At 40.9% G+C, this 144,179-nt stretch overlaps 3 protein-coding genes across 13 annotated transcripts in view; 1 reads left to right on the top strand and 2 right to left on the bottom strand.

The window, feature by feature from the left end:
- The first annotated feature begins 18,340 nt into the window (after positions 1-18,340).
- INTS6L (integrator complex subunit 6 like) lies at positions 18,341-69,846 on the top strand. 11 transcript variants are annotated; one of them, XM_032619731.1, is made up of 19 exons: positions 18,369-18,532; positions 18,736-18,821; positions 18,963-19,040; positions 40,556-40,705; positions 41,534-41,623; positions 41,840-42,023; positions 42,283-42,411; positions 44,801-44,964; positions 47,441-47,593; positions 51,373-51,505; positions 56,926-57,020; positions 57,985-58,095; positions 60,302-60,520; positions 61,564-61,687; positions 63,049-63,191; positions 64,835-65,069; positions 66,801-67,172; positions 68,049-68,142; positions 68,863-69,846. In XM_032619731.1, the coding sequence occupies exons 2-19, from the start codon at positions 18,750-18,752 to the stop codon at positions 68,963-68,965; spliced, it is 2,649 nt and encodes an 882-aa protein (XP_032475622.1). In that variant the 5' UTR covers positions 18,369-18,532; positions 18,736-18,749; the 3' UTR covers positions 68,966-69,846. The 11 variants fall into 11 exon arrangements, 9 of the variants coding, with proteins under 9 accessions (XP_032475625.1, XP_032475629.1, XP_032475630.1 ...); XM_032619738.1 differs by lacking the exon at positions 57,985-58,095 and having other exon boundaries at positions 18,351-18,821; positions 68,863-68,897; positions 69,577-69,844; XM_032619739.1 differs by lacking the exon at positions 57,985-58,095 and having other exon boundaries at positions 18,351-18,821; positions 64,835-64,937; positions 68,863-68,897; positions 69,577-69,844.
- A 30,064-nt stretch (positions 69,847-99,910) lies between these two features.
- LOC116747837 (integrator complex subunit 6-like) lies at positions 99,911-139,512 on the bottom strand. The gene is made up of 7 exons (XM_032620387.1): positions 139,385-139,512; positions 127,228-128,634; positions 119,621-119,910; positions 111,828-111,971; positions 109,886-110,257; positions 101,743-101,836; positions 99,911-101,002 (listed from the first exon to the last, which is right to left on the bottom strand). Exons 4-7 carry the CDS (start codon positions 111,955-111,957, stop codon positions 100,921-100,923), a joined length of 678 nt encoding a protein of 225 aa, XP_032476278.1. The 5' UTR covers positions 111,958-111,971; positions 119,621-119,910; positions 127,228-128,634; positions 139,385-139,512; the 3' UTR covers positions 99,911-100,920.
- Positions 138,801-144,179, bottom strand: part of MMGT1 (membrane magnesium transporter 1) — an 11,177-nt gene continuing 5,798 nt past the window's right edge. The window contains exons 3-4 of the mRNA XM_032620388.1: positions 143,445-143,548; positions 138,801-141,863 (exon numbers count right to left, since the gene is read on the bottom strand). Of these exons, the coding sequence (XP_032476279.1) occupies positions 141,704-141,863; positions 143,445-143,548 (264 nt within the window). The 3' untranslated portion in view covers positions 138,801-141,703. The remainder of the gene's footprint in view (positions 141,864-143,444; positions 143,549-144,179) is intronic.

Below are 144,179 nucleotides of genomic sequence, written 5' to 3' on the forward strand. Positions count from 1 at the left end.
AATGCAATTAATTTATATTCTATCTTGTATCCTGGGAACTTGATGAACTTACTTATCAGTTCTAAGAGTTTTGTGGTAGATTCCTTGGGATTTTCTACATAGACAATTATATCATCTGCAAATAGTGACAGTTTTACCTCTTCCTTTCTGATCTATATGACTTGTTCCTTTTCTTGCCTTATTACTTTGTAGAGAACTTCCAGTACTATGTTGAATAGCCACAGTAAAAGCAGACATCCTTGCCTTGTTCCCCATCTTAGGGAGAAAGTATTTATTCTTTCCCCATGAAGCATGATGTTAGCTGAAGACTTTTGCAGATATTCTTTATCAAGTTGAGGAAGTTACCCTCTATTTCTATTTTCCGATAGTTTTTTAAAAATCATAAATAGTTGTTGGATTTTGTCAAATTTTGTCTGCATCGATTGATATGATCATGTGATTTTTCTTCTTTATCCAGTTATTATAGTGGATTACATTGATTCATTTTTTAAAACTACTGACCCATCTCTGGAAAAAAAGTCATTTGGTTAAGGTATAGACTTGTTATATCTCTGGATTCTATTTGCTAATATTTTCTTAAGTATTTTTTTTCATCTAAGTTCGTGAAGGCTATTGGTCTATAATTTTTGTTTTTGTTTTTGCAACCTCTTTGTCTGGTTTTGATATCAGGGTAAAACTGGCCTCATAAAATGAGTTGAAGAAGTGTTCCCCTCTTCTATTTTCTGGAAGATGTGGTGGATTATTAGCGTTAATTGTTTGTTAAATGTTTGGTAAAATTCTTGAGTGAGACCATCTGGGCCAGGAGATGTCTTTTAAGGGAGACTTAAAATTACAGAATCAATTTCCTTCATTGTTATCGTGCTATTCAAATTATCTGTTTCATATTGGGTGAGTTTTGGCAGTTTGTGCTTTCCAAGCAATTGGTCCATTTTATCTAAGTTCTCAAATTTACGTGTGTAGAGTTGTTTGTAGTATTCTGTTATTATCCTTTTAATGGCTACAGAGTCTGTAGTGATATTCCCTGTTTCATTCCTGATATTAGTCATTTGTGTCATCTCGCTTCTTCTTCATTCTTGCTAGAGGTTTTTAAATTTTATATACTCTTTAAAAGAACCAGCTTCTCTTTTCATTGATTTTCTGTAATGTTTTTTCCATTTTCAATGTCACTGATTTGTGCTCTTTATTATTTCCATCATTCTTGCTTTGGGTTTATTTTGCTCTTCTTTTTCTGGGTTCTTAAAATAGGAGCTTGGATTACTAATTTGATACTTTTCTTTTTTTCTAACATAAGCATTTAGTGCCATAACCTTACTGGCCCTTTAACACTGCTTTAGCATGGTCTCAAAAATTATATGTTGTATTATCATTTTAATTTGGTTCAATGTATTTTTAAATTTCCCTTGAAACAACTTCTTTGATCTATGAATTTATTTAGAAGTGTGTTCTATAGTTTCCCAGTGTTTAAAAACCTTCCTGTTATCTTTCACTTATTAATTTCTAGTTTGATCCCATTGTGATCAGAAATCAAACTCTATTTGCCTTCAGTTCTTTTACATTTATTGAGGTTTGCCTTAGGGCCCAGAGTATGGTCTATCTTGTTATTATGTTCTATGGGCGCTTGAAAAGTAGATGCATTCTGCTGTTGTTGGATGGAGTAGGCTCTAAATGTTGATTAGACCCTTTTGGTTGATAGTGTTGAGTTCTTCTGTATCTTTGCAGATTTTCTGCCTGGTGGTTCTATAAATTGTTGAGAGAGTGTTGAAATTTCAACCATAACTGTGAATCTGTCTATTTTTGCCTTTCAGTTCTATTCTTTTTCTGCTTTACAAATTTCTCAGCTCTGCCATTTGGTGCATACACAGTTGGGATTGGCTCTTTTATCATGTAATGATCCTCTATTCCTGCTACTTTTCTCTGTTTCATTGTTCCTGCCTTCCTGTGGTTTTTAAAACATTTATTAGAATTCTATTTTGAGTTATCGATAGTGTTTTTAGTGTATCTCTTTGTACAGCTTTTCTAGTGGCTGCTCTAGGTATTTTATTATGCATACGTAGTTTATCACAGTCTACTGGTATCATCATTTTACCAGTTCAGGTGAGTGTAGAAACTTCATCTCCCTTTATGTCCCTTTCATTTCCCCCAACTGTAATATAATTGTCTCAAATAATTGACAACCAGGTCAAGGTAGTGTTGTAGTTTTTGCTTCAAACATCAGACATAATTTAGAAAACTCCAAAGGAGACAAAAGTCTATTGTATTTACCATATTTTTTGTTCATTCTGTTTTTCTCCCTTCCTGATAATCTGAGACTCCTTTTATTATTTCCTGTCTGTTTATAAAAGTTTCTGTAAACATTCTTTCCCACTGGCATCATATTCTCTTAGTTTATCTTCATCTGAGACCGTCTTGATTTCACCTTCATTCCTGGAAGATATTTTTGCTGAAAACAGAATTTTGGACTGCCAGTTCTTTTCTTTCAGCACTTGAAAATGTTGTCACTTCCTTCTGCCCGCCATGGTTTCTGATGAGAAGTCTGCTGTTATTTGAATTAGTTTTCCCCTGTTGGTAAGGTGTCATTTCTCCCTGTTTGATTTCAAAATTTTCCTTTTGTATTTAGTTTTTATTGTGATTTATCTTGGCCTGAATTTCTTTGGATTTATCCTGTTTGAGGTTTGTGCAGCTTCTTGGAGTTGTGAGTTTGTTTCTTTTGCCAAAATTTTTTGGCATTATTTTTTAAAATATTTTTTCAGCTCCTCCTTCTTCTCTGTTGGGACTCTATTGACATAAATGTTAGATCTTTTGTTATAGTCCAAATGTCTCCATTATAAGAGTTTTTATAAAAGGAAATTTTTATTGCTCTATTTTCAACTTCAATGCTTCTTTCCTCTATCCTGTCCATTCTGCTGATTGGCCATCAATTGCATTTTTTATTTTTGTATTTTTCAATTCTAAAATTTCAATTCTTTTTTTTTAAACTTCTTTCATTTCTTTTCTGGGATTTTCTTATTTTTGTTTCAAATGTGTCCATAATTGCTACTTGAAGCATTTTTATGATGACTCCTTTAAAAGCTTTGCTGGCTAATTCTAACATCTCTGTCATCTTGGTGTTGGCATCCACTGATTGTCTTTTTCCATTATGGGAGAGCTTCCTGATTCTTTGTATGACAAGTGATTTTTTTAATGGACATTTTTGTATTATGCTGTGAGACTCTGGCTCTTATTTAAGCCTTCCATTTTAGCTAGTTTCTTCTGACACTGTTCTGGCAGGGGAAGGGCAGACACGGCCTCTTTACCTACAGATGAAGGTAGAAGTCCAGGTTCTCCACTTGGCCTGCATTGACACCTAGGGTGGCTCCTCATTACTGTTTCGCAGGGATGCTAGTTCTGCCTCTCGGACTCTTCACTAGGCTTCCTCTGACTTCACCCTAAAGGGGGGTCAGGAGCCTTGTTACAGGCTGTGGAGGGTGGAAGTCTAGGTTCCACACTAGGCCTTCACTAGCATGGGTGGATTGGGGCCACAGTCTTTTCTGTGGGGTTTGGCTGCAGTAGAGCATTCATTGTCTGAAAGGTTTCTGTCTTGCTAGGCTGCCCCTCTCCTTGTCCTTTGGCTGGAGAGAGCAGGCTTTCCTTGGGGCTTTTCTGTCTTTGCCTTTTCTGCCTGTGTACCCATCCTGGGATCTAGGAGGCAAAAAGAAAACCAAGACAATTCACCATTGTTTAGAGCCTTGCATCCTCCAGGTTCCTACTCCTTCTGCCTTTTTCTCTCCACCTTTCAGTGTCTTCTTGGGTTTGTTTTTATTAAAAATGTCCAGAGTTTTAAACTGTACTTCGTGGGAGGAAGAGGTGAAAGCACATCTACTCCATCTTTCTGGAAATGTGTTTTGAAATTCAGAATTTGGGGTATTTTAAGATGGCAATTGGATGCACAGTGGTTCTCACACTTGAGTGTGCATCAGAATTGCCTGGAGGGCTTATTAAAGCACAGTTTTCTGCCTGCATCTCTCAGAATATTCTGATAGGGGAGGTGTGGGGTGGGGCTTGGAAATTTGTATTTCTAACAAGTCCTAGCCAATACTGCTGGTTCAGGGACCACATTTTAAGACCACTCCCTTAGGGATATCTAGCCTGATTATTCTCCATTCTGGATGCCCATTAGAATCACCTGGTAAACTTAATTTTCAAAAAAAGCATGTCCAGTCATCACCTACCCCCCACCCCTCAGATACTTTTATTCCATTGGTCTGAGGTGAGAACTGGGAATCTGGTAGTTTTAAAAGCTTCCCAGACGTGAATGTTCACAGCAGCATTATTCATAATAGCCCCAAAGTGGAAATAACCCACATATGCATCAACTGGTAATTAAAATGTGTTATATCCATACAGTGGAATAATATTCAGCCATGAAAAGGAATGAGGTACTGATAGATGCTACAACATGGATGAATCTTGAAAATATTATGTAAAGTGAAAAAAGTCAGATACAAAGGGCCACATACTGTATGATTCCACTTATAGGAAAGATCCAGAATGGGCAAATCCATAGAGCCAGAACTTAGACTAGTGGATGTCAGAGCTGGTGGGATTGGGAGAAAATGGGGAGTGACTGCTAATGGCCATGGGGTTTCCTTTTGGGGATGATGAAATGTTTTGGAATTAGAGAGTGGTGATGGTTGCACAATCTTGTGAATATGCTAACTGCCACTGAATTGTACTTTTTAAAAAGATTAATTGTATGGTATGTGAATTATATCTCAATTAAAAAACATTCTTCCTGGGTAACACCTAACACATTCCAACAATTGGCAGCATTATACTTCACATGAAGTTGCAAATGCTGACAGGAGTTACAGAGATTTTAAGTGTCCAGGTAAAGGGTTTGTGTTTATTTCTGTAGATCACAAATTTAGTTTTCTGAATATGTCTGATTAGAAGAATTATCTGAGAGCTTGTTAAAACTACAGAATCCCAGACCCCTTCAATGAAGATTTAGATTCTGGGTCATAATTAGATTCAGGTCTGGGGTGGTGCCTGAAAATCTATCAACAATACCCAGAATGATTTTGATGTTCAAACAAGTTTGGGAAATACAGTCTTAAGTGATGGGGAGCCATTAAAGGTTTTTTCTCTTTTAATTGAAAATTATGTTATTTTCTGACATGTCTCCTTGTTTCAGCAGCTTATTTGAATAGTGTTAATTTAATCAGAATTTTGATTTACCACAGATGTTTGCCAAAGAGCAAGGAAGTGTTCTTATATTTGAGCTACGTTAAACAATGGGAAATGGTCTGTGTATTTGTAAAGTCCATTTGATGTTAAGTCTAATTATGTCTCTGTAGTCAGCTCCCACAGTTAACAGATGTGAATTGATGTCAACCGTAGTTTTCTAACTGCTTTCTCATTGTTTCCTCCATCGTGTTCCTTTTTTCTTTTATCCATGTGTAGCATGTTTCTAACACTCACATCATTCATGCAGTGTTTTTCTAAGTGAAAAAATCTCTCCCTTTTCTGACAATAATAGAACAAAATTTTTAACTATAAAGAAAAAAATTAAAGTTCTCCATAGACTTGCCTACTTCACAGAAAGAACTATTAAAGCTGTGGTATATGTACTTCCAGACATTTTATGCATATACATAAATGTGGAATCATACTATGCCTTCTGTCTTTTTCACTTAATTTGGTAAACAACTTTTTAAAAATTATTTAATTTATTTTTGGCTGCATTGGGTCTTTGTTCCTGCATGCGGGCTTTTCTCTAGTTGCGGTGAGCAGGGCCTACTCTTCGTTGCGGTGCGCGGGCTTCTCATCACGGTGGCTTCTCTTGTCGCGGAGCACGGGCTTTAGGCACGTGGGCTTCAGTAGTTGTGGCACGTGGGCTCAGTAGTTGTGGCACACGGGCTTAGTTGCTCCGCGGCATGTGGGATCTTCCCAGACCAGGGCTCGAACCTGTGTCCCCCCCCATTGGCAGGGGGATTCTTAACCACTGTGCCACCAGGGAAGTCCTGGTAAACAACTTTTTAAGGATTTATCTACCTTATCAATCTTAATAGCTGTCCAGTATGTATGTATACACCATAATTTGCTTAATCAGTACCATTTTGAGAGACTGAAGTTATAATCCATTTTGTTGCTAATGTGATTTTTTTTGGCCTTTGGAATAAAGATCTAAACATTTGAAAAATAAAACCATGAATGTACTAGGAGAAAATAGAGAACATTTTTTTATAATCATGGATTGGAGAGAGCTTCTTAAAACACAACAAACCCTGAAGCCATAAAGAATACATCAATCAAACTTGACAGAAGAAAAGTTAAAACTTTTAACAGACACCATGAACAAAGTTGAAACACATATCGGGTGTGGAGAAAAGGGAACATTCTTGCACTGCTGGTGGGAATGTGAATTGGTACAGCCACTATGGAGAACAGTATGGAGGTTCCTTAAAAAACTACAAATAGAACTACCATACGGCCCAGCAAACCCACTACTGGGCATATACCCTGAGAAAACCATAATTCAAAAAGAGTCATGTACCAAAATGTTCATTGCAGCTCTATTTACAATAGCCAGGAGATGGAAGCAACCTAAGTGTCCATCATCGGATGAATGGCTAAAGAAGATGTGGCACATATATACAATGGAATATTACTCAGCCATAAAAAGAAACGAAATTGAGTTATTTGTAGTGAGGTGGATGGACCTAGAGTCTGTCACACAGAGTGAAGTAAGTCAGAAAGAGAAAGACAAATACCATATGCTAACATATATATATGGAATCTAAGGGAAAAAATGTCATGAAGAACCTAGGGGTAAGACGGGAATAAAGACACAGACCTACCAGAGAATGGACTTGAGGATACGGGGAGGGGGAAGGGTAAGCTGTGACAAAGTGAGAGAGTGGCATGGACATATATACACTACCAAACGTAAAATAGATAGCTAGTGGGAAGCAGCCACATAGCACAGGGCGATCAGGTAGGTGGTTTGTGACCACCTAGAGGGGTGGGATAGGGAGGGTGGGAGGGAGGGAGATGCAAGAGGGAAGAGATATGGGGACATATGTATATGTATAGCTGATTCACTTTGTTATAAAGCAGAAACTAACACACCGTTATAAAGCAATTATACTCCAATAAAGATGTTAAATACACACACAAAACACATATCAACTGGTCGGATTAAATATTTACAACAGAATTAAGAGTCATACTGTATAAAAAGCACGTAGAAAGTATTAAGAAATATTGAAAATTCAATAGGAAAATGGATAAAGGGTATGAGTCAATTCATGGAAAGGGAAATATAAGTGGCTCATAAAATTCTGAAAAAACTATTCAACTGCGCCAATTAAATAAATACAAATTAAAGCAACAATGCAGAAGTACGTTTTATTATTAGCTTTGCAAAAATTAAAAATGATTAATAGTAGCCTGTTTTGGCTGGAGTGTGGGAAAATGGGCACCGACACAGTATTATGAGGGTGAAAATCGACACCACCACATGAGAGGGACAGTTTAGCGCTCCCTGTCAATCCGTAATTGTCCACACCTTATGATCCAGTGACTGCATTTTCTAGGACTCTAATCTACGGAAATGGCACAAGTCCATAAAGATATTTGCACAACAATACTCACTGCAGCACTATTTGATAGCAAAATGTAGAAACAGCCAAATGTTTTCAATAGGGAAATGGTTAAATAAATTATGGTGCAATACTGTGCAACTTTTAAAATGAAGTAGAGCTGCATTGTGCTGTCATGAAAAGGTAACCAGGAAGTAATAATGTTGGGTAAAAAACAAAATTGTAGAACAAGATGTGTGCTGTGATCCTATTTTTATAAACAATGTTTTTTAAATGTATCTATCATGTATGTGTATATAACACGTAGCATGCTCTTTCTCTCACACGCACGCACGCACACACACACACACACACACACATGCCTAGAATACACACAAACACTCACATTTACCTAGAAAAATGTCTGGAATGTAACATAGCAAATGTTAACAGTAATTACCTCTGGTGAGTGAAACATTCACTTTTTTGCACACGTCTGTATGGTAACAAACCTGAATTTGTTACAATGAACAAGCAAAGCATTATTTCTGTAAACATATGTATAGAGAGAATATATATATATTTAGAATATATATATGCATACATATATTCCAGATGAAATTATAGAATTCATCTAGAAGGTATGTTTTTGTGAAAGTTGACAGTTTTAGAGCAGGGGTATGAAAATGATGAGAGCTGGGGTTTAGTTTAATCTGGAGAGAGACAGTACTGAGGAAAAGGATAGATGGCAGAGACACTGTAGAAAGGAAATCTATAGGACCTGACAACTAATTACATGTAAGTGGACAGACGAGGGTGAGTTAAAAATAGCTCTGTCACTGAAAGAACTTGGAGATACCATTAACCTGGGTAGGGAAGCTAGAGGAGCTGATTTGGAAGGGAAAATTGTAACTTCAGAGTCTAGACAGATGTATTAGTTACCTATTTCTCCAAAACTTAGCGGCTTAAAATAACAATAATCATGCATTATCTCTATGGTTGCTGGGGGTTGGGATCTTAGGCTAGACACAGTAGGGAAAACTTGTTTCTGCCCCATGATGTCTGCTGGGAGCTGGAATCATCTGATGGCTCTTTCACTCACATGTCTGACGATTGATGCTGGTGTCAGCTGGGGGTGTAGCTGGGACTGTCTGCCAGAATACCAACATATGGCCTCTTCATGTGGCCTGGCTTCCTCACAACATGGTGGCTGAGTTCCAAGAATAATCATCCTGACAGAGAGAGAGAGAGAGAGAGAGAGAGAGAGAGAGAGAATCGATCCAGGTGAAAGCCATTGCCTTTTATGACCTTGCCTTGGACATCTCCCAGCATTTCTTAATGTATATTTATTTATTTATTTGGATGTGCCAGGTCTTAGCTGCGGCACATGGGTTCTTCATTGCCGCATGCGGGATCTTCATTGTGGCATAGGGAATCTTTAGTTGCAGCATGCAGGATCTTTAGTTGTGGCATGTGAATTCTTAGTTGGGGCATGTGGGATCCAGTTCCCTGACCAGGGATTGAACCCAGGCCCCCTGCATTGAGAGTGTGGAGTCTTAGCCACTGGACCACCAGGGAAGTCCCTGGCCATCTCCTAGCATTGCTTCCACTGCATGCCATTGGCCAGTGCAGTCACAGCTCCCATCCCCAGATTCAAAGGCAGGAGGCATAGACCCCATCTCACAGTGGGAAGAATATTAGTAACATTATAAGAGCATGCAGGTGAGATAAATACATAGATGTGGCCATCTTTGGACAATACAATCTCTCACACTCCATCATATCTTAAGGTGAATTAGACTATTAATGGCTCTAAGTAATGGATTATCACTTTCAGAGAGATTTATATTTAGCTAAGGACCCCAGTAGTCCCCCATGGCTCAACCTAAGTGAATAAGTCATTGAAGGTGATGAGGCTACCTCATTAAAAGTGGGAAGCATGATTCAAAGAAGAGTATTTTATCTTAATTTTTTGGAAAGACTTATTCTTTTTTTGTTTGTTTTTGTTTTTAAATATTTATTTATTTATTTATTTGGCTGCACCAGGTCTTAGTTACGGCCCACGAGATCTTTAGTTGCGCCATGCAGGCTCTTAGTTGTGGCATGTGGGATCTCGTTCCCTGACCAGGGATCGAACCCATGCCCCCTGCATTGGGAGTGCAGAGTCTTAACCACTGGGCCACCAGGGAAATCCCCGAGAAAGAGTATTTTAGTCTTTTTTTTTTTTTTTTTTTGCGGTACGCGGGCCTCTCGCTGTTGTGGCCTCTCCCATTGCGGGGCACAGGCTCCGGACGCGCAGGCTTAGCGGCCATGGCTCACGGGCCCAGCCGCTCCGCGGCATGTGGGATCCTCCCAGACCGGGGCACGAACCCGTGTCCCCTGCATCGGCAGGCGGACTCTCAACCACTGCGCCACCAGGGAAGCCCGTATTTTAGTCTTTAATATAAAAGGCTCAATATAGAAAGACAACATAAAATTAAAAAGTCTCAAAGTCTTTAATATGGCACACAAGGTTGTCTATGATCTGGTTCTTGCCTAATTCTTAGATTTAATCTTCCAATTATTCCTTAACTCACACCTTAAATACAAAGTATGTCAAAATACCAGGTATGCCAAATTTGGAGAAGTTCATCAAACACACTATCCTAGGTCAGGTTCCCTGGAAGCAGAGCCTGGGACAAGGATCCAGGTCCTTGTAACCTACTAAAGGAGAGCTCTCAGCAAGAAGGACGAGAGAGAGAGAGAGAGAGAGAGAGAGAGAGAGAGAGAGAGAGAGAGGGAGAAAAGCAGGGTAGTGCAGGGAATGGAGCTAAGCAAGAATGTGGCCTCATTTGGAGTCTAGCTTTGGCCAGATCCCTAAAGCTGTGAAGCACGAATGACACCACAAGGTGATCCCATTCTGAGGCAAGGGGGCTGTGTCATTGGCTGCAGGTTGGGGGAGGGGAGGCGGGCAGGCTCTGCCCACATGGCATGGAGCCTAACCTCTGGGCCCAGGCAGCTCTCCCTCCTGAGGGGAATTTTCCAGAGCAGGGGGAGCAGCGGTGAGCCTCCAGCAGCTTGTGTTCACAAAAGGGGACGTGGGCTGGGCACCAGCAGGGGCCACCAGGCACAGTCACCTGTTTCAAGGCCTCAGAGCCTGGCTCATACTAGTCCTTTATCCTGGGATACAACTGCCTCTCCTTTTCTTCACTGATATCACCTCCTCCAGGACGCTTTCCCTGATAACTAGCTGGCTACAGTTTACCCTTCTGGGCTTGAATAAAACCCTGTTACAACTATCTCTCTAGCTCAGCATTTACCACATTGTATTGAAAGTATCTGCTTACATAACCAGCCTCCCTCAGTGGAGGAGAAGCTCAGATGCACAGGAACCATGTCCTGCTCATCTTTTAGCCCCAGGCATTTAGCAGAGTGCCAAGCAGAGCAGGCCGAAGTACATATCCGGGTAACTGAACACCAGGTAAGTGACTTCCTAGGTGACGGTGCAAAGCCCTCCAACTCTGCTATCAAGAGCTCTTCCATCCCCACATAGTGGGGGGGGGATGGAAAACCTGTCAATGTATTTGGGACAAATTAAGTGATTTATGACAAATAAACTAGCTGTAGAGGTTCTTGCTACACCTAAGTACAAAGAGGGTTCTACCATTGTTACATTTTAGAAGGTATGCGCTAACGTGGTTTAAATGCTGTCGATTAAAAAAAATAGCCTTAAGAAGGAGAGGGAAGAATTATGAAATCTATGCCTTAGCGGGAATAGAAAAGTTTCTCTTTTTTATGAGTGGAAATAGCTTGGTGTAAGGGCTGTTGAAGAATTTTCCGCAACATTAATCCTCCCCAGAAGTTAAAAAAGAAACTAGAGGTATGTCATTGCCATGGGCTAATAACTAAGTTGCAAAGGGCCTAAACCAAGGGAAAAGGAGTGAGATGAATTTGAGTTATACCTACAAGGTGAAAACTCCCCAGTACCTGATGGCCTGGTGGATGGGGGCGGGGCGGAGGGCTCCAGTTGGCTGTGGTTACTCCTTGTGTGTGACGTGCCCCCTGGAGCTCCACAGAAGGAGTGAGGATGCTCTTGCCTTGTGAGTTCCTCACTGAAGTCCCATACCACAGGGGACATGGGGCGGTGGCCTCAGGGCGGTGACATAGAAGGAGGGGGGCATCACAGAAGATATGAAAGGAAAAGAGGGAGATTCCACGATCGCCACCCAGAGGCTCCTACCCCCTGACTGGTGACAAGAGGTTATCCAAGTGGCAAAACCCGCTGGGGAGCTTGTCTGGGGGCTGCCCTGGGCCAAGTTTCATCATCAGCTCTTTTTATTTTTAGCCTACGCCACGTCTCAGAGTAACCAGGTCTATAAATGTCCATACCACTTGCTGTGCCTGGGCCCAGGGCAGAAGGGAGCAGCTAAAAAGCCTTGTGCCAGGCCTTGTACTGGAAAATTCGCTGCCCTCGGTTGGCAGATGCCTGGATCTCTGGTGCCCCAGGTTACCTCCTGGGCCACTGCCCTCAGTTCTCTGGGCATCCCACCATAGCCATCACCCCTCACCAGCTCTCCTCCAATCAGGCTTCCTGAGCACAGGCCAAATCAATAGGTGTCAGGAGGCAGATCACAGCAAAGCCAGGTCCCACACAATCCCACAGGATGGGTTATCCAAGGCCAATCTGTCAGGGAATAAGAGAGCGCTCTCCCAGGCCTGTGGTGCTGCCTGGAGCTGGTGGACTCCCTCCCACCCTCCTTTCTCTCTTCTGGCCCCTCTGCACCCTGCTGGCGAGCTGCTCCCATGCTGGGCTCCTTCAAATGTGTTCAGGCTCTCAGGCACCCCGCACACCCCTCTCATTCTGGTATTGCTCCTGCAGAGTCGGGGAGGGAAGCTTGGGCTCCGGCATCGGGCGGCTGACCACCTGAGCAACCTCAGTTTCCTCCCCTGGCAAAATGGAAAGAAAAATAATAGCCCTTACCTCGCAGGAAGGCTGCCCTGGCGCATAGTGCTTAAGAAATGAAGCACTCACGACTCTAGTCGGAGGGGGGCAGCTTCTCCCCACTCGGCCAGCTTGTGCCCTTGCGTGCAGGGCACTGGGCTTTTTTTTTTTTTTTTTTGCCACCGCACGGCATGTGGGATCCTTGTTCCCCAACCAGAGATGGAAGCCGTGTCCCCTGCACTGGCAACGCTGACTCTTAATCGCTGGATCACCAGGGAAGTCCCATTGGGTCTATCTTGTTCACTGATGTATATCTGCCTCTTGGAAAAACTCCCGGCACATAGCAGATGTTTAATAAACATTTGTTGAATGAACACACCCCACCCCCACTCCAAATATGCATCTCTTCCTTTGTCGCCTGTGTCAGCGAGTGGACCCACAGTTTCCACATTGCCGGATAAAATCCCAACTCCTCAGCAGGGCCTAGCAGGCCTTACATGACCTGATTCCTCTCACCCCCCGCAAGCTCATCTCTAGCCACCTCTCTCCTCATCCTACTCTCCCCGCACCCCGCTCCCCTACACTCTAGCAATACAGAACTTTCTTTTTTCCATTGGTTTTCTTTCAATGTCTCTCACCATCTGACCACCTCACCATTGCCTGCCTAGAACATTCTCCCTCCTCGCCTGCCCCATTCCTTACCTCCACGAGCCCTCCTTCACCAGGCTACTTCCTACATTTCCTGCAAGTCATATCCTTCAGGAAACCTTCTCTGTATGTCCTCCTGACCTTTCCAGCCCTTCTAGAATACACGTTCCTTCCACTGCTCCCAGAGCACTATGCATTTCCTCTCTCATAACACTTAATAAAACATTGCATCTACACTTTCGATTATTTTCCCCACTAGAATGTAATGTATGAGGCCATGGACTATATCTATTCTTTTATTTAATGCCTACACAGAGATAACTCTGTGCTAAGCACTTCTGTAATCTCTGTAAATATTAATTCATTTAATCCTCATAACAATCCTACGAGGTACTATTGTTACCGCCATTATACAGATGATGAAGCTGAGGCTTCATCAGTTACTTGCCCAAGTAACTTGCCAAGTAACTGCCCAAGGCTTCATAAGTAACTTGCCCAAGGTCACAGAGCTAGTAAACGGTAGAGCTGGGATTCGAACCCCCAAATCCAAGTTCTTAAAACTGTTATAACGTGCTGTGTCCCTTGTTCACCAATATATTCTCATTGCCTGTCATATAGAAGGTCCACCCAAGGAATGTTTGAATAAAAGAAAGAATGGCTAAATGAATAAAGATTGTGGAAATAACACAGTCCTTTGTGGGACCAGTGGGAGGAAAAGACTGAGACAGAGATTAAGTCAGAGAAGTTGAAAGCAAATAGTCCAAAAGGGGTAAGGAAGATTCCAGGACAAGTGGCAGGTGATGAAAGGCAAGGTGGAGGGGGCAGGGGAAGCTCAGAAAGGCTAGTGACAAATGGCTCTACAGTCGACAAAGGAAAATATAGAACAGACCATTGGATTTGGCCAGGAGCTGGCCCCTGGGACCTCAGAGTAGTTTCCAAAGAGTGCTAGGGAGAGAAACCAGATTGCATGGCCTTGAGGAGGGAGTAGATGGTGGAATTTGGAATTTGGTAGGGGGTAGTGATCAGGTTAAGTAAGGTCTTTTTGTCAAGATGCGGCGATTAGGGCCTGCTTAAAGGCAAGAGGTAACAAATCTTTGGCGAGTGAGAAATCAAAACAGCCCTCACCAAAACAGAGAGTCTGTTGTGTGGTGGTGGACTGCCCCAAGGCCAGCCACAAGAAATGGAAACATGCACAAAGCATGCTAACATTTGTTGTGAACAGAATGAAGGCCAGGAGAGCAGTGCTTGATAAGAATTCCTTCCTGAGAGATATCTGGTAACCTCAGACACGAGGTACAATAGAAAGGCCTGGAATGAGGGGCTATGGTGAAGTATTAAAGTGAATTGATTTAGAGGCTACGAGTGGAAGAAAAGCAAAAAGAAGAGTAGAGACATGAAGAGAAAAGAGGAAACTATTTTCAAAAGCTCAGGAGTTCAAAAAAGCAGGAGAAAACCAGAAAGAAGACAGGGACATTGGTGTAGGTCATAGAGCTGCGGCGAAAAAAGAATTCTGTTAACTGGCCAGAGGTGGCAGCGAAAGTGGGCCTGAAAGTTGGAAGCTGCAGGGGTTCTGCCCGGGGGCGGGGGCGGGGGCGCGGTCAGCTCCAGGGCTTGGTCTGAAGGGGCCTACTGGGCCCCAAATCCCAAAGACCCTGCATCCACAGGGACAGGGAGCTGCTGGGGTGGGGTGACAGGCAGGGCCAGGCACCCGGAGGAAAGGGGCACCTGGGAAGACGATGAAAGAAGGGCAGCCATAGCACATACAACTGTTTCTTTCAACAACGATTGAGCTGGTACTTGGCACCAGGCATTGGTTATAGGCTCAGCCTGCTCTCCAGGAGTTTACATTCCAACAGGAGCAAAGCCAAAGCACAAGTCAACCTATAACAAGGGGGGCGGTGCTGATATTCTGTAGCAGAGAAAGATGTAGAAAGGGCTCTGGGGGTCTTAGTGTTGGTGTGTGTCAAAGAAACGCATAAAAGTACCCATCCCAGCATAATGCAGGGTTTACTTTCCCCTAGGAAGTGAAGAAGAGAGGCTTCAGGCTAAGGGCTTGGAATTTGGTTTAATCTGAATAAACTCGTAAATCCACCAGATGGTTATTTTTTTTATTGGGGTATAGTTGATTTACCATGCTGTGTTCGTTTCAGGTGTACAACAAAGTGAATCAGTCATACATATACATATATCTACTCTTTTTTAGATTCTTTTCCCATATAGGCCATTATAGAGTATTGAGTTCCCTGTGCTATACAGTAGGTTCTTATTAGTTATCTATTTTATATATAATAGTGTGCATATGTCAATCCCAATCTCCCAATTTACCCCTCCCCCCGGTTATTTTTTGTATATTGTCACTTTTGTAGTTCATAATGAAGACATGGCTGTTGTCCCACTGGAGCACTGGGTGACTAAGACTGTGCTTCCTTAGCATTTTTTGGGAAACTGTTTCAATAGTATTCACCTTGGAGGGTTTTTTTCTTTTTTCTTTTGGTAAGTTTGTAATTTGTATTTGGGATACTTTGTAATTTTTAACATAGCCTCTTTCCTGATTATAAAAGCAAAGCATACTCATTGTAAAAGTTAGGGGAAAATTGTAAAGAAGATTTTAAAATGTCATCTTAAAATACTGTCTGTGAAGACATAGAGAACAGACTTGTGGTTGCCAAGGAGGGGAGGGGGAATGGGAGAGGGATGGACTGGGAGTTTGGGGTTAGTAGATGCAAACTATTATGCATAGAATGGATAAACAACAAGGTCCTACTGTATAGCACAGGGAACTATATTCAATATCCTGCAATAAACCATAATGGAAAAGAATAGGAAAATGAACATTTATATGTATAATTGAGTCACTTTGCTGTACAGCCGAAATTAACACAACATTGTAAATCAACTATACTTCAAAGAAATAAACAAACAAAGAAATAAACACTGTGAACTGGGGCATATCACAGTCCATACACATTTATAATATATCATATACATAATACAGAAATATTATTTATATGTTTATAATTAAATATCTTGATTATATTTATTATATAAATAAATATATGTTTGTTTATAAATATATGTGTGTGTACATATATAGCTCCTAATAGGAAATCTTGTATTTCTTCACCAAAGGATAATCTAAACAAGCAATCAACCCCATGCATGTGATCCAGTGGGCTGAAAGTGCTATATTATGACTTGGAGTTGACTTCAACAAAAACTGTGAATGAGGCAAAGTTTGTTTCCAGGTAATAATCTCATCCCCACCTAATGCGAGGCAGAATTCTTAGATGGTCCCCATGATCTCCCCTGCGTGATGTTATGTCCTGTGTAATCTTCTCTCCTTGAGGGAGTGTGGGTAAGATCTGTGACTTGCTTTTAGTCAATAGAATATGGCGAAGGTGACGGATGGCACTCTCATGATTAAGTTACATCATATAAGGCTCCATCTTAGAAGACTGCAGTGAGTGATTTTCCTGTTGGCCCTGAAGAAGCAGACAATCATACTGTGAACAACCTACGGGAGGGAGGTAAGTGCAGGTGGACCGGAGGGTGGCCTCCACCAAGCAGACAGCCACAAGGAAATGAATTGTGCCAACATCCATTCAGGATTCAGCTTCACCTTGGAATCTGATTCTCTCCCACTCACACCTCCAGATGAAAACACAGCCTGGCTGACACCTTGATTGCGGTCTTGTGAGACTAAGCAGAGAATCCAGCTACACCATGCCCAGACCTCTGACTCATGGCAACTGTGAGATAACAAATGTGTCTTTTTCATCCTTATTTCCCCATTAATTCCCACCAGCTGTATCCCAGATGGGTCTGAATTGTGCTATACATGTTAGTATCTCTGGCTGAATTTTTGTTCCCACCATTCCTTTCAATCCAGAATCCCTCCCTTCCTGCTAAGTGGCTCATCTAGGAAACCTTCTGAACTTCGAGACCACTGGACCGTTGCTTCCACTGCATTTTTTTTTTTTTTTTTTTTTTTTTGCCACACCACATGGCTTGTGGGGTTTTAGTTCCCTGACCAGGGATCGAACCCGGGCCATCGGCAGTGAGAGCATGGACTCCTAACCACTGGACCACCAGGAAATTCCCCCACTGCACTTTTTATTTGCACCACTTGTTTGTCCCTGATTCATACATTGCTATATGGCCTCTTCTGAAATCTTATTTTTATGAAAATGTTATTGAATATGGATTTTATATATATTACAAGGAACATATCAAATGAAGTTGTAAACTCACTGAAGTTCAGGATTCCACGCTGTGCACAGCATACTGCTGGGAATACACACCTCCATATTTAAAATTCGAGTTACATGAAGCAGTCAGCCAAGCGTGATTGGCCACTCATTGAGACTCTCCGTAGAGCCAGACCTGAGAACGTCCCTCAGTGTTGTCCTCATCTCCCTGAGCTGCACTTTCCTTTACTGAAAATTGAACATAATGCTACCTACCACAATTATTTCAAAGACTAAATGAGACTAACGTGGGTGGCTGACACTTCATAGGTGCTCAATAAATGTGAGATGAATCAGAATCCAGAATGGCAAACCTTCCATGTGTAAAGGCTGCGCAGACACAACAGTGGGTGGAATTATCACAGGCAGGGCAATACTTCAAAGTGCTCAATGAAACTGAAGAAGCTTGTGCACACAAAAGGCCAGTTTAGGTAACTGTGTTTAAGTTTTAGTTTCCTTTCTCAGTAGATATACGCGGAATGCAAGGCCAGCGACCGACTTACAAACACTGATCAAGCGTGGGGAGGGATCTGAAGGAATGCGAGTAGGTCTTGCCAGGAAAGAAGTTTGCTGCTTCTGAAATGTTTTGGTCTTAGCCACTGGCAGGATTGATCGATTGCAGTTAGCAAAGCGTCTTCTGTACAGCCTGTCCAAGCATCTGTTTCTGTACCTCTGCACAACTGTTGCTCAAATTCACTCTTCCTTTCGAATTATCATCTTTGAAGAGCAAGAGAAAAGTCCACCCAAACCACCCTATGTATCCTAACAGCTTCCAAGTCCTTTAAAGGAGGGTCCTTAACATTTCCCCTTACCCCCTGCCTGGGTTCAAACTTCAACTCCCAGGGTTCGCCCAAGTCCCTCCCCTTGCCCTGTCATCTAATGAATATGCAAATAACATATAATTGGCAGCCAATGGCGTGGGTTCTGGTCACATGGTGCCCATGGTAGGTGAGCGGACAGAAGTTGTGTGTTGGTGAACAGAGACAGCTCTCAGTCTGGGGCGAGCGCTTCAGTGAGCTTGGACCGATGCTCGGGCAATAGTCCCTGCGGCAGCAGCGGCGGCGGCGGCAGTAGTGGTGGCAGAAGAGAGGAAGGGGGAGGGCCCCGAGGGCTACACACGCTCACACTTTCAAGTTCCCTTGGAGGGAGAAGAGGTGGGGCTGCAGAAAGAGGAGGCCAGGAGCAGTTCCATCTGTCCCGTCCCGTCTCCCCCTCTTACTCTTGCTCCCTGCACCCTGGCTCTGCGAGAGTTGAGGGTTCGGGTGGCAGAACGCGGCAGTGAGGGCAAGAGGGCCAGGAGAGTGGGGACCGGAGCCAGGGGTACGGGGGAAGATGCCCATCCTGCTGTTCCTCATAGACACGTCCGCCTCTATGAACCAGCGCACTGACCTGGGCACCTCCTATTTGGACATTGCCAAAGGCGCTGTGGAGTTATTCTTGAAGGTAAAGGGAGGGGAGGGGAGAGATGGGGAGAGTTCCCTAGGGATGGGGGTGGTGGTGGATTTAGGTGCTTCTGTAACGTTGGTATCGCCCCCTCCTCCCCCCTTCCCTTCGCGGCCCCCTCCGTCATCCCTCGTCCCGCAGCTGCGCGCCCGGGACCCGGCCAGCCGCGGAGACAGGTACATGCTGGTCACCTACGACGAACCCCCGTACTGCATCAAGGTAAAGGGGCCATCCAGGGGGTGGGCCGGGCGGGAAGCGGGAGCCGGTCGGCCTGGGCAGCCGAGCCCCCCTGCCCCCGCCCGAGGCGGTCCTGCGTCGCCCGGCGGGGCGGGCGGGGCGAGGTGGGGGCGAGGGCGGGGGTGAGTGGCGCCTCCGCGGCTTCCGAGGAGCCGCAGCGCCGGGGGTCGGGGAGGGGGCCGGGGGAAGGGCGGCCCCGGGGAGAAAGCGCAGGAGAGCCGGGCCGGTGGCGGCGACGAGCGCAGCCGCCTCGGAAGATGGCGGACATTTTGCTTTTGTATGAGCCGGAGAGGGAGACCGAGGGCGCTGCTGAGATGGAAAGGAGGGAGGGGAGGGAGGAGAGGGGAAGGAGGGCCCGAGACCCGGAGGGAGGCTACGGGCGGGCCCGCCCCTTCGGGGCGCACCGCGCGCGGCGGAGGCCGAGGGGCCGGACGGAGCCGGCGACTCCGCCCCGAGGTGCTGCGGGCTCGCGCGCGGGTTTTCCTGGAGCCCTGGCTCCGCCCCCGGCCCCTCCTTCCCCCCCCCCTTCCTTCGCCGCTTCTCCTACCCCTCTTCCTCCAGCTCCCCTCCCCTTCCTGCTGAGAGCGTGGCAGAGCCGGCCGCCGGCCTTCAAAGATTAGACTACTGCTTTTGCGCTTCTGTGGTCTCTAACCCACCCCCACCCAATGGAAAATCAGTCCGCGGAGCCAGCCTCCCAACCCCCAGGCCCGGAGAAACTCTTTTTACTTCTTCTCCAGCATCGGTCCGGTTAAGCACGGCTCTGTTACCTTAGCTACTGTTAGTGTTTCATTGGCGATTCCACCTAAGCCGCGACAGGGTGGGGTGGGGAGATGCAGAGTCTGAACCCGCGGGGACAGAGCTTTTTAGGGACCTGGCCTACCTACTGACATCATAAATTAGGTTTGTGTTAGTCACGTAGGGATTTGTCCAGGGAAAAGAAAGGAAGGAAGGGGAGGACTCGCTGAGCGCGGTTACAATAGTCAAATGCGATGACTTGATCCACAGGGTTCTGACCTACAGGAGAGAAGTAGGGAGCATTTCACCTCCCTACCCTTGTCCTAATGGTGAGGAGATAAAGAACTGCTTTGCCTGCAGTGGCCCGATAAAATAGAACTCAGACTATTAAAGCAACCTGCATAAGAGTCCTGCTTGCATATTGAAAATTTTAAAATACATCACCATAATCCTTGACGTCTTTCGCTAGATACCCTCTTTTTCTCAGAATTCTCTTAACAGGGTCGGGGAGGCACTGGATGTGTTGTAATCCGTTTTAGCCGAGTGAGGTGTTTGAAAGAATGGAACCTACCAAACTGAATAGTTGGCTATAGAGAGCGTTCCTTCAGAAATAAAACCAGAGGCTTTACTTTTGTAACTCGTAGCTTCGGTTAACAGTTTGATTACTAGGTTCCCCTGAAAGCCGGTCTGGTTTTGATGCTTTGTTTTCCGTTTTTGATTTATCTATTTAGAAAAATGGAGCAAGTAGACATCTTTAAGAATGCCATAAGCTTTTTAAACATGTCAGTTTCCTCCAAGGGTGTGACCATTTTTTCCACACAGAAAAGCAGATGTTTGTCCATCCTAAGTATGAAAGTCTACACCCTTTGAGCACTAATACAGATAAGAACCCACCGTTTGTAGTGTGGCCATTTGAAATCCTCCTTAATTTGAGTAGTTAAAAGGATAAACTACAAAGCAGTGTGCCTTTTTTTTTCTTGAAAGGAATAACTTATTTAACATTTTCCTGAATGCCAAGACTCATAGTTTAAACATGATTTTTGATCTATAAAACTTTTATGGCAATATTTACAGAATCTTTGGAAAAGAAAAAGAAAGTCTGGCCCCCTTCTTAATAACCATCATTACAGCGTTTTACCTAGCATTGTAATCATAATGTACATATTACTTTGAGTTCTGCCTTTTCCACCTATTTTGTCCTGTGAATTATTCCCGGTTGCCACATAGTCTTCATACTTAAAATTTTTAGTGGCTATGTAACTTATCCATGGTATTTTAGAGGCTCCAGATAGTTCTGTGAACAGAGGGGAAAAGTTGAATTTTGTTTTTAGTGGAAATTTCATCTGTCAGCTCTTTTTATCTTGCCATCTTCTACACTACATTTTTTCCTAAAGTAAAAAACCCTCTTCCAAGCTGACTTTGATATTTCTCTTCTTATGCAGGGCAGGTGTGGGAAGATACTTTGTATAATACTTTCAGTTGCTAATCGTGAGTTATCTTCTTTAGTCTTTAGACGTCTCTAAAGTCATTCAGGTTTTTTCATTTTAATCTTACATGATAACTACACGTGCTAGGGAATGGTCAATGATCTTAATGATGTTCTTGTCATTTTGCTGTCTATACCTGAATTTCTAATGATATGCCATATTTTGGTAGCATTTTCTTTCTGTGAGTCCCTTTCGGTCACTCCCTGCTGCCCACCCCCGTCCCTCCCCTCGGCATGTGGTAACTATTTGTTCTTTTGCTTTTAGGATCTAGCCATTTTGGAAGGTCTGAAATTTTAGAACATTTGGTGAATTTTTCTTAAAATTTAGTCTAATCTTTCACTTGCTAATAGCTGGGAGCCATAAATGTCTGTTTTCTGTCACACTGATTATCAAATAGGTCTTTATTTGACTGTCAGCAGGCGTCTTAGTTGCTACTTGAAACTGCACTCTTCGCTAGGAGCCTGAGGTCCTTTCAGCAAAGTGATGTTAGATAGGGTTTTATTTGTTAACTTGCTTTTCTGCAGAATAACGTGAAGTGTATTTTTGGATTTCTGTACAGTTGGAGGGCCATTGTTTATCTCTTGTCAAAGTAACTGCCTACTTATTTCTCAGGTCTTGGTTATATCCAACTCTAAACACTGCAAAACCGATTTTTTTTTCCTAGTAGAAGATTCAGTTCTGCTGGTGGTGTAACAGGCGTGAGTTGTGCATTTGGTTGGAAGGTTTTCTTCCTAATAGGCGTGGAACTATTCCCAGTATATCCACTTACAAGCTCTGACAATAAATCTTGTTGTGAAAAGTTACTGTGACTGGAATTCTTCACTAAAGTATACTGTTGAGCATGTGAATATAGTATTTCACCCAGGACTTAGTAGCTTCTTAATGCATACCCCTTAGGACATGGCTATGTGCTCTTTTAAAATTAGTCATACCTGTAATTTGCAGTCAGCTGGGCATGGATGGAATTAAGTTTGATTTGGGGAACCATATAAAAAGCATATGAAATGCAAGTATTTTGTGCTACATCTGTTTCAAGTGTTGCTTTGTAGACAGGTTTTATACATAGTGTCACAAATGTTAACACTACATTTATACAATGGTATCTTTAGTGTACACAGCTGGGATGAAGCCTTTTAATATTTTTAAATTTCCAGTGTATCCTTATAAGACTAATACATGGTTTTAAGAAGTGGGGTGGGGTTTTTTTTCTTTTTCTTTTTTTGGTATAATAATTCTTAATAGTTTTGGCTGAGGTTCTGCTGTCTTGTATGTTTTGTTTTGCTATGAGTCATAATTTCCTTTTATTCAGTGAATAGCAGAGGTAAGCTTGTCGCTACTACTAACTCTGAGCAAATTGAGGGCACCAAGAAGAAAGTGAGCCGTGAGACTGGAGTAGATAATAAGTATTCAAAATGGTTTGATGTTTGAAGCTACTTTCTTAAAGCGATTTCTTTTTTATTGAAGGAAATGCTTTTTTTCTAAACATAAAACTGAGTCATTTTTCTAGAAATAGCTGAAACACATGGATAAATCATGTACAGACTTTTTTTTTTAATAAATAGGGAGAGTTGTTTCAAAGAAATATCCCAAGTCTGTAATTTGAAACAGAGAGCATTTGAAAAAGTGCAATTTTCCCTTGAGTGTTGCTTTTTCACATCCTGTAGCCAGCCTTGCTTACTGGTATCTGTGTGCCTTTGTCAACATGTATCAGCAAAAGGCAGTATTTTGGCTTACAGATTTAAGAAGTAAACCTATGCTCTTTAAATGATCTGTGTTCCAAGCATTTAGTGGTATTTTTAACTAAGGCTTAACTTTTTCATATGCCCATGAGTATATTTTATGGGGCTTATTTGGAAAAGGAGTGACTTTTAGGGGAGCCTTTCATTGTGGTTGGAAGCTATGGAAGTGGTTTTGGGTGAAACAGTGGCAACGTGGCCGGTGAGAACAACCAGAGGCAATGGAAGGTGCATTGAAAACTCAAAATGCCACAAAAGTGGGGCATTGACTTTTATAATTAGTTGTTTCTCCCCTGATCTTGCTTCCTTTTCACCTTCCTCATTGGCCATTTGAAGCGTGTGATGATAGTAATTTTGAAATGAAAAAGGGGGAAAGAAATCATCAACAAAATGAAAAGGCAACCTGCTGAATGGGAGAAAATCTTGTCACATTATATACCTGATAAGGCGTTAACATCCAAAATATGTACAGAACTCAGTAGCAAAAAAACTAAACAATCTGATTAAAAAATGGGCAGAGGATCTGAATAGACATTTTTTCAAGGAAGATATACAGATGGACAGCAGGTACATGAAAAGATGCTTAACATCACTAATCATCAGGAAAATGTAAATAAAACCACAATAATATCACCACAGGCCTGTTAGAATAGCTGTTAACAAAAACACAAGTAACAAGTGTTGGAAAGGATGTGGAGAAAAGGGAACCCTCCTCCACTGTTGGTGGGAATGTAAATTGGTGCAGCCACTATGGAAAACAGTATGGAGATTCCTCAAAAAATTAAAGATAGAACTAACGTATGATCCAGCAACTCCACTTCTGGGTACTTATCTGAAGAAAATGAAAGCATTAACTTGAAAAGATATAAGTACCCCCGTGTTCATTGCAGCTTATTTATAATAACCAAGATATGAAAACAACCTAGATGTCCATTGATGTATGAATAAAGAAAATGTGATATATACATACAATGGAATATTATTCAGCCATAAAAAAGAAGGAAATCTTGCTATTTGTGCCAACATGGATGGACCTTGAGGGCATTATGTCAAGGGAAATAAGTCAGAGAAAGACAAATACCATGTGATCTCACTTAAATGTGGACTCTAAAACAAAACAAAATGAAAACAAAAACAAAACAAGCTCATAGATACAGAGAACAGATTGGTGGTTGCCAGAGGCAGGGGATGGAGGGTGGTCAAAGTGGGTGAAGGGTGGCAAAAGGTACAAACTTCCAGGTATAAAATAAATAAGTCATGGGATGTAATGTACAGCATGGTGACCATAGTTAACACTGCTGTGTTGTATATTTGAAAGCTGCTAAGAGAGTAGATCTTAAAAGTTCTCATAAGAAAAAAGAAAAAATGTTGTAATTTTGTGTGACAATGGATATTAACTAGCTTTTCTGTGGTGATCATTTTGCACTATATACAAATATCAAATCATTATGTTGAACACCTGAAACGAATACAATGTTATATATCAAGTAAACATACATACATACATACATAACAAGTAAATGCTTCCAGACTGCTATCCAACCTGTGAATTAAATATAGTTTACTGGAAAGAATCTTAAGAATGAGGTACTCTGCCTGATAGCTCTTTTTCTTTATATAAGAGTAGAAGGAAGAATTAGAACTTTAGTGAAAGCTTATATAGAGAACCCTCCATCGGTCATGTGTATACTACTATGTTTATCTGCACTTTTGTTTGTTTGTTGTTTTGTTTTGCAGTGAATAAAATATTTCTTGTTAAAAAACAAAGAAAGAAAAGGGGAGATTTTGGGGTAGAAGACTAGATCCCTGGTCAAGGGAGTAAGTGCTACTTTCACATTAGGTACCAGCTGGGAGGTGACTAGGGAGTGCTGAGACAATTATGGAGTCCTGTCCGTTCTGTATCGTAAACCTGTCTTGTATCCATTCATTCTTATTTGCTCCTCCCTTGTTTCAACTTTCATCTGGACCATTGTTTCAGCAGCCACTCAGTTGGTCTCCCTCCTTCTGGTCTTGCTTGCCACTGATTCTTCACCCTCATCACCACTAGATTGCTGATTCTTAAAATAGAGTAAATTCAAAAGTCATTCCCCTACTAAAAATTCTTCAGGAACTCCCCATTATATTTCAGAATAAAATCCAAACTCCTTAACCTGGTTTTGCCAACAGTGTCTCTCCACACTCTTCAGAGTCACTTGTCCAGACTCACTCTGCCTCTTGCTTCTGTGCCATTGCATATGTTGTTCCCTCTGCCTGGGACACACTGGTTGGCCTGACATGCCTCACTTCTTCATTCTACATTCTCAAAAGTCATCCTGCCCCTCTGCCCACCCCTACTCCAAACAGTGTAACAACTTCCACTATGATCCCTTAACCCTCTGTCTAGAACTTAACCCAGAAAATGCTTCTTGCTTCTTCCTGCAATCCCTTCCTCCCCTGAAGGTAGCCGTTGGTCTGACTTTTACCACCATTGTGGTGATATGACCAAAATGGTGTTTCTGGCAGATAAGTCTGACGTTGGATTGCTACTATAGCAGTCTAGGCTTTCATATACCATGTGTTCATTCAGCACCCTCTGTGGACTGTACTATACTATACTTGGGGTCGAAGGTGACACCAGGAAAGACTTGGCCCAAGGGGAAACTGGAATAGTAAAAGATACGGTCCTAGCCCTCAGGGCTCTTGAGAAGAGTCATTGGAAAAAGGTGACTGGAGAATGTGGATTAAGATACGGGAGATGTCAAGAACAGTGGACTCTGAACCAACAGATTGCAGGTGAGGGAGGGAGAATTGACAGGACCCAGTGATGATTCAGTTTATCCAGTCAAGATTGCAACTAGTTAAGACTGGATCGCAAAAGGGCTTCGAAACCTACAAGCTAGAGTTTGTACATTTCTCCTGGAATGAAGAGCTATGAGGTGGATTTGAAGACAAATAGGATAAGGCTTGTTGTCTGTGTGCTTGCGTGGTTATTATGCAGAAGCGTACGTTGAGGTGGGCTGAGGGAGATGAGAGAATGAGAGGTGGGGGAGATCTAAAATATGTAGTTGAAGTTGCCTAGTTTTGCATTAGTGCTGGCCACTTGAGAGCTTTTGACTTTGAGGTTAGGATGGGGGTAGGAAGGGTGGCAGAAGGGCAGGGCACACATAAGGAAAGGGCAAATATTGTCCTTTTCAGTTTGCCTTTGCTTCAGAATTATAACTAGAACTGTTCAGAAGACAGGGTTCTCAGTTTCACAGAGTGTTCCAAAATGGCAGCTGTTCCACGTCTCAGGGAGAAATGTGCTTTCCAGAGAAGGGCAGGATTGAAGGACCCTCTGAATGCGGGGAGGAGGGGACAGGGATGAAGAAGTGAACCAACCGGCTTAATTTAAGTACTTAAATGAAAAACTCTTCGTAAACATGGCTGTCAGTTCCCTTTTACCAAGAATGTAGATGAGAGATCCAGGCAGTCTCTTTGTGTGCCTATTGGAAGGTTGGAACATGCTATCTCCTGGATGCAGTGTTCTAAATGGTGATTAGGTTCCCAGACCTTCCTCCCCAGGAAAGCCTATTTAACCCTTCATGCCACTTAGCCACAGAACTATTGTGTTTGCTATTGTTTCTACTGGGAAATGGAGTTGGGTTTCCAAGGTGCTTTGTTAAAAACACATCCTTTCCCCTCCTTCCTCACAACTCCAGGTGGACTAGTGGTCCCAGAGAGGGGTGGGTACACTCTAAGAGCTCCATCAAAGACGGTGAAGGGCTGAGGTGTCCGTGAGGGTAGGCATGGCTCTTCAAAATATACCAGTCACTCATGTCAGACTGGCTGTATTTGCGCCATTCAGTACAGCATCCACTAGCCACGTGTGGATATTGAGCCCTTGATAGGTGGCTAGTTTGAATCAAGATGTGCTGTAAGTGTAAACTAAACACGGGATTTTGAAGATTTAGTACCAAAAGTATATAAAATATCTCATTAACAATTTTTATATTGACTACAAGTTTAGACAATACTTTTGATATATTAGATTAAATTAAATATATTATTAATCTCACTTGTTTCTATTTTTTTAATGTGGCTACATGAATATATAAAATTACTTATGTGGCTTTCACTATGTTTCTATTGGACAAGTGTTGGTCTCTATTTTTTCTTAACATATTTATGATGTTCATGTCCTAGAAATTGTTTCTGAAGGGGGATCTCCCTCTCAAAGTTCTGTTTTAAGTGAGCACCTCCATAATGGAGTCATTTGTGCATGAGAGGTTATCATACAGTTCAGAGTTGATGGGTTGATAACCCTTGGCCCTGGGATAAATATATGAAAGCATCCCATTCTTGTTTGTATTGAAAGCCAGTTTGGTTGCTTAGACTTTTGGATACAGTTGGTGATCCAACTGGTTGGGTTAGAAGTTTTTTTCCTGGGCTAAGTAGAAAAGAATATATATGTGAACTCCTAATGTAACTACAGTAATTCAGAATTCTGTTTGTAATATGTGGTCACCAGTGGCACAAAATGTTCCATGCTTTTATTGCTATTAGAAATATGTAACATATCCCTTATTAGATTTACATAGCTACTTGGCCCAAGAATTCCCAGGAACAGTATTCATCAAGAGAAGGAGGATAAAGGATAAATTCTTTAGCTTGGCGTAGTGTAAAACCTAAGAAACAAAGAGGGGTTTGTATCACTGCTCTTGTTGAAGGGTTTCTTGAGGTTCCCTAGCAAGGCCCTTGTCTTATATCATGGGAAGTCATCAGTAGCATTAAAAGGAGGGGGGAGGTCCAAGTGGGGCCATGGGCGGGCTCCCATGATCATTACTTTCTCTAAGCTCAATCCTCCTAAGGGGGATTACAGGAGTGACAATGTTATTTTTTGTTACTGTAATGGCTCCCATTTAAGGAATAAATACCAATGTCTAATTCTGAGCCTCGGTGAGAGTACAGATATGTTGATGAATAGCATGTATATGATGTGGAACCATTTTGTAGCCCTAGTTTTAGATCCTCCTAAAACCTATCTTATAGTCAAAGGTGTTATCTGGCTTTTACAGATATGATTCGACTTATATCTACTTCCTTATAATAATGAACAATAATATAATAGCTTTCTAATAATAGCAGCTGACATTTATTGAATAATGCTTATGTACAGGGCAGTGTGCCAATGAATGTGCAGTGCTTATTTCATTTATCTTCCCAACCAGCCTAAATCACAGGTACTATTATTATCCCCACTTAACAGATAAGGAAACTGGGGGCCAGAGAGGTTAAGTAACACAACTGAATAGTAACCCAGGTCTGTCTCTATTCCAAAGTCTTAAGTAATGAGCCACTTCACTTTCCCTGTCAATTACGGTAGAATATTCCTTTTCATAGCTTCTCAGTGGTATTTTCTCATTGTGGTATATGTCCTGAGATCATGCTATTATTTCTCGTTGCTTTTGATAAGACAGTGTTTGATACTAGAGCAAGCACTCGATGAATGAAAATGACTACTGCCAGTGTTACCATTTTTATTATTTCTCTGATTCTTTGTAGGTGAATACCATGGTGCATTTGTTTGTGAATCACTTTGGTCTTTGATATCACAGTTATGCCCCTACTCAGGGAAAGAGATGGAGTTGTTGGGACTCTCAGTTGATGGAACTTGAGATAGCTGGGGAGTAGAGGTTGAGTACTGGGGCCTAGGCCGAGTAGGCCCCATGGGAGGAACGGTAGACTTGAAAAAGCAACACGGTGGTTTTTGGCGATCTAATGGCCTTCAGAAACGGATACATCATCTTCACCCTGTCACTCTCCTGATAAATGTTTCTCTTATAGGGAAAAGAAAGACAGTCAGTGTACTCTACAGCAGCCATTTAGTTTCCTTTAATCCACAGCCCGTGGGAGAGGCAGAAGCCATTTTGTAAAAGGCCTGAGCATGCCATGCTGCCTTCGCCGAGTTTTCTCTCTCAACCTGTGCCTGACCTAATGGTCCGCTCCGCATTTCAGCCAGATCTCCCATTCTCCTCAAGCCACACCCCTGCCATAGGCAGATAACTTTTTCCCCCCTTCCTGCTTAGTTAGGTTGGTAAGGGATGGATTTCAGAGGATTGGAGGTGCTGCCAACTTAGCCACTGGGGTCTTAACCAGAGAAAAGTTACATGAAGGCTTTTGTGCCAGATGTGCCAGATGTTCTCAGAAAAAAATAGAATTCTGTATCTTAAACCATATGTGCGTGATTATCTTAATATATATGTGCCTGCATCTTCAACCATATGCACCTGCTCTTTCGTTAGTTATCTCCTGCCCTGTTAAGTTGAATAGTTCACTAAACTTAGTACTAAGAACCAAACTCTGGACTTGAATGTTATTGAACAAGAGGCTCAAAACATTTGTTTGTGCGAGTAAGGAGCAGTACTACTGAGGAAAGTAAATATAGTTTATTAAGGTCTTAGGATTTACTATATAGCTACTTGGGCTAATTTACTAATGTTTATTCTTTTTGTCCTTGCCTATATTTGAAACTGTTAATGCTTCTTCCTTCCAGAAACTTATCACCTCCTCCCTTCTGTTTCTCCACCCCTCTCTCTGATAATTCTTTCCCTATCTGCCAAATGCTTTCCCTTGCTGAATGCATCCTACCTCATTCATGATTTCAAATATTCCTTCTACTCCCCAACTTCAGCTTCTCACCCGGGCATCGCTAGCTGATGACGGGACATCTCCACTTGCCTGTCTCTCCTGCCATCAGCTCATAGTTAGCATGTCAAACAGACCTGCTTATGGCTCTAAAACTATCCCGTCTTCTATATTCCCCATCTTTTTGTCACTCAGGATTGCACAGTGGACGTTATTCAGCTTTGATCCTGTCCTTCCATCTTCTTCTGAGGCCTATCCCTTTGCAATGTCCCTTACGTATGTTCCTTCAACTCAGTTTCTGCTGCCAGCACTTCAGTCCAGGTCCTGACTTCTGTGCTTTGGCCACTATAGCAACCTTCTTATGTAGTCTTCCAAGTGCTTCCCAAATTCCTACTCTCTACCCATACCAACTGCTAACTTTCTAAAAAAGGTGGTTTCATCATATCACTCCCCCACTCATAAGCCTTCAGAGACTCCCCAGTGCCTATGGAATCAAGTCCAAATTGCTCAGTCTGCCATTCTGAGCTCTCTAGGACCTGCTCCATGTGTCTGTATAAACATATTTCCCATCATTTCCCCACAGGAGCCCTGCCCTTCAGCCAGACCTCTCTCTCCCACCCCCTGAGTTTGTCTCCCCACTCCTGATGCCAACTCTTAGACCATCAGTTAACCAAAGGGAGAAGAGAGAGAGAGAGCCAGGGGGACCAGAGGCCTGGGGGAGGAGAGAAAATGAACTGAAAGCATGCCAGCAAGGGTGTGACTTGAGGGGGAGGATGTGACAGAAGGTGCTTTAAATGCTGTTATAATGATGAGAAGTTGCAGGAGGAAGGGGGAGAGAGCTGGACTCTGACCTTTAGCGGTTGATTAGCCTGAACCAGACCAAGATGTTTTTATTTAAATTGGCCTCAAGATTCCGGGAAGCCCTGCCGTATATTTAACCAGTCCCTCTCTGCCTTTGTGTCTGTGGAAGGGAGCCCACGCAGCTAGACAGTGGATAATGGGATTCCAGGGAGAATATCTAGTCTTTAATACAGCCATGACATTGGAAAATTGGGGGTCCCTCCTGTTGTATGTCTTGTAGGAGAACGTGCAAGATGTTTGGAGCAAAGTGCTCCTTTTTCTTAAACGTTTACATGGTTATAGACATTGTAAATTCCATTTCATAGTGAAGTTTTTGAGCTATATGTTAGAAGTCTATTTAAAGTCTTCCTAGGTACTTTCATAAAAATTAGATTTGAAAAAGTGGTCATAGGATAGCCTGTCTGGTAGCTACTGATTAGACACATGACCCTGGGCAAGTCATGTAACCTTTTACGGTGTCAGTTTTCTTATCTGTAAAATGAAGGGATTAGACTAGATTATTTCCACTATTCCTTCTGAAAAAAGTCAGGAGAGAATTGTATAACTGAAAGGCAGGAAGTGGAATAATTCTGGCTGGGACGTCAGGGGGACTTCAGAATTGCTTTAATTTTTTTTTTTTTTTTTTTGCTGCGCCGCATGCCATGCGGAACCTTAGTTCCCTGACCAGGGATCGAACCTGCGCCCCCTGAAGTGGAAGCGCGGAGTCTTAACCACTGGACCTGCAGGGAAGTCCCAAAATTGCTTTAAATTTTAGAAAACAGTTTCCGTAAGTGGTTAAAGTGCTGTATCACGTACCTACTGGTTAAATTGGTCACTCCATCTTATTGGTAAATGCCACTTCATCTTATTGGAGTCATTTCTGTTTGCTGCCAACAGTTTAATGTTTAGGACAGATTCCTAGCAATGGTTACCTCTGAATAGTGGTACTGACAATTTTGTGAAGAGATAGACTAACTTTGTGTTTCTGTTCGGATTTTTAACAATGAACGTGCGTTACTTTTATAATGTAAAAAACAGCTCATAAAAAGTTTTTGAGATAATTTTTTAAAAAGAATTAGGCTGGAGGAAAGAGATGCCATAAGATCGTTAGAAAGTAAGGAATGGTCATTCTGCTCTCTCCTCTCTTCAACTCTTTCTGTAATGTTTGGGTGGCTTAGTCTCGCTCCTGTCCTTGTGTATTTTCCAAGACCACTTTTGTTGATTTTTATCTTGTGTATGTGTTCATAAAAATATCTCCTATCAGAACCCCAAACCTAAGCAATTGAACATGTGCTCAGCACGATAGCGTTTTTTTGTTTGTTTGGTTGGTTGGTTGATTTTTGTTTTTGTTTTTGTTTTTTTCTAATAATGAGTATTGGTCAGTAGCTACAGTTGAAATGGACTGGGAGTGAAAGAGGAAACCTAACATTTATATCTGACCGAGTTTGGTAAATTCTTTGCAGCCCTATGATATTTTCCTTTCGGTAACAGTTCAGTTGCCTCTTGGACAGAGGAGAAAATTTGGTTTCTACATGTTAGCATCCTCTGGTGAGATCAAATTTCTTTTGATCTTATGCTTTCACATGAACTCTGAGAGGTGTGCTACTTCATAATTTTATCTTAATTCCCTTGGGTAAGAATTGAAAAGTCATAAATGAAGTTTATTTTAGACTAATCCTGATGATTGTTAATCCACTAAAAAAAAAAAACCTTATCCTAGGTATCCTAAAGAGACACAAAATGGTGAACTTTGTGAGGGTGGAATCAAACTGAATCATGTCTTTGCCAGGTTTACTTAAAAATATGTGGTTATGAGAGTCTTTAACCATCTGCTGAAAAAACAATTCAGCAGGCCACAGACTGTCAAATAAGTTTCTGCAATATATTAGGGGGTCAATTTCTAAGAATTTTTTTAAAAAGTAGAAGACTCAAGTAAGCTAGATTTCTTTTTTTGTGGTCTTGGCTGGTAGTATTTCCTGAAGCTTGTGGATGAAAATTGGTGGACTGAACCACAGAATGATAACATTCAGAGTTCTCTGGGAGAGAACTGATGTAATCAAATAAAATGGGCTTCTAGTATCTTAGCAAGTTCAGGACACTAAGAAGTGCCCCTGGGGAAGTAAATTTGACAAAAAGGAATCCAAGAGAACTGGATATTCTGTTGTTTTTTTTTAACATCTTTATTGGAGTATAATTGCTTTACAACGGTGTGTTAGTTCCTGCTTTATAACAAAGTGAATCAGCTATATGTATACATATATCCCCATATCTCCTCCCTCTTGCATCTCCCTCCCTCCCACCCTCCCTATCCCACCCCTCTAGGTGGTCACAAAGCACTGAGCTGATCTCCCTGTGCTATGCGACTGCTTCTCACTAGCTATCTATTTTATATTTGGTAGTGTATATATGTCAATGCCATTCTCTCACTTTGTCCCAGTTTGCCCTTCCCCATCCCCGTGTCCTCAAGTCCATACTCTACGTCTGTGTCTTTATTCCTGTCCTGAGAACTGGATAGTCTTAAAACAAATAATTTTACAAGAGAAAGCTGTATTAGTACATATAAAACACAGAATAATAGAATGTCTCCTTTGAACCTAGAACTGTATCAGTACCTTGAGTCAAGTGAGAAAGCCACACAAAAAAGTGAAATCAGACCAAATTGCTACAGTATTAAGGGGAAAATATTGTGTCAGATAGGGTCAGAAAATATAGTGCAAGAAGAGTTTTCAAAGTTCATACAAGAAGCGAGACAATCTTATTCTTTCAATGATATAGCATCTTCCTAATGTGTATTTCACAGTTTTAACAACCTCCTTTATAGGTGCTCTAGCTGTAAACACAATTTTAAAAGACATTTTATATGGAGACACACCAAAAAAATAAAATAAAATTAAATACTGGAAAAAAAAAGACATTTGAACATATTAAAGTGATTTCAGCTGTTACAGTGTTCTGTTTACCTAAGAGGGCAAGTAAACCTCATCTTATATGTATCAGAATTGGAGTCCATTTTAGTTGTGAGAAGAAAATTCTCGAAGTTGAAAACTTAACTCGCACAAATATTCCATGTAAAGCTAAGGGCAAAGACCAAGGGAAAAGTCATTTGTCTTCTCAGGAGACAGAGTTGATTGGAAAAGCAGGGCTTCTTATTTTTCATGTCATCCTGTCCCACTGGTCACTTTACCAACACAAGAACAGTTTGTGATGACAAAGATGATAGAATGTTAAATTGGAGAAGAAAGTTAAGTTAGTTGAAAAATGCCATTGAAGTTGATTTATTCAAATTGTCTGTGTTGTTGCAGAGCAAGTTTCTCCCCGACTTCTGGAGAGCAGATGGAAAAAGGAAAATAGTTTATCTTTCAACAAGAGAAATGATGGCCCTGCTAAATTTAGACCCTTTGGCTTTAACTTGCAACATCTGGGAAAATACTTAAATCCGTTAATCATCTTGTTTGTAACCACCTAGAAGAGCCCAAGGTTCGGGATAGCCCTCTATATGAGTTTATGAAGGGCAAATATTACCAGGCTGATTTCATTTCCTTTAATAGAAGTTAAAAAGTCTTGTCAAGGAGAGGGAAACAACACGTATTTTCTCTCTGGAATCCAGCGAGGCTTTTTATTCATTGTGAAGGGCTTGCTAACAAGCTAGGAAGCCTTGGATTGAATTGAACTGCTCCTCAGGGTAGGGTCCAAAGAGGCTTTCGGGTGCATGTGCCCAAAATGAGTTAGTGCAGTGGCTCAGCACCCAGTCAGAGGGACAGAGCAAGTGATGCCCTTCCAGTGAGAGGTTCTCTCGCTGCATGTGAGAGAGCCTGGCTTGTGACAGTCTGTAATAGAGAAGGATTATTTTTGCTATTTGAAAAGATTCACTGCCATTCTCTTTCAGGAGCTGTCACCCTAGAGAATTTTAACTATTCAGCTGTTTTTTTATTTATACATATTCCATCTATATGGTCTTTTAAGGGGCGCTTCTTCTGTGGAAAGCTAGATGCAGCTGCCCTAAAAAATGTTTTTCAGTTACCTTGGATGGAGAAGTTAATACCGTGTTCATTAAATCTGCACTATATACTGAGTCTAACGCGATCATTTATATTTTGGAAAAGGATTGCAAGTGACCTTCAGAGATAGAGCAGGCGTTTACAGAAAGGGCTGTAACACCACTGCCACATCCTCTTCAAGGACAGTTGATCTGTTTTTATCTCTTTTACTTGTTTATACTTCCTGGCAAGATTTCCTTGGAGGAAAGTTCTTCATTTTAAAAAATAAAAATAAAATAAAAATCAATGAATCAGAGAAATGGTCCTGCCGAAATGGAATGAAGTTCAGGAAGGACAAGTGTTCGGGTACTGAGGTTTGGGGGAGCAATTAAATAACACCCCTACCTTTCCCTCCTCCATTGAAACCAATGGAGAAATAAGACACAGGAGCCAGCCAGAATTCTAAATAACAGCGTTATTCCTGAGGAAAGCTAGACTGGAGGGTATAACTTAGATGTGTGTTCATAAAAAGCTTCCAAATTGTTCACATGTTGACAGACCTCCACTATAGTTCTGTCATGGGGCAAAACCTACCCTTTAAGCACCATATGGCAGAGAACATACCAGATAAGGACATGGAAATAGGGGTGCAGAGGGTAGTAGAAAATATTTCTTTTAGGCTTTGCCCTTCTGAGGAAAGGAGTACAGACTCTCTCCTTTTTGTGGTGATATGAGTAGGGAATAAAAGGCTAGTGGGCTAGTCCGTAGAGCTGCGGGGAGAACCCAAGTCATTGACAGACTGAAAGGCCCATACTCTTCTTGCTGATATTCAAAGATGTCTTTAGTTGGCTATACAAATTTAAACCAGACCTGAATTAGCATATTTATTAAGATATGAGGCATTTTCTTTCTGTAAGTCAGATTTATATAAAGGATGGATACAAGGTATGGAATGATAGGATATGAAAACTGGAAGGGACCTTAGAGTTGGTTTTCAGTTTTTTCATTGCTTAGGTGAGGAAACAGCCCCAGTAAGGGGAAACGACTTACTCTGGACCACTTGTTTTGCCTGTTAGTTACAGCCAGGATTAGACCAGGGTCTTCCAAGTCCTAATTCACTGCTCCGCACACCCAACTGGTCTGCGTTCTGACATCAGGGAAAGTAGACTTAAACTAATGAAATTTGGAAATTCCATTAAACTTATGAACCTTTTAAGCTAGTATAACAAGACATGTCTATGAGGTGAATATGTAAAATAGGTAGAAGAACCTCTAGTATTTTGGTTTACATTGGTGGGTTCTCAAGTTAGGCTACCTGGGTTCAAATCCTGGCTGTGTCATTTATTAGTTGTTTTGACCTGGACAAGTTGTTTATCCTCTCTGAGCCTCAGTGTGCTAATCTATAAAATGGATATAATAATAGCACCTACTTCACGGGGTGGTTATGAGGCTCAGATGAGAAGGATAGGTATAAAATGCTCTGCTTAGCATAAGTGAGTTCCTGACACATAGGCACTGATTAATATTACCTATGATTATTATTTATCATCATCATCATTATTCTCATTTTACTTCTGGGAGACTTTAAAAACTTGACCTGTGAAGACAGTAAACTCTTAGTTTAGGATTTCATTCACCCCAGGTTATTCCTTTGTCCTAAACCTCTATTCTTTAGTTGTCTCAGGTTAGAAGTCTTGTAATCATCTGTTACTCTGTCTCATTTAGGCCTATGGTCTGTCTGTCACCAAGTCCTATCTTGGTGGTTCAAAATGTTTCTCAATTAACCCCTTCCTCAGGCCTAGGTGCCTATTCTAACCTCCTGGCTTATTGTTCCTGACTACAGCTTCTTCTCCAGTCTATCCTATAATTCACTGCCAGACTGACCTTCCTGAGACACTGTTTGATCCTGTTTCCCCCAGCCTTGGAAGCTGTAATGAGCCTATTTTATGCTGAAGCAAGGCCAAGTTCTCCTGCCTGACCTTCAGTTCCCTCTAGATGATCTCTGTCCAATAGATATATAATGCCAGCCATACACAGCATTTCAAATTTTCTAGTAGCCACAGGTGACACTTTTAGTAATATACTTTATTTACCTAAAAGCATTCAAAACATTATCACTTCAACATGCAATCAATCGAAAAATAAATAATGAGATATCTTCATTCTTTTTTGTTGTCGTTCTAAGTCCTCAACATCCCATGTGCATTTTACATTTATATCACATCTCAAGTCAGACTAGCCATGGATCAGATAGTGCAACTCCAGACTGTGCCTCTCTGACTTACCCACTATCCCCCCAACAAACAAGACATACTCAAGTCTTACCTCCTCCTGGTCTGTTAAAACAAAATAGAGATGGTAATACCATGCCTATTTTATAGGATTGTCTTAGGCAAATGTGAAAATGCTTTGTAAGCTGTAAATCTCCATAAAAATGTATGGAAGTTATTATCAGGAGTAAAGGTTTTACTGACATGAGAGTAGGATATCTTTGGAGTTACTTGAAATAAAAGACTGTATGAAAGAAGGTCAACGGGCTGTCCTGAATTCATTTATGAAAAAATCAACTGCAAGCAATGAATGAAGAATATAAACATACTTTCTCCCACTAGAACTAATAATTATCTTTTTGGAAGAATTTTTCACATTAATAAGGTTCTCTAGATATTTAAATTACTCTGTAGGCCTTTTTTCCCCTTCAGCATTCTGAGGACTGGACTTAGGGGCATTAATTCTTCTCTTGAAGGAGTTAAACTGCTACCAAGAAGTTTATTGCTTTGGGTTGTAAATGTAGCCCATACACTGTGTAGTACTGAGATAGGAATACCATTCAAATTTCAAGTATTGTCTAATTCATTGCAAAGGATTGGAATTGACCTAAAAATTGAATGCCAGTGATTCAGGTGCAGAAACAATTTGTAAAATGTTTTCAATTCATATTAGAAAAGAAATTTTAAGGAGCAGTCATTCTGACAGATTGATTAGTGACAATTAGGACACATTATTTTAAACACAGATGAGTTATAGGGTGCTTGCTTAGGTGGTACTCAAACCTTATCCCAACCCTTTACCAGATCAAGTAGTTCACTGATTTTTCTTTAGTCATGCCTTGAACTATCTTGTGGCTCTCAGGAGTTCAACACTCGCTGCATGTAACTCTGAGTGTACAGTGTAGAAGTTAGATTGGTAAATGAAGCCATTCTGGAAAAAAAAAAAGTCAACTTTGTAAAGTGGCTTCTGGGTGAAAGACCCCACCATTCACAGGCTTGCCCAAGCAAGAGAACTCAACTTAGTGTATGACCCTTTTTCTCCCTCACCCATGCCCCTAATTAGCTACTAAATCCTTCTGACTCCACCTCTGAAATACTTCTTTAATCTGCAGCCTCCTCTCCATCCCAGCTGCCCTCGCTCAGGTTTTCATCACTTTTCTCATAAGCTATTGCAACATTCTCCAAACCAGTTTCCCTGCCTCAAGCTTCAGCTTCCCCTCCACCCCACAATTTATTCTCCAACTCTCAGCAGAACGATCTTGCTGAAATACAGATCTGATCATGCCACGCCCCTAATTAAAAACCTCAAGTCACTCCCAGGGCCAACAGATAAAATCCAGACTACTGAGTACAATGTACACAGCACGTTATAGTCAGAGCCCAGCTTATCAGCTTTGCCTCCTGCTGCGTACTCAGAGTGATGATAATCAAATTACTTGCGGTTCCCCAGGAAGCTCCGTCCTTTTATGAACTCTGTTCTCTTCCTTTGCCCTGCCCCCTCCACTCCTCACATCAGTGTGGGGATCCCATGATCTTCTCCTCATGCCATTAGACTTCTTCAAATGCCCCGTCTTCTGTGACAAGCCTTCCCTAACTCCCTGGTCATTTGTTCTTTCCATCTCCATAACTGCATTCCTTATTCCTTTGCGGCAGGAACTCCTCAAGGGCTAATTCCTATTGATATCTCCAGCATGTAGCATTCTGCCCAGCATAGCATAGTTGGTCCATAAAAATTTGTTGGATAAATAAAGGAAAGAATTGATGCTATCCCTCTCCCTCACCCGCAGCTGTAGACCTTCTCTTCTACCCCAAATAAGAAAGCTAAGTTTTGAATTCAGTGTGATTTATAATCACCTGCTGATATTTCTAAGTATTTGATTAGGACAATTCAAATCATAATCCTTCCTTTTAACTAAAGTTTAGTTTGTCTAGTACAGTAAGATTTTCCTTGGGTCACAAGGAATTATTCACATCCTCTACTTTTCCCAGCTACTGTAAGTCATATGTACAATCTGGCCAAAGGAATAATACATGGAAAGGTTCTGCCTTTAGATCCTTTGACTTACAGGATATGTTAGAAACACACACACACACACACACACACACACACACACACAGAGAGAGAGAAAACTCACATTTTCAAAAAATTAATTAATTTTATTTTTGACTGTGTTGGGTCTTCGTTGCTGCACCCGGGCTTTCTCTAGTTGCAGCGAGCGGGGGCTACTCTTCATTGCAGTGCACGGGCTTCTCATTGCGGTGGCTTCTCTTGTTGCGGAGCACAGGCTCTAGGCGCGCGGGCTTCAGTAGTTGTGGCTCGTGGGCTTAGTTGCTCCACAGCACGTGGGATCTTCCCGGACCAGGGCTTGAACCCGTGTCCCCTGCTTTGGCAGGCGGATTCTTAACCACTGCGCCACCAGGGAAGTCCCTAAAAGCACATTTTTAATTTCACAGAATCCAGACTGTTGGACTGGAAAGGATCTTAACCAGGATCACCTTCACCTTATATGGTTATGGAGGTTACGTACTGTTCAAGCCTAGGGCGCGCCATTCTCATGGGTCACAATGTGAGTGGCTCTCCAGGGTTGTAACATGCACAGCCTTACACAGTATCCCTGTTTATCTAATCCTCTTCATTTTCAGATAATGAAACTTAGGTCCTAAGAGCCGACAGGTTTGCTCAAGGTCATGCATATACTTCATAGTAGGGTACAGGCAATGGGCCCCTTTTCTGCCTTTCAGTCACTCTGACCCAGATTGCTTTAGGAGGCTATGAAACTAGAAAAGATAGTGTTTGCTATAGTTGTGTGGATAATGGTCTTTAGCTGAACATGAAACTTCAGTCATTTCGTTTAGCTCTGCATTATTTGTGCTAGCTTTCCACCTCCAGCTCTACTGGTCTGGTTGGCATGACTTGAACCTTCAGCATATTACACTACTGCCCACAGGGCTACCAAGACTCAGGTGCCTGTTTGTCCCACAAAGTTGCCAGGCTGTGCTGTCTACTGTCTCCTCTGCTGGCCTATTCCTCTGTGACCTACTGTTAGCTGCCATCTTCTTTTGGCTTCTCTTCTTGGCGTTTTGTGCTGCTTTGTCTTTATAGCCACATTGCTGACTAGTCAACGTGGTCCTTTCCTTCTGTTCTACAAATGATTCAATCAGAGCATGTTGGCTGTTGACCTTGGGTCTTTGGTTCTTTGCTGCTGTTCATAGCTGCTGGGGGTGCCTAGGCGATGCTGCTTCTTTGTCAAAACTTTTTGTTTCTTTTCTTTCTCCCCTATTCTAGATTTGCGCCTTTCTGAATGCTTAAAGATGCCAGAAGGATTGTCTCCACATAGTTGTGGCTCCATTCCTATAATTCCACCTATACTCTTGTTTAAAGTGAAAATATTGTTTGGGAGAAAATACTCTTGGTTAGAAAAGTTCATGTAAATCAGACACTCAATAGCTAATTGTCTCTATCAAGGACGATGCATTTAAAAAATTACTGCTTCCTCTGCCCCGTGCTCTGTGCTCATCCTCAGTGTCAAACTAAGGTAAATACTGAGGTGTTTCGGTAGGTTTGATTGAGCCTGAATAGCAAATTAGGCTTCTTGAGCCAAAGCCCTCCAGCGATAATGGACTGAATGCATTGTTTGCATCTTTGCTCTTGATCATTAAGGCTGGCAGATCTTTCTGAAACTAATGGCCTGCTTTTGTTCCACTTGATCAGTCCAGATATAGAATAGAATTAGATTAAGGAATTATTAACTTGTTAGAGGTTTGATACTTGCTATTTGGTGGTTGTTTGCACTTTATATATTGTTCATTGTATAATTGGGAATTTCTTTGTAAATGTTTGGTTTGCAGGCTGGTTGGAAGGAAAATCACGCAACATTCATGAGTGAACTAAAAAATCTTCAGGCTTCTGGACTGACTACTCTTGGTCAGGCTCTAAGATCCTCATTTGATTTGTTAAATCTCAATAGATTAATATCTGGAATAGACAACTATGGACAGGTAAAAAATAATTTGAGTGAGTACAGCTAATTTATTTTGGTGACTTGGGGTAAGAATTTAAAATTGGGCATGGCTACCAAGTTTTCTGCTCTTTTTTATAACGTCCAAAAGGAGGTCCATGTATCTTTTAAATACATACTTTAACAAAAATCGTTTTGGGGGAGTCTTTTATGTGGCTTGACCACAAAATATTTAAAATTGCCTACGCATCAGATCATCAGCTATCATGGGATGAATACATTGCTGAGAATATTGGAACAAGACAATTGAAGAGAAACTTTCAGAGCCCTTAAGTCCCTCGTCCCTCTCAATTCAACGACAAAGCTCTAGTATAAGAGGAAGGCAGAATAGCATTTGCTGATGTTATCATTACACTTTCCCACTGTAAAAACTCTGCTCACAATAACCAGTCACTGGCCAGGTTGCAGAGCATAAGTCATTAATGTCCCCCTCACTGTGCCAGGATTCTGAATGATACCCGGGTATGGAGGATGCTGCCATTATAATCCCTTTAATATCTTTCTTTTATGATTACTTGGAAAGCAGGGGGAGAGGGGGATTTGGATGTTATAGTTTGGGGAGTTCCTGAATTATAAGAATTCCTCAGTTTATTCTGAATGTTACCTCTGCAGGGATTGTTATTTTGATTCCCACCCACTTCAGTCCCTAATCTTTTCCTTCTTATTTATCCAGGAAAATTTTATCACACACTTGAAAGATCACAGGCGAGGCAAATGTAAAAGTTGAAATACAATGGAGGCAAATGTAAAAGTTGAAATACAATGCTATTACTTTACACAGCTCTAATACTTTTTAAATGTATTTTAGGGGAGAAATCCATTTTTTTTAGAACCATCTATTTTAATTACCATCACAGATGGAAACAAGTTAACAAGTACTGCTGGTGTTCAAGAAGAGGTGAGATTTCTTTTTTTCAAATTTCATTTAAATGGCAGAGAACATGCAGCTATTTCAGTTAAGAATAAGTTTGAGCAAACGTTCCATCTTGGTAATCCTTGAAAGATTGCCTCATTTTATTGAGGACATCAAAGGAAAGTGAACTCCATAACCCTTGAACTGATTCATTTTTGTGTGGCTTGTTATGATGAAACTTTTCCAATTTTGCCTTATCAGCTTCATCTGCCTTTGAATTCTCCTCTGCCTGGAAGTGAACTAACCAAAGAACCTTTTCGTTGGGATCAAAGGTTATTTGCCCTGGTGTTGCGTTTGCCTGGATTGGCTTCTACTGAACCAGAGCAGCTAGGGAGTGTACCAACTGATGAGTCTGCCATTACCCAGATGTGTGAAGTCACAGGAGGTATTGGCAATATTTACTATTTCTAAAGGACAAATTCAGGCCAGCAGAGTACCATTTTTCTTAAATGCCACATCCAGTCTTTACTTCTTTTCCTTCCGAATCTTTCAACGCTGCTGCTTAAGCTCATCATTGGTGTGATGTCTGCTGCCAGTGTACTTTTGATTATTTCAAGTTGTATTTTAGGATTTCAGATGCTTGTATTGTTAAGTAGTGTTTTATTTGATCAAACTTGTACTATTTGTTTTTCCTTCTGGTATAGGTCGCTCCTACTGTGTTAGAACACAGAGAATGTTGAATCAATGTTTAGAATCTTTAGTTCAAAAAGTTCAGAGTGGTGTAGTTATTAACTTTGAAAAAACGGGACCAGATCCACTTCCTATTGGAGAAGGTATGGTAGATAACCTTTTTTTTTTTAACCTTAAAGTGTTATATAGGAGAGTGATCTGAAATTGAGAAAACATTGAACTAATCGCAGTAGACGCGGTCTTCACTAGCCACACACAATCAAGTGGTTACAAACATCCATCCAAACAACTACCATTCATTCATTGCCTGTGGATACATTTCAGGTAGCCAAATTCTAGCTTTAATTCAATGTCAAATATTCCTCAGAAAATTCTCCCTTTTCCCTACCCATTTCATATTCCAGGTCCCAGTCTTGGGATGACGCTGAATTCTTCACTTCTCTATTCATGAAATATCTGGAGATTGACTACAGAGTGCCATTTAACCAGCCATCTGCTTTTGGTCTTGTGAGCGCCAAACGTGCCAAGCTATCTTGATGAGATCTGTGAATGTTTAGCCAGGAACTGCTAATATCCTATAAGATCCTACACCAGTATTTTCCTGGCCACCTTTTAACTGCAGAACCTTTTCTCTTCAAATGAGATTTTATGGAAACTTCAACATCTCAAAATATGAAAGCAGAGCTACTTTTGTATTGGGAAAGGGAATCATACCCCATTGCACGGCTTCCTCAGAGCTCTGTTCCAGGCCATCGCTTCTCCTCATTCCTGTTGGTTCACACACACACATACATACATATGTGTACCTAGACTCCATCATCACCACAGTGCTTGCCTGATCTGATCCATACATTTTAATCGCTGTGGCCACAATTAGTGGTAGCTGCCTGGAGAAGCAAAGGGAGTAAGTGCAAAGGGGCAGAAAGACCCACATTTCTTGCTGAAGCAGTGGATCCTGTGGTTCCTGACCTTTTTGCTATTTAGTCCCCAGAACCCTTTGAGAAGCTATTAGAAAAAATAGAGACCCCTCTCCCCAGGAAAATGGACATGGGCAACACATACACACATAATTTTGTGTTTCATTTCAGGGGTTCTTGGACTCCAATTTAAAAACACCTGCTGTAGGGACTTCCCTGGCAGTTCAGTGGTTAAGACCCCGGGCTTTCACTGCCAAGGGCTCAGGTTCTATCCCTGGTCAGGGAACTTAGATCCCACATGCCACGTGGCCAAATAAAAAAAAAACACAAAAAAAACCAAAACCAAAAAAACAACAACAAAACACCTGCTGTAGAAGACTGAGGCTTCACAGCCCATTTTAAAGTAATTAAATTAGTTGTAAAGGAAGGACATGTTATATTGGTAACGATTGACCACTCAGGTCTATAATTTTGTGTTCATTACCTTCATGTGAACGGGGAACTTTCCTACTGAAAACCAATTAGATGGTGTCACGTAAATAGCTCAGACATTCTTTCTAGCTCCATTTCCCCTCTGTCCAGGGTTCTTAACCTTTGAGATTCTGATGAAAGCTAAGAACTTTCTCCTCAGAAAAATGCACATCCCCAGAATTGTGAGCTCAACTTTAGAGGGGGTGTCTTGGTCCCCTGAAGCACTACATGTATTCTCTAGAGCTCCATGGGCCGCAGTAAATCCCCTGCTCTAAAGTAATTACTTGTTTAAAGTAATGCTTAAGTAAATCAAATGATATTGAAGAAAAAAATGAGACTCAAATCACTAACACATATCTTTTACAAATATAATTTAGACTAATAAATCATCCCATTAAAGGTTATGTAGCTCTGTCTTGCCCCGTTTTCCAGGGGCAAATGAAATATGCCAGTTCAAATAATTAAAATGCATTCAGGATATATTATTCAGCATTATACGATGCCCAGTTTCCATGGGATTTTAATGATGGGATGGGCAAACTATAATGAATTAGTCCACATAAACGTGATGCATTTGCTTTGTGTTCCCTCCCCAACTATATACATAGATTGTGTTGTCAGCATTCCTTCTACCTTTTGGTGAATTTGCCTTTGTGGTCATTGGGTCTAACTGTTTAGTAAAGAATACTTTTTTTCATCTGTTGGAAATAGAAAATCTAAATAGAATTTATGACCTATTTTGTCAGATTCAAAAATGTAAAACTATACCAGGGAATGAAAAATTTCATTTGCCTAATTTGGAAAAATAACTGTTGTGGTTTAGTGTGTTTAATTTATGTGTCCAAATCTCAGAAAATTTAAAACTAACTTTGTAACAGTTTTCCGTATAACTACATATTTTGGTTGTAATTAAGGACTTGGGGGGGGCAGGATGTTGGATTAGAGGGGATGGATTAGATGATGAAAAGAGTTGCTAGAGAGAACATTCAGAAATCCTAGTAGAGTCACTTTTTACTTCCATCTTTCATGAATCACTGTTTTGGTTTTGTTTTGTACTTTGCTTTTAACTGAAAAATCTGTACAAGAAGATCAGAGGCTGTGAAAGGAAATTCATGCCTTAGTCTGTCTTTTGTTTAACTTTTAGATGGACTTATGGATTCATCCAGGCCAAGCAATTCATTTGCTGCTCAACCATGGCATAGCTGTCATAAGCTCATTTATGTGCGACCTAACTCTAAGACTGGTGTTCCTGTTGGACATTGGCCAATTCCAGAATCTTTTTGGCCAGATCAGAATTTACCTTCACTAGTAAGTGTCATAAAACAAAAAGGTAAACATCATTCTGGATTTTCAATTAGTGGATTGCAGAGAACCTTTTAAAATAGCTTGGAAGCTTTTAAGTTGTGCTTTCTATTTCTTACTGGAAAGTCTAGCTTGTACCTAAAAGCAAGAGAGGACCTCCTTTCTGTTCTGGCATTCTTTCTTTCAGTTGCCTTTGCCACTTGACCTGCCCTCTTCAGATGTTAAAATATTGTTATTTTTGATGCTATTGCAATCTGTGACTTGGTTTTTATTTCAGGGCCAGAGCCGCTGACTTGATTTACCTGGTAAACACAATCTCTAAAAAGGGCAGGCATTGGTTTTCATGTACATCCCCTGGAAATTAGAACTTAGTTTGCACCTTGTATAGGTTCTAGAAACATATTCAAAGCAGAGGTCATTCTACTTCCTCCGAGGGAGCCATTAGACATGTAGTGGGACTTTGTGGGCCTACTTCTCAGGTTTTTGTAATCAGTGGACTTGAGTTCCTTGGCAATGCACCTTTCAACAATGGGTAATTAAGCAATATTTTTTAAATGATCTCTAAGCAAGGGTTTATCTTTTTGTTTACTGTATTTGGTGGAAGAGGGTTTGATATTGTAGTGGCTCCTAGCACCACATGTATTGGCTTGGGAGGGGGAAAGGCGCGGTATCTAGTAATAAGGGAGACCATATGAAACCCACTCTCCCTTTCATCGTCCTCCCTCCCCGCAGCCAATATAAAAAGGCCAGAGTAATCCTTGAGGGACGGAGGGGGCACAAAAAGGTCACTGCTCTTCCAGCACCTTCTTGGTTCAGCTAATCTATAGTCTATCTAGGTTTTAGACATTTCTGACATGAACTGCAGTTTCTCCTGGATTGCTATTTTGAGGCTCCTGCATTTTTTTCAAAGGTGGCCACAAAAGGCCTGAATGTACTACTGAAGAGCCATCTTCAGCCCCTGCCGTGGGTGAGGCTCTGTCTCCTAATCCTGTCCCTTGGGGCACCAAGGTGGCACGCTTGTCAAACCTCAGGGCCCAGTTACTCTCAGCCCCTTCAAACCCCAGACTGAATGTTTTTGTTACAAATTTGCTTCATTATTGCTGGTGACAGGGTTTCACTCATGTCTCTTTTTTTATGAAGTTCTATTTTTTAAAATTAATTTATTTTATTTTTGGCTGCGTTGGGTCTTCGTTGCTGCGCGCGGGCTTTCTCTAGTTGCAGCGAGCGGGGGCTACTCTTCATTGTGGTGCGTGGCCTTCTCATTGCGGTGGCTTCTCTTGTTGCGGAGCACGGGCTCTAGGTGTGCAGGCTCAGTAGTTGTGGCACGTGGGCTCAGTAGTTGTGGCTCGTGGGCTCTAGAGTGCAGGCTCAGTAGTTGTGGTGCACGGACTTAGTTGCTCCGCAGCATGTGGGATCTTCCCGGACCGGGGCTCAAACCCATGTCACCTGCACTGGCAGGCAGATTCTTAACGACTGCGCCACCAGGGAAGTCCCCACTCATGTTTTTTCATAGATTTAAATCTAATAAGCCAGATATATTTTGCAAGTTTGATTAAAATAAAAAACTTTTTAAAAACCAGAAAGAAGGAATTTTAGGAAACTCACACATAGCTCGTAGCTTCAGCTTTAAAAGCACATTGGAAGGCTATTTTTCTCAGCTTCCAAAACATCTTGTAGGTTTGTAAATCATAAAGCCAAATGAGCATGTTTTTCCCTTTTATGAAGGAAACAGGTGTTTTGTCGTATTCACATCAGCCTTACAGATCTCTCAGCAAGAGTAGGTAGAGCTACATCTCACTCTTGACCCTGGAACTTGTCCTAAATCTTTTTCTCTCCATTCGCCCTTGCTGCCACCATTTCTCTCTCTGGTGCTCTCCATCTCCACAAGCTAAAGTCATTAATAACATGGCTGCTCCATCAATCTGCTCTGGTACCCCAGGTACACGGGCCTTTCAGCCCAGCCAAAAGCATCCCCAGCTCTAGCTGTTCAAGGAAGTGTGTGGGTGTGAGAAATGTTATAAAAATTCAGCTGCAAAGAAAATTTCACCCAGGCTCTGGAGTTGTGACGGGCTCCTTTTCAGTCTCTATCTTGCCTTCTCCATGCCTTTACAGTTGTTCACCTTGCTGGTTAGTAGCTCCAGCTCTGTCATTACTGCATTAGAAAACTTCATGGATTTCTTCTTGCCTAGCGGTGTCTGGCCTGTCTGAAACCTCATGGTACAAAGGAGTGAAGGGCAGGTAGTCCTTGGAGGTTGCAAAAGTGGATCTGAATTTCAGAGTTCTTAATATTCAAAGCAGTTTTATTTTTTACTTCCCTGAAACCGTAGTTATGAGTGTTATAATTTACCTTTCTCAATTCATCTTTCTCAAAACAGTAGTCTGTATCTCAGCGATGGTTTAACAAAACATAAAAGGGTTGCAGAATTATCAGAAATGTAAACTCTCTTAATAACAGATTATATTTTCCCCTCTTGTTTTTTAGCCTCCACGAACATCTCATCCTGTTGTGAGGTTCTCCTGTGTAGATTGTGAGCCAATGGTAATAGACAAACTTCCCTTTGACAAATATGAACTTGAACCTTCACCCTTAACTCAGTACATCCTGGAACGAAAGTCTCCCCATACCTGCTGGCAGGTACTTATCCTTTGTTGTCAGCCAAATGTCTGGAACCACTCTGAGATCTTTGAATTGTTTTAAGAAGTTTCAAAGGTTAATCTGGGAATAGTCGAGCTGAGTCTGTTGATAATGTTTCTCACAAATGCTGTCAAATAAGCAACAAGGCCAAGCAAATAATTTCAGACTGATATGAATCACTAGCCTACCGTACACTGCCATTTAAGGAAGTATGATCTGATGAAACCTATGTATTTGAGGATTTGGAAGACTCCCCGAAAGCCTATCCAGGGACCCCAGGTTAAGAATCCCTTACCTAGGGATTTCCCTGGTGGTCCAGCGGTAAAGAATCTGCCTTCCAATGCAGGGGACGCGGGTTCAATCCCTGGTCGGGGAACTAAGATCCCACATGCCGTGGGGCAGCTAAGCCCGTGAGCCACAACTACTGAGCTCGTGTGCCTCAATGAGACAGCCCGCGTGCCGCAAACTACAGAACCCATGTGCCCTGGAGCCTGTATGCCACAACTAGAGAGAAGCCTGTGCACCGTAACAAAAAGATCCCTCATGCCTCAACAAAGATCCCGTGTGCCACAACTAAGACCCAACGCAGCCAAAAAACATAAGGAAAATAAATAAATTTTTAAAAAAGAATCCCTAACCTAAATGATGTAATTCTATTCAGCTATGGATTCTTCAGCTGAAGCAATGTTCTCAGTCTTCATTGTGAACTTGACAGATTGGAAGTACAAGATTTTTTTCTTAATTTAAAAAAATATTTAAAATTTTAATTTTTAAAATTGGGATGCAGAATCTTAGTTTCCTGACCAGGGATCGAACCCGTGCCCCCTGCAGTGGAAGTGCGGAGCCCTAGCCACTGGACCGCCAGGGAATTCCCAGTACAAGATATTTTTGACCAATAAATAAATAAATAAATAAGCCTGAAACTACTTTATGTATTTGTGTAATGTGATCAAACCCTTCTTCCTGTAGTACGAGCCACACTGGTGAGTGTAGTGTGGATTTTCCTTGGATGAAGCAAATGCACAGGCAAATGCACATACACTGGCTCTTCCAAGGGTTATACTTCAGCCAGAAGGGCTTGCTGATTTGTTAGTAGACTCACCTTTGGATTTTAATCTGTGAAAATCCGGGCGTGGCAGTCACAGCCTTTTTAGTTGAATATAATAAGGAAGCCCTACACTGTAAGGATATTTGTTCCGTTTCTAAACTACAGCACCGTATAGCAATCAGTAATTGTTAGGTTCTACTTACGCAAAAAACACTTTCAGACTGCCATCTGTTTCATCCTAAAATGCGAAATCATTGCTACTAGTTGCCTTTAAGCTACTTGAATTCTCCAAAGATGCTAAAACAGGGTAGAAAAAAAAGCAACAGGCATAAAGCAAGGATGGAAAAGTGCAAGAAACAGAATGATCTCATAAATATAATATTGAGCGAAAGAAGCCAGACATAAAAGATCGCATATCATATGATTCGACTTTATATAGTTCAAAAAGAGGTAAGACTGCCTGACTCTGTTAAAAGTCGGGACAGTGATTTCTCTTGGGGGTACAGAGTAGTGACCAGAAAAAGACACGAGGGGGTTTCTGGTTAGGTTCTATTTCTTGATCTGGATGACACACGTGCATTCATTTTTGAACATTCATTGAACTGTATACTTATAATTCATGCACTTTTTTGAACGTATGTTTATATTTCAATAAAATACACCAAAAATGTGCTAGAAATGTAGAGATAGGGATGATAGGATGCTAAGTTAAAATCAAGACAGAGGCTTGAATTTATGAATTGAAAAACATTTTGGAATAAAAGCAAATAAAATTATAAATTATACTTCCTCCCTAAATGAAACCCTCTTTTCTATATGGCACCTTCCTTGTAAATCTCCAAAGGAACTTAAGAAATCCTTAAGATCCCTGCAACACCCCTCAAATATGCCATATGTCTTTCTCTTGCATCTTACGTTACTTTGGTTTAGAGTAGTTTAATGCGATGAATTAGTGGGAGTGAAAAAGAATAAGATGAACCAGGAGCTGGGAAATTTGGCAAAATCATAATGGAGACTGGATTCTAACCCTAGCTCTGCTACCAGCTATGTGGTCTGGGATCAGACACTTTTTCTCTAGACTAGATGGTCTCTAATGATCCCTTTGAACCCCCAAATTCTATGAATTTGCAGGTGATAAGAAATTTGGAAAAACTCAGGGGGCTTATGGGAAGGAAGGAAGGTATGAAGGTGGGAAGGGAGGGAGTAAAGACAGAAAGGGAGTGAGAAAGGAACAAAAAACAGTGCTTTGGGGCTTCCCTGGTGGTGCAGTGGTTGAGAATCCGCCTGCCGATGCAGGGGACACGGGTTCGTGCCCCGGTCCGGGAAGATCCCACGTGCCACTGAGCGACTGGGCCCGTGAGCCATGGCCGCTGAGCCTGCGTGTCCGGAGCCTGTGCTCCGCAACGGGAGAGGCCACAACGGTGAGAGGCCCGCGTACCGCAAAAAAAAACCAGTGCTTTTCCTTTCGGGGAAATTACAGGTCTGATCCTTGCTGGCCGTAACTTTTTTATCCTTTATGATGATTTTCCCCCTTTTCTATTATACACACTTAGGAAACTGGAGGAAATCCAAAATGTTTTATTACAATTATCTGTTTCTATTAAGGTTCTGATTAAGACATGAAATCTAGTAGGTGAGTCATGTTTTAGCACACTCCATTTTTTTGTGGAGGCATCCATTGCATAGGAAGGGTTTATTCTTAGCTACAGCTAAGCATAGCAAGAATTTAGTGAACTGGTAGGTGATATGGCTGGTACCAAGAATTAGCAAAGTAAGTGGGTTCTGTTCACCATCAGGGTTTGACTTTTGTCTTAAATAATCCTGCTGAAGGGCTTTAGGAAAGGTAAAGGTCTAGGTCCCTAAAAGTACATACGGATGCCCTGATTTGGGCCAAAGAGTAAACATGGAGCACAAAGAAAACATGATAGCCAGAGGACTCCAGAAGAGCATCTCAGGTCTATGGAACCTGACAATACAATACATATCAAATCAGGAATATCATTAAGGAATAAGATGTTAGTCATATGGAATAAAGATTAATGTTTTCATTTTTATTGAATGTTTGCTCCACCAGGATCATTTACAAGAGAAAGTGCTTTCCAAATTGAACCAAAGCATCTCCTTGCTCAATATAATTGCATCAAAATAATTATCACCAATGCCTGGCTTGTAACAGACTCCTCAATAAATATTTATTGGATGAAAAATGAATAAATGGGTAGGGGAATGGGGCATAAAAGGGAAGTAGAGCAAAACTTAATAGTAGTACACAGGAGTGTTAGCATAATCCTTTAAATGGGCTTTGTTTTTGTGATTGCATGCTTCAGGCATAGGGGCACGTTCCATTTTCCTAACAGTCTCCACTCTGGTCACCGCTTGTTCTTTTGAGAAGTCAATTTGTTTTAATGGCTGGTATCACTTAGTGGTATTTCAGCCTTATTTTCCATCGTGCTAACCAAGTAAATATTTGGGTATTGTTGATGCAGCCTGTGGTCTCTGAATCGTTATTGCATAGTACGGTTTCATTTCTTAACGCAATTTGCAGAAGAATTGCAATCTGAACATTCTTCTTTAGTATGATATGTTTTGACATAAATACAGTGAGAGCACTATTCCCATTTTTAAATTACAATTAAATTGTGCCAGAGATGTCGGTGTGGAATGTTGCTGTGTTTAGTTTTACATAAAATCCTTATTGTCATAACTGTACATTACTTCACCGTCTTCTCAGGTATTTGTCACTAGCAGTGGAAAATACAATGAACTTGGATATCCATTTGGTTATTTAAAAGCCAGTACGACTTTAACTTGTGTAAACCTCTTTGTGATGCCGTACAACTACCCAGTTTTACTCCCTCTTTTAGGTAAGTCAAGTATGTGCCATTTAGTCATCTTTGAAATACAACAAAAAAGAAAAATCGACAATGAACTAAGCATTTTAAATGTAGTCAAAGAGTAATGGATATCAGGATATATAAAAGTCTAGAAACTGATCTGGAAGGATAGAATTTGCATCCTGTTTTCTGTTTTGTTCATTTTCCTTTCGTTGTTTTTACATCAAACAGAAGAGACTCTTCACCTCGGGGGGCGTGATTCTTATGCTGCTCTTTGGGTTGCAAGCTCCAATGCTGTCAGCCCTCTTCTCTCCAGTTTTAAGTGCACTTGGCTTTTGGTAAACTAGTTTGGACCCCCCAAAGTTGATTGGGGTTAACACTTCAAGAATCTGATGGTTTTCTTCAGAAAATAGGGCTTCCGTGGGGCTGTTGGCTTGCACTAAGTTCCTCCACAAAAGAATATTGAATGCTCTTGAGGCGTGTGTTTTACGCAGAGTAGCAAGTTAAGGAAATAGATACAAGAGTGAATTCTGCAATAACTGCAGTTGTAGAAGCTGTGGTTTCCATGGCAAGATTCTAAAAGGAACAACTCCAGAAGCTGTTACTCAGACATCACTGAAAATGTGTGTGATTTTTTTTTTCTCATTTAAAGAGCCACATCTGTTTAGAGTAATACAGTACCACACGGTATCTTTCTCTTTGTAAAGTTGTGAACATTTTTAGTTGCTGAGGTTTCTTAATTTTTGCAAAAAGGATCAAACCTTTACTAAGTTTTAATATAGTCATTGAAAGAATAGATTTTTATTGCTATCAATATTATATGTATTAAATGTCCTGAAAAAGCAATTCTTTTGAATGTTGCAAGTTAAGAAGGTTAAGAGTGGGTCATCATAAAAGATTGTTTTAGATAGCCTATCTACTTTATTTCTTAGTCATATCTAAAAATATCTTCTAACAGGTGATTTTCACTTATATAGAATATATGTTATGTCTTTGAGATTAATAAGACTGCCAATAAAAAAGTACCTGTATCTTGTGGATTTATTTACCCTGTTTTCTTAAATGAACCTTTATGATCTCAAGTTTTCACAACTAAAAAGTGAAGGATCAAACTAGCTAATCTTCACTTAGACTGTTAATAGTATTATTTTTCTATTTTTAAAGTACACTTTTTATTTTGAGATAATTGTAGATTCACATGCGGTTGTAAGAAATAAGAGAGAGATGATACCAAAATCGCAGACAACAGAGGCAAAAATAAACACATGGGACTACATCAAACTTAAAGATTTTTGTGCATCAAAGGATACAATAGAGAGAAAAGGCAACGTATGAAATGGGGAAAAGTTTGCAAATCTTATATCTGGTCATTTTGGCTAGGGGCTCTATCCACCCCTGCCTAGAGCATCATTATCCCTTTGCAAACATCCCAAACCAGAAACCCCAGAGGCATCTTTGATTCCTCCCCCTTCTCTGACCCCACACATCCACTTGAGGGCCACCCCATCCTTGACTCAGTTCCCATTCTTCCCTTTGGCTTCAAATATCCATTTCTAGGCTTCTCTATAACCTGTATCTTCCAAGGAGCATAGGGTTTTCACACCCTTTGAGGCTGAGGTTCTTGTGCCCCTGAATCCCAAACTTGGGTTTCATGTTGAGGTTCTGAAATAGCTTCCACCAATACTTCCACCATTACTTCAATTTCTGGATTGTGTAGCCTCCATGGTAATTAGCAGTCTGAACTGTAGGGCATAGCTGCCCTGATAATGAATCCTGGCTCTGCTGTTTGCTAGCTTTGTGACCCTGGATAAGATACTTAACCTCTCTGTGCCTCAGCTATTTCATCTGTAAAGTGGGAATAATAATAGTACTTACCTCAAAAGGATTTAGTTGGGATTAAATGAATTAATAGAATTAAATTGCATCAAACTCACCTGGCAAACAGTAAGTGCTATTGTCTGATTAATAATACTATTGTCATTATTAATATCTAGGTTACCTTAGTAGGTCTTGAAGGCACTGTTATTCCATACTAAGGATATAATATAAAGATATAGGACAGGGCTTCCCTGGTGGCGCAGTGGTTGGGAGTCCGCCTGCCGATGCAGGAGACACGGGTTCGTGCCCCGGTCCGGGAAGATTCCACATGCCGTGGAGCGGCTGGGCCCGTGAGCCATGGCCGCTGAGCCTGCGCGTCCGGAGCCTGTCCTCCACAACGGGAGAGGCCACAACAGTGAGAGGCCTGCGTACCGCAAAAAAAAAAAAAAAAAAAAGATATAGGACAGTTTTGCAGTTTTAGTAGGCAGGGCATTTAGTAAAAAGTCATGAAGTTAAGTCACACACACTGTATGATGTCTGGAACATCACTATAGTACTGCAGAGTACAATAACTGTCCATAAAAGTGACCCCTTTATCAATTCCTCTTTATTAATTCAAGATTTCCATGAAAAGTAGTCAAGAAAAGTTTATTTAAGCATTAAAATTTAGCTGGCATAGATAAGTGAGGCTTAATTGGATCAATGAGCTACCATAAGAATCATGTTAGTAGGGTGGTAGGTAACCAGATTATCACAGTTGGCAAGATTATCTCTCAATCAGGAAATTAGGAACATTTTTTTTCTATTGAGGATCAGTAACTACAGAAAGCAAGGTATTTGTAGCAACTTGTCTTTTTTTTTTCTTTTCTTAAGTATGCCACATTCAGTCACCTTTTTTTAAAAAAAAAATTAAGAACTGGGGACTTGTGTAAAAAATATAGTTCATCTCCATATTAAGACCAGTTATTATCAGGAGGAGGAAAAGAGAATAACCGAAAGAGGATAATCTGATGTTTATTTATCATTATATATCCGGTGCTTCACAGTTTACGCTATTTATAAGGTTTTTGTTTTTTTGTTTGTTTTGTTTCGTTTTGTTTTTTTGCGGTACGTGGGCCTCTCACTGTTGTGGCCTCTCCCGCCGCGGAGCACAGGCTCCGGACACGCAGGCTCAGCGGCCATGGCTCACGGCCCCAGCCGCTCCGCGGCACATGGGATCTTCCCGGACCGGGGCACGAACCCGTTTCCCCCGCATCGGCAGGCGGACTCTCAACCAGTGCGCCACCAGGGAAGCCCTATAAATTTTATGTAGTGTTTTCACGTACATAACCTAGTTCCTCAGAACAGTCCTGTGGGAAAAGGCAGTTATCATTAAACTCATTTTATGGATGAAATGGAGGCACAAAAAGATGAAGTGATTTCTCAAAGCTCACTGAGCTAAGTACATAGTATGTGTCTGAGCTTGAACTCAAACCCCTGCCTTTTTGAAGCAGGAAGTGGGGAGAAAGGAACCGGAAGAGAAAATATCTGTAGTTTTTGAGGTGTTGGCAGTGTCATTTTACTCTCGTTCCACACTCTCATCTTTCAAATGTGGATGAGCTGATTGTTTATGATATTTTTACTGTACCATCCTAGAGACTGCATGTGAATGGAAATCTAATACCATGGAAATAATTTTCTGAGCTACAAAGATAGTGACTAAAGCCGTGTCACCCTAACTGCTCTCTACCCTTGATTAGTCTGTGGAAGATTTTCTTTTTTCCTCTTGCCCCCATTAAAAAATAAATCCGACAAGAAGTAATTAGACTAAATTGGCTCTTGGGTGGAATCATTGCAATTGGCATTGTTAGAAATATTGAGACTATTATTGACTCTCATTGTCTAATCTATTTATATCTAAATGTCTCTTCAGTCTTGTGGTATTTACATTTGTCAGTTAGTTTCCAAGATCTGCCTAATTCCTTACAGACTTCACACAAAGACATGGTATGACAGGATATTTCTACAGTCTCCGTTCCTTTCTGTCAAGGTATGAATGGTCTTTAAAGGACCTGCATGTTACAATGAGCCAGAAATCTCTTCAGATCTTTTTTCCTTTGTTCTTTCTACCCTGTACCAAAAGAACAAAAGACCTACATTTTATGACTTTGTAAATTCATTTAAATTAGTTTCAGCAGGAGTGAATAATTTATTATAGTAGTAAAAGGAAGAAAATACGTAGTTGCTTTTCTTAACCAAATAAATTCAGAATTTCAAAGAATAACCCTATTTGTAGAGAAATTGTGCATATGGCATAGGGATGGTTTTGTTCCTGGAAGGAAAGCATTTGTTTTTTGGATAAAAGCCAGTAAAACATGAAGAAACAATATAGAGAGTGAATTTATAATACCTTTGATATTTATAGTAAGTGTGGCAGGTTCATGTTGGTTGATGTCGGGATATCAATTTTGAATTATTATATTAAAAAATTTCTTATCCTTGGAAGGAAATAATGAGATATTTTGGGAATTTTCCATGTAGTGTATACAATGCATTTGGATTATTTAAATAATTAAATTTGAGTGTAAAAATATAGGGGATATCTGCTTTTTTAAGGAAAATGTCTTTAGTTATATTAATAATACACCATATTCAAGAACCATACTTAGTTGTACAGAATTTTCAACTTCAACATACATCTCTACTTGCTTTTACTAGGGCCATCAGCCAATTGTTAACTAATGTTTGAGAGACCCAAAGTTTGGCTCAAAATGCCTGACCACAGAAATCAAGGAAATGAAGAGGGGGGAAATATGGATAAACAAAATATACACTGATTAAGGAGAATCCAAAACGTAATTTAGAGCGTGCCATCATTGCCCAGAAATTATTGAGGTATAATTGACATATTCTATTAGTCTCAGGTGTGCAACATAATGATTCGATATTTGTATGTATTGCAAAATGATCACCACGATAAATCTAGTTAACATCCATCACCACACATAGTTCCAATTCTTTCCTTGTGATGAGAAATATTAAGATCTACTCTCTTCGCAGCTTTCAAATATGCACTACAGCGTAGTTAACTATAATCATCACGCTGTACATTACATCCCCATGACTTATTTATGTTATAACTGGAAGTCTGTACCATTTGACCCCCTTCACCCATTTCACCCACCCCCCCGCCCCGGCAACCACCAATCTGCTCTCTGTATCTATGAGTTCGTTTTGTTCTTGTTGTTCTTGTTGTTTTAACATTCTCTATTTAAATGAAAGAAATATTCCATCCACCAGTGACCATGGATTCCTTCTCAGGTGAAAATTACTACACTAGAGTTACCAATATGTAAGATAATATTTCACATAGATCAGAGTCCGTGTTTTAATATTATATTTTATGTAGCTTCACAGATGGAAGATGAATATGTAACCTGAGAATTTATTTCATTTTCTAGAAAACTGCTATATATAATTTTGGTACATAGTACCAAAAAAAGATAATCAAATAAACTCCAATGAAATGTTCATCTAATGTAATTGAAACTGGAAATTTCTAGGAAATTATATAATAGATGTGGGTTGCTTGATTTAGATCTTGGAATTTAGGACTGGAATAGTATAATATTTTCTTGGATTTTCTCTTGCAGATGACTTGTTTAAAGTTCACAAGCTTAAGCCAAATGTGAAGTGGCGACAGGCTTTTGACAGCTACTTAAAAACTCTGCCTCCATACTACTTATTAGTATGTATTAACTCTATCCAATCAATCAAAAACTTCACCCCTGAAATAAGATAGTTTTATTTTTAATGTGTAAATTTGGGTCGCCCTTGTCTTCTCAAATTATGTGTAAGAGCTTGGAGATATCATGGCGGCACAAAAGAGGTCTGCTTATTTTATTTCCTTTAACTGCCATGGTTATTGTTATAAAACACATCTATGTTTCTCTTATAAAAACTAACCTTGTGAAATTATAATTTTGGAATTTAAGAAAAATAGGGCTGGATTTATGTATTATATCAACTTCCCTTTTTAACTCTAGAAATTCGCACTATTGGGTTTTCCTCTGAAAAAAAACCAAACAACCTCAAGACATTATATTTACTTATGGCTTGTTAAATGTGTCCTAGACACAGCATGAAGTAGGGGCACTGGTTAGAGGGAATCCAAAAAGAGTAAAAAATCACTTGGTGTCATTTGGATCTTTACAATTTGAGAAAAATATTCATAATTATTTTGAACGAGTCATATAATCTAAATCAAGATTATCAAAATCATTTCAGAGGTAGATGTGGTAAACTTTAAGCCAAGTTTCTAGAGGTGAAAAGGCAGAACCTTAAGTGGTACCACTGGTGTCACTGGGAGGAGAAATTGGGGTGTGTTAGTATTTACCATGGCAGGAATGGGGTGCACAATAAAATGCAATGTGAAATGATTTTATGACTTGGGAATTAAGACTGAAAGCAATTTACCTGTTTGAATTTGCTGTTACTTGCTCTTCTTATCCCACTCTCTTCTGATTTTTTTACTTTCTGCTCTTTACTTTTCTGCTATTTTCATTGCCACTTTTTAATGTTCCATGTTTGGTTTTATGTGCAGCACCTTGACTTCTAAGAAATGAATCATGTCCCTTTGCCCCTTATAACTGAAGTTTGAGTATTTTAAGATTTATTCTATTCTTACTGTTGTGTATTTTGTTTCCTTATAGCCATTAAAGAAAGCACTAAGGATGATGGGAGCTCCAAATCTGATATCAGATAATTTAGATTGTGGACTTAGTTACAGTGTTATCTCTTACCTTAAAAAACTCAGCCAACAGGTAGTATTGGTAAAAACAAACAAACAAAAATCCTTTGCCCTCAGAAGTGCATTTCCTTATTCTTTAGTATAACTGTAATTTTCAAATTAAATGTGTATATATTTCTACACTTTATGGATTAGTAATAATGTGATTCTCTATGGCTTCTAGCTTCACCATTAAACTGCAGTTAAGGGTCTGTCAGTATCATTTGATGCTGTGCCATTTCTCCTTTCGCTTGCCAGTTTGTTCTACCCACAAGCTGGTTGATATTTTGTGGCCTAGGAGGGGCAGAGGCTTAATAGAATTATCCATGGGTCACATTTTGTCTATCCTCAACCTAGTTTCTCCTCAAATCACGTTGGGCTAGAGCATCCCCCGTTTTAGGTCAGCACACTGAGGCATGGTGTGATTAATGACTTGCCTGAAATGCGTTTTTAGGCAATAAATATCAGTATGCTTTTTCTTGGAGAGGGGGAGATGAGACCAGTGTTCCTCGCACTGGAGGGTGACAGGCCCTCCATCTGTTCCCCCACCTCATTTGCATTATTCACCTTGTCCCTTGCCTGCCCCTCTCTATTAGTACCTCATCCTCCACTCACCCCTACTTATCGTACTTCTCACCTCTACCTAGCCCATTCTTGCAGGGTGGAAATGTTTGAGAACTACTGAGTTAGAGCTTTACTGCCATACAAATGTGTTATGTTACATGACAAATTAATGCAGCAGCTTTACTTTCTTCTTGTGCACAAATGTATTCCCAGGTAGGGGATAGTAGTAGCACTTGCAGTGACAATAATGCTTCAAGTTGGATATGTTTCAAAGTTGGGCCTTTAGAAAACAGAGCAAATAAGTGTCAGAGCAAATAACTGTCAGATTTCTGGCACCAAAGAACCAAAATGACTCCACAATTTGGGATGCTGACACACCTCGCTAGGAACTGGCAAAAACTTAAGTATAGTCTGGAGTTTACCAGCTCCTACCAGACCACTGTGCTCATAAATGCAAAAGAAAGTAAAGGCAAACCCAGATTTCTGATCTATCAAGTGTCCCCTTAACCCCTTTCCCTCTCTGCTAATAGATTTTTGTTGTTGTTGTTAAATGTTTTGTTTTGGTTATTTATTTATTTATTGATCTATTGATTTATATTTTTTTATTTGATGTTTACCTTAGGCCTTTAAGGCTGTGTCAGCAGGGTATGGCCAGAAGGAAGAATAGTGAACAGAGTTGAAACTCATGCAAGTTCTGGGGCTTTCTGGGACACGTTGCTTGTACAGTTTTATCAATGACCTTTCAGGACCAGTTTGTGGAAACAGACCCTTCATTTGCTCTTATCCCTTATTTCATGACTAAGTTTTTAAAAAGATAACAAACATACTTAATTCCAATAATTAGGGAAAACTTATGAGTATCTCTGACCAAACCACAAGAAATTCAAAATTAATTTGGGCTTACTGGACATTGGTGGAATTCCACCTTTTAGAGAAAAAGAAAAGATCGTTACTAATGTATACTAGCTCTAATTACTAATTTAATTACTAATTTAATAACTCTATGTCACCAGTGTTCTTTGAACCATCTCAGATGTATGTAAATCACAAAATATGCCCAAATATATTGCTACAATACATTCTCGAGCAATATTTATCAATATGGTATAATAGTGTCTATTAAGAGGATTTTTTTTTCTTGTGAGTTAGTAAGAAACTTACTGAGTACATATTACAAATTATTTACTTGGTAATATTTGTTAAGTATTACTTTTGGGGGGGTGGTCTGATATTAGAACTAAACACTATAAGTTTTTTCAGATATAATGCAATCTATGTAATCTGAATTTTAGTACTAGTGTACTTTTATAAATACAGAGTTTTACCCTTTATGTCTGGGTCCGAAATGAATATGTTCACTTAGACTAGATTTTACAGTAGCAAAATGTGATTTTACGTGTAATTCTTACCCATGGTTTTCATTCTCTCCATGATTCGATCATAATTTTGACACTAGACAAGAGAAAAAAAAATGTATTATTTGTCTTTCTAGCCCCCTCTCTCTGTTTGCTGTGGTAGTACAGAGAAGCACAGGAAAATGTTTAATTATCCGTTTTTCTGTGATTTGCGATTGAAATTTGTTCAATGGGGTTCTTAAAGTATTATCTTTCTTAAGTAGTAAAAACAATAGTGATAATATGGATCTTTTCATAACGTACTATGTACTTTCATTTTAGACCAAACTAGAGTCAGAACGAATACTAGCATCAGTGGGGAAGAAACCTCCCCAGGAAATTGGAATCAAAGTGAAAAATCATTCTGGAGGTGGCGTGTCCTTGACTCACAATAAAAATTTTAGAAAACTATTGAAAGAAATCATAGGAGAAACAGCACCGAGACTGGCAGAATTGAATACCAAAGAATTTGCCGGCTTCCAAGTAGGGCTCTTAAACAAGGTAAACTGTGACATAAATAGATTGTTTGGGGTGGGGGGGGGGTGGTAAGGTCTGTGAAAGATAAAGGGGAGAAGGAACACGAGTAAGCAGAGAGAGCTTTCAGATCCCTTGCAGAACATTTGGTCCTAAACAAAATGTCCATAAGACATTTGGTCCACACCAAAAGGTTCTTGAAATCTGGTTCGATCCAAAACATATCCATGAGCATATTTGGTTCATGCCAAATGGTTTTGGACAGAACCAAATATCAAGGACCCTTTGGTGTGGACCACATGTCTCCATGGACATTTTGGACAGGACCAAGTGTGACCAATTATCAAGGACCTCTGGCGTGGACCAAATGTTGTACAGACATTTTGGACAGGACCAAATGTCTGCTAACCGTCAGATTACGCTGCTGAACTAACACTTGTGAGAGGGTGGGGGAAGGAAGGAGGAATGGGTATGAAGAGCCTCAGACATCAGTATAGCTTGTAGAAAATCTTAACCAGCCCAGAAGGCAAGCCTGGCACCACGATCTCCCATAGAGTAGGTCCACATTGGGCAGAACTGGCCAGGCCCTAACATCCCCCATCATCCTCCATCACTGGCTGGGGGCAGCCTGGGGAAGAGCACAGCCTGGGCTCCAGTGCTGCCCCAGATCCCAAAGGTACACTGGGGCTGGAGGTGGTCAGATCACTGCAGCCCTTGTAGGATCAGCCACTGCTTCCCGGATGGACATCCCAGCAGCTCACCCCCGTGGCTGCAGGCGGGCTACATCTAGATTACAAACAGTGGGCCTGCAAGGCTTCCCCCGGCACAAATCTCAGGATTTGATGTTTTAAATGACATACTGAAAAAGGATATTCCCAGTGGCTTTAATGCTCTGTGGGTGTATTAGGATTCAGAACACAGCCAGCGAAGGCAAATTTTCCACTGGCAAAATTCTACTGTAGTTAGTTGTAATGAATATCCCTCTCTTCACTAAGATTTTAAGAGGATTAGGAATTATATTTCTATATTAAAAGCCTCAGGAGTAACTGAAATTGTTTCATTTCAAATAGGATTTGAAACCTCAGACGTATAGAAATGCTTATGATATTCCACGTAGAGGTCTTTTAGACCAGTTAACCAGAATGCGATCCAATCTGCTGAAAACACACAAGTTTATTGTTGGACAAGATGAAGGTAAGTGAACAAAGAAGCACTTTTTGTTGATTAGGCAAATGTCAAGTCTGACTCTCACGAAGATGTTTATTGCATAACGAGTAAGTTATTTTGTAATACTTTAATATTTATAATGCCTCTTTTCCGGAATCCCTTCAGCTACCCAGGAACAAGTTTATTGTTCTCGGGTTTAAGGGGAAGTGTGCATTAATCGGTGCATATATTACACTACACGTTTTAGCTCTTGTAAGTCTCAAAGCAACCCCATGAGATAGATGCTGTGTTTATGCCCATTTTTATGGACATTGGAACTGAGAGTGAGCATTTTAGTAGTTTACCCAGGTTTAGTGAGTTGGAAAGTGGCAGAACCTAGGTCTATCAGATTCCGGAAATTGCATGCCCCGAAGCTATACCGCCCAGCCTACTGTGATGAATTCAATCCAAATTCCTTATTTACAGGAAAAGAATGAACCTGATATTGTCTAGGATAATTGGTGATGGTGTGTAATTTCCCTTTACTCCATTTTGCTCGTTTTAAGCAGGGTCATTTGTCCATTAAAATGTGCAAATCTTAGCCTGGCCAACCTCCTGAAATTATACGCCATTTTGTTTTTGTTTTTGTTTTTTTTTGGCAGGGGAGACTTTTCTAGGAAGAGAGCCTGTAGATCTAATCAAATTTTCCAAGAGGGTGAGGCCCGCTAACCAAGATTCTCTGGATGATAAGAGAAAACCATGGAGCCTAGGCTCCTTTTTTTAAAAATAAATTTATTTTTAAATTTTATTTTATTTTTGGCTGCGTTGGGTCTTCGTTGCTGTGTGCGGGCTTTCTCTAGTTGCGGCGAGCAGGGGCTACTCTTCGTTGTGGTGCGCGGGCTTCTCATTGTGGTGGCTTCTCTTGTTGCGGAGCACGGGCTCTAGAGTGCAGGCTTCAGTAGTTGTGGTGCACGGGCTTAGCTGCTCCGCGGCATGTGGGATCTTCCCGGGCCAGGGCTTGAACCCATGTCCCCCGCGTTGGCAGGTGGATTCTTAACCACTGCGCCACCAGGGAAGCCCTGAGCCTAGGCTCTTGAAAACACAAAATATGGGGTTTTGAGTTGGGATGGTGGTATAGGGAATGTCAGCCCCTTCTCGAACCTGGTATGAAGAGTGAGGGAGGGAGTTGTTCTTGCCCTAGGGATTTGAGCTTGTAGGCCGAAGTGATGGTAGACTGAGTGATGAGTGGGATGAAGAGAGATGATTTTAGATCCAGGCTGCTAGATTCGAGATTTTAGACTGTCGGTTGCCAAGATACACAATGCTAAATCAGACTATGATCATGTCCTCTCAAAAGGACCACACACTTCTGCTGTATAGTATCTGTTGCTTTTCCGGTGATTTTGCAGATTCCCTTCATAGTGTTCCAGTCGCACAAATGGGTAACTATCAAGAATATCTAAAGACACTGGCTTCTCCACTTCGAGAGATTGATCCAGATCAACCAAAAAGACTACATACTTTTGGCAATCCATTTAAGCAAGATAAGAAGGTGGGATACCTATTTCTATGTCTGCCTAGATCGTGATATTCTTGCAATAATTCCTTTCTTCTTGGCAACATGTAGGTAACTCAGAGGTTCTCCTTCTGTTTGTTTAAGAGATAAAATATGCCTCCAGGGCTCTTTGTGAATGGAAAGTGGGAGCCTCCTTATGCAAGAGTGTGTTGGTTGAACAAAGTGATAGCTGCCATTTACTGCGTACGTAGTAGGTGCTATTTTAAATGATAACATTGAATGCTCACAGCTGCAGATGAGTGCTACTGTCCGCCCTATAATATGAAATCACAGCTCATAGTGGCCAAATGGTTCACCCCGAGTGACACGACTGCTAAGAGCCAGGATTTGAACCCCCGTCTTTCCAGCTCCAGAGTCTGTATTTGTTCCCACCTCCACACACTAATTCCTTTAATATTGAGATCACTGTTTATTTCCTCTGTTTACATTATTCAGCTCTCTAGTGCTGTATCTAGACAGTTATAAAGTATTCCTCTTGAAATATGAAGTACTAAGTGGTGTTGCCTTATTGGCTTGTTCTACATGTGAGATGTGTGCGTGAGATATACATGTGAGATGCGTGTGTGTGCATGCGTGTGTGTGTGTGTGTGTATCTCTGTGTGTATAAGTGAGAGATATACTGACTTGACCATATAAGCATGAAGACAAATGGAGATTATATCTGCATTCATAGAGGAGACCATTGTTATAAACGTGCAGACCGTGAAATAATGTCTTCTGTAGCAAAAGTAGACTGAAAGGTATTCTGCTTCACCTGAATCTTCAATTAACTGGAGTTTTTCTTAATCTTTCTGTGTCTTGGTTTCCTCATTTGTGGCTCTGGAGATAACTATGACACCTAACTAATAGAGCTCTGTGGAGTATTGAATTAGTACCTGTACACCATTTAGAACATTACCTGACACGTGGTACATGCTCAGTGACTATGTTTTCCCCTTTATGTACTGTTTTGCTTTGGGAAATGCTTTGGAAAAGTCATTTATTATGATTTTATTCAAATAATGGGAGTGCGCATTCTTGGATTATCCTTGGATGAGAACAGCTTTTAGTTAACCTTCTATACTGCTGGCTCTCATCTTTTATCTAGTCCCAAGGGTGAAAAGCCCCCTCCCTCATTTCTGTCCAGCACCAAGGTGGACATATTTGAATCTCTGTGAGATTGCTGTTGGGGGAATGACATTTTCCATCTACCTGCCCATCACCGTTTTCATGCAGCATTCTATACAGTGACTATCAATATTTCTTAAGGATGGGTTTAAAGCACACAAAAGGGAATGAATTGCCTTACCAAGGGTTGATGCAAAATGGTTTGTATCTTCTTCAGAAAGGTCACTGTGGGTTTATTCCCACTTTGGAGCTCTCATCGCGTTGCTCATTCCCCAAGCTTTCTGGTTAATCGTGATTGTGTTATGTTTGACCTTACAACAAGTTTCCTCCTCGTTCCACTTAGACTGGGTTGAAATTGAATAGCGTTTCCTGAGAACAGCCTCTGTGGGGTATGGCAAATCTTTGGCCGATGATTAAGATCTATATTGGTGATGTAGCGTATGATTGTATATGCATGTGAAGAGTTCGTGCAGTGCTGTCTTTAATGGAATATGTTCATTGATGTTTTCTAGGGAATGATGATTGATGAAGCAGATGAGTTTGTAACAGGGCCACAAAACAAAGTGAAACGTCCTGGAGAACCCAGCAGTCCTCTGTCATCTAAGAGAAGGCGGAGTATGTCCCTGCTGTTGAGGAAACCACAAACACCACCTACTGTAACTAACCACGTGGGCGGAAAGGGACCACCCTCAGCCTCGTGGTTCCCATCTTATCCAAACCTCATAAAACCCACCCTTGTACATACAGGTATAGAGTAGTGGTTGTGATTTCCTTATGGCCCCTAGAGGACTAAGACACTAAACAATTTTCTTTTCCTTTGTATTCATTTCTTTTGTATTCAGTTTTTGTTCGTTAAGTAAACCGTTATTAAACCATCTATGTGGTAGGTACCAAGGGCCCCGTGGGGAGTGGAGACTGTGTTTCAAGGATCTCAATATGTATGAGGGGAAGAAGATCCTTACTTTCATAGTAATTAACACAAGTTGGAGAAATGGCAAGAGATATGCCTGTTTGCTTTGCCAGGGCAAGGCGGAAGGATGTGCAGCCATCTGGAGTTGCTGAGTCAGTAGGAGCAAATGGGCTCAACAAGGGATGGGTCTGCATGTGTGTTCTGTGTCCCCAATTCCTCTCTATGCTCCAACCCAGTGCAGTCTGAACCGGCCTCCTCCATTCCACTGGATGATGCCCAATATAAATCCCGCATCCCACCATTTCTCTCCATTCTTCTGATCTGGGCTGCCCTCATGTCACCAAGCTACTCCAATAGCTTCTTATCTGATCTGATTCCTATTCTTGCTAGAGTCTGACCCTCACTGTCTAACCCTGTAGCTGGAGTGATCACGCCAACACAGAAATGAGATCACGCCACATCCATGCTGAAGACCCATCATCACCTTTCCTAGGCACTCAGAACACAGTCTGAGCTCCCGACCCTGGTCTCCCAGCTGTGCACGACCTGGGCCCGCCATCCTCTCCTAACACGTGGCCTGTCATCTCCTCCTTGCTCTCTCTGCCTCTGTCCTTTGCTCTGGGCTCCCTGGCCAGTCCCCTCCCCGGGGCTCTGCACGTGCCCTTGCCGCAGCCTGGAGCTCTTCCTCTGCATGTGCACAGGCCGGCTCTCTCTCCTCCTCCAGGCTCTGCCCAAAGGACACCTCCTCAGGAGGGTCTTCCCGACCACGTGGTCCGCTGGGGCTCCCCCTCCTGCTCTCTGTCCCATCCCTGCTTGCTTCTTCCCTAACACGAATTCCAACTGTAATAATTTTGTTGCATCATTGCGCACCTACTGCCTGGCCTCCCCATGAGCATGGAAGCTCCATAAGGGCGGGGGCTGCTGGCGTCTGTCCTGTTGGCTGCCGCTCCCCGGCTCCTGGCACGGCGTCCGGCACAGAGCAGGACGAGTCAATGGAGAAGAGGTGTCAGACCTGGAGTAAAAAGAAACTCAGGTTTCTGGGAGAGAAAAGATGCATGAGGAAGATCTTATACTGACAGGGATTTGGGGTGGGGTGACGGGGGCCATACAGAGCCTTCAGGTCTAGTGGCCACCACCTGTGTTTCCTCAGAACTTCGGAGGGAGAGAGGCGGGAGTTTGGCGGGGGGGCCATGTAATCTGACGTCAAGCTCGGTAGAGCATGGCATTTCATAGGTAAAGGACAGAAATCATGCCACCAAGTGAGACTGGCTGCTTTTCAGCTTGTAGAGCACGAGCTGCAGCTCAGCCCTCAGCACCAGGGACCTGAGCCTCTTTATTCGTTGTACTGTCTTACTTGGTTTCCATATGTGTTCATGGTGCCACGAAGAGAAGAAAGTGCGTTTGTCGTATTACCTTCCTGAGCCCAATTTGAGGGGTCTCAGGCTCCATCTGGTACATCCTCTTGCTTTATGAAACAACTTCCTCAAAACTGAGGAGCACCGGGTGGTCCCTGTGGGGTTGCCATAATGCACCTACGTCACAGCTCCACTTGTTAATTTGGTTTCCAGATGTTACTGTCACTCACGATGTTCATGAGAAGATGGAAAATGGTCAAATCTCACCCGATGGCTTCCTGTCAAAATCCGCTGCCCCAGAGCTTATGACTATGGCAGGAGATAGTATCCCGCCCGCCCAAGTGGATTCCCTGTCTGATGATTTCACTAGTCTCAGGAAAGATGACCTGATGCACAGTCCTGGTAGTAATGCAGTCATAGGAGGAACCAAGAACAGCAGCGTCTCTGTAGATGATCGAAAAGTCTCGGTAACATCTGCTTTGGAAACTGGGCCAAATACATCACAAGTAACTTCTGCTATGGCACAAGGAATCAATGCTGATATAAAACACCAGTTAATGAAGGAAGTTCGAAGATTTGGGCGAAGTAAGTAGTGAAAGACCATCTATCAATAATATAATGGAGGTCCCTTTCCGTTAAGGATTCACAATAGATTCAAGGTATCTCTTGAGGTGCATTTTTGGGAAGTATTGGGTTTTCACATAATTTAAAATGATTCCTCTTGCTTTACCTAAAAAAGACCCAATACACCTTTCTCTCTTTCTTTCCCCTTACTTACTGTAATAGTTTCCTTTTGCTGCTGTAACAAGTTATCACAAACTTCGTGGCTCAAAACTGTATTATCTTAGAGTTGTGGAAGTCAGATCTGAAATTATTTTCACTGGGCTAGCATGAAGGTGTTGGCAGGCCAGGGTTCCTTCTGCAGGCTCTAGGGAGAATCTTTTTCCTTGCCTCTTCCAGCTTCTACAGGCTGCCTGTGTTCCTTCGCTCGTGGGCCCTTCCTCCATCTTCAAGCCAGCAACTTAGCCCCTTCTCTCCTCTCTAACCTCTGCTCCCACCCTTACATCTTTTCTTTCTGACCAGCTCTACTGCCTCCCTTTTATAAGGATATTTGTGGTTACGTTGGGCAACATGTATAAACATGGATAATCTCCCCATCTCAAGAGCCATAACTTAATCACATCTGCAAAGTAAGGTCTCTTTTGCCATATAAGGTAACATGTTCACAGGTTCTCAGAATTAGGACATGGACAACTTGGGGGGCCATTATTCAGCAGACCACATTTAATTAGTGTTTAGAGTTTCCCTAGCAGATATGTGCGGATATCTTGATTTGAGTGTTTCAAATACAAACTATACCTAACTTTCCACACACAAGGAATGATTACTGATGATGTGTAAAGACTGAATTTTATTTTTCATCCATATTTTAAAAAATACTCATTTTTTTAATATCTTCAGAGTATGAAAGAATTTTCATTTTGCTTGAAGGAGTGCAAGGACCTCTTGCAGTGAGGAAACAATTCGTTGAATTTACCATCAAGGAAGCTGCAAGGTGGGTGTAAAGAGGAACTCTTCATTGTGTTTTTTGAAGCAGGAGGGCCGCCCAATGCAAGACGGGTGGAGGGATTGGCGCTGCCTTGCTTTTCTTTTTTTTAATCAATTAATTTATTTAATTTTGGCTGCGTTGGGTCTTCATTGCTGTGCACGGGCTTTCTCAAGTTGCAGCGAGCAGGGGCTACTCTTTGTTGCAATGCATGGGCTTCTCGTTGCGGTGACTTCTCTCGTTGTGGAACACGGGCTCTAGGCGTGAGGGCTTCAGTAGTTGTGGCATGCGGGCTGACTAGTTGTGGCACACGGGCTTAGTTGCTCCGCGGCATGGGAGATCTTCCCGGACCAGGGCTCAAACCCGTTTTCCTCTGCGTTGGCAGACGGATTCTTAACCACAGTGCCAACAGGGAAGTCCTGCCTTGCTTTCCTAAGCCCTGGCCCTCAGTCATAGTTACAGCTGTCTGCAGAGGCGTTTAGATCAATACTACCTGAGGCCAATTCACTCATCCAGGTCTGTGGAGCCTTTTGCACTCCTCACAGTCTGAGGTGGGCTTGGGCTCTCAGCTGGTAATCTCGATATTAGCTAAGCCCTATCTTTACACGGACATACATTTTCTATTTCCCATGTGAATGGCCATTCCAACTTTGTACCCCGCACGGTGCCTCGCGCATCATAAATGCTTTAAGGACCTTTTGGATAATAAAATTTCTTTTTCTTTTTTAGGTTCAAAAGACGAGTCTTAATTCAGTACCTTGAGAAGCTACTAGAAAAAATAGAATCCCATCACCTTCTCAACAACGTTAATCACATCAACAGCAGATCATGATGTTAACACAATGACCAAGGAGGAAAAAAGAATAAGTGTTCTGTGCTGTAGGATAGAATGGGATATTGTTGATTATCCTACGATGTTTTATTCAAGGGAACTTCCTTCCAGAGGCTAAGAAAAAGCAGTGGAGCTTTTTGTTTTCAGATTCTCTGGCGGGAAAAGCTGGCTTTTGCCCTATGAGTTTTCTTTGAAAGTATTACTTGGTTGTTTTGTTGTTACTTTTCCCAATTGAGGAAGGTGATGTTATTAATCCAGCAGGTTAAAATCAGTAAACCCTGTCGCCCCTACCACATGTGATAAGGGTTCACTCTTGAACTTGGCCGTCCTGGGCATTTCCAGAGTGACTAGGGGCTACGTGCAGGTGGGGCACTACTTGGTGCTCTTACTATGTCCTTTAGAAAGAATAGGTGTTCAGAGGCCAACTGGTAATCTTGTGTGTGCTGAACAAAGTTTTCAACCATTCCTAGTTGTGCCTTTAAAACCATGCAAGATTCAGGACAGTTTGGATCAAAGAGTAAGAAAGCTGCTATTTGGGTAAGTTATTTCTCCGTGGGAGAGGCAGGGGAAGTCACCAAACAATCTACCTCCAACTCTGTTCTATTTTGTCTAGAGACATTACAAAGTGCACCTGAGGCTGCCTCAACCCCTGACGTTTGTTCTCGCATGTGACTACAGAAAGTCTTCAGGGGGACTTGTGCATTCTGTGCTTCAGAAGCACTAAAAGACAAAATAATGCATATATTTCCTTTAATGTTTATACAAAGGTTTATATGGAGCAGTATTGTTATCTTTGTATTAATTTGCAAAATTTTAAGTGTACAAAGAGATTTTGACTTGCATATATAAAATAAATCATTTTATTGATTTTTCACAAGGTCCCTGATGCTAGAGAAATTTCTAGTTTTCTGTTTCTTCTGCTTTGTTATTCCTTTCAGGAAAAAAAAGTGCACACTGTTGTTGTTTTTATTAATAGATTTATTTTATTTCTTTACTTCTTTATTTTTTGGCTGCGTTGGGTCCTCCGTTGCTGCACGCGGGCTTTCTGTAGTTGCCGCGAACAGGGGCTACCCTTCATTGCGGTGTGCGGGCTTTCATTGAAGCGCCTTCTCTTGTTGTGGAGCACGGGCTCTAGGCGCACGGGCTTCAGTAGTTGTGGCTCAGGGGCTCTAGAGCGCAGGCTCAGTAGTAGTGGCACACGGGCTTAGTTGCTCTGTGGCATGTGGGATCTTCCTGGGCCAGGGCTCGAACCCGTGTCCCCTGCCTTGGCAGGCGGATTCCCAACCACTGCGCCACCAGGGAAGCCGCCACACTGCTGAATTAAGATGTTAGCAGAAGGATGTAAACTTCAAAACGTCACTCACGGAACTTAGTGATATTGGTGAACATGGTGGTGTAGGGCACTCTGGGTAGGGTCCTCCAGGAACACTGGAAACACCGGGAAAACAAGGATCGGAATCAAGTTTATTGGAACTCTGGAAGATCATCAGAGGTTTACAGCAACCAAGCGAATGTTAAGTCTGAAGAAGAGCCACGAAATGTGACAGGAGAATTTGCTGGCATTTTAAGTTATTCTTGCCCCAGCCCTTCCCTAGTAGAGCAGCGGTCTTGACGATGTCAGCGTGCATTCCAAGTGAGGGTTCCTGGCTCAGGAGGGAGGAGAGTAAGACCTTACTCCCAAGGAATTGTGTTTGTTTAAAGCTGTCTAGAAGGCTCCCTGAAGGGCTGACGCAAGGGGATTTTTTGCTTTTCTGTTGTCTTAACTCTAAGCTCTTTTAGAGTGGTGAAGCAGCTATGTTGAAGGACGTTCCTCAGAAACATTGAAAGGCAAGTGAATAAGCTGCCGATGCTTATGGCAAACAACAGACATGCCAGAATTCTGGAAAGAAAAACTGAGGAGTGAGATACTTTGGAAAAGTAAGGCTTTGAAATGCTCCCATGTATATCTGGGTATCTAGAAAACCATGTGCATGCCCAGGGCAGGACTCAGTCAGAAAAGACCGGAGAAGACCGTAAGATTTCACCTCTGGCTAATCTTTAGGGTCAGCACAATAAATGACTAGAACAACTAATTAGAACATCAGTAAGGAGGGACTTCCCTGGTGGCGCAGTGGTTAAGAATCCGCCTGCCAATGCAGGGGACATGGGTCTGAGCCCTGGTCCGGGAAGATCCCACATGCCGCGGATCAACTAAGCCCGTGCGCCACAACTACTGAACCTGTGCTCTAGAGCCCACAAGCCACAACTACTGAGCCTGCGTGCCACAACTACTGAAGGCCGTGTGCCTAGAGCCCGTGCTCCGCAACAAGAGAAGCCACCACAAGAGACGCCTGCTCACCGCAATGAAGAGTAGCCCCCGCTCGCCGCAAGTAGAGAAAGCCCACGCGCAGCAACGAAGACCCAACACAGCCAAAAATAAATAAATACATAAAATTATATTTAATAAAAAAGGAGATCAGTAAGGAAATAGAGGCCTTGAACAGCACTATAAACCAATTAGGTCTAATAGACACCTATACAACACCCCACACCACAAGAGCAAAGTACATATTCTTCTCAGGTACTCACGGAGTACTCTCCAGGGTTGACCATATATTAAGCCACAAAACAAGTCTCAATAAATTTTGTAACATTGAAATCATACAACAAATCTTTGCCATAATGGAGTCAAACCAGAAATCAGTAACAGAAGTTGGACCCTCACCTCATACCATATATCAAAATTAATTAAAATGAATCAGTACCTACCTGTAAGAGTTAAAACCACAAAATTCTAAGAAGGAAACTTTGGAGTAATAGTTTTTGACCTTGGATTTGGCAATGGTTTCTTAAATAAGACACCAAACACACAAGCAACAAAAGAACAATATAATTTGACTTCATTAAAATTCAAAGCTCTTGTGCGTCAAAGGACTCAATCAAGAGAGTGTGACAGGGCAGCCCATAGGATAGGGGGAAATATTTGCAAAGCACATACCTGATAAGGGTCTAGTGTCCATTGTATAAATAGAATTCTTTCAACTCAACAACATAATCTAAGGAAGAAATAGGCAAAGAGCTTGAAAAGACATCTCTCCAAAGAACATATACACATGGCCAACAAGCACATGAAAAGATGCTCAGCACCATTACTCATTAGGAAAATGCAAATCAAAAGCACAACGAGATACCATTTCACACCTACTAGGATGGTAATAATCAAAAAGAGGAAGAGCAGGTGCGGAGGATGCAGAGAAATTGGAATGGAGCACTGATACATGGTACAGCATGGACGAACATTGAAAGCAGTATGCTAAGTGAAAGAAACCAGAGGAAACAGAGCCCATATTGTATGATACCATTTATATGAAGTATCAAGAACCGGCAAATCCATAGAGATTGAAAGTAGATAACTGGTTGTGAGGGGCTGGGGAAGGGGGAAATGGGAATGACTGCTGATGGCGTTTCCTTTTAGGATCGTAGAACAGTTTTAGAACCAGATAGTTCTGTGATGGCTGCACAACGTTGTGTGAAGGTACTTTATGCCATTGAGTTGTACATTTTAAAATGGTAACTTTTACGGAATTCCCTGGCAGTCTAGTATTTAGGATTCCGCGCTTCCACTGCCAGGGGCCTGGGTTCGATCCCTGGTCGGGGAACTAAGATCCCACAAGCCACGTGGCGTGACCAAAAAAATAAAATGGTGAATTTTGTGTACAATTTACAGCAACAAAATGCTCCAGAGCAGCCCAGCTGCCATCTGACACCACTTGATGCCATATGGAGCAGAGTGATTGCCAACCTCAGCCATGCTCAAATTCCTGACATACAAAATTATAAGATGTAATAGTGGGTTGTTTTGGGTTTTTTTTTTTAAATCACTGACTTCTGGTTTCTGGTTCCTCATGTAAAGAGCTTGGAAGCCACCACTCTGTCCCAACAAGTAGAAGACTGAACAGACTGGATCTGTAAGAGTGGGAGGACATTGGGCAAACCTCCAATATTGGTGAGACAGACAGAAAAATAATAGGGAGTCATGGCTTACTGGAGCAGAGATTCATGACTGAAAACCACTGTGAGAACCAGTGCCGGGGTAGGAAAACCTGAACTATAACTGACAAATTGCTAGGTGCTCAGTGTGGACAGTCTGAGAATTAAAAACTCCTACTTTTGGTTGTCAAGATGTCAGTTCTTCCCTACTTGATCTATAGATTCACTGCAATCCCAGTCCAGATCCCAGCAAGTCCTCTTGTGGATATAGATAAACTGATTCTAACGTTTATATGGTGAAGCAAACAGTATTGAAGGAAAAGAACAAAGTTGGAGGACTGATGCTACCTGAGTTCGAGACTTACTGTAAAGCTACAGTGCAACCTAAATGTCCATTGACAGAGGAATGGATAAAGAAGATGTGGTACATATATACAATGGAATATTACTCAGCCATAAAATGAATGAAATGCCATTTGCAGCAACATGGATGTACTTAGATATTGTCACACTGAGTGAAGTAAGTCAGACAGAGAAAGACAAATATCATGTGATATTGTTTATATGTGGAATCTAAAGTAAGGTACAAATGAACCTATTTACAAAACAGAAATAGAGTCACAGATGTAGAAAACAAACTTATGGTTACCAGGGGAAAAGGGGGGAAGGGATAAATTGAGAGATTGGGATTGACATACACATACGACTACATATATAATAGGTAAGTAATAAGGACTTACTGTATAGCACAGGGAACTCTACTCAATACTCTGTAATGACGTATATGGGAGTAGAATCTAAAAAGGAGTGGATATATGCATATGTATAACTGATTCATTTTGCTGTATAGCAGAAACTAACACAACATTGTAAATCAACTATACTGCAATAAAAATTAATTTAAAAATAAAGCTACAGAGGTGCGCGAAGAGAGGGGATTCAGAGCACCGTCTAAACGAGCTCCAGAGACGGGCGCAAGCCATGGCTATCAACGCGGACCCCAGAGACGGGCATGAGACGCTAAGGCTGCTGCTGCCGCCACCAAGAAGCCTGTGTGCGAGCACAGGTTACTATGCACACCCGCCTTCCGGGGAGCCTGTGCAGCCCGCCACTGCCAGGGTCCCGGGATCCAGGGACAACTTCCCCGGGAGAACGCACGGCGCGCCTCAGGCTGGTGCAACGTCACGCCGGCCTCTGCCGCCGCAGGCCCGCCCCGCACTCCGTGCCCCTCCCTCCCGCCGGCCTGAGTGAGCCAGAGCCCCCGAATCAGCGGCTCCTTTAACCCCGTCCTGCCTGAGCGAAGAACAGATGCCCTCCGGCGACCTACACGCAGAGGCGGGGCCAAGTCCAAAGCTGAGCCCCTGGGAGCTGTGAGAATAAAGAAGAGAAAGGGAAATCTCTCCCAGCAGCCGCAGAAGCAGCGGATTAAAGCTCCACAATCAACTTGATGTACCTTGCAGCTGTGGAATACATGAATAGACAACGAATCATCCCAAATTAAGGAGGTGGACTTCGAGAGCAAGATTTATGATTTTTCCCCTTTTCCTTTTCTTGTGAGTGTGTATGTGTATGCTTCTGTGTAAGATTTTGTCTGTATAGCTTTGCTTCCACCATTTGTCCTAGGGTTCTGTCCGTTTTGTTTGTTTGTTTGTTTTTAGTATAGTTTTTAGTGCTTGTTATCATTAGTGGACTTGTTTTTTGGTTTGCTTGCTCTCTTCGTTCTTTTTTTAAATTTTATTACATTTTTATTTTAAATAATATTTTTTATTTTAATAACTTTTATTTTATTTTATCTTCCTTTCTTTTTTTTCCTCCCTTTTCTTCTGAGCTGTGTGGCTGACAGGGTCTTGTTCCTCTGGCCGGGTGTCAGGCCTGTGCCTCTGAGGTGGGAGAGCCGAGTTCAGGACACTGGTCCACCAGAGACCTCCCGGCTCCACGTAATATCAAACACCATAAGATGCGGTCCTGCCCACCAGAAAGACAGGATCCAGCCTCATCCAGAAGAACACAGGCACCAGTCCCCTCCACCAGGAAGCCTACACAACCCACTGAATCAACCTTAGCCACTGGGGACAGACACCAAAAACAACGGGAACTACGAACCTGCAGCCGGCAAAAAGGAGACGCCAAACACAGTAACTTAAGCAAAATGAGAAGACAGAGAAACACACAGCAGATGAAGGAGCAAGGTATAAACCCACCAGACCAAACAAATGAAGAGGAAATAGGCAGTCTCCCTGAAAAAGAATTCAGAGTAATGATAGTAAACATGATCCAAAATCTTGGAAATAGAATGGAGAAAATAGAAGAAACGTTTAACAAGGACCTTGAAGAACTAATGAGCAAACAAACAATGATGAACAATACAATAAATGAAATTAAAAATTCTGTAGAAGGAATCAATAGCAGAATAACTGAGGCAGAACGGATAAGTGACCTGGAAGATAAAATAGTGGAAATAACTACCAGAGAGCAGAATAAAGAAAAAAGAATGAAAAGAATTGAGGACAGTCTCAGAGACCTCTGGGACAACATTAAATGTACCAACAGTTTTTAAAATAAATTTATTATTTATTTGTTTATTTTTGTCTGTGTTGGGTCTTCGTTGCCGCACGTGGGCTTTCTCTAGTTGCGGCGAGCGGGGGCTACTCGTTGTTGTGGTGCGCGGGCTTCTCATTGCGGTGGCTTCTCTTGCTGTGGAGCACAGACTCTAGGCGCGCGGGCTTCAGTAGTTGTGGCACGTGGGCTCAGTAGTTGTGGCTTGCGGGCTCTAGAGAGCAGGCTCAGTAGTTGTGGTGCACAGGCTTAGTTGCTCTGCGGCATGTGGGATCTTCCCAGACCAGGGCTTGAACCCGTGTCCTCTGCATTGGCAGGCGGATTCTTAACTGCTGCACCACCAGGGAAGCCCCTAAATGCACCAACATTTGAATTATAGGGGTCCCAGAAGAAGAAGAGAAAAAAAAAGGGACTGAGAAAATATTTGAAGAGATTATAGTTGAAAACTTCCCTAATATGGGAAAGGAAATAGTCAATCAAGTCCAGGAAATGTAGAGAGTCCCATACGGGATAAATTCAAGGAGAAACACACCAAGACACATATTAATCAAACTATCAAAAATTAAACAGAAAGAAAAAATATTAAAAGCAGCAAGGGAATACAGCAAATAACACACAAGGGAATCCCCATAAGGTTAACAGCTGATCTTTCAGCAGAAACTCTGCAAGCCAGAAGGGCGTGGCAGGACATATTTAAAGTGATGAAAGGGAAAAACCTGCAACCAAGATTACTCTACCCAGCAAGGATCTCGTTCAGATTCGACGGAGAAATTAAAACCTTTACAGACAAGCAAAAGCTAAGAGAATTCAGCACCACCAAACCAGCTTTACAACAAATGCTAAAGGAACTTCTCTAGGCAGGAAACACAAGAGAAGGAAAAGACCATACTTAATCTCTAAATAGAGGCAATAACAAAATCATGATTCTGTCTAACCTGATGCATCTCTCCCACAACCAAGAAAACACTAACCTTTCTCTGAAAGAAGGTACCTAGAGGGGTGGGATAGGGAGGATGGGAGGGAGGGAGACGCAAGAGGGAAGAGATATGGAAACATATGTATATGTATAACTGATTCACTTTGTTATAAAGTAGAAACTAACACACCATTGTAAAGCAATTATACTCCAATAAAGATGTTTAAAAAAATGTGTCTTGGCATATTTCTCCTTGGATTCACACCCCAGTTTAATATCCTGTATCTTAAATACTGAAAAATAAAATTAACTAATAATATATCTTGTGTTAGAAGATAAGGAGATGAGAGGCTGTCAAAGTCAAAATTATTTGGTTAATATATAGGTGAATCAATTCATACAAAAACAAAGAAGTAATACTCAATCATTACAGTCCTTGTTTATGCATATGGTTATGTGGTTACTTCTACTATACATCCCACATTTTTTTACTCCCACAAGCCCTTTCCCTGGTGATTGTCCTTTTCGTGATGGGGTGACCCAGCGTTTCACTCCTGAGATTCATGGCCATTAGGAGTCCTGAATGAATTAGGATGGTGTAGTTTCCGTTGACTTTAATCAGTGGGCATGAGAGCATTGACAGGTCTCCTACAGGAGCTGCTACAATGTTGAATAGAAGGGGTGATGGCTGGCATCCTTGTCTTGTTTTTTATCTTACATGGAATACTTCCACTTTTTCATATAGGAATAACGTATGCTATAGATTTCTGGTGTGTAACCTTCTTAACATACTTGCAAATTTTTCTTTATGAATAGTTGTTGCATTTCATCCCATGTGTTGTCCGCATTCATTGGGATAATTGTATTACTTTCCTCTTTTAATCTGTCAATAAAATACGATGGTTCTATTGCCGGTAAGCTCCAAATTCACCTTTTTGTCCTGCTTCCATGAAAATGTTCTGGGTCCTTTCCATTTTTTTCTTGTGGCAGTTGTTACTGAAGTTTACCACTAGAGGGAGCCAGAGACAGTGAAAAGCTAGAGTTTTGCTTCCTGGTCCTGGATTGCTGGCACAGCTGGCTTCCGCTGGACACCAGGCTTCTCCAGCGTCAGCCTCTGCACCTCACGTGGCTTCTCCAGGGCCCGGCTGGTGCAGGGCAGTGTGGCCAGCACCACTCCATAGCCAGCAGCTTCCTTTAGACCTCCCTGGGGCAGTAATATATCAGAGTGTTTCTGGTGAGACACCTCCCCATGTACAACATTGCCAGTCACCTCAGGAAGATTTCCAGCAACTTCCAGAGGGCATATTTCCAGAAAGTTCCACTGGTGTGGCTCCACTACAACTTTATTGACATTCTGTGAGTTTCTGCCAGGCTCCTCCAGCCAGGTGAGAATTTCAACACTAGGAGAGGGGATCATTTTCCTTGGGTGGAAAAGTATCTCCTGTGTGGGTTAGTTGAGTACTTTATTTCAGCCCTGTAGTGAGGTGCTGTCTCCAGGGCACTCCTAGCTCAGCCATGTTTCGGGAGGGACTTTTCCTTGGGTGACCTATCTCAGCCTTGGGACAAGGGATTTTGCCTTGGGTGCTTCATCTCTAATTTCAGAGGGTGGCACCACAAAAATTCTCTGCCACACATTGAGTCACAGCTGGGCCTCTCCAGCAAGATCTAGACTTCCGCCCTCGAGGGGGTGGTTCCTTGTATCCTCACTCTAAGCGTGGTGAGGACTTTTGCTGGTCTTTCATCTCAGCCTGAGGGTGGTTACTCTTCCTGGGAGAGGGCTCTTACATGAATGCGCTATCCCAACCCCAGGGGTGGATGGTTGGTTCCTTGTGGGCTCTGTCTCAATCTCTGTGGGGTGGGGCTATTTCTGAGGTGCTCTATCTCAGTCCTAGAAGGGAACTTTCCATAAGTGCTCTCTCTCTCTCAGTCCTGAGGGATGACATTTCTTGGGGGCTCGATCTCGCCCTTGGGGAGGGATACTTTTCCTTGGATGCTTTATATTAGCACTGTAGAGGACTCGGTTATGTTGAGGATGCTTTCCTTGGTTGCTCTATCTCTGTCCTGGGGTGGGGGATGACTATGCTTTCTCTAGGTGCTGTATCTCAACCCTGCGGGGGACACTTCCTTGGGTGTTCATCAGGGTGAAGTTGGGGGGGTGCTTTCCTTGGATGCCGGACCTCAGCCTGGGTTGGGAACTCTTCTTTGGGTGCTCTATCACATGTTTGGGAGGGCAGATTTCCAGCAGGTTCTGCCACTGTGGTACCACAATGCCTTCCCTGTCATTCAGTGATCCACTCGCAGACTTTTCCAACAGGGTCTGAGTTTCAGCTTGGGGAGGGTGCAGTGGGATTCTCATGGGCACTATATCTCAGCCCGGGAGGAGTACTCTTTCTTGGTGGCTCTATATCATGTTCCAGAGCATGAAGTTCCAGCAAATTCCACTGGTGTGACACTACAACATCTTCTCTGCCACTCTGCGAGCCACAGCTGGGCTTCCCCAACATGGTCTGTATTTCTGCCCATGGAATGGAGGGGAGTGACTCTTTCTCTAGTGGGGGGTGCTCTTCTCTGGGTGCTCTGTTGTCCATCTGGGGTGGGAGGACATTTCCTTGGATGCTGCAGGCTGTGGCTTCTTCACTGAGTGCTCTCTCAGCTCTGGTGGGGACAGTTTTCTTTGGATGTTCTACCTCAACCTGAGGCTCTTCTTTGGGAACTCTCTCAGCTGTGGGAAGGGTCAAATCAGTGGCTGCTTTATTTTAGTCTTGGAGCAGGGTGCTTCTTCCTTTGTCGCCCGGCATCAGCTCTTCAGTTGGGGTGGGGTGGGGAATATCCTTGGGTGTACCATTTCAGCTGTGGAGGGATATCTAACTCGGATATTCTGTCAGTCTGGGATAATGGCTCATCATTAGCGTGCTTTGTATTACTTTTGGGGTGGGAGCTCTTTCTGTGGTTCTTTCTCCGTCCTGGCAGACAACTCTTCCTTGGGGACTCTATCTCAGCCCCGTTAGGTACAGGCTTTTCCTTGGATTCTCTATCTCAAACTCTAGGTGGCTTGTCCTTGGTATTCTCTTTCAGCATTGCTGGGATTTTCCTTAACTCTGAGGAATAGGACTTTTTCTTGAGTGCTCTATCCCCTGGGGAGGATTCTTCTCTGTGTCCTCTAACTCTACCCTGAGAGGATCTTACTTGGCGCTCTGTCTCAACTTGGAGGGGATAGGGTGGTGGAGAATTGTACTTACGGCACTCTCTCTTTCCCAGGAGGGGTTTGAAGTCTTCTTCAGGTGCTCTAAGTCATCCATGAAGAGGACTCTTCTTTGGGTCTCTATCTTAGCTCTGTAGGAAAGACTATTCCTTGGGAGCTCTATCACAGCTCTCCCTGGTGCAGGGGCAGTGGGGAGGGACTTTGCCTTCGGTGCTCTGTCTCAGCCTGGGCAGAATTCTTCCTTGGTTGCTTCTTCTCAGCTCTGAGCAGAAGAGTCTTCTTTGTGGTATCTAACTCAATCTCTGGGGCGTTCTGCCTTGAGTGCCTTAACTCAGCCAAGGTTGGGGGGGACTGGCTTTCCCTTGAATGTTCTGTCTCAGCAATGGCTGGGGGATGGGGGTTAGAGGATGGATTTCCTTGGGTGCCATAACAAATTATTATAGACTGGGTGGTTTATCAACAACAGAAATTTATTTTGTACGGTCTGAAAGCTGGAAGTTTGAGATCAGGGTGCCAGCATGGACAGGTTCTGGTGAGAGCTCTCTCCCAGGTGTGACTTCTCCTTTTTTTTTTTTTCTTTACCTCACACCCACATCCATCTGATCCATCAGCAAGTCCTATTAGCTTTATGTGATGATGTAGCTTAAATCCAATCACATCTCACCATCTCTTTGTTAGGCTTAACCTTGTCATCTATTGCCAGATTACTCCAATGGCTTCTTATAAGGTCTCTGCTTTCATTGTATTGCTTGCAATCCCTTGCCTACATAGAAGCCAGGGTCCTTAAAAAAAATCTAAACAGGTCTTGTTATTCCCTTGTTTTAAATGCTTAGCCTCAGGCCCACAGCCCAAACTCATGCCTCTGTCATTAAGCAACGCAGAGGCCGTGCAAAGAACACAAACAAACAAATTCATCCTCCAGAGCCCTATAAGCCTCTTGCTTTCCTGTCCCCTTGATCATCACACTATAGTCTCACTGGCCTTGTCTTCTTGGACATGTCCACCTTATTTAAATCTCAGAGAATCTGCAATTGCTGTTCCTTTAACCCAGCCTTCCTTCACCCACACCTGTGCACGTCTTGTCCCCATAATTTATTCAGATTTCTTTTCAGAAGTTATTTCCTCATAGAGGCCTTCCATGCCCATGTGTGTAAAAGACAGCCCTGAAGTTAGTCTCCTTTTCATTTGGTTTACTTTCCTTGTTATCATATTCATCTACCTTGACATTACATTGTATATTTAGGGCATATCGTTTCTCTTGCCCTCTAAAATGTGAGCAAATTTTTCTTATCTGGATCTCTGTTATTTTCTTTTAACATCTTTATTGGGGTATAATTGCTATACAATGGTGTGTTAGTTTCTGCTTTACAACAAAATGAATCAGTTATATATATACATATTTTCCCATATCTCTTCCCTCTTGGGTCTCCCTCCCTCCCACCCTCCCTATCCCACCCCTCCAGGCGGTCACAAAGCACTGAGCTGATCTCCCTGTGCTATGCGGCTGCTTCCCACTAGCTATCTACCTTAGTTTGGTAGTGTATATATGTCCATGCCTCTCTCTCGATTTGTGACAGTTTACCCTTCCCCCTTCCCATATCCTCAAGTCCATTCTCTAGTAGGTCTGTGTCTTTATTCCTGTCTTACCCCTAGGCTCTTCATGACATTTTTCCCCTTAAATTCCATATATATGTGTTAGCATACGGTATTTGTCTCTCTCTTTCTGACTTACTTCACTCTGTATGACAGACTCTAGATCTATCCAGCTCATTACAAATAGTTCAATTTCGTTTCTTTTTATGGCTGAGTAATATTCCATTGTATATATGTGCCACATCCTCTTTATCAATTCATCTATCGATGGACACTTAGGTTGTTTCCATGTCCTGGCCACTGTAAATAGAGCTGCAATGAACATTGTGGTACATGACTCTTTGAATTATGGTTTTCTCAGGGTATACGCCCAGTAGTGGGATTGCTGGGTCATATGGTAGTTTTATTTGTAGTTTTTTAAGGAACCTCCATAATGTTCTCCATAGTGGCTGAACCAATTCACATTCCCACCAGCAGTGCAAGAATGTTCCCTTTTCTCCACACCCTCTCCAGCATTTATTGTATCTAGATTTTTTGATGATGGCCATTCTGACTGGTGTGAGATGATATCTCATTGTGGTTTTGATTTGCATTTCTCTAATGATTAGTGATGTTGAGCATTCTTTCATGTGTTTGTTGGCAGTCTGTATATCTTCTTTGGAGAAATGTCTATTTAGGTCTTCTGCCCATTTTTGGATTGGGTTGTTTCTTTTATTGTTACTGAGCTGCATGAGCTACTTGTAAATTTTGGAGATTAATCCTTTGTCAGTTGCTTCATTTGCAAATATTTTCTCCCATTCTGAGGGTTGTCTTTCGGTCTTGTTTATGGTTTCCTTTGCTGTGAAAAAGCTTTGAAGTTCATTAGGTCCCATTTGTTTATTTCTATTTCCATTTCTCCAGGAGGTGGGTCAGAAAGGATCTTGCTGTGATTTATGTCATAGAGTGCCCTGCCTATGTTTTCCTCTAAGAGTTTGATAGTTTCTGGCCTTATGTTTAGGTCTTTAATCCATTTTGAGCTTATTTTTGTGTATGGTGTTAGGAGGTGATCTAATTTCATACTTTTACATGTACCTGTCCAGTTTTCCGAGCACCACTTATTGAAGAGGCTGTCCTTTCTCCACTGTACATTCCTGCCTCCTCTATCAAAGATAAGGTGACCATATGTGCATGGGTTTATCTCTGGGCTTTCTATCCTGTTCCATTGATCTATCTTTCTGTTTTTGTGCCAGTACCATACTGTCTTGATTACTGTAGCTTTGTAGTATAGTCTGAAGTCAGGAAACCTGATTCCTCCAGCTCCGTTTTTCGTTCTCAAGATTGCTTTGACTATTCGGGGTCTTTTGTGTTTCCATACAAATTGTGAAATTTTTTGTTCTAACTCTGTGAAAAATGCCAGTGGTAGTTTGATAGGGATTGCATTTTGCATTGAATCTGTAGATTGCTTTGGCTAGTATAGTCATTTTCACAATGTTGATTCTTCCAATCCAAGAACATGGTATATCTCTCCATCTATTTGTATCGTCTTTAATTTCTTTCATCAGTGTCTTATAATTTTCTGCATACAGGTCTTTTGTCTCCTTAGGTAGGTTTATTCCTAGATACTTTATTCTTTTTGTTGCAATGGTAAATGGGAGTGTTTTCTTGATTTCACTTTCAGATTTTTCAACATCAGTGTATAGGAATGCCAGAGATTTCTGTGCATTAATTTTGTATCCTGCTACTTTACCAAATTCATTGATTAGCTCTAGCAGTTTTCTGGTAGCATCTTTAGGATTCTCTATGTATAGTGTCGTGTCATCTGCAAACAGTGACAGCTTTACTTCTTCTTTTCCAATTTGGAGTCCTTTTATTTCCTTTTCTTCTCTCATTGCTGTGGCTAAAACTTCCAAAACTATGTTGAATAAGAGTGGTGAGAGTGGGCAACCTTGTCTTGTTCCTGATCTTAGTGGAAATGCTTTCAGTTTTTCCCCATTGAGGACGATGTTGGCTGTGGGTTTGTCATATATGGCCTTTATTATGTTGAGGAAAGTTCCCTCTATGCCTACTTTCTGCAGGGTTTTTATCATAAATGGGTGTTGAATTTTGTTGAAAGCTTTCTCTGCATCTATTAAGATGATCATATGGTTTTTCTCCTTCAGTTTGTTAATATGGTGTATCACATTGATTGATTTGCATATATTGAAGAATCCTTGCATTCCTGGAATAAACCCCACTTGATCATGGTGTATGATCCGTTTAATGTGCTGTTGGATTCTATTTGCTAGTATTTTGTTGAGGATTTTTGCATCTATGTTCATCAGTGATATTGGCCGGTAGTTTTCTTTCTCTGTGACATCCTTGTCTGGTTTTGGTATCAGGGTGATGGTGGCCTCGTAGAATGAGTTTGGGAGTGTTCCTCCCTCTGCTATATTTTGGAAGAGTTTGAGAAGGATAGGTGTTAGCTCTTCTCTAAATGTTTGATAGAATTCGCCTGTGAAGCCATCTGGTCCTGGGCTTTTGTTTGTTGGAAGATTTTAAATCACAGTTTCAATTTCAGTGCTTGTGATTGGTCTGTTCATATTTTCTATTTCTTCCTGATTCAGTCTTGGCAGGTTGTGCATTTCTAAGAATTTGTCCATTTCTTCCAGGTTGTCCATTTTATTGGCATAGAGTTGCTTGTAGTAATCTCTCATGAACTTTTGTATTTCTGCAGTGTCAGTTGTTACTTCTCCTTTTTCATTTCTAATTCTATTGATTTCAGTCTTCTCCCTTTTTTTCTTGATGAGTTTGGCTAATGGTTTATCAATTTTGTTTATCTTCTCAAAGAACCAGCTTTTAGTTTTGTTGATCTTTGCTATCGTTCCCTTCATTTCTTTTTCATTTATTTCTGATCTGATTTTTATGATTTCTTTCCTTCTGCTAACTTTGGGGTTTTTTTTTGTTCTTCTTCCTCTAATTGCTTTAGGTGCAAGGTTAGGTTGTTTATTCAAGATGTTTCCTGTTCCTTAAGGTAGGCTTGTATTGCTATAAAGTTCCCTCTTAGAACTGCTTATGCTGCATCCCATAGGTTTTTGGTCGTCGTGTGTCCATTGTCATTTTTATAGGCATTTTTAAATTTCCTCTTTGATTTCTTCAGTGATCACTTCGTTATTCAGTAGTGTATTGTTTAGCCTCCATGTGTTTGTATATTTTACAGATCTTTTCCTGTAATTGATATCTAGTCTCATAGCATTGTGGTCGGAAAAGATACTTGATACAACTTCGATTTTCTTAAATTTACCAAGGCTTGATTTGTGACCCAAGATATGATCTATCCTGGAGAATGTTCCATGAGCACTAGAGAAAAATGTGTATTCTGTTGATTTTGGATGGAATGTCCTATAAATATCAATTAAGTCCATCTTGTTTAATGTATCATTTAAAGCTTGTGTTTCCTTATTTATTTTCATTTTGGATGATCTGTCCATGGGTGAAAGTGGGGTGTTAAAGTCCCCTACTATGAATGTGTTACTGTCGATTTCCCCTTTTATGGCTGTTACTATTTTCCTTATGTATTGAGGGGCTCCTATGTTGGGTGCATAAATATTTACAATTGTTATATCTTCTTCTTGGATCGATCCCTTGATCATTATGTAGTGTCCTTCTTTGTCTCTTCTAATAGTCTTTATTTTAAAGTCTATTTTGTCTGATATGAGAATTGCTACTCCAGCTTTCTTTTGGTTTCCATTTGCATGAAATATCTTTTTCCATCCCCTTACTTTCAGTCTGTATGTGTCTCTAGGTCTGAAGTGGGTCTCTTGTAGACAGCAAATATATGGGTCCTGTTTTTGTATCCATTCAGCCAATCTGTGTCTTTTGGTGGGAGTATTTAGTCCATTTACATTTAAGGTAATTATCGATATGTATGTTCCTATTCCCATTCTCTTAATTGTTTTGGGTTCGTTATTGTAGGTCTTTTCCTTCTCTTGTGTTTCTTGCCTAGAGAAGTTCCTTTAGCAGTTGTTGTACAGCTGGTTTGGTGGTGCTGAACTCTCTCAGCTTTTGCTTATCTGTAAAGGTTTTAATTTCTCCTTCAAATCTGAATGAGATCCTTGCTGGGTAGAGTAATCTTGGTTGCAGGTTTTTCTCCTTCATCACTTTCAGTATGTCCTGCCACTCCCTTCTGGCTTGCAGAGTTTCTGCTGAAAGATCAGGTGTTAACCTTATGGGGATTCCCTTGTGTGTTATTTGTTGTTTTTCCCTTGCTGCTTTTAATATGTTTTCTTTGTATTTAATTTTTGACAGTTTGATTAATATATGTCTTGGTGTATTTCACCTTGGATTTTTCCTGTATGGGACTCTCTGTGCTTCCTGGACTTGATTAACTATTTCCTTTCCCATATTAGGGAAGTTTTCAACTATAACCTCTTCAAATATTTTCTCAGTCCCTTTCTTTTCCTCTTCTTCTTCTGGAACCCCTATAATTCGAATGTTGGTGCATTTAATGTTGTCCCAGAGGTGTCTGAGACAGTCCTCCGTTCTTTTCATTCTTTTTTCTTTATTCTGCTCTGCAGTAGTTATTTCCACTCTTTTATCTTCCAGGTCACTTATGTGTTCTTCTGCCTCAGTTATTCTGCTATTGATCCCATCTAGAGTATTTTTCATTTCATTTATTGTGTTGTCCATCATTGTTTGTTTCATCTTTAGTTCTTCTAGATCCTTGTTAAATGTTTCTTGCATTTTGTCTATTCTATTTCCAAGATTTGGGATCATCTTTACTATCATTATTCTGAATTCTTTTTCAGGTAGACTGCCTATTTCTTCTTCATTTGTTAGGTCTGGTGGTTTTTTCCCTTGCTCCTTCATCTGCTGTGTGTTTTTCTGTCTTCTCATTTTGCTGATCTTACTGTGTTTGGGGTCTCCTTTTCGCAGACTGCAGGTTCGTAGTTCCTGTTGTTTTTGGTGTCTGTTTCCAGTGGCTAAGGTTGGTTCAGTGGGTTGTGTAGGATTTCTGGTGGAGGGGACTAGTGCCTGTGTTCTGGTGGATGGGGCCGGATCTTGTCTTTCTGGTGGGCAGGTCCACGTCTGGTGGTGTGTTTTGGGGTGTCTGTCGACTTATTATGATTTTGGGCAGCCTCTCTGCTAATGGGTGGGGCTGTGTTCCTGTCTTGCTAGTTGTTTGGCATGGATGTCCAGCACTGTAGCTTGCTGGTTGTTGAGTGAAGCTGGGTGCTGGTGTTGAGATGGAGATCTCTGGGAGATTTTCGCCGTCTGATATTATGTGCAGCTGGGAGGTCTCTTGTGGACCACTGTCCTGAAGTTGGCTCTCCCACCTCAGAGGCACAGCACTAACTCCTGGCTGCAGCACCAAGAGCCTTTTCATCCACACGGCTCAGAAGAAAAGGGAGAAAAAGTAGAAAGAAAGAATTAGTAGAAGTAGAAAGAAAGAAAGAAAGAAAGGAGGGAGGGAGGGAGCAAGGAAGGAAGGAGGGAAGGAAGGAAAAAAATAAAGAAAGACGATAAAGTAAAATTAAGATAAAATATAATAAAGTTATTAAAATAAATAATTATTAAGAGGAAGAAAACCCCAAAAAACAAAAAAATGGATGGATAGAACCCTGGAACAAATAGTGGAAGCAAAGCTATACAGACAAAATCTCACACAGAAGCATGCACATACACACTCACAAAAAAAGGAAAAGGGGAAAAATCATAAATCTTGCTCTCGAAGTCCACCTCCTTAATTTGGGATGATTCGTTGTCTATTCATGTATTCCACCGCTGCAAGGTACATCAAGTTGATTGTGGAGCTTTAATCCGCTGCTTCTGCGGCTGCTGGGAGAGATTTCCCTTTCTCTTCTTTATTCTCACAGCTCCCAGGGGCTCAGCTTTGGATTTGGCCCCGCCTCTGTGTGTAGGTCGCCTGAGGGCATCTGTTCTTCGCTCAGGCAGGACGGGGTTAAAGGAGCCGCTGATTCGGGGGCTCTGGCTCACTCAGGCCGGCGGGAGGGAGGGGCACGGAGTGCGGGGCGGGCCTGCGGCGGCAGAGGCCGGCGTGACGTTGCACCAGCCTGAGGCGCGCCGTGCGTTCTCCCGGGGGAGTTGTCCCTGGATCCCGGGACCCTGCCAGTGGCGGGCTGCACAGGCTCCCGGGAAAGGGGGTGTGGATAGTGCCCTGTGCTCGCACACAGGCTTCTTGGTGGCGGCAGCGGCAGCCTTAGCGTCTCATGACCGTCTCTGTGGTCTACGCTTTTAGCCGCGGCTCAGGCCTGTCTCTGGAGCTCCTTGAAGCAGCGCTCTTTATCCCCTCTCCTCGCGCACCAGGAAACAAAGAGGTAAGAAAAAGTCTCTTGCCTCTTCGGCAGGTCCAGACTTTTCCCCGGACTCCCTCCCGGCCAGGTATGGCGCACTAACCCCCTGCAGGCAGTGTTCACGCCGCCAACCCCAGTCCTCTCCCTGTGCTCCGACCTAAGCCGGAGCCTCAGCTCCCAGCCCCGCCCGCTCCGGCGGGGGAGCAGACAAGCCTCTCGGGCTGGTGAGTGCCGGTCGGTCAGCCCTGATCCTCTGTGCGGGAATCTCTCCGCTTTGCCCTCCGCACCCCTGTTGCTGTGCTCTCCTCCGCGGCTCCGAAGCTGCCCCCGTCTGCCACCCGCAGCCTCCGCCCGCGAAGGGGCTTCCTAGTGTGTGGACACTTTTCCTCCTTCACACCTCCCTCCCACTGGTGCAGGTCCCGTCCCTCTCCTTTTGTCTCTGTTTATTCTTTTTTCTTTTGCCCTACCCAGGTACGTAGGGGGTTTCTTGCCTTTTGGGAGGCCTGAGGTCTTCTGCCAGCGTTCAGTAGGTGTTCTGTAGGAGCTGTTCCACGTGTAGATGTATTTCTGGTGTATCTGTGGGGAGGAAGGTGATCTTCGCATCTTACTCTTCCGCCATCTTCCTGGAAGCCTCGACTTCTCCTTTTATCTTCCATTGTGGAAAGAGAGCCAGTTAGCTCTTTGGCCTCTTCTTATGATGGCACTAATCCCATTCCCATGAGGGTGGAGCCCTCATGACCTATTACCTCCTAAAGACCCCGCCTCCAAATACCATCACACTGATATTAGGGTTTCAGTATATGAATTTTGAGGGGTGGGCACATTCAGTCCACTGCAGGTGGTCTATTTCAGCTTTGGAGATAGTGACAGCTCCTTATATCTGCTCTTTCTATATTTAGAGCTCTCTTGACTTCTTACTAGACAATCTCTTGATACTCTTATTCCCTGTTATAGTCAATAATTCTTTACATTAAATGTCCACTGTTCAAATTACTATCTGGTTTCTGTCTCTTGACTCAACACAGTCTGAAACAGAATTGGTGCCGTGCATGGTCCCTAAGGTAGACCCTTAGGATGAGATTTGGGAACTTATTTGATTGTGCCTTTGGGCTCGAGCACAGTGCTCTGCTTCTTGCTAATGGGAAATGGCATGAAAGTAATCCATGGCATGAAGTGACATCACAATTTGTAACACTGTCATGATGGACGATTGCCATAAAGTGCCAACTGAAGTAGCGGGGAGCCAGTGTATCAAAATGGTTCCAGCAATGCACAAGTGTTCACTTGCATCATATCCTCACAAATATATGGTGTAGTCTGTCATTAATTGTAGCCGTTCTGGTGGGTGTTTAATGGTATCTCATTATGGCTTTAATTTGCTTTTCTCTGATGATTAATGAGTAGGAGCATCTATTTATGTTTAGTAGCCATTTGGATATGTCCTTATGAATAACCTTTTAAGGAATTTTGTCCATATTTGGATTGCCTTTTCTTATCAATTTGTAGGAGTTCTGAGTTCAACTCCTTTGCTGGATGTATATACTATGAATATCTTCTATGAGTCTCTAATTTACTTTTTTTTTAACATCTTTATTGGAGTATAATTGCTTTACTTTTTAAGTCTCTTAATAGTGTCTTTTGATGAAAAGAAGTTCTTAATTTAATTAAATCTGACTAATCAATCTTTTTTTTTTTCGTATCTTGTTTAAAAATCTATGCCCAGAGTCATGTACCACAATGTTCACTGCAGCTCTATTTACAATAGCCAGGACATGGAAGCAACCTAAGTGTCCATCGACAGATGAATGGATAAAGAAGATGTGGCACATATATACAGTAGAATATTACTCAGCCATAAAAAGAAGCGAAATTGAGTTATTTGTAGTGAGGTGGATGGACCTAGAGTCTGTCATACAGAGTGAAGTACATCAGAAAGAGAAAAATACCGTATGCTAACACATATATATGGAAACTAAAAAACAAAATGGTTCTGAAGAACCTAGGGGCAGGACAGGAATAAAGACTCAGATGTAGAGAATGGACTTGAGGACACAGGGAGTGGGGAGGGTAAGCTGGGACGAAGTGAGAGAGTGGCATGGACATATATACACTACCAAATGTAAAATAAATAGCTAGTGGGAAGCAGCCGCATAGCACAGGGACATCAGCTCGGTGCTTTGTGACCACCTAGAGGGGTGGGATAGCGAGGGTGGGAGGGAGACGCAAGAGGGAGGGCATATGGGGATATATGTATACGTATAGCTGATTCACTTTGTTATAAAGCAGAAACTAACACACCATTGTAAAGCAATTATACTCCAATGAAGATGTTAAAAAAAAATCTGTGCCTACCCCAAAGTCATGAAGATGATGTCCCAAGTTTTCTTCTAGATCTCTGACCCATCTCAAATAAATTATTGTGTATGCAATGAAGTAAAGGGCAAGGTTCATGTTTCCTGTATGGTTATCTAGTGAACTTATTAAAAAGGAGATTATTTCCACATAGATATGCAGTTAAATTTTTCTGCAAATTTACCTATTTCACCTAAGTTTTCAATTTTAATATAAAGCTGTTCACAGTATTTACCATCCCCTTTTAAAATCTTTGCTGGATCCATAGTTATGTCTCCTTTTTCATTCATAATGTTATTTATTTGTGGATTCTTTCTCTCGATCAGTTTCGCTAAAGGTTTGTCTATGTTTTTGTTGCTTTCAAAGGACAAACTTTTGGTTTTGTTGATTTTCCCTATTGCAGTCTCTTTTTCTATTTAATTAATTTCTGGTTTATTTTTACTAGCTCCTTCTTTCTATTTTCTTTGGGTTTATTCTACTGTTCTAACTTCCAATGCTGGGCACAGATAATTAATTTTCAGGCTTTTTCTTTTCTAACATACAAATGCAAGACTGTACAATTCTCTCCTGGGTCCACTTTCACTGCAGCCAAAACATTTTTAAGAAAACATCATTCATTTCCAAGTATTTATTTGATAGAGTGTTTTAAAATCTCTGAATACATTTTATTGTTGTTGCGAATGACTTCTAATTTCATTTTGGTTGGAGAGTATGGTCTTCATGAAATTAAGTATTTTAACATTGTTGAGACTGAAGATCATTTTTATGTGTATGCGCGAGAAGAATTTATATTCTGATTGTTGGATGCAGGCTTCTGTAAATGGCCATAAATCAAGCTTGTTAATTGTATTGCTAATATTTATGCATTTACGAATTAGTTTTTCTGTTTCAACTAACAATAGAGAATTGTGTTAAAAATCTTCCACAATAAAGGTGGATTTTTCAATTTCCCTCAGTACTTTTATTTATTCTCTTCATATATATATAAGTATAATTGCTTTACAGTGGTGTGTTAGTTTCTGCTTTATAACAAAGTGAATCAGTTATACGTATACATATGTCCCCATATCTCTTCCCTCTTGCGTCTCCCTCCCTCTCACCCTCCCTATCCCACCCCTCTAGGTAGTCACAAAGCACTGAGCTGATGTCCCTGTGCTATGCGGCTGCTTCCCACTAGCTGTCTATTTTACATTTGGTAGTGTATATATGTCCATGCCACTCTCTCACTTCGTCCCAGCTTACCCTCCCCACTCCCTGCGTCCTCAAGTCCATTCTCTACATCTGCGTCTTTATTCCTGTCCTACCCCTAGGTTCTTCAGAGCCAATTTTTTTTTTAGATTCCATATATATGTGTTAGCATACGGTATTTGTTTTTCTCTTTCTTAGGTGCATTCAAGTGTACAATTGTGAAACGTTTCTGGTGAAATAAACGTTGGTTATTTTATTGTGAGCTTTTATACTCCAATTATGCATTCTTAAAGTGTCTTTTATCTGATATTAGCATGACTACCTCAGCTTTCTTTTGATTAATTTTTGCCTTTTATGAAATATTAATTTCTTTACATTCAATCATTCTGTGTCCTCAATTTTCAAACGTTTCCCTTTTAAAGAGCATAAAACTAGAAGTTTTAAAAACTCCATTCCGGCAACCTTAACTGGCAAATGTGCTCTATTTACATTTATTATCATTACACATAATATTTGGACTTCTATTTAGCAAGTTACTTTGTGCTTTTTCTTTGTACTTCATGCTTACGTTCTCCTTTATTTTTAATTTTTTAATTTAAATTTTGACAGTGAATGAAGCATGAATGAATGCTGTTGTGGATTTTTTTTCTTTTCTGATAACTAAGCCTATTTGTAGTTTGCATTTTTTATTTGCTTACATTGGGTCCACTTTGGCTTGATTTTTGTATTTGGTGTGAGAAACGTGTTCCACTTTATTCTTTTGCTTGTAGACATCCAATTCTCCCAGCAACATTTGTTGAAAAGACTATTCTTTCCCCATTGAAAGGCTTAGCACCCTTGTCAAAATGTAATTGACCATAAATTAAGGTTCTATTTCTGGAAGGTTTATTCCTTTGACCTGTATGTCAGTCCTTATGCCAGTGCCATACTTTTTTTTTTTACACAGTCTTGATGATTTTAGCTTTGTAGTAAGTTTTGAAATCTGGAGATGTTTGTCTCCCTACCTTGTTCTTTTTCAACGTTCTTTTGGTTTTTTGGCTATTTGGGTTTCATTCATTTTCTTATGAATTTTAAGAGTTACTTTGTCAATTTCTGAAAAAAAAGAAACCTAGCTGGGATTTTGATAGGGATTTTATTACATCTGTAGACCAATTAGGAGAGTATTGCCAACTTAACAGTAACAAGTTTTCCAATTCATGAACTGGGAAGTCTTTCTAGTTATTTATACCTTCTTTAAATTCTTCCTGTACTGTGTAGTTTTCAGAGTACACGTTTTGTATTTCTTTTAATAAATTTGTTCACAACTGTTTTATGTTTTTAAATGTCATTGTAAATGAGATTGTTTTAACTAAATTTTCTGATTGGTTATTGATGGTGTAGAAAAATAATTGATTTTTGTATATTGCTCTTGTATCCTGCAACTTTACTGAGCTTATTTATAAATTAGTTTGGATATATTTTTAGTGCATTCCTTAGGATCTTCTATGTACAAAATCATGTTATATGCAAATCGTGATAGTAACAATTCTTCCTTTCCAAACTGGATGCATTTTATTATGATTTCTTGGCTAATTTTCCCTGCTAGAACTTCTGGCACAATATTGAAAAGAAGTGTTGAGAACAGACGTCCTTGCCTTGTTTCCAATGAGAGGGGAAGCATACAGTCTTTCATATCATAGCTTACATATTTCATAGCAATGTTAGGTCTGGGGTTTTTGTAGATGCCTGTTATCAGGTTGAGGAAGTACCCATCTATTCCAAGTTTATTGGGTATTCTTATCATGAAAATGTTTTGATTTTGTCAAATGCTTTTTCTGTATCTATTGACACAGTCATATGTTTTTTTTCTTGTCCTTTCTTTTGTTAATATGATGTATTACATCAATTAATTTTCAGATATTAATCCAACCTTTCATCCCTGGCATAAATTCTGCTTGTTCTTGGTGTATAATCCTTTTTATGTGTAGCTGGATTTGGTTTGTCAATATTGTGTTGAAGATGTTTTTCATCTATATTCATGGTGTTATTTTTCTTGTGATGTCTTTGTCTAGATATGGTGTCAGGGTAATACTAACCTCATAGAATGAGGTAGTGTTCCTTCCTCCTTTCTTTTTTTGAAGAAATTGCTAAGGATTCCTATTATTTCTTTCTTAAATGTTTGATAGAATTTACATGTAAAACCATCTCATCTGGGCTTGTACTTGTGGAAAGCTTTTTAAGTTTCTAATTTAATCCCTTTCCTTAGTATAGTTCTACTTATATTTTTTTAGTTCTTCTTGAACCAGTTCCGTAATTTGTGTCTTCCAGGAATTTTAAAATTTCATCTAAATTGTCTAATTTTTTGACATAAAGTTGTTCATAATATAATCCCTCTAATTTCTTTAAGGTCAATATTGATGTTCCCACTTTCCTTCCTGATTTTGATAATTTGAGCACTTCTTTCTTTTTTCCTTGGCCAGTCAAGCTGAAGGTCTCTTGATTTGTTTTTTTAATCTTCTCAGTGAACAAACTTTTGATTTCATTGATTTTCCTCACGATCTTTCTGTTTTATAATTCATTGATTTTCCACTCTGATCTGCATCATTTCCTTCCTTTTGCTTTCTTTTATTAAATATATAAATTTAAAACTTCAAGGGTAACTAAAATTATTTGCTTCAGTTAAAGCGGGATTCGAGACCTCAGACATATAGAAATGTTTATGACACTGCACGTAGTATTCATCTAGGCCAGTTAACTAGAAGGAGGGCTGATCTGCTAAAAACAGACAAGATTTTGCATGAAGGTGCTCATTGCGTGAGTAGGTTATTTTGTAGTACTTCAATATTTCGAATACCCATTTTCACTGAATCCCTACATCCACCCAGGTCCAAGTTTATTTTTCTCAAGCTTAAGGAGAGGTGTGTTTTAATCAGCACACACTCTACCTTCTTCATGCTTTATTTCTTGTAATCCTTCAAACAGCCCATGAGGTAGATACTGTTTTATGCCCATTTTATGGAAATAGAAACTTCTAGTAAGGCTCTAAGTAGTTTCCCCAGGTTTAGCCAGTTGAAAAATGGCAGACTCTAGGTCCATAAGATTCAGATACTGCACACTCAAATACTATATTACAGTGCCTACAGCAGAGGAGTCCTTGTTTACATGGAAATAATGAAACTGATAGTATCCAGGATAATTGGTGTCAGTCTGTAACGCCTCTTTACTCCATTTTGTTGATTTTAAGTGCAATCATCTGTCCACTAAATTGACCAGCTTTCAGAGCTGGACACAGCCCTGAAATTATATTCCAAGTTTTGCGTGTAAGGTGACGTTTCTGGGAAGAAAGTCCATAGATTTAATCAAAATATCCAAAGAGGTCAATGCCCACTACCCAGGGTTCTCTGAGGAGAGAGTGCCATGGAGCCTAGGCTCTTTCAAATAAGGAAGAAGAATGGCCTTTTAGTTGGGATGGTGCTACAAGGGAGGTCAGCCCATTCTCAAACTTGGCTTGAGGCATAAGGGAGTTGTTCTAGACCTAGTGGTTTGAGCTGCTAGGCAGTAGTGATGGTGGACTGAGAAATGATTTAGATGAAGAGAGATGATTCTAGCTCTTAGAACATGACATAGATCCTAGATATGAGATTCCAAACTCTATCTGGTGCCATGATATACGTTGCTAACACAGTCTATGGTCATGTCCTCCCTAGAGGATCGTACATTTGAGCTGTACAGTATTAATTTCTTTTCCAGTGATTTTCCACTTTCCCATCAGAGTGTTCTACTCACACAAATAGTTAACTATGAGGAATAGCTGAAGACATTGGCCTCCCCACCTCAAGAGATTGATCCAGGTCAACCTAAAAGGGCTTACACTTTTATCTATCTGTTTAAAAATGATAAGAAGTTAGGGTAACTATTTCTATTTGTGTCCAAATTTTGATATTCTTAGTATAATTATTTTCTTCTTCAAAGGATAAATATAAATCTTAGGCTTTACTTCTATTTATCTAAATGATAAAATATGACATAGGGATTCTTGTGTAAACAGAAAGTGGGAGCCTCCTGATCCAAGATGTGTTGGTTGAACAGAAATAATAGTTGTTATTTATTGGACTAGGACCTGGTGGTGTTTTTTATTCTTTTTTAAAATTGAGGTATAGTTCATTTACAATGTTGTGCTAGTTTCAAGAGTACAGCAAAGTGATTCAGTTATACATATATATATTCTTTTTCAGATTCTCTTCCATTATAAGTTATTACACGATATTGAGTATAGTTCCCTGTGTTACACAGTGGGTCCTTGTTGTTTACCTATTTTATATACAGTACTGTGTTAGGAGCTGGTGTTTAAATTATAACATTTAATGCTCACAACTGTTCTGTAGATGAGTATTACTATCTGTCCTTTAATAAGAAGAAATCAAGGCTGACAGTGGTCAAATGCCTTGCCCTGAGTGACACAGCTGATAAGAGATGGAGCCAGGGTCTATATTCTTTCCCACCCCACAGTAACTCACTTAATATCCAGATTACACTCTACTTCCTGTTCCCATTATTCAAGCAACTTGTGCTCTATCTAGACAATAACTGAGTGTTCCTCTTGAAAAATGAAGTACTAGGGAATTCCCTGGCAGTACAGTGGCTAGGATTCCACGCTTCCACTGCCAGGGGCCTGGGTTTGATCCCGGTCAGGGAACCAGGATCCTGCAAGCTGCACGATGTGGCCAAAAAAAAAAAAAAAAAAAAAGAAAGAAAGAAAAGAAAAATGAAGTACTAGGTGCAAAGAGGACTATATCTGCACTCATGGAGGAGATCATTGATATAAAGGCACAGAACATAAAACAATCTCTTCTGTAACAAAACTAGATTGAAAGTTATTCTACTTTACCCCCAAGCTCTTCAATTAATTGGAGTTTTTCTTAATCTTCTGTGCCTTAGTTTCCTCATTTTTAATAAGGCAGATAATAATCACACCTAACTCATGGGGTTTGGTGAAGGATTGAGTTAATACACGTAAAGCATTTAAAACAGTACCTGGTAGAGAGTAAATGCTCAATGAAAATGTTTTTGCCCATTCTGGGCTCCTCTTTTATGGGAAATGCAAATGGTTTGGGAAAATATTTTTGTCGAAACTGTATTCGGATAATGCAGAGGCATATTCCTGGGTTATCCTTTGATGAAAACAACTCTCAGCTAACCTATTATACCCTTCGATTTCATGTTTCATTTGCCACCAACACTGAAAAGCACTGCCTACACCTGCCCAGCCCCAAAAGTGACATACTTGCATCTCCATAGATTACAGATGGGGAGATTTACATTTTCAATATTCTACCTTTCACCATCGACATGTACCATTTCATAAAGTGTTAATCAGTATGTTAATTGATTTAAAGCACAAAATGACTAAAAAGATATTTCCTTTATTCCTCACCTAACAAGCACTGAAGCAAAATGGTATGTATTTCTCCAAAGAGATAACCATGTGTTTTATCACTTTGGTTAATGAGAACCAGTCATTCCCCAGCATTCTTAGTAATCAGGGTTGTTCCATGTTTGGCTTTGGATAACACCTTGTATTTTACCTTTTCCTTATTTCACTTAGACTAGATTAAAATTGGATTGCATTTTCTGAGAACATAGTGTGTGTTGGGTGGCAGTAAATCTTTGGCCCACGATTTAAACTTCTTTTAATGACATAAATGCATGGCTGTATATGGGTGTATGCGTATGAAGACTGTGATTTTCCAATGATTGCATTTTGTCTTTAATGGAATATGTCCACTGACGTTTTTCAGCAAACAAAGCATGATGAAGCAGGTCAATTTGCAGCACAGCATCAAAAACAAACGAAACATCCTGGAGAGCCCAAGAGCCTCTCATCCTCTAAGAGAAGGCGGAGAATGTCAGCGTGGTTCAGCAAACAGGAAGGAGAGGGGGAACCCCATCTCTAGGGTTCAGCCATGTCAAAGGAAGCTTATAGTTATGTCCTTGGAGGATGGACAGATATGAGCATGTTTGCCAGTAGAGGGGCAAGGCCCTAGTTATGGCCAACCATTTGAAGTTGCTGCAAGAGTTAGAATAAAGCAGGTTCCTGAGGCAGAAGGAGATGACGGGCTAAACGAGAGGACGGGTCTGCTCACGTTCTGCCTGTCTTCACACTCTGTTCATGCTTTAACCCAGTACAGTCTGGCTCCTTCTTACTGTATTCCAGTGAAACAGGGTCAAGGTCACCAGCATCTGCTACACTTCGGCATTAATTTCTCAGCAGCACGTGACACAGTTGTTCACTCCCTCTTCCACGGAAAACTTTTAGGTTCCCCACACACCACATTCTCCTGGATTCCTTGCCCCCTTACAAGTGACTCATTTTCTTTCTTCCCTTTCTGGTTTTTTTCTCTTCTTTCCCACCTCTAAGTATTGCAGGGACCCAAAGCTGAATATTGGGCTCCTTTCTCTTCAATCTACTATCTCCCTAGGTGACCCCACGCAGTCTTACAACTTTAAATATGATTCACACTACAAGAACTCTCACCTTTGTACCTCTAGACCACAACTTGCTCCTGAAATTCAGGCTCATATACAACTGCTTACATGGTATCTCCAATGACTATCTACTACATATCTAAAATCCGACCGGTTCTACATGTTTGAACTTCTGACCCTTCCCTCTCTAAAAATGCTCTACTTTCAGCCTTCTCTATCTCAGCTAATAACACCATCCATCAGGTGTAACATACATAAAGCTGTAACAACCTGTTGTCCACAGATATGGAGGGCATGGGAGGGTTTAGAAGCCCTAGTATTTAAAGTTTGTAGATATCCATAGTATAAATAGTCCCACCATGGCCTGGGTTAAGCTACCAATGTGAGGTCACTGAACCAGGATCAGGAAAGTTTGGCCACACTCCATTCTTGCGAGCAGTTGCCTAATACCTGCGCACACTTGGTACTATGACCTACCCAGTAGTTTAGGCTAACACACCCAGATTCACTCGAGATTCCTGTTGTTATTATTATTATTCTCTCACTTCCATCCTTTAGCAAGATCAGCGATCTGATGCCCAATATAAATCCCGCATCCCACCATTTCTCTCCATTCTTCTGATCTGGGCTGCCCTCATGTCACCAAGCTACTCCAATAGCTTCTTATCTGATCTGATTCCTATTCTTGCTAGAGTCTGACCCTCACTGTCTAACCCTGTAGCTGGAGTGATCACGCCAACACAGAAATGAGATCACGCCACATCCATGCTGAAGACCCATCATCACCTTTCCTAGGCACTCAGAACACAGTCTGAGCTCCCGACCCTGGTCTCCCAGCTGTGCACGACCTGGGCCCGCCATCCTCTCCTAACACGTGGCCTGTCATCTCCTCCTTGCTCTCTCTGCCTCTGTCCTTTGCTCTGGGCTCCCTGGCCAGTCCCCTCCCCGGGGCTCTGCACGTGCCCTTGCCGCAGCCTGGAGCTCTTCCTCTGCATGTGCACAGGCCGGCTCTCTCTCCTCCTCCAGGCTCTGCCCAAAGGACACCTCCTCAGGAGGGTCTTCCCGACCACGTGGTCCGCTGGGGCTCCCCCTCCTGCTCTCTGTCCCATCCCTGCTTGCTTCTTCCCTAACACGAATTCCAACTGTAATAATTTTGTTGCATCATTGCGCACCTACTGCCTGGCCTCCCCATGAGCATGGAAGCTCCATAAGGGCGGGGGCTGCTGGCGTCTGTCCTGTTGGCTGCCGCTCCCCGGCTCCTGGCACGGCGTCCGGCACAGAGCAGGACGAGTCAATGGAGAAGAGGTGTCAGACCTGGAGTAAAAAGAAACTCAGGTTTCTGGGAGAGAAAAGATGCATGAGGAAGATCATATACTGACAGGGATTTGGGGTGATAGAGTGTGAATATCAGACATCTTGACATTGAGACTTTCAGCTTTTCAACTTGTAAAGGGCATTGAGACAATAAATCATGAGTGTCAGAACTCTGTGTATGTTTCCTTAGTAGTTGAACTGTCCAGCTCATTTCTGTATGTATTGAGAGTGCCAAGAAAGAAAAAGTGCTCTATTGTACGCTCTTTGCTCAGTCCTATTTGTCTGTTGTTTGCCATAAGCATCGGCAGCTTATTCACTTGCCTTTCAATGTTTCTGAGGAACGTCCTTCACATAGCTGCTTCTCCACTCTAAAAGAGCTTAGAGTTAAGACAACAGAAAAGCAAAAAATCCCCTTGCGTCAGTCCTTCAGGGAGCCTTCTAGACAGCTTTAAACAAACAAAATTCCTCGGAAGTAAGGTCTACTCTCCTCCCTCCTGAGCCAGGAACCCTCACTTGGAATGCGGGCTGACATCTTCAAGACCGCTGCTCTACTAGGGAAGGGCTGGGGCAAGAATAACTTAAAAATGCCAGCAAATTCTCCTGTCACATTTCGTGGCTCTTCTTCAGACTTAACATTCGCTTGGTTGCTGTAAACCTCTGATGATCTTCCAGAGATCCAGTAAACTTGATTCTGATCATTGTTTTCCCGGCGTTTCCAGTGTTCCTGGGGGACCCTACCCAGAGTGCCCTACACCACGTTCACCAATATCACTTAGTTCCATGGGTGACGTTTTGAAGCTTACATCCTTCCGCTAACATCTTAATTTAGCAGTGTGGTGGCTTCCCTGGTGGCACAGTGGTTGGAAATCCGCCTGCCAAGGTAGGGAACACAGGTTCAAGCCCCGGCCCGGGAAGATCCCACATGCCGCAGAGCAGCTAGGCCCGTGTGCCACAACTACTGAAGCCCGTGTGCCATAACTGCTGAAGCTTGCATTCCTGGAGCCTGTGCTGCACAACAAGAGAAGCCACCGCAATGAGAAGCCCTCACACCGCAAGGAAGAGTAGCCTCTGTTCGCGGCAACTAAAGAAAGCCCGCGCACAGCAACGGAGGACCCAACGCAGCCAAAAAATAATAAATTTATTTTTAAAACCCCAACAGTGTGCACTTTTTCCTTCTGAAAAGAATAACAAATCAGAAGAAACAGAAAACTAGAAATTTCTCTAGCATCAGGGACCTTGTGAAAAATCAATAAAAGGATATATATATGCAATGTCAGAATCTCTTTGCACACTTCAATTTTTGCATATTAACACAAATATAACAATACTGCCCCATATAGACCTCTGTATAAACATTAAAGGAAATATATGCATTATTTTTTCTTTTACTGCTTCTGAAGCACAGAATGCACAAGTCCCCCTGAAGACTTTCTGTCGTCACATGCGAGAACAAACGTCAGAGGTCGAGGCAGCCTCAGGTGCACTTTGTAATGCCTCTAGACACAATTGAAGGGAGTTGCAGGTAGATTGTTTGGTGACTCCCCGTGACCCTCCCACGGAGAAATAACTTACCCAAATAGCAGCTTTCTTACTCTTTGATCCAAACTGTCCTGAATCTTGCATGGTTTTAAAGGCACGACTAGGAACGGCTGAAAACTTTGTTCAGCACACACAAGATTACCAGTTGGCCTCTGAACACCTATTCTTTCTAAAGGACATAGTAAGAGCACCAAGTAGTGCCCCACCTGCACGTGGTCCCTAGTAACTCTGGAAATGCCCAGGATGGTCAAGTTCAAGAGTGAACCATTATCACATGTGGTAAGGGCGACAGGGTTTACTGATTTTAACCTGCTGGATTAATAACATCACCTTCCTCAATTGGGAAAAGTAACAACAAAACAACCAAGTAATACTTTCAAAGAACACTCATAGGGCAAAAGCCAGCTTTTCCCGCTAGATAAACCGAAAACAAGAAGCTCCACTGCTTTTTCTTAGCCTCTGGAAGGCAGTTCCCTTGACTAAAACATCATAGGATAATCAACAATATCCCATTCTATCCTACAGCACAGAACACTTATTCTTTTTTCCTCCTTGGTCATTGTGTTAACATCATGATCTGCTGTTGATGTGATTAAACGCTGTTGGGAAGGTGATGGGATTCTATTTCTTCTAGTAGCTTCTCAAGGTACTGAATCAAGACTCGTCTTTTGAACCTAAAAACGAAAAAGAAACTTTATTATCCAAAAGGTCCTCAAAGCATTTATGATGCGTGAGGCACCGTGTGGGATACAACGTGGGACTACTGGCCATTCACGTGGGAAATAGAAAATGTATGTCCGTGTAAAGATAGGGCTTAGCTAATACCGAGATTACCAGCTGAGAGCCTAAGCCCACCTCAGACTGTGAGGAGTGCAAAAGGCTCCACAGACCTGGATGAATGAGTTGGCCTCAGGTAGTATTGATCTAGACGCCTCTGCAGACAGCCGTAGCTATGACTGAGGGCCAGGGCTTAGGAAAGCAAGGCAGGACTTCCCTGGTGGCACAGTGGTTAAGAATCCTCCTGCCAATGCATGGGACACGGGTTCGAGCCCTGGTCTGGGAAGACGCCACATGCCCCAGAGCAACTAAGCCCATGAGCAACAACTACTGAGCCCGCGTGCCACAACTACTGAAGCCTGTGCACCTAGAGCCCGTGCTCCACAACAAGAGAAGCCACTGCAATGAGAAGCCGTCGCACTGCAATGAGAAGCCGTCGCACTGCAATGAAGAGTAGCCCGCGCTCGCTGCAACTAGGGAAAGCTCATGTGGAGCAACGAAGATCCAATGGAGCCAAATATTAATTAATTAATTAAAACAAAAAAGGAAAGCAAGGCAGAACCAATCCCTCCGCCTGTCTTGCACTGGGCACTCCTGCTTAAAAAAAACACAATGAAGAGTTCCTCTTTACACCCACCTTGCAGCTTCCTTGATGGTAAATTCAATAAATTGTTTCCTCACTTCAAGGGGTCCTTGCACTTCTTCAAGCAAAATGAAAATTCTTTCATACTCTGAAGATATTAAAAAAATTAGTATTTTTAAAAATATGGATGAAAAATAAAATTCAATCTTTACACATCATCAGTAATCATTCCTTGTGTGTGGAAAGTTAGGTATAGTTTGTATTTGAAACACTCAAATCAAGATATCCGCACATATCTGCTAGGGAAACTCTAAACACTAATTAAATGTGGTCTGCTGAATAATGGCCCCCCAAGTTGTCCATGTCCTAATTCTGAGAACCTGTGAACATGTTACCTTATATGGCAAAAGAGACCTTACTTTGCAGATGTGATTGAGTTATGGCTCTTGAGATGGGGAGATTATCCATGTTTATACATGTTGCCCAACGTAACCACAAATATCCTTATAAAAGGGAGGCAGTAGAGCTGGTCAGAAAGAAAAGATGTAGGGTGGGAGCAGAGGTTAGAGAGGAGAGAAGGGGCTAAGTTGCTGGCTTGAAGATGGAGGAAGGGCCCACGAGCGAAGGAACACAGGCAGCCTGTAGAAGCTGGAAGAGGCAAGGAAAAAGATTCTCCCTAGAGCCTGCAGAAGGAACCCTGGCCTGCCAACACCTTCATGCTAGCCCAGTGAAAATAATTTCAGATCTGACTTCCACAACTCTAAGATAATACAGTTTTGAGCCACGAAGTTTGTGATAACTTGTTACAGCAGCAAAAGGAAACTATTACAGTAAGTAAGGGGAAAGAGAGAGAGAAAGGTGTATTGGGTCTTTTTTAGGTAAAGCAAGAGGAATCATTTTAAATTATGTGAAAACCCAATACTTCCCAAAAATGCACCTCAAGAGATACCTTGAGAGGAACTTCCGGGAAGATGGCGGAAGAGTAAGACGCGGAGATCACCTTCCTCCCCACAGATACACCAGAAATACATCTACACATGGAACAACTCCTACAGAACACCTACTGAACGCTGGCAGAAGACCTCAGACCTCCCAAAAGGCAAGAAACCCCCCCACGTACCTGGGTAGGGCAAAAGAAAAAAGAATAAACAGAGACAAAAGGATAGGGACGGGACCTGCACCAGTGGGAGGGAGGTGTGAAGGAGGAAAAGTGTCCACACACTAGGAAGCCCCTTCGCGGGCGGAGGCTGCGGGTGGCAGACGGGGGCAGCTTCGGAGCCGCGGAGGAGAGCACAGCAACAGGGGTGCGGAGGGCAAAGCGGAGAGATTCCCGCACAGAGGATCAGGGCTGACCGACCGGCACTCACCAGCCCGAGAGGCTTGTCTGCTCCCCCGCCGGAGCGGGCGGGGCTGGGAGCTGAGGCTCCGGCTTAGGTCGGAGCACAGGGAGAGGACTGGGGTTGGCGGCGTGAACACTGCCTGCAGGGGGTTAGTGCGCCATACCTGGCCGGGAGGGAGTCCGGGGAAAAGTCTGGACCTGCCGAAGAGGCAAGAGACTTTTTCTTACCTCTTTGTTTCCTGGTGCGCGAGGAGAGGGGATAAAGAGCGCTGCTTCAAGGAGCTCCAGAGACAGGCCTGAGCCGCGGCTAAAAGCGTAGACCACAGAGACGGTCATGAGACGCTAAGGCTGCCGCTGCCGCCACCAAGAAGCCTGTGTGCGAGCACAGGGCACTATCCACACCCCCTTTCCCGGGAGCCTGTGCAGCCCGCCACTGGCAGGGTCCCGGGATCCAGGGACAACTCCCCCGGGAGAACGCACGGCGCGCCTCAGGCTGGTGCAACGTCACGCCGGCCTCTGCCGCCGCAGGCCCGCCCCGCACTCCGTGCCCCTCCCTCCCGCCGGCCTGAGTGAGCCAGAGCCCCCGAATCAGCGTCTCCTTTAACCCCGTCCTGTCTGAGCGAAGAACAGATGCCCTCAGGCGACCTACACGCAGAGGCGGGGCCAAATCCAAAGCTGAGCCCCTGGGAGCTGTGAGAATAAAGAAGAGAAAGGGAAATCTCTCCCAGCAGCCGCAGAAGCAGCGGATTAAAGCTCCACAATCAACTTGATGTACCTTGCAGCGGTGGAATACATGAATAGACAACGAATCATCCCAAATTAAGGAGGTGGACTTCGAGAGCAAGATTTATGATTTTTCCCCTTTTCCTTTTTTTGTGAGTGTGTATGTGTATGCTTCTGTGTGAGATTTTGTCTGTATAGCTTTGCTTCCACTATTTGTTCCAGGGTTCTATCCATCCATTTTTTGTTTTGGGTTTCTTTTTTTTCCTCTTAATAATTATTTATTTTAATAACTTTATTATATTTTATCTTAATTTTACTTTATCGTCTTTCTTTATTTTTTTCCTTCCTTCCTTGCTCCCTCCCTCCTTTCTTTCTTTCTTTCTACTTCTACTAATTCTTTCTACTTTTTCTCCCTTTTCTACTGAGCTGTGTGGATGAAAAGGCTCTTGGTGCTGCAGCCAGGAGTTAGTGCTGTGCCTCTGAGGTGGGAGAGCCAACTTCAGGACAGTGGTCCACAAGAGACCTCCCAGCTGCACATAATATCAGACGGCGAAAATCTCCCAGAGATCTCCATCTCAACACCAGCACCCAGCTTCACTCAACAACCAGCAAGCTACAGTGCTGGACATCCATGCCAAACAACTAGCAAAACAGGAACACAACCCCACCCATTAGCAGAGAGGCTGCCCAAAATCATAATAAGTCGACAGACACCCCAAAACACACCACCAGACGTGGACCTGCCCACCAGAAAGACAAGATCCAGTCCCATCCACCAGAACACAGGCACTAGTCCCCTCCACCAGAAAGCCTACACAACCCACTGAACCAATCTTAGCCACTGGAAACAGACACCAAAAACAACAGGAACTACGAACCTGCAGTCTGCGAAAAGGAGACCCCAAACACAGTAAGATCAGCAAAATGAGAAGACAGAAAAACACACAGCAGATGAAGGAGCAAGGGGAAAAACCACCAGACCTAACAAATGAAGAAGAAATAGGCAGTCTACCTGAAAAAGAATTCAGAATAATGATAGTAAAGATGATCCCAAATCTTGGAAATAGAATAGACAAAATGCAAGAAACATTTAACAAGGACCTAGAAGAACTAAAGATGAAACAAACAATGATGGACAACACAATAAATGAAATGAAAAATACTCTAGATGGGATCAATAGCAAAATAACTGAGGCAGAAGAACGGATAAGTGACCTGGAAGATAAAAGAGTGGAAATAACTACTGCAGAGCAGAATAAAGAAAAAAGAATGAAAAGAACTGAGGACAGTCACAAAGACCTCTGGGACAACATGAAATACACCAACATTCGAATTATAGGGGTTCCAGAAGAAGAAGAGAAAAAGAAAGGGACTGAGAAAATATTTGAAGAGGTTATAGTTGAAAACTTCCCTAATATGGGAAAGGAAATAGTTAATCAAGTCCAGGAAGCACAGAGAGTCCCATACAGGAAAAATCCAAGGAGAAATACACCAAGACATATATTAATCAAACTGTCAAAAATTAAATACAAAGAAAACATATTAAAAGCAGCAAGGGAAAAACAACAAATAACACACAAGGGAATCCCCATAAGGTTAACAGCTGATCTTTCAGCAGAAACTCTGCAAGCCAGAAGGGAGTGGCAGGACATATTGAAAGTGATGAAGGAGAAAAACCTGCAACCAAGATTACTCTACCCAGCAAGGATCTCATTCAGATTTGAAGGAGAAATTAAAACCTTTACAGATAAGCAAAAGCTGAGAGAGTTCAGCACCACCAAACCAGCTCTACAACAACTGCTAAAGGAACTTCTCTAGGCAAGAAACACAAGAGAAGGAAAAGACCTACAATAACGAACCCAAAACAATTAAGAGAATGGGAATAGGAACATACATATCGATAATTACCTTAAATGTAAATGGACTAAATACTCCCACCAAAAGACACAGATTGGCTGAATGGATACAAAAACAGGACCCATATATTTGCTGTCTACAAGAGACCCACTTCAGACCTAGAGACACATACAGACTGAAAGTAAGGGGATGGAAAAAGATATTTCATGCAAATGGAAACCAAAAGAAAGCTGGAGTAGCAATTCTCATATCAGACAAAATAGACTTTAAAATAAAGACTATTAGAAGAGACAAAGAAGGACACTACATAATGATCAAGGGATCGATCCAAGAAGAAGATATAACAATTGTAAATATTTATGCACCCAACATAGGAGCCCCTCAATAAATAAGGAAAATACTAACAGCCATAAAAGGGGAAATCGACAGTAACACATTCATAGTAGGGGACTTTAACACCCCACTTTCACCCATGGACAGATCATCCAAAATGAAAATAAATAAGGAAACACAAGCTTTAAATGATACATTAAACAACATGGACTTAATTGATATTTATAGGACATTCCATCCAAAAACAACAGAATACACATTTTTCTCTAGTGCTCATGGAACATTCTCCAGGATAGATCATATCTTGGGTCACAAATCAAGCCTTGGTAAATTTAAGAATATCGAAGTTGTATCAAGTATCTTTTCCGACCACAACGCTATGAGACTAGATATCAATTACAGGAAAAGATCTGTAAAATATACAAACACATGGAGGCTAAACAATACACTACTGAATAACGAAGTGATCACTGAAGAAATCAAAGAGGAAATCAAAAAATACCTAGAAACAAATGACAATGGACACACGACGACTCAAAATCTATGGGATGCAGCAAAAGCAGTTGTAAGAGGGAAGTTTATGGCAATACAATCCTACCTTAAGAAACAGGAAACATCTCGAATAAACAACCTAACCTTGCACCTAAAGCAATTAGAGAAAGAAGAACAAAAAAAGCCCAAAGTTAGCAGAAGGAAAGAAATCATAAAAATCAGATCAGAAAGAAATGAAGGAAACGATAGCAAAGATCAACAAAACTAAAAGCTGGTTCTTTGAGAAGATAAACAAAATTGATAAACCATTAGCCAGACTCATAAAGAAAAGAAGGGAGAAGACTGAAATCAATAGAATTAGAAATGAAAAAGGAGAAGTAACAACTGACACTGCAGAAATACAAAAGTTCATGAGAGATTACTACAAGCAACTCTATGCCAATAAAATGGACAACCTGGAAGAAATGGACAAATCCTTAGAAAGGCACAACCTGCCAAGACTGAATCAGGAAGAAATAGAAAATATGAACAGACCAATCACAAGCACTGAAATTGAAACTGTGATTAAAAATCTTTCAACAAACAAAAGCCCAGGACCAGATGGCTTCACAGATGAATTCTATCAAACATTTAGAGAAGAGCTAACACCTATCCTTCTCAAACTCTTCCAAAATATAGCAGAGGGAGGAACACTCCCAAACTCATTCTACGAAGCCAACATCACCCTGATATCAAAACCAGACAACGATGTCACAGAGAAAGAAAACTACTGGCCAATATCACTGATGAACATAGATGCAAAAATCCTCAACAAAATACTAGCAGACAGAATCCAACAGCACATTAAACGGATCATACACCATGATCAAGTGGGGTTTATTCCAGGAATGCAAGGATTCTTCAATATATGCAAATCAATCAACGTGATACCCCATATTAACAAACTGAAGGAGAAAAACCATATGATCATCTCAATAAATGCAGAGAAAGCCTCTGACAAAATTCAACACCCATTTATGATAAAAACCCTGCAGAAAGTAGGCATAGAGGGAAATTTCCTCAACATAATAAAGGCCATATATGAGAAACCCACAGCCAACATCATCCTCAATGGGGAAAAACTGAAAGCATTTCCACTAAGATCAGGAACAAGACAAGGTTGCCCACTCTCACCACTCTTATTCAACATAGTTTTGGAAGTTTTAGCCACAGCAATGAGAGAAGAAAAGGAAATAAAAGGACTCCAAATTGGAAAAGAAGAAGTAAAGCTGTCACTGTTTGCAGATGACACGACACTATACATAGAGAATCCTAAAGATGCTACCAGAAAACTGCTAGAGCTAATCAATGAATTTGGTAAAGTAGCAGGATACAAAATTAATGCACAGAAATCTCTGGCATTCCTATACACTGATGATGAAAAATCTGAAAGTGAAATCAAGAAAACACTCCCATTTACCATTGCAACAAAAAGAATAAAGTATCTAGGAATAAACCTACCTAAGGAGACAAAAGACCTGTATGCAGAAAATTATAAGACACTGATGAAAGAAATTAAAGACGATACAAATAGATGGAGAGATATTCCATGTTCTTGGATTGGAAGAATCAACATTGTGAAAATGACTATACTAGCCAAAGCAATCTACAGATTCAATGCAAAATGCAATCCCTATCAATCTACCACTGGCATTTTTCACAGAGTTAGAACAAAAAATTTCACAATTTTTATGGAAACACAAAAGACCCCGAATAGCCAAAGCAATCTTGAGAACGAAAAACGGAGCTGGAGGAATCAGGTTTCCTGACTTCAGACTATACTACAAAGCTACAGTAATCAAGACAGTATGGTACTGGCACAAAAACAAAAAGATCGACCAATGGAACAGGATAGAAAGCCCAGAGATAAACCCATGCACATATGGTCACCTTATCTTTGATAGAGGAGGCAGGAATGTACAGTGGAGAAAGGACAGCCTCTTCAATAAGTGGTGCTGGGAAAACTGGACAGGTACATGTAAAAGTATGAGATTAGATCACTCCCTAACACAATATACAAAAATAAGCTCAAAATGGATTAAAGACCTAAATGTAAGGCCAGACACTATCAAACTCTTAGAGGAAAACATAGGCAGGACACTCTATGACATAAATCACAGCAAGGTCCTTTTTGACCCACCTCCTAGAGAAATGGAAATAAAAACAAAAATAAACAAATGGGACCTAATGAAACTTCAAAGCTTTTGCACAGCAAAGGAAACCATAAACAAGACCGAAAGACAACCCTCAGAATGGGAGAAAATATTTGCAAATGAAGCAACTGACAAAGGATTAATCTCCAAAATTTATAAGCAGCTCATGCAGCTTAATAAGAAAAAAACAAACAGCACAATCCAAAAATGGGCAGAAGACCTAAATAGACATTTCTCCAAAGAAAATATACAGACTGCCAACAAACACATGAAAGAATGCTCAACATCACTAATCATTAGAGAAATGCAAATTAAAACTACAATGAGATATCATCTCACACCAGTCAGAATGGCCGTCATCAAAAAATCTAGAAACAATAAATGCTGGAGAGGGTGTGGAGAAAAGGGAACCCTCTTACACTGTTGGTGGGAATGTAAATTGATACAGCCACTGTGGAGAACAGTATGGAGGTTCCTTAAAAAACTACAAATAGAACTACCATATGACCCAGCACTCCCGCTACAGTGCATATACCCTGGGAAGACCATAATTCAAAAAGAATCATGTACCAAAATGTTCACTGCAGCTCTATTTACAATAGCCTGGAGATGGAAACAACCTAAGTGTCCATCATCGGATGAATGGATAAAGAAGATGTGGCACATATATACAATGGAATATTACTCAGCCATAAAAAGAAACGAAATTGAGCTATTTGTAATGAGGTGGATAGACCTAGAGTCTGTCATACAGAGTGAAGTAAGTCAGAAAGAGAGAGACAACTACCATATGCTAACACATATATATGGAATTAAGAAAAAAAATGTCATGGAGAACCTAGGGGTAAAACAGGAATAAAGACACAGACTTACTGGAGAATGGACTTGAGGATATGGAGAGGGGGAAGGGTAAACTGTGACAAATCGAGAGAGAGGCATGGACATGTATACACTACCAAACGTAAAGTAGATAGCTAGTGGGAAGCAGCCGCATAGCACAGGGAGATTAGCTCAGTGCTTTGTGACCGCCTGGAGGGGTGGGATAGGGAGGGTGGGAGGGAGGGAGACGCAAGCGGGAAGTGATATGGGAACATATGTATATATATAACTGATTCATTTTGTTGTGAAGCTGAAACTAACATACCATTACAAAGCAATTAAACTCCAATAAAATAGAAAAGAGATACCTTGAATCTATTGTGAATCCTTAACGGAAAGGGACCTCCATTATATTATTGATAGATGGTCTTTCACTACTTACTTCGCCCAAATCTTCGAACTTCCTTCATTAACTGGTGTTTTATATCAGCATTGATTCCTTGTGCCATAGCAGAAGTTACTTGTGATGTATTTGGCCCAGTTTCCAAAGCAGATGTTACCGAGACTTTTCGATCATCTACAGAGACGCTGCTGTTCTTGGTTCCTCCTATGACTGCATTACTACCAGGACTGTGCATCAGGTCATCTTTCCTGAGACTAGTGAAATCATCAGACAGGGAATCCACTTGGGCGGGCGGGATACTATCTCCTGCCATAGTCATAAGCTCTGGGGCAGCGGATTTTGACAGGAAGCCATCGGGTGAGATTTGACCATTTTCCATCTTCTCATGAACATCGTGAGTGACAGTAACATCTGGAAACCAAATTAACAAGTGGAGCTGTGACGTAGGTGCATTATGGCAACCCCACAGGGACCACCCGGTGCTCCTCAGTTTTGAGGAAGTTGTTTCATAAAGCAAGAGGATGTACCAGATGGAGCCTGAGACCCCTCAAATTGGGCTCAGGAAGGTAATACGACAAACGCACTTTCTTCTCTTCGTGGCACCATGAACACATATGGAAACCAAGTAAGACAGTACAACGAATAAAGAGGCTCAGGTCCCTGGTGCTGAGGGCTGAGCTGCAGCTCGTGCTTTACAAGCTGAAAAGCAGCCAGTCTCACTTGGTGGCATGATTTCTGTCCTTTACCTATGAAATGCCATGCTCTACCGAGCTTGACGTCAGATTACATGGCCCCCCCGCCAAACTCCCGCCTCTCTCCCTCCGAAGTTCTGAGGAAACACAGGTGGTGGCCACTAGACCTGAAGGCTCTGTATGGCCCCCGTCACCCCACCCCAAATCCCTGTCAGTATAAGATCTTCCTCATGCATCTTTTCTCTCCCAGAAACCTGAGTTTCTTTTTACTCCAGGTCTGACACCTCTTCTCCATTGACTCGTCCTGCTCTGTGCCGGACGCCGTGCCAGGAGCCGGGGAGCGGCAGCCAACAGGACAGACGCCAGCAGCCCCCGCCCTTATGGAGCTTCCATGCTCATGGGGAGGCCAGGCAGTAGGTGCGCAATGATGCAACAAAATTATTACAGTTGGAATTCGTGTTAGGGAAGAAGCAAGCAGGGATGGGACAGAGAGCAGGAGGGGGAGCCCCAGCGGACCACGTGGTCGGGAAGACCCTCCTGAGGAGGTGTCCTTTGGGCAGAGCCTGGAGGAGGAGAGAGAGCCGGCCTGTGCACATGCAGAGGAAGAGCTCCAGGCTGCGGCAAGGGCACGTGCAGAGCCCCGGGGAGGGGACTGGCCAGGGAGCCCAGAGCAAAGGACAGAGGCAGAGAGAGCAAGGAGGAGATGACAGGCCACGTGTTAGGAGAGGATGGCGGGCCCAGGTCGTGCACAGCTGGGAGACCAGGGTCGGGAGCTCAGACTGTGTTCTGAGTGCCTAGGAAAGGTGATGATGGGTCTTCAGCATGGATGTGGCGTGATCTCATTTCTGTGTTGGCGTGATCACTCCAGCTACAGGGTTAGACAGTGAGGGTCAGACTCTAGCAAGAATAGGAATCAGATCAGATAAGAAGCTATTGGAGTAGCTTGGTGAAAGATCATGTCAGAGGGGAGTAGACAGAGAAAAAATGGTGGGATTCAGGAATCTTTACAATAATATTTACAGGGAAAACGACAAGGGTAAGCAGAAAAAAAGAATGAAAGCGGGTTACAAATATGAGAGGAAAACCAGTAGGTCACAGAGTATAGCAATCCAAGAAAGTTTCCATGAAGGAGAGAGTGAACAACTGCGTCAAATATGGCTGAGAAATTAATAGCAATCTCAGCCAAAACTAGCGAGATTGATGAGAACAGCTTCAGTAAAGTGTAGGAGGCAGAATCCAGACTCTACTGGGTAAGACCATGAAGAGGAGGTGAGAACAGTCATTCTTACCATCTTCCATGGACATGGATGAGGCCCAAACAGAGGCTCCTCCTTCTTCTTCCTGTTTCACGGACAGCAGGTCCATACTCAGCTTTTCCTTAGATGAAGAAGGATTCTCGGGTTCTCCACAAAGTTCCATTTGGTTTTCAGGCCCTACAATAAACTCCACTTCATCACTCATCATTTACTGAGAAACATCAATGCACATGTTCCATTTGCAACAAAACTCCAACAATCACAAAGTTGCAAACAGTTTGCATATGTATATATAACCAAGAAGTTGAATCATTAATTTGAGTTTTCACCATGGTCTAATATTTTACCATACCTCAACAAATACTCTTTTCAGAAAATGCAACTGAATTTTAATCCAGTCTATAGTTTAAAACAGGAGGAAGCTGGGACTTCCCTGGTGGTCCCGTGGTTAAGACCCCGCCTTCCAAAGCAGGGAGTGCAGGTTCAATCCCTGGTCAGGGACTAAGATGCCACATGCTTTGGGGCAACTAAGCCCATGCACCACAACTACTGAGCCCCACGCACCACAACCTGAGAGCCCGCGTGCTGCAACTACAGAGCCCATGCGCTCTGGAGCCCATGCGCCACAACTAGAGAGCCCACATGCTACAACTACTGAGCCTGCACACCCTGAAGCCCATGCACCACAACTAGGGAGAAGCCCGAGTGCCGCAATGAAGAGCCCATGCACCACAATGAAAGATCCCACATCCCGCAGCTAAGACCCGATGCCACCAAAAATGAATAAATGAATAAGTAAATAAATAAATATTTTTTAAATAAGTAAATAAATAAAAATTTTCAAAGGATGAAGCTAATACACAAGGTGCTGTCCACAGCCAAACACGGTGTAACCATGAGTAATCAGAATGCTTGGGGAATGGGCAACTCTCAACAAAAAAGGGCATTACTTTTCTAAGGGGAAATAATTCCCTTTCTTTGTCCTCATTTTATTTTATTTATTTTTCAAATCAGTTTACAGTGGTTTTTTCCTTTGTATTTATTTATTTTTCGGCTGTGTTGCGTCTTCGCTGCTGCGACCGGGCTTTCTCTAGTTGCGACGAGCGAGGGCTTCTCTTGTTGCAGAGCACGGGCTTCTAGGCATGTGGGCTTCAGTAATTGTAGCACACAGGCTCAGTAGTTGTGGCTCGCAGCCTGTAGAGCACAGGCTCAGTAGTTGTGGCGCACGGGCTTAATTGCTCCGCGGCATGTGGGATCTTCCCAGACTATGGATCAAACCCGTGTCTCCTGCACTGGCAGGCAGATTCTCATCCACTGTGCCTCTTTGTCCTCATTTTAGAAGGCCAATATAAACTGATAACAACATCTCACAAGGACATTTGAAGAAAAGAAAACTATAGGTCTTTATACTAATATCTCTCCTGAACTTAGACCCAATAATCCTAAACCAACGAATAGTAAAATACAATAATATATAAAAAGGATATACATCCTGTCTTGATGAGGGTATACTGCAGGGAGGTAAGATTGGTTTAAAATTCAAAAATCAATGTAATGCTTAACAACACTTAACAACAACAACAAACCAAGGGAAAACCTTATGATCACTTCTATAGATGGGTTAAATTTCAGCACCTATTCATGATAAAAAACTATCCACAATCTAGAATAGAAGGCAACTTCCTTAATCTGATAAAGTGTATCTACCCCCTAAAAATCTATAGCAAATGTCACACTTAATGATGAAATATCAAACATTTCTCCCTGCGTTTGGAAAACAGGATGTTCACTATCCATCAACAATTTACTGATGGTTCTAAAAAGTGAAGTATTACCAGGAAATTATAATAGTTGTAAAGTTTGGAAAGGAAAAAGTAAAACTGTCATTATTCACAGATGGCATTACATAGAATACGCAAAAGAATATAAAATCATTAGAGTTAATAAGTGAACTTAATCAACTTATCAGTTATAATAAAAACCACTTTGTGGTTATTATTATTACCAGTTTTCTATTCCCATATAATAGCAACAAATAATTAGAATATGAAATTTTGAATACCATTGATAATAGTATCAAAAACATCAAATATCTAAGTAAATAGTGCTAGAGCACAACACAAAAAGTATAAAACATCACTGAGAGAAAATAAAGACCTCAGGAAACAGAAAGAAATACTTTTTGCATGGATTGCAAGATTCATTATTGAGTCGTTACTGTCAATTCTCTCCAAAATGATCTCTACTAATCCAATTTAAAATCCCACCATGAGAAAAGACGGCCTCTTCAATAAGTGGTGCTGGGAAAACTGGACAGCTACATGTAAAAGAATGAAATTAGAACACTCCCTAACACCATACACAAAAATAAACTCAAAATGGATTAGAAACCTAAATGTAAGGCCAGACTCTATCAAACTCTTAGAGGAAAACATACGCAGAACACTCTATGACATAAATCACAGCAAGATCCTTTTTGACCCACCTCCTAGAGAAATGGCAATAAAAAGAAAAATAAACAAATGGGACCTAATGAAACTTCAAAGCTTTTGCACAGCAAAGGAAACCATAAAAAAGACGAAAGGACGAAAAGACAACCCCCAGAATGGGAGAAGATATTTGCAAACTGGCAAAGGATTAATCTCCCCAATATACAAGCAGCTCATGCAGCTCAATATCAAAAAAACAAAAAACCCAATCCAAAAATGGGCGGAAGACCTAAACAGACATTTCTCCAAAGAAGATATACAGATTGCCAACAAACACAGGAAAGGATGCTCAACATCACTAATCATTAGAGAAATGCAAATCAAAACTACAATGAGATATCACCTCACACCAGTCAGAATGGCCATCATCAAAAAATCTAGAAACAATAAATGCTGGAGAGGGTGTGGAGAAAAGGGAACCCTCTTGCACTGTTGGTGGGAATGTAAATTGATACAGCCATTATGGAGAACAGTATGGAGGTTCCTTAAAAAACTAAAAATAGAACTACCATATGACCCAGCAATCCCACTACTGGGCATATACCCTGAGAAAACCATAATTCAAAAAGATACATGTACCACAATGTTCACTGCAGCAGTATTTACAAAAGCCAGGACGTGGAAGAAAGCTAAATGTCCACTGACAGATGAATGGATAAAGACGACGGGGCACACATACACAATGGAATATTACTCAGCCATAAAAAGGAACGAAATTGAGTTATTTGTAGTGAGGTGGATGGACCTGGAGTCTGTCATACACGGTGAAGTAAGTCAGAAAGAGAAAAGAAAATACCATATGTATATATATGGAATCTAGAAAAATGGTACTGATGAACCTAGTGGTAGGGCAGGAGTAAAGATGCAGATGTTGAGAACGGACTTGAGGACACAGGGGAGAAGGGGAGGCTGGGGCAAAGTGAGAGAGTAGCACTGACATACATACACTACCAAATGTAAAGTGGATGGCTGGTGGGAAGCTGCTGCATAGCACTGGGAGATCAGCTTGGTGCTTTGTGACCACCTAGAGGGGTGGGATAGGGAGGGTGGGAGGGAGCCTCAAGAGGGAGGAGATATGAGGATATATGTATATGTATAGCTGATTCACTTTGTTTTACAGCAGAAACTAACACAACATTGTAAAGCAAATATACTCCAATAAAGATTAAGAAGAAAAAGAAAGAAAAAGAAAATAAAATCCCACCATGTTGCATTTCGGTGAAAATTGACAAGCTGATAGTAAAAAGTGTATGGAAATTAAAGGGCTTAGAATAGCTAAGACAAACTTTAAGAAAAACAACAAAGTTGGAGGACACGCACTACCAGATTTGAAGACTTGCTACAAAAGTACTGTAATTAAAACAGTCTAGTAATGGAGCAAGGATAGGCCAATACACGAATGGAAGAAGACAGAGAATCTAGACACAGATCTGGAAATATGCTAAACAGCTGAATTTATGACACAAGGTCCCCTGCCAACCACTGTGGATAAGATAGTGTTTTTAATATGTCCAGTTATGTACACGGGAAAAAAATAAAGCTTGCTTCTTACGTCATCCCATTCCACAAAAATTTATTAGAGATGAATGGGAGATCTGGTGGAAAATTCAGAATATTATCTTCATGGCTTTAAGGTAGGCAAAAATTTATTTTTGAGGATAAAAAAGGACTAACCAAAAATAATAGACTGTCTAATCAGACATAATTAAATCTGAAACTTCTGTTTACCAAAAAGACATGATTAAGAGAATGAAAAAGCAAAACATGTATATAGAAGATACTCAAAATTTTGTAGATATATAAATTGGATAAACATTTATACATTTAATTATTCATATATATCTATGTATTATATAATCAATTTAAACAATGCATATCAATATTTGTGCATATTTATGTATGTATATATAATTGGATATATCCCTCTCTCCAAAAAATCAGTGAAATCCAGAATATATGCAGAACTGTAAATCAATTTAAAACTTACAAACATCCTAATAAAATATGGGCAAAAGACCTGAAAAGGCACTTCGTATAAGACATACTCACATGGCCAATCCATATCTAAAAGGTGTTCAACTTCATTAATCAGCAGAGGAATGCAAGTTTAGACATAATGAGAAGTCACTGCACACCCACCAGAATGAAATGAAAGACTGCCTGTAGAGCAAGTGTTTGTGAGTATGTGGTCCAACTGGAACTCTCATACATTGCTTGCTGAACCCAGATTTCCACCTAGAAGCTCAAGGACATAGTTGAAAGGTTAGCTAGAACTCTCTTAAGGCTGAGATAAAGAAGTCAAGAAAATACTATTGAGCAATCTGCTTTGAGTTGCAGCAAGGTAATTCTTGGAGCAACAGAAAGCATGAACTAATGGAGAGTTTCTTTAAGGTGTTGCTGTGTGAACAACTCAGCCTTGAGTTCTCTCTGTAAAAAGTGTGAAGTGCCCTAGTCTGTTTCAGGAGAAGAACAGTTTTAATAAGACCCTGTGAGAGGGAGTAGGCGTATTCCCCTCAAAGGAAAAAATAGACCAAAACAACAGACATCAACCTTGCTAGTGAAGAAAAAGCGTATCCCCAAATGTTGGCTATTGTTACTTCTCCTTCAGTGAATTGCTTCTTCTTGAAATGCTCTTGACTTTCCCAGCTACTATGTTTGCCCTTTTCATATTGAGTTATATCTTTTTATATGTTGAGAACATATACCTCATATCTCTATTATTCATTGTAAATTTTTCCCCTAGCTCGTTGCAAGCTATGCAGTATTCTTTTCTTAAAAAAATTTTTGCTGTTTAAGATATTTGGAATGAAATAAACCTAATACAGAAAATAAGGAAAGAAGTTAAAAGGAAGGCAAGACAACACAACTTTCCCTATAAATGTTAAAATTAAATAATAACCGGGAGTTGTTATGGTCAAGATGATAAGAAAATATGCCTTCACACAAACTTCTAAATTGCTGCAATTTTTCTGGAGGTGCATCTTTCATGATTTCTTCCCATGAGATACTACTTCTACTAATTTATAGAGATGAATTTTATAAATGCTTACATATAAATATTGTATTACACATAAAGATTTATAAAATTGAAAAATCACAAATAAATTGGATGCTTAACAATGCAGAAGTAAATAAAAATCATTATATAGCTATATGATTAAATACTTTGCAACCATTAAAACACAAGTTTCAGAATAACATTTATGATCTAGAGAAAAGGCTTCTGACATAAGTTAGAAAAAAATGTAGCAAATTCTAAGATATGTAGTATGATCTCAACTTGGGGTAAAAAGCATAAATATTTGCACATTAAAAAACTGCTAAAAGCCAGCAATTCCACCCCTGGATATATATCCAAAAAAAGCAGAAACACTAATTCGAAAAGATACATGCACCCCAATGTTCATAACACCATTATTTGCAATTGCCAAGATATAAAAAGCAACCCACGTTTCCATCAACTGATGAATGGATAAAGGAGATATGGTATATATATACAATGGAATACTGCTCAGCCATAAAAAAGGATGCCATTTTGCCATTTGCAGCAACATGGATGGACCTGGAGGGTATTATACTAAGAGAACTAAGTCACACAGAGAAAGACAAATAGTGTATGATATCACTTATATGTGGAATCTAAAACATACAACAAACAAGCGAATGTAACAAGAAAAAAGAGATTCACTGGTAACAGAGAACAAATCAGCGGTTACCAGCGGGGAGAGGGAACGGGGAGGGGCAATATAGGGGTAGGGGACTAAGAAGTACAAACTAGTACGTATAAAATAAACTACAAGGATATATACTGTGTTATACAACACAGGATATATACTGTGTTATACAACACAGGGAATATAGCCAATATTCTATAACTATAAATGGAGTATAAGCTTTAAAAGCTGCAGGTCACTATATTGTACACCTGTAATTTATGTATTACTGTACATCGATTATACTTCAATTTAAAGAAAGGAAAAAATAAGCAGAGGTAAAAAACGGCTAGAAGGAAAGATAACAAATGTTTTACTGTTTTCTGTTTGTAAATATACAATTTTATTTTCTCCCAATAGAAGTTTTGTTTTTAAAATCAGCATAAAAGTATGCGACTAAAAGAAAAGAAAAAAACACACCAAAACCCCAGAAATCTAGAAGTACCTCACCACCCCAGGGCTGAGACACAGCATCCAAGTAACAGCGTTAGAGCACCCAACTAAGATGTCCCCCCAAAGGCTGAGAGACCACATCAAGCAGAATCCACCCCATGAGGCGGACACAAGAGCCCAAAGAGGAGTCCTCAGCCATGGCTGAAACAGAGGACCCAAGAACCAGGAGCCACCCCTACCTAAGCGAGATAAAGTGCCCAAGAAAACGTCTTCACCTCAGTCTAAGAAACGGCACTCAAGACAAAGTCCCCGTCCTGGGCAGGGGCCAACCTTCCAAGGAACAGTCTCAGTTGCCTCGGATCCCACAGGGAGCCCCAAGAACGAGCCCAAACCCCCAGTGCTGAGAAAGTGCCCAAGGGAAAGTTCTCTCCCGCAACGGCTGAGCCACAGCCCCCAAGGGAGAGGTCCACCCTAGTCTCAGAGCATCCTTGGAATGGCACCCCGTCGGCTGTGACAGCACCAATGCTAAGTCCTCTTAGAATGGAGAACAGCGCTCCCACTAACAGTCCCCACGGGCCACGAGCAGATCACAAGCAAAAGCCACCCCAATCAGAGTGGACACGGAGGGTCAAAGGACAAGTGCCCCCCATGCTGAGCTGGGCACCTGAGGAGAGGCTCTCACAAATGAGGGAAAGCCAAGGGAGAGGGAGCCACAGCCCTGGGGTGACCCACCCAGGAAACCTCCCCTCTCAGGGCTGGGACAGACACCAAGAAGTGCTCGGCCCCCAGGCCTGCCATGGGCCCCAGCGGGAGTGCCCCCTCACCCGCGTGGGGAGAATCACACCAGATAAACCCTCCCGGACCTGAGCAGGAGTGCCAGGAGTGGCCTGTCCCCGACAAGGCTGAGCTAAGGCACCCAAGGAATGGCCTCCCCGGGGCTGAGGCCAGCCCCCAAGGCAGCGTCTCCCCAGAGCTGAGGGGGGTCCCACCCTGGACGGAAAACACACAGGGACTGACACCTTTCGGGGCAGAGAGAAGGCCCCTGGGGAAAAGAGTCCACACTCCCACAGTCCATCCTGACCTTAATGGAGGAGCCTGGAAGCAACTCACAAAATGGCGATAAATGGGTGGAGCCTCCCGGGTGGAACTTTCTGGAATGCGCCCTGAGGTAGCTGCTGGACATACACCCTCTAGGGTCCCTGGGAGTGAAGTACACGAGTAAGTGTCTCACCTGAAGCCGACGTGTTACTGCCTGAGGGGGCTCAAGGGAAGCCTCCGGCCACACTTGCTGCCGGCACGAGCTCCTCACCACTGCGCACTGGGGACGCTTCCGCCTGGAGAGGTAGCCGCCCAAAACCCAGAGCCAGCTTCCGCCGGCGTTGCCTCTGGCTCCCTCTACAGGCTGACTTCTGTGTTCACTTCAGCAAGAAGAAAAAAAATAAAGGGACCAGAACCACTTTCACAGATCAGGCCAGAAGGGTGACTTCAGAGCTGGGACGTAAAAAATCCAAAACTGGCACACTATAGTACAGAAAAAGAGGAAAGTTATATCATCAAAAACGCAATAGACATTCATGAGCATAAATTAAAAGCATTTGTTAAGACAGGTGTCTACCAGAAATCTACAACCCACTTTAACCCTAGGGGAGAAACAGAAGTATTCAACTTAAAATCAAAGCAAGACAGACCTACTAGAGAATGGACTTAAGGACACGGGGAGGGGGAAGGGTAAGCTGGGATGAAGTGAGAGAGTGGCATGGACTTATATATACTACCAAATGTAAAATAGATAGCTAGTGGGAAGCAGCCGCATAGCACAGGGACATCACCTCGGTGCTTTGTGACCACCTAGAGGGGTGGGATAGGGAGGATGGGAGGGAGGGAGACACAAGAGGGAAGAGATATGGGGACATATGTATAACTGATTCACTTTGTTATAAAGCAGACACTAACACACCATTGTAAAGCAATTATACTCCAATAAAGATGTTAAAAAAAAACAGAATATCCAGTTCTCTTGGATTCCTTTTTGTCAAATTTACTTCCCCAGGGGCACTTCATAGTGTCCTGAACTGCAATGAAGAGTGGCCCCCCGCTTACCACAACTAGAGAAAGCCCTCGCACAGAAATGAAGACCCAACACAGCCAAAAATAAATAAATAAATAAACAAAAAGACAGCACATCCCAATGTTCATAGCAGCGCTATTTACAATAGCCAGAACATGGAAGCAACCTACATGTCCATCACCTGAGGTATGGATAAAGAAGATGTTGTACATATATACAATGAAATATTACTCACCAATAAAAAGGAATGAAATTGGGTCATTTGTAGAGATGTGGATGGACCTTGAGTCTGTCATGCAGAGTGAAGTAACTCAGAAAATGGTGTATATTAGCACATATATGTGGAATCTAGAAAATGGTAGAGATGATTTGCAAAGCAGAAATAGAGACACGGACATAGAGAACAAACGTAAGGATACCAAGGGGAAGGGGGTGGGTGGGAGGAATTAGGAGACTGGGATTGACATATATACACTATTGATACTATGTACAAAATAGATAACTAATGAGAACCTGCTGCTTTAATCTTAAAATTCTTCCAAGCAAGAGAGAGGAGTTAATGTAGCAGGAGGCAGAGCCATGAGTTTGTGGCCACTTGCTCATGCAAAGTACTTGTGGCTTCAGGACCTACTTGAATCCACTCTTGTACATACCTCTTCCATTTGATAGCACGCTGCTTCTGTGCATACCCTCCACTGTGACTTGGTGGGTAATAAAACACCCGCGTTAGGATGGGCAGCTCAGGTGGCATGCGAACTTGGTGTTCCGTGGTCAAGCATTCAGTCTCTACTAAGGCCCAGGAGTAGGGCAAATGTTTCTCACATGTACTAGAATGATGTTTGCCTCCAGGAAATTAGTGCAAGTTCAGAGCTGGGGTCCTATAATCCTAGAGAAATTGGAGTATTTCTCTTCCCCTAATAAGCTAAGACTGCAGTGAAAATCACAATTACAAAAGCAAAAGAGACAGTCTTCTATTTTTCATATTTGTCCAATCAGGATATACAATTGAATAAAAGGGTTTAGAAATTGGTTTCTGTTTTAATAAAAAAAAAAAAAGAAACCATTCTTGTAAAAAGTGTCTGAATAGACTAAAGATTTCTAGTGATATCTGAATAAGATTCAAAACTTAACTTTTTGTTTGGGGGATTGTATTTAAAAGTTCAACCCCTGTCTGCTAAAGCTAATCATTATTGTTAATTGATAGATAGGGGAGAAGAAACCTTATTAAGTTGCATCTATTAATCTTTTGATCTGGAACTTTATACACATTTTCACCTTCAAAGCTTATTTTTTACTTGATTAAGCCACAGCAAAATTATAGAAAGCTGCAGCCCCCAGGGATATAAAGAATGCTCCAACAATGTGAAATCACAGATGCTTGGCCAGAAAGCCACGCATCTGAGGTTTTGTCAAAGAACTGGAAGCCATGGTAGTTATTCTCCTCAACACCAACATCCTTCCAGAATTCAAAGCTTATTTTTCTGTGTGTATGGAAAATAGTTTTTCTTTTAATTGAAGTATAGTTGTTTTACAATGTTGTGTTAGTTTCAGGTGTACAGCAAAGTGATTCAGATAGATAGATAGATAGATAGATAGATAGATAGATAGATAATTCTTTTTCAGATTCTTTTCCCTTACAGGTTATTACAAGCTATTGAATATAGTTCCCTGTGCTACACAGTAGGTCCTTGTTGTTTATCTGTTTTATGTATAGTAGTGTGTATCTGTTAATCCCAAATTCCCAATTTATCTCCCCCCGACTTTCCCCTTTGGTAACCATAAGTTTGTTTACTATGTCTGTGAGTCTATTTCTGTTTTGTAAATAAGTTCATTTGTATCATTTTTTTAGATTCCATGTATAAGTGATATATGATATTTGTCTTTCTCTGTATGACTTACATCACTTAGTATGATAATCTCTAGGTCCGGCCATGTTGCCGCAAATGGCAGAATTTCATTCTTTTTATGGCTGAGTACTATTCTATTGTACGTATATACCACATTTTTTTGAAGTATAGTTGATTTACAATATTGTATTAGTTTCAGGTGTACAGCAAAGTGATTCAGTTATACATACATCTATATCTATTTTTTTCAGATTCTTTTCCCTTATAGGTTATTACAAATTATTGAGTATAGTTCCCTGTGCTATACAGTAGATCCTTGTTGCTTATCTGTTTTATGTATAGTAGTGTGTATCTGTTAATCCTGAATACCCAATCTATCTCCCCATCCTTTCCCCTTTGGTAACCATAAGTTTGTTTTCTGTGTCTGTGGGTCTATTTCGGTTTTGTATATAAGTTCATTTGTATCATTTTTTTTAGATTCCACATATAAGCGATATCATATGATATTTGTCTTTCTCTGCCTGACTTACTTCACTTAGTATGAAAATCTCTAGGTCCATCCATGTTGCTGCAAATGACATTATTTCATTCTTTTCTATGGCTGAAAAATATTCCATTGTATAAATATACCACATCTTCTTTATCCATTCATCTGTTGGTGGACACTTAGGTTGCTTCCATGTCTTGACTACTGTAAATAGTGCTGCTATGAACATTGGGGTGCATGTATATTTCTGAGTTAGAGTTCTCATCTTTTCAAGATATATGCCCAGGAGTGAGATTGCTGGACACATGGTAACTATATTTTCAGTTTTTAAAAGAAGCTCCATACTGTTCTCCATAGATATTGCACCAATTTACATTCGAACAGTGTAGGAGGGTTCCCTTTTCTCCACACCCTCTCTAGCATTTATTATTTGTAGACTTTTTGATGATGGCCATTGACTGGTGTGAGTTGATAACTCATCGTAGTTTTGATTTGCATTTCTCTAATAATTAGTGATGTTGAGCAGCTTTTCATGTGCTTCTTGGCCATCTGTATGTCTTCTTTGGAGAAATGTCTATTTAGGTCTTCTGCCCATTTTTTGATTGGGTTGGGTTTGGGGGTGGAATTTTTGGCGTTGAGCTGTATGAGCTGTTTGTGTATTTTGGAAATTGATTCCTGTTGGTCGCATCATTTGCAAATATTCTCTCCCATTCTGTAGGTTGTCTTTTCATTTTGTTTATGGTTTCCTTTGCTGTGCAAAAGCTTTTAAGTGTAATTGCAAAGCTTACTTTCAGTACAGCAGAATTTATGTAAAATTGTCATAGCAGTAAAAAGTATTAAAATGAAATTGTTAGAGTGTTAATGTAAGAAGCCATTTCACTCTTGACACAGTTATTTGGAAGGGATTGCTTTACTGGTTCTATAATTTTAAAAATATGTTTGTAAACACCCTGTCAGAAGAGAGTCATTTTCAGTATTACAGATTCCTATACTGTTAAGATTCACCTGTGCTTTGGAATGTTCATGAAACATACTTTCTTTTGGAATATATTTCATTGCTAAGAAAGTTTAAACATTGCTTTCACCTCAGTGTAGAAATACCATTGTTTTGTTCTTCTTTCAATGCTACTAAAATAAAACTCATTTTCCATTTAAAAAATCCCACTACAGCAGTACTTATATTAGTGTTTGATTGAGTAACCAGAAGACTGGAATCTTGAAGGGACACCTTTAGAACCCTGCCTACCACACAGGCCAAAAGTGGACAGCTGCAGCACTCCAGTACACTCTGGGAGAGCCCAGAAGGATATGGTGAAGGGTAAGCCTCCCAGAGGGAAGAACTTTGAGCAGTGCACCTGGTTGTTCATTCTGCCTGGAGGAGAGACTGCCACAAGTATGAGTGCATATCCATGCATAGGTCATGTCCAAATTATTGGCTGAAGGGTCAGGGACTTTGAGGATGCATGATTGAACATTTGGGACAAGGAGGCCCAGGGAAAAAGTATGTGGATACACCTGTCCAAATCGATAGATGATATGAAGGTACTTGTGTCTTACGAGAGTTCTCAGCAAATAAGCTTAGCAGAGCAGAATTTTAATAATCTGATGGATAGGACATTCATTATCTAGACATCAATCAGCCTCTTTCCCCAGCATTCAGGTCACAACCCAATGGGCTCAAGAACCAAGTGGCCAAGTGGCAAGAATGGAGGTTCTTCTCAGCAACATGGGCTTCCACTCGCCAAGGCTGATGTCACTATAATCACTGCTGAGGGCCCGATCTGCAAGAAGCAGAGACCAACAATGAGCCCTTGATATGGCATCAGTCTCCAGAGTGATGGGCCAGTTACCAGGTGGCAGGTGATTACACTGGACCACTTCTATTAAGGAAGGGGCAGTGCTTTGTCCACACTCAAATAGACACTCTAGATATGGATTTTCCTTCCCACCTGAAGTGCTTTGGAGAAACGAATATTTATAGACTTGAAAAATGCCTTATTCACCATCATGGTATTCCAATCAGCATCACTTCTAAATAAGGAACCCATTTCACAGGAAACTAGTGCAGTAATGGAGCAGTGTTCATGGAAGTCACTGGTCTTATTGTGTTTCCCCTCATCCTGAAGTGAAATGACCTTTGGAAGACTCACATATGTTTTTAGCTAGGTGGTAAAAACTTGAGGGGCTGGGGCAACAACCTCTAGGAGATGGTAATGCTCTATCTAAGTATTTATATGCATAGATATATGGTGCTATTTCTCCCATAAAATGGATTCATGGGTCCTGCAATCAAGGTATGTAAATGGGAGTGCCTCTCCTCACTATTAACCCTGGAGATACAATAGAAAAACTTTGTGTCTTGTCCCCACAACAAGAGCTCTAGTTCTTCTGAGGTAGAGATCTGAGTTCCAAAGAAAGAAGTGCTTTCACCATGGGATACAACAATGACTTCATTGAATGGGAAGTTGGAACTTCCAGCTGACCACTTTGGACTCCCCATCCCTCTCAAGCAACAGGCGAAGAAGGGCTATACTGTCCTGGCCTGAGTGATTTAACCTGACTATCAAAGGCAAGTTGATTACCTACTACTAAAGGGGCTATGGAGGACTATGATATATCTAGAGAGCTGCTTGATACTCCCACGTTTTGTGATTAAAGTCAGCAGACAGTGTATGTAATATCAAATCATCACAGTGTACACTTTAAATATCTTACAATTTTATTTGTCAATAAAGCTGGGGAGAAAAGTCAATGGATAATTATAATAACCTAATTGAGGCAGAACGTCTAATGGACAAAGCATTCAAGAATGAATGCTGAGGGGCTTCCCTGGTGGCGCAGTGGTTGAGAGTCCGCCTGCCGATGCAGGGGACACGGGTTCGTGCCCCGGTCCGGGAAGATCCCGTATGCCGCGGAGCGGCTGGGCCAGTGAGCCATGGCCGCTGGGCCTGCGCGTCCAGAGCCTGTGCTCCGCAACAGGAGAGGCCACAACAATGAGAGGCCTGCGTACCGCAAGAAAAAAAAAAAAAAAATGAACGTTGAGTCACCTCCCCAGGGAAAGAACCATGAAGAGCTGAGTGCTGGCTGAGGACAATGGTATTAAAAGAAGGTAGTTATAAATACCAGCAATGTGACCTGTTGCACAAACCAGGACTGTAATAGTATTTAGCCTGATGAGTTAATAACATACCCCTCCTCAAAGGGAAAACAAATAAATAGGAAAGCAAACTATATTTTCAAAGAAAATTCTTAGGGCCAAAGCCCGATTTTACTGACACAGAATCATAGCAATAAAAAGCTCTACTGCTTTTTCTTTCTGGAAGGCAATCCCTTGAATGCCATATTCTAGGAAATTTCAGCAATATCCAGCACCATCCTACAGCACAGCAAGCTTTTCTTTGTTTCTCACTGATGGTTGTAATAGGATTATGTTTTGATGTAATTAACTTTGTTGTGAAGATGGTGGGAATTTATTTTTCTAGTACCTTCTCAAGGTGCTGAATCTTCTTTTAAATCTGAAAATAAACAGGTATTTCACTAACCAAAAGATGCCTAAAATACCTCGGTTGTATAAGACATTATGAAGGATACAAAAAGGAGCTTACAATCTACCTGGGATTATAAAATGAAACCCCATGGAAAGTTTCAGGATATAAAATCAACACACATCAAGCACTTGCATTTCTATACACTAACAGTGAACAAACTGAAATGGAAATTAAGAAAACAACTCAATCTATAAGAGCATCAAAAAGAATAAAATACTTAGAAATAAACCTAACAAAGAAGGTGAAATATTTGTACACTGAAAACTACAAAACATCGCTGAAAGAAATTTGAGAAGACACAAATAAATGGAAAGGCATCCCATGTTCATGGATTGGAAGATTTAGTATTGTTAAGATGCCCATACTAACCAAAGCAATCTACAATGTAATCCCTATCAAAGTCCCAATGTCATTTTTTACATAAATAGAAAAATTGATCTTAAAATTCTTGTAGAATCTCAAGGGACATTGAATAGACAAAAATAATTGAAAAAGAATAAAATTGGAAGACTTACATTATGCCAGTGTGTTACTGGCATAAAGGCACACAAATAGACCAATGGAATAGAATAGAGATCCTAGAAATAAACCCTCACATATATGGTCAAATGCTCTTCTATATGGGTGTCAAGACTACTCAATGGAGGGACCTCCCTGGCAGTCCAGTGGTTAAGACTTCGCCTTCCAATGCAGGGAGTGTGGGTTCGATCCCTGGTCAGGGAGCTAAGATCCCACATGTCTCACAGCCAAAAACCCAAAACATAAAACAGAAGCAATATTATAACAAATTCAATAGACTTAAATAAATGGTCCACATCAAAAAAAAATCTTTAAAAAGAAAAAGACTACTCAATGAGAAAATAGTGTCTTCAAAAAAATGGGACTTACCTGGTAGTCCAGTGGTTAAGACTCCATGCTTCCACTGCAGGGGGCGCAGGTTTGACCCCCTGGTCGGGGAACTAAGATCCCGCATGCCACGCAGCATGGCCAAAAAATAAAAAAAAATTTTAAAAATGGTGTTGGGAAAACTGCTTATCCACATTAAAAGAATGAAGGGACTTCCCTGGTGCTCCAGTGGCTAAGACTCTGTGCTCCCAATGCAGAGGACCCAGGTTTGATACCTGGTCAGGGAACTAGATCCCACATGCTGCAACTAAGAGTTCACATGCCGCAACTAAAGATCCCACATACCGCAACGAAGATCCCACATGCAGAAATTAAGACCTGGCACAGCCAAATAAGTAAATAAATATTAAGAAAAAAAAGAATGAAGTTGGATTCTTATCTTACACCGTAAACAAAAATTAACTCAGAGTGGATTAAAGACCTAAATGTAAGACCTAAACTATAAAACTCCTGGAAGAAAACATAGGGGAGAAGCTTCATGACATTGGACTTGGCAATAATGTCTTGGATATGACACTAAAAGCAAAAATAAACAAACGCTGTAATGCAAAAAAGGCTTTTGCAGGGCAATGAGTTCAGAAGTTCAGTTTAAACACATGGAATGGATTGAGTTTTAAATGTCTCTTAGACATGCCAGTGGAGATAACATGTACGTATTTGAATTTAAGTCTGGAGTTCAGGAGTAAGTTGTAGTCTAGAGGTATAAACTTAGGAATTGTTGAAATACACATCATATTTAAAGCTCTAAGACTATGTGGGATCATCTAGGGAGAGAGTATATTCAAGGGAAGAAGGCTCAGGATCCAGATTTGGGGCCTTACAATATTTAGTGGTGGGAATGAAAAGAAACAACTAGAAAAGGAGAATGAAAAGAGTATCGGCAAACAGGGAAGAAATCAGGGAAATGTGGTTTCTGGAAACCCAAGAAGATTTCCAGGGAGGAGTGAGTGAAAAACTATATCAAATACTGCTGAGAAGTTAAAAGCAACACGGAGCAGACACTGGGGACTTGACATGACAGTTTCAGTGGAGTGGAAGTTGCAGAAGCCAGACTTGGATTAGAATATGAACAGGAGGTGACAACATGCAGACCCATCCTCTTGTTGAGCCCATCCTCTCCTACTGCTTCAGGAACCTGCTCCATCTTCCTAACACTTGCAGCAACTCCAAATTGTTGCACCTTATTAGAGTCTTTCTCTTCCACTTGCAAACATGTTCATATCTCTCTGTTCCTCAAAGACATAATTACCATTTTCCTTCCTATTTCATTAAGAGCAAGGCCATACTCTACCTTCTCTTAGATGAGGAAAGACTACTGGGTTCTTTAGGACTTTTCATTTTGTTTTCAAGTCCTGCAGCAAAGTCATCAGCTTCATCAGTCATCATTCACTGAAAAAAATCAATCAACATATTCCATTAATACAACCATCACAAAATTCAAAGTCTTCAAATGTGTATACAACCATGCGTTTGCACCATTAATATGATTTTAATCATGGGGCAAAAATTTGCTATCCCCCAAGAAACACTCTGTTCTCAGAAATGCAACTTAATTTTAATCCAGTTTAAGTAAAATAAGGAAGTTAAAATGCAAGGTGTTGACCAAAGCCAAACATGGTACAACCATGATTAATCAGAATGTTTGCGGAAACAGCAGCTCTCATCAACAAAAAGGGAACAAACGCATAATTACCCATTGAAGAACTACAACTCATTCTGCATCAACCCTTTTTAGAGAAAGTCATTCTTTTGTGTGTGTGTCCTTTTATACTTTAAACTCATCATTAACAAATACTGATTACCACTTTACCCAGTGCTACACATAGATGGTGAAGGGTCGGGTGGTTTGAAAATGTAAGTCCCCTCACCCCCAAACACAAGGAGATTCAAATATGCCCACCTAGGTGCTGGATCGGTGGGGGGTACTTTTCAATGTTGGGGGATAAGGATCAGAAGTATAGAAGGCCATCCTTAAGCTGTTATCATCCAAGGATAACAAAGACTATGTCCCCCCCCATTATTTGAATAGAGTCATGATAAAGAATGTTTGCATTTCCCATAATAGAAGAGTCCAAAGAGGGTGAAGACATTTCATTGAGCACTTACTACCTGCCAGGTACAATTCTAAATGCTTTACATCTATTAACTCACTTAATCCTCTGCAGAACCCTATGAGTTAGGCGTGATTACCATCCTCATTGTTATAAATGAGGAAACCAAGGCACAGAAAGATTAAGGAAAAATCTAATTAACTAAGGATTGGGGTAGATGGAATACAATTATATCTAGTTTTTGTTAGACAAGCATTATTGCATGTTCTGTACCTTAATACCAATGGCCTCTTCCATGAGTACAGATATAATGTGCCTCTCCCATCCCTGCCAGGACTGAGATAGAGCTCCAAAGAAGAGCCACCCTTCAGGGCTTAGAAAGAACACTCAAGGGAAAGTACCACTCCCAGGACAGTTAGAGCACCCAAAGAAATGCCCCCACCAGGGCTGAGATAACAGCTCCCAAGGAAAGCTCTGCTACTGCATAGCTGAGATAGGGTCCCCAAGGAAACTTCCTCCCCCAGTACTGACATAAACACCCAAGAAAGAGTGCCATAACTTGGCTGAAATAGAGTACCCAATGAAAAGTCCTCTCCAGGGCTTAGAGGGAACGTATGGGGAAAATACTCCCCTCCAAAAAGGTTGAAATCCAGTTCTTGTTGGAGAGACCCAGCCGTGACTCAATGTGTGGCAAAGAATTTTTGTGGTGCCACAAACCCACCCTCTGGGATTAGAGATGTAGCACCCAAGGAAGAATCCCTTTGGCTGGGGCTGAGATCAAACACCCAAGGGCAAGCCCCTCCTTTAACACTACTGAGATAGAAGGGCCTAGGAAGAGCTCCCCTCTGCCATGGGGCTGAGACAGGGCACTCAAGCACCTCCCACCCATGGCAAAGATAGAGCATCCAAGGAAGAGCCCCCGCCCCAGGGCTAATATAAAGCACCCAAAGTAGAGTTCTTCCCAAAGTCTAAGAAACAGCCCCAAACCCAGGGCTGAGATGGAGCAATCAAGGAAGAGACTCCCCACTCCATGGCTGATAAGCACGCAAGGAAAATCCTTTCCCCCAGCATAGCTGAGATGGGGAGCACCCGCAGGAGAGTCCTCCCCCAGCACTGAGATAATCACCCAAGGAAGAGACCCTCCTCAACGGACTGAAATAGAGCACTCAAGGAAAGCCCCCTCATCAATATGGCTGAGAGACAGTGCCCGAGGGAAAGTTCTCCCACAGTGAGAGAGATAGTCACCCAAGGAAGAGTCCCCCCACCCCATGGCTGATCTATAGTACCGAAGGAACAGTTCCCCCTCCCAGGGTTGAGATAGATCGCCCAAGGAATAGTACCACCCCCTAGACTGAGAACACACAAGAAAGAGCCCCCTTGCAGGGTAAAGCACCCAAGGAAAAGTATTACCCCCGCCCAAGGGTTGAAATCCTGACCTTGTTGAAGGAAACTAGAAGCAACTCAGAGAATGGCAGTAAAGTTGTGGCACCACACCAGTGGAAATTTCTAGAAATCTGCCTCTGGGGTATCTGAGAATGTTGTATACAGAGATGTCTCACCAGAAGCAGTCTGATGTATACTACTGCCTGAGAGGGTTTCAAGGGAAGCTGCTGGCCATCGAGTGCTGCTGGCCACTATGCCCTGCACCAGCCTGGCAGTGGAGAAGCTCTGTGCAGTGCAGGGCCTGGCATTGGAGAAGCCTGGTGCCCAGCAGGAACCCTCTGTGCCAGCAACCCAGGACCCAGAAGCAAAACTTTCCCCTTACACTGTCTCTGGCGCCCTCTACAGACAAACTTCTGTGACAACTGTTACAAGAAGAAGAAAAAACAAAAATTAAAGGAAACCACCATTTCCACAGATCAGAAAAAAACAGATTAATTTGGAGCTGAGAGGCAAGAAATGAATAACCAGCACACTGTATTAACAAATAAAGGAGGAAAGTCATACAATCATCTTAATCAATGCAGAAAACACAAGCGATAAAATGCAACAACTATTCATGAGGACAAAATTAAAAGCATTTGTTAAGAAGTGAATCTACCAGAAATCTATAGTGTACATTATTCCTAGTTGTGAAAAATTAGAAGTACTCCTTGCAAGATCAAGACAGGGATGTCAACCACTTCTATTCAACACTGTACTCCAAGAGTCCCTAGCTTGCACCCTAAGATAATAAAAGGTAAATAAGTTATTTGGCTAAACCTAAAACTCAAAGTTGTCTACAGACAAAGAATTTGACAAAGAGAATAGCTATAAAATCAACACATAAAAATTAACTGTATTCCTATATAACAGCAACAAGAAATTCAGGAAATGTAAGTTTTTTAAGCTATTACTAAAATTAGCAAGATTATATAATAAATAAATATTAAAATACATATATAGGAATATATATAGCATATATGAAATATATAGAGAATGTGTGTGTGTATGTATGGAATGAACATAACTAAACGTGTCTAATAACAGCAGACAATTATAAAATTTTATTGAAAGATACCAGAGAAGACTTAAAGCAAGGTCTACACATAGGTAGGAAGACTCAGTGTCCACTTCCTCCGCCCCTCAATTTAATGTATAAATCTAACACACTTACAATCAAAATTCCAATAGTTTTTCATGGAACTTGACAAGCTGATTCTAAAATCTATATGGAAAAGTAAATGCCCAAGAATAGCCAAGACAAACACAAAGAAGAACAAATTAGGGGGATCTGCCTTACTATCTCAAGACTTATTATTATTAACCTTTAGTAATAAAGACAGTGTGATACAGATGCAGAGGTACACGAGCTGAACAATGATATAGAATAGCAGAGCCTAGAAATAGTCTCATGCATATATGGGAATGTGATACATTTCAGAGGTGTCATTGAAGATTGCTGGGGAAAGACTAGACTTTCTTTTTGCAGCATATGGTGCTGAGACAATTGGCAATCTATGTGAAAAATAATACAATTGGATCTCTTCCTCACACCATATACAAAAAAAAATTTCAGATTGATTAAGTACTTAAATGTGAAAGAAAAATTAAGACTTTAGAAGAAGTTAGAAAAGAATATCTTTAAGACTTCAAAAATAGGAAAATATTTCTTAAAGAGGACACACAAAAAAGCCCACTAAACATAACAGAAAAGGTTGATGCAATAGTATTGGTAATGCTCTTGTTCTTAAGTTTGATGTGAGTTTACGCAAGTCCCTTTTGTTAAGTTTCAGCTTACATATATGCTCCATACATTTTTGTATGAACCAAATACTACATTATAAAATGTTTGTCTGCAAAAAAAAGGCATATAAATTACGGCAGAGAAAGAAGTCAGTACCCTTAATAACAAAGGAAGAAATAACCCAACTTTTAGCAGAAATCTAGTTTCAGTAGTGAACACGTGGTTTAAAGAAAGTATTATAAAGGCAGGGTTAACATTAAAGAAAATCATAAAAACCAAAAATCCTAGCAAGCTGTTATCTTTAATGGATATTCGTTTCACCCCATGAATGCAAAACTGGGTCAACATTTGAAAGTCTATTCTTACAATTCACCATTGTAATAGGTAAAAGAAGAAAACAACACATGACTATCTCAATAAATACCAAAATTACATTTGACAAAATTCAAGATCCATTCCTGAATTTTTAAAATAATGATAAAAAGGAGTAAGATACAAGGTTAATATACAAAAGTCAATTGCTTTCCTAAATGCCAACAATGACTACCGGAATTTGAAATTTAAAAAAGAATACCATTTACAATAGCACCAAGATAATGAAACACATATAAATCAAACAAAATATGTACAGGATCTCTATGTGAAAAACTACAAGATCTATATAAATGTAGAGATATTCCATGTTCACAAAATGGAAGATTCAATATTATTAAGATGTCAATTCTTTCCAATGTGATCTATAGATTCAAAGCAATCCCAATCAAAATCCCAGCAAATTGTTTTGTAGATATCGACAAACTGACTCTAAAGATTATAGAAAAAGATGAAAGATCCTGAATAGCCAATGTAATACTGACAAATAAGGACAAAGATGGAGGGCTCACACTACCCAAATTTAAGACTTAGTGTAAAGCTACGGTAATCAAGACAGTGTGGTATTGGTAAAAGAGTAGACATGTAGATTAACGGAATAGAGTAGACAGCCCAGAAATAGACCCACACATATATAGTTGACCTATTTTTGACAAAGGAGCAAAGGCAATTCAATGGAGAAAGCAGAGTCTTTTCAACAAATGGTGTTGTAACAATTGGGCGTCCATATGAAAAAAAAAAAAAAGAACCTAGACACATCTTATATCTTTCACAAAAATTAGCTAGAAAGGAATCATAGACCTAAATTTAAAATAAAAAACAATAAAACTTCTGTAAGAAAACATAAGAGAAAATCTAGATGGCTTTGGGTTTGGAAATGAGCTTTTAAATTTAATACCAAAAGCATGATACATGAAAGAGAAAATTGATAAGTTGGACTGTAGTAAAATAAAAATTTCTCTGTGATAGACATTGTTATGAGAATGAAAAGGCAAACCATGGACTGGGAGAAAATATTTGCGAAACACGTATCTGTAAAGGACTTGTATTCAAAATATACAAAGAACTCTTAAAATGCAACAGTAAGAAAACAACCGGGTTTCAAAATTAAGCAAAAGATCTAAACAGATACTTCACCAAAAGAGAAATACAGATGGCAAATAAACATATGAAAGATGCTCAACATCCTTTGTCATTAGGGAACTGTAAATTAAAATGAGATATCACTACACATCTATTACAATAGTTAAAATTTGAAACCTGACAATACCAATTGCTGGCGTGGATGCAGAGTAACAGGAAGTCATTCATTGCTGATGGGAATGCAAAATTGGTAAGGCCACTTTGGAAGACAGCTTGGCAATTTCTTATAAAGCTGAACATAATCTTACCATATGATCTAGCAGTCATGCACCTTGGTATTTACCCAACTAATTTGAAAAAATAGGTCCACACAAAAACCTGCATGTGAGTGTTTATTCGTAATCATCAAAAACTGGAAATGTCTTTCAATAGGTGATGGATAAACAAACTGTGGAACATCTATACAAGAAACTATTATTCAGAGATTTAAAAAATGAATTATCAAGCCACAGAGAGACATGGAGGAAACTTGAATGCATATTGCTAAGTGAAAGAAGCCAGTCTGAAAAGGCTACATACGGTATAATTCCAACTATATGACACTATGGAAAAGGCAAAACCATGGAGACAATAAAAAGATCAGTGGTGAACAGGGGATCAGGGGAAGGAGGGGGTTGAACGTGTGAAGCACAAGGGACTTTTAGGGCTGTGAATTTATTCTATATGATAATACAATTGTGGATACATAACACATGGATTTGTCAAAACCCACTGAACTTTAGATCACAAAAAGTGAAACTTGATGTATATTTTTAAAAATCATTTAGGTCAGGGGAATCCCAGGATAGAATGCAGAATGTGACAAAACAATCTAACTATATTACAAATTTTTGAAACAAACGTACTGAAGATAGTGGGCAGGAAATGTGCCGACCTAAGTAACTTTGGAAATGAGTGGAGTCTATAAAACGAATGGCAAAAAAACCTTACACAATCACTGTGCTTTGGTTGAAAAAGTTGTTTCCCATGGGAATACGTGTTAACAATTCTGAAAACACTGCACTTGTATACTGGAATTAAACAATTCAAGTAAGTGGGTAGCAGACAGTGGGAACCAGGTCTCTCAGTGTTGGGGTGGTTTACAGATAAGCAAGGGGAGGAGGTTAGAATGATACATGTGGTGGTGGATCAAACATCAGTAAGAACTTGTGTTTCACTTAATAGAAATACAGATGTTACATACAGGAATATTTATACATATGTGTATAGGCACAAGTTAGTACACACCCATATATTTCCTTGCTCTGTTAGCTGGAAGGGCCTTGAAGAGACAAAACCCCAGGAGCAACTGAGCACAACTAGGGCCCAGATCTTGGTTTCTAATACCATTCTCCAATAAAAAGAACCAGGTTCCTTGGAGAAAAGGCTGACTCTAGGACTGGGGAAGGAAATATACAAGATGAGCCTGGAACATCTCGTAGTGCCAGAAAGTAAGAACTGCTGGGGAAAAAATCCACAGTAATGGGAGTGATGTCAAAGGGACACAAGAGTCAAATGAAACGGCTACCAATGTTCAAAACTGGAACAATTCCAGCAACAAAATGAAGTAGTATTACATGATAACCCAGAGTACAAAATAAATTAATATCCATGAGCCAAACTCATATAAATAAAATATTGAATAAATTAACAAGTGGGGGAGAAGAGACATACCTCCCGTGCAGAATTCCAAATAATTGATGTAGATACTCCATCCTCAAGAAGGTGAAGCATAACTCCCTACTCCCTAAGTGTGGGCTGTGCACAGCGACTTCTTTCCAAAGAGGACAGTACGGAAAGGGTAACTCTACAATGGAGAAACCTGACAAACACTGCTTTAGGTGATCAAGAATAACATCAACAGGGAATTCCCTGGCAGTCCATTGGTTAGAACTCGGCGCTTTCACTGCCATGGCCCAGGTTCAATCCCTGGTCGGGGAATTAAGATCTTGCAAGCTGTGTGGCGCAGCCAAAAAAAAAAAAAAAAAATCAACATTTATAATTCATGTTAATAAATGTATGCCCTGGGTATAACAATGGCACACATAATCCAAGTCTAATAATGGTAAAAAAAAAAACACTGGACAAATCCCAGTAGAGGCACATTGTACAAAATACCTGACCAGTATTCCTCAAAACTGTCAAGGTCACCAGAAATAAGGAAAGTCTAAAAAACTGTCACGGCCAAGGAGAAGCCTAAGACATCGCAGCTAAATGACCCGGCACAGCCAAATAAATAAATAAATATTTTTAAATGAAATTTTAAAATGCAATGTGGTATCCTGGATGGAATCCTGGAACACAAAAAGGGCTTTTGGTAAAAACTAAGGAAATCCGAATATTAACTCCAGTTAAAAATAATGTAGCAATATCTGTTCAAGGATTGTTATCAAATGTACCATGCTAACATGTTAACCAGTGGTGAAACTGAGGCGGGCTATGTGGGAATTTTCTGCACCATCTTCCCAATTTTTCAGTAAATCTAAAACAGTTCTAAAAAATAAATTTAGAAAATACCATTTTAAAAAGGAGGTAGAAGGACTATTTAAAAGAGACTAGAGAGACAAACTAACCAATGTAATTTGTGAACCTTGGTGGGGGCAGCTATAAAAGTCATTCTGGGGATGCATGGGTAAATTTGAATAGATCAGATGGTTCATCCTTTCCTTAAGTGTGAGAATGGTATTGTGGTTAAATGGGAAAATGTCTTCACTCTCATAGGAGAGGCATGCTGACATATTTAGGAACGTCATGATGTGATGAAGTGTGATGATGAAGTCTGTAACTCACCACAAACAATTCAGGAGGGCTTTGAAAGAGGCACATTTGGAGAGAACAAAAGCAAAAGTAACAAAATGTTAGGAATGGTGAATCTAAATGAAAAGTATTTTGGCACTCATCAAACTATTCTCTCACACTTTCTGTAAGTTTGAAATTTTTCAAAATAAAATTTTAGGAAAAATATCAATAGGATTTTAGAATTGGATAAAATGATACTAAAGTTCATCTAGAAATATAAACATGCAAGAATAACCAGGAAAAAAATCCTGAAATAATATTGTGGTATGGACTAGCTATGCCAAATATGAAAATGCGTAATAACTTAAAAGACTGCAGAGTTCAGAAACAAATCTAAATATATATGGAAACAATGTATGAGGGATGGTTTTTCAAATCAATGTGGAAAAAAGTCAACAAATAGGGTTGGGATAACCAGATAGCTATTTGGAAGAGAAAAATCTTGAATTCTTACCTCACTCCTTCCACCTAAATAAATTCCAAATGAAGCAAAGATTTAAAGGTTAAAAAAAAAACTTAAAAGTACTGGAAAAATACATTAAATTTATTCTTAAATGTAAAGAAGGCCTTTCTAAAGCAAGGCACAAATCCCAGAAGCCATAAAGACTGATAAGTTTAACTACATAAATAAATAAAACTCAGGAAAATATTATTAAACATATGACAACGGACCAATTTTCTTAGCTTACAAAGAGCTCATACAAACTAATAAAAAACAAATCATCTAATAGAAAACAGAACATGACCACACAGTTCACAGGAAATGAAATATAAGTAACCAATAAACATGAAAATGTGTTCCATCTCCTTCGTTAAACTGCATTATAACTTCATTAAGATGCAAAATACCATTTATTCACTTTCAGATGATCAAATTTTAAAAGGTTGAGGGCCCAGTATTGGCAAAAGCCTCATAAATAATTATTCTTATACATTATATGTGGAAGCATAATTGGGCAAAGATTTCTGGAGATCAGTTTGGCAACAACTACTGACCTGAAAATGAAAACTATCCTTTGACCCAGCAATTCTATTGCTAGGAAGTAACCTTGTTAGTTTAATCTCATTATATGTACAAGTAAGTTCACTGCAATATGGTTTAGCAATAGTAAAACATTGCCAACAACCTGAAAGCCCATCAATGTTTGAACATTTATTACACATCATATATTAGAATACCACACAGTCATTAAAAAGAATGAGGTATTTCTGTACATACTGATACAGAAAGATCTTATAAGACACAGGTAGCAAAAAAAGCAAGGTACAGAAGAGTGTATACAGTCTGATTCCATTAATGTAAAAACTTTTTAAGTATATATTTGCTGGCAAATAACGTTTTTCCTGAAAGAATATACAAGACACTTAAAGCTGGTGACCTTTGGAGAGAGGTATTAGGAGGAGGGAAGGGAGCAGGTTTTAACCTCATGTCTTTCTGTACCATCTGGGGTTTTTGCCATGTGCATATATTATCTTTCTTTTTTTCCTTTTAAAAGAATACTCGATTAGTAGGTTAGTTTGAGATATTCCTGTGTAGATTTGAATACTAGTAGTGCTATCTTTCAAAATACTGCAGATAAACGCCAAGCTTTGCGAACCAGAACTTCCTCTTGGATTTCCATTAAACTTTAGATTTGTCCCCTGATGCTTTAATCATAATGATTTCCTGTTAAGTATAAATTCCCATTTTGTCATGGCAGTTTGGCTATACAACACATTTGTGCTGGAATGATTAGACACTGCTACTCAAAGACCAATATTCTTATACTCCAAAGGGCATTTGATAATTCATAAATATAAATATAAATGAGATTACACATTCTATTTCAACTCTAAAAAAACATAAAATTGCAGTAAGACTTTACATGTACAATGAAAAGTAAAGTATCCACTGAATTTAGTAAAACAGCATCACATTGGAAAAAATAGTCATTAAAATTAGATCTTACGTTTTTCTGGGGACAGAGAAACAGAAGAAAATGAGATTAAAAGTAAAACGAACAAACAAACAAACAAAACAAAACAAAAAAAAAACCACTACCAAAAACAGGGTGAGACAATCATTTATTTATTGGACAGGGCAAGGTCATTTAAAGAGAGGAAACATATCCAAAAGACTGTGTTTAGCTTGGTGTTACAGGCATCGATGCTCACAACAAACAACACTACTCAGTACATCATGGAAACAGGCCACATACAACCAGGGGGATGCTGTCATGCCACTCAAAAATAAGCCACAATGCTTAGAAAACAATCATTAGGGAGTTACAGAGCATCACAGTCTCTAATTCACCAATCTGCATTTTCTGCAGCTGGCCCACTAGGGCCATAGCATTTGGCTGGTTCCCTGGTCATTAAGTCTTCCGATATTCTAGAGAGCCTTCAACAGTACACACTTCTGAATGTCACTGAAATCACAGTCAACTGCAGGCTTGGCTTAACTAGCTCGCATGACTACATTTTTGGCTACCTTAGTACTGCCTCAGAGTAGAGTATAAATAGAATTCTGAACTTAATCCATTTAGCGCTGTTATGAAGCACCCAAATCACCCAAATCCTATGGTACCTACTTTTAAAAGACAGCATAAATTCATTGGAGGAAATTAAAGAAAAAATTTGGGAAGCTCACCTGACCAGAGGTATACAAGCTCCTAGCAAAATCAGACACAACTGAAGACTGCTATGTCAATTATTTGCCACGTTATTTGGCATCATATTTAGCAGGACTTTCCTGACTGGGCTATCCATATCAATATCCATTCTAGAGACTAGACAAAAATATTATAAATAGTAACATATCATGAATGCTTGGTTCTGAGAAAAAACTATTCAGCATAAGACGGACTGAGAAACCTGTTAGGTATGTGACCCTCCCTCCTTACATCTACTGATTTTTACAAACCACTTCCTTTTACGGCAATCAGTTCTCAAGAGGAGAAGTTCTCACTCCACATAGAACGAAACCATATTTGGGAAGCCAGTCATGAAAGCCCAGATACTGCAGGAATCCATTCATATTAAATGACCAGAATAGACACATCTACAGAGACAGAAAGTAGATTAGTGGCTGGGAGGCATTGGGGGAAAAAGACACGTAACCGCTAAAGGGCACAGGGTTTCTTTCTGGGCTGATGGCAATGTTCTCAAATTCACTGCGATCATGGTTGCACAACTTCATGAATATATTACACCAGTGAATTGTACCCTTTAAATGGGTGAATGGTAAGGTATGTGAATTATATCTCAGTGAAGTTATTATTAAAACATATTAGGAAAGGAAGACAGGCCCCCAAAGAGAAGAAAATAAGACGCTCTTGCGAATCAAGTCATACCTGAGGAAACGGTACACAGGCCTGATGTAAGGAGCTTGTTTCTCATACACTGTTCTGATTTAAATACAACCACTTTAACCCCTGACTTCACATTTTAAACTCATTCCTAAATTATTTTAGGTTTTCAACAGATTTCTAACGTTGTTCTCCTTAGAGAGCAGAGTCAGTGTTCCACAGACAGATTGGGTTGGCAAAGCAAAATTAAACAATGAATAAAAACCCAATGACAAAATAGTCTTGTACTTCAGGCTGTGTTACCAGGCAGAAGAGAAGAGCTGAGGTTCATTACTAATAGGAAAAAATGTCTTCAAGGATAAGGACATCTCATGACTCTTGCCTAAAGCACATTTCCTTTTCAAATCTGCATACAGTTATTCCCTTTATACCTATACAATTCAACAAAAGCAATGTTTCCATACCTGTATGATTCAACAAAAGCAATGTTTTCTATGAAGAAATGTAGAAATGTTAAGCTTCCTGCAGATCAAAGAGCTAGCCAAATTCCCCTAAAACCGAAACTATTGTTTCTAAAAAAATTCTTCTCTGTACCCTCATCCTCACCTTCAGCAACATACAATGAAGATGGAAAACAAATCAGAAGCTATGAAACAATTTCTTCAATGACCTTAATTATTTTTAAAGACATGAGTTCCAAATATTTAGAACATATTTGGCCCAATTCTGTTGAAGTCTACCTTTAATGAGAAGGTTTCCTTTATTTTTACTAATTCATTAGTTTAGTATGCAATAAAATAACAGATTTTGAATAAGTTAAACTGGTTAATGACAAGTAATCAGTTTTCCTCAGTGATTACTATTCTTCTACACAGGCAGGATAATTAATTCATGGATGGTCTTTTTGGTCTATCTTCAACTATTCTTACACTACATAATCAATTCGGGACATTTTTTACCAATAAATGAAGAGAACACAAGTAGCTTTACAGCAAGCTGAGTTCGTTAAGTATATCTGTATGACAAAGGATTTCTGACACAAAAATTGCTCGCTGCACACAGAAGCCCAGAGAAGTGATGAAACAAGACTGATGTTAGGAGGTATATGGGAGCAGGGTAGGGTGAGAAGTAATGGGTAAATTAAAAACTGGCAAGTATCTGCTGAAGCAGAGCCACTTTTTAGGGGGCATAAGAAAAACTTATAAGTCACCATTTTGGTCTACTTTAGAGAAGTCCATTTGTTGTTAAGAACTTAAGACCATTTTACTATCATTCACGCTGCAAAATGCAGTAGTCACACTATCTCCAAAAGGATCCTAAAAACTGTAGTGCAAAAGAAAAGAAATCTAAGAAAATAAATAATTACAAAACCATCATTTTTCAAAGAAATGTGTTCAAAACAGTGACTTTTACAAAACATGTGAATTTGTTTTAGATGAAAAAAGAATTCTCTCTCTATGAAAGATCAAAGACTCATTTCACAGATAACTTATATTGCATTAATGATTTGATTAACAGTGTATAAACAAGGGTCATAGACTTTTTTAATTAGGTCTGAAAGATCAATATAAATACTGATGGGGGGGAGTGTTTTGTACCCCAAACTCCAATATTCCAGCTCTGTGTCCTGTCCTATTCTGTTATTATAATTTGTAAAAATCTTAACGACGCAGTGATTCAAGTTTTCGTAACTTCAATGATGTGTTAGAGGACAATGCATCTTGGTTTGAAGAATTTGTTGTATCCGAAGGCCGGAACAGTACTCGACCGCGATGATTAAATACATAAAATGATGGGTGATTCCTTAATGTGTCAAATGTCCTTAAAAGAAAAAAAGCATCAATTTTAGATAAACCTTTATAAAAGCTTATTTGAAAATAAGCAGGCTTCTAATAAATTATGAATTTGCTATGGATTATAGTTTTAACTAAGTTTAAATCCGTAAAATCAGACTATAATTGGTAAACATACTGTATCTCACTTTCTTCCTGTACAAGGAAAATAAGAAACCCGGAAATGTAACATAAAACCCTCAAATTTTTTAATTCAGGCATTCCTTCCAAGATGCCTATGAAAACACAAATAATCGCTCAACTTTAATCACCTCTATAAATCTAACACCAGCCCATGCCAAATAGTCCTTAATAACTTTGATTATTCTCACCTGGCCCTCACTATTCAAGCCATCTGATAATTGTACAGATCTGTCTTCTAAGAACCAAGTACAACGGAAAATTCCTTTTGGCCCTTCTGTACCTGCTGTTGTCCAAACTCGTATATTTTGCTACCACCTACTAAATTCATGTATCTTGCTACCACCTACTTAATGCCATTCTGTTTTACTTCTTTCTTTCTAAGCCCCTTGCCTGTGATTCTTGGTAGACTCTTTGTAAGAACTGTAGTGGGTAGTGATAGTGGAGTATCCTTCCATCTTTCCAGTGAGATATATGCAGTCTAAAAAAAGTTCACAAACACCTAAGTGTATGGCTTTTGGTATTGGTTTGTTTTTAAATATTAATTTCCTGGAAGGAAAGAGAACTTTTCTTTTGATAAAAACTCAAATCTCAAAGTCAGCCCACCTGAAAATCCAAGCATACCCCAACATAAAATGGGAAGCCTGAGATGTGACTATTTAAAATGTAAATTAAAAAGTAAAAGTAAAAAGGGGATGAATTTCCTCTAACACATAAATGTTTATTGTGAATTCTTCTAAGGAAATACTGTGTTAAAATTTCTAGGATCAAGAAGGTGGCTAAAGTCCAGAGACGGAATTGAATAAAGCTAAAGGATGATTTTATGCAATTCAGAAATATGGAAAAGAAAAGCAAGCAAAGCTCATGAAAATAGCTTAGAAGTAGTATAGGAGAAAAAAGAAAGCAGAATAACAAATATACTTTAGTCCAAGGATAGAAAAGGGCCTAAGAGCAGAGTTTATGTCACAGACTAGGTTCAAGTGATAGAGGAAACAGAAAACCTCTTAATCTTCCAAAGATTAAGCTGGGTCAAGAGGATAAGAAGAGGAAAAGGGAAGGGAGGGAAGGGAGGGAGGAAGGAGAGGGGGAAGCAAGGCGGGTGGGGAAGAAAGAAGGAAAAAATTCCTGAGGGAATATCTTCCTATATATCTATTTCCATCCACCTATCTATCCAACCAGCCAACAAGTAATTTAAGAAACCATAACATAACATCTTATTCTGATGTCAATAATCTGTCATTCAACTTCCATTTTTCCTGACACATCAAACACTGCCTCAATTTTTTTACCTCGTTACTCTACAAACTGCATAATCGAAATGTAAAAACAAAACCGACTTTTATGTACCATAAAAAACATAGATTTTAAATTATGTAAATGAAGCAAAACCCCCATGAAATTAAATGCCTATGAAAAGGAAAAGACTTACTTATTTTTTAGTTCTGAAGTGGCATCCATGTCTTTAAACTCCCCTGCAATATGAACTATACCATAACAGGTAACTGCAAAGGCCAGAAGTGTCTGAAGAACTATCTGTGAGTATAAAGATTGAAATTACTAAACAACATACAAATATTACTATAAAAATTTACAATTTTCTCTCCATCTCTTTCTAGCCTCTTAACAGGTATTTCTTCTAGATCCTATCAAGGAGTCTCACTTTAAATGATTTGGACTCAGACAAAACAGTATCTTCTATAAGTTCTGTGAATCGGCTGCAAAGATACTTCTGGGTTTTGCGCAAATAGCAAAAACAGGTACCAAGCCATTCAGAACTCAGTTATCAACTATTACCAGCTTCTAAGAGCAACTATGAATGTTTTAATGTATTATTGTTAAATATCACAGAGTATAAAAAGAACACCCCTTAGCCACCACCTAGCTTAAGAAACAGAACATTACCAGTACCCTTCAAGGTCCAGGTACCCCTCTCCAATTATATCCTTCACCCTCCCTCCCAGTTAACTATTGTCCCCAATTGTTTATTAATCAGTTCCTTGCTTTTATTTATAATTTTACCAGCTCTGTATGTACCTCTAAAACATACATTGCTTACTTTTGCCCATTTGAGCTTTTTTTTGGGGTGAGATTCCTCCCTGTTGAAGTACATAGTTGTAGTCCATTCATTTTCATTGTATTTCATTACGCGAAAATCCCACAATTT

This window comes from Phocoena sinus, chromosome X, assembly GCF_008692025.1.
Source record: "Phocoena sinus isolate mPhoSin1 chromosome X, mPhoSin1.pri, whole genome shotgun sequence".
Classification (NCBI taxonomy): domain Eukaryota; kingdom Metazoa; phylum Chordata; class Mammalia; order Artiodactyla; family Phocoenidae; genus Phocoena; species Phocoena sinus.

Coding starts and splice junctions, on each gene's coding strand:
- INTS6L (XM_032619730.1), top strand. CDS start 18,711: ATGCCCATCCTGCTGTTCCTCATAGACACGTCCGCCTCTATGAACCAG. Junction 60,521..61,563: donor AAGTAGGGCTCTTAAACAAG/GTAAACTGTGAC, acceptor CATTTCAAATAG/GATTTGAAACCTCAGACGTA. Junction 67,173..68,048: donor AGTTCGAAGATTTGGGCGAA/GTAAGTAGTGAA, acceptor TAATATCTTCAG/AGTATGAAAGAATTTTCATT.
- LOC116747837 (XM_032620387.1), bottom strand. CDS start 111,957: ATGGAACTTTGTGGAGAACCCGAGAATCCTTCTTCATCTAAGGAAAAG. Junction 101,837..109,885: donor AGTTCGAAGATTTGGGCGAA/GTAAGTAGTGAA, acceptor TAATATCTTCAG/AGTATGAAAGAATTTTCATT. Junction 101,003..101,742: donor ACCATCAAGGAAGCTGCAAG/GTGGGTGTAAAG, acceptor TTTCGTTTTTAG/GTTCAAAAGACGAGTCTTGA.